The following is a 142064-nucleotide window of genomic DNA, read 5'->3' as shown; positions in this document are numbered from 1 at the left end:
ACAAGATGATACAGAGTCCAGATCTCCTGCCCACATTTATCACATCCACACATGGAGAACATCTCATCCTCTGCATAGTATTATGCAGGGGGAGATGTTCCTAATTCACGGGGGGTAATGTGTTGTGGGTAGAGGTGGGCAGGAGATTCGGAGTCGACAATACATCCACTGGTGCCCCACTGCCATTGGCCAAATGGCCAAGTCCAAACTAGCTACAGCATTCAAGTTAAGCAAGCTAATTGGCCTCCGGATTTGCTATCCACAATATGTCCCCACATCTATACCCACGGAACACCACCACCATGTATTAGAAACATCTCCCTATGAATAACACTAAATGCAAAGTATTATTGACTAAACAAGTCCTGGCCATTGGTTTCCGGGTAATTTGGACTTGAAATGATAATTGGATAGTCTAATGCAACATTTTAAAAAACTACCCAGAAATAGAACCGTTCTAGCCACTGGTTTCTGGGTTGACGGTCCGACTGTCCGGTTCGAACGGATGGCCCATTCTGACAAACAAATAAAAAATGGTCAAAACTATTAAACGGGTTGACAAGTCAACAATTCAATCACCTGAATCACTTTTTCAACGATTTTTTTTACCAAATTCGAGTTTTGGATAAAATAGAACTGACTGCTTGGACGGCTCCTGAGCCAAATGGTCTGACTGTTCAAAGATATATGTTATATATCTTTCAAACGGAACCCATGAAAAATAATTCATGTGACACATTTTATGCATTCCGGATTTCCTACTAACTTCCTTCTACTCCCCTCTCTACTAACCCATTAAAATTATTCCAGCTGTCACTAAGTCCTATCTAGTGTAACGATTGACTAATGCCTTAATTAATTCATCCCTTAGATACTATTTTAAAGAAATACCTATTTTATGCATTAATTAAATATTTCTAAAAATAAAAAATATAATAATTTTGGGTGGTATGTAACTAGGAGTGCCCACGGTTCAGTTGCTTTTTTGTGAACCGAATCAGTAGTACCAGTTTCTAGAAAATTGGTAACCGGAACTGAACCAAAACCAGTTGATTAACCGATTGATTTGTTCGGTTTATCGGTTTTTTGGTTTTTTGGCTTTATAATATTTATTATAAAAATATATATAAATATATAATAAAAAATTATAAATATATATAAAATATTACATTTTAAATAATAAATAAATATATAATATATTATAAATATATATTTATATATATAATGCATATTTATTAATTTATAAAATATAAAATATAAATATATATATGATATACATAAATATACAAAAAATATATAGAACAACATGTATACCGGTTGGTTCGATTAACTACCGGCTTTTTAAATTGGTTAACTGAAACCAAACTGTTACCTTTGGTTTTTTAAAAACACTGAACCGACCGGTTCAGTTAACCGATTTTTGGTTCAGTTTCGGTCGATTTTTTTGGCCAATTTGTTTTTTCAGTTTTTTTTGCTCACCCCTATCTATAACTCTTTTTCCATGCTTCTATTTGCTTTATTAGGCTTAGAAAAGAAATAAAAATAAAAATATCTATTTTAATTATATGCAAATTTCCCATTCTCTCTTTAATTATATACAAATTAATTCTCTAAGCCTAGTAAAGCAAATTCATGCATCGGAAAAAGAACTACAGACCACCCAAAATTATTAGATTTTTATATTTAGAAATATTTAATTAATGCATAAAAATAGGTGTTTCTTTAAAATAGTATCTAACGAAGGGATTAATTAAGACATTATTCAATCGTTACATTAGATAGGACTTAGTGATAGCTAGGGCTGTTCACGGGTCGGGTTGGGTCGATTTATTGAGATTTTTTCAACCGACCCGACCTGGTTATATTACCTGAAATTGAAACCGAAACCGACCCTCTGTTAAGCAAAACTGAACTGGTCGGTTTGAGTCGGGTTGGGTCGGTTTCAGCTCTAAGTTCAACCATGGTAATAAATTGGTAGATTGGAGAAAGAAGACTGAAATTTGATGTAAAAAAGGACACATAATTCTATAAGAGAAAGAAGGCTGAAATTGGTAGGGGGCGGACCAAGTTAGAATAGAAGTTATCAAGAAAATAGAAAGTCAAATTGTATTAGAGAAGGAAGACTGAAATTTGTATATTTCAAGAACCTTCTAATCTAAGTAAAAAAGGACACCTAATTCTAATTGTAATTGGTTGCCTATTTGGTGTAAAAAACCATAAAAAGTAGGATCCTTTGATTCTTTTCTTTAAACTTTTCCAAAAAAATTCCTTGTCTAGTTGTTTTACTATACTTGCCATTAATGTCATTCCTAAGTAAAAGACTAGAAATTAAGTTAGGTTGTAACTAGGATAGAGACAACTTAGTTAAGTAGGAACTAAGTTGGTTGTAAATACTAAGTAGGAATTAACTACTAACTACTAAGTTGGTTCGGTTCGGATGAAAACCGAAACTAACCCAAACCATCGATTTATGATTTTTTACAACCCGAAACCAATCGATGCTGAAGAAAACTAACTGATTCGAGTTGAATCGGTTTGATCGGATTGGATCTTGTTATCAAAAGCCCTAATGACAGCTAGAATAATTTTAATGAGTTAGTAGAGAGGGGAGTAGAGGGAAGTTAATAGGAAATCCGGACTACCTTTCATGATACAAACTCTTAATTTTCAAAGTCTTCACACTAGTGGCTACACCAAGCCCAGCACGGAAACATTGGATCAGTAAAAAGGTGTTGGGAACTTGGGTCCCACGAAACTACCTTGTTGACCATCACCCATCCATGTAAAACGTGGCAAAAATGAGGTTGCTCAAAGATAGGCAGAGATGACAGGGGTCATGTTATCTCACTGAGATCAAATCAGCCCTCACAAAATTACCCTCAAGAACGTTTTACAGCATTTTTCTACCATGTATTGGAACATCTCTAATATTGAAAATGATGATGTCATTCTTAAAAATATACTGTGGGAGGTTATTGGGGCAATCTTGTGAGAGCTGATTTGAACTACAATCCACTTTCAGTTTTTCGTTTTCCTTTTATAATTTTTTGGTTATACATAATTAATCTGACTTGATCTGAAATTAGTTCTGACTGCTAACTGGATTGAAATAGTCCGAAACCAGCTTGAAGAATTAGGGTTGGGTTGAATTTGGAATTAAAAAGTATGAAATCGATTTAATTTTGGCTTGGGTTAAGATTGAGGCTTTGAACAATTTAACCCAATCCGAATCTGATTTAATTTTATATTTGCATGTATAAATATATTTATGTATAATGAGTATATTTTAAAAGCAAATTTTATAATTTAAACTTGAGGCAATTTTTTTAAACATTTCTTTTTACACATAATAATGTTACTGGATTAATATGAATCCTTATAAATTAAGAAATAAGTATTTTTGACAAAAGGAAGTAGAGGGCCAAACAGAACCCAACCCAGAATTTTAGGGTTGAGAGAATAACTCAAGTTAGATTAGCGTGATCCAAAGTTGGGGAAACACTGTTTTCCGAACCCCACTTGAGTTGTATGTATTTCAAAATATTGCAACGTATAGTTAATATGTATCAGATTTTGAACCCTGGGAATAATGATGTACCATTTAAAGGGAAGGCTGGGCAGGGGTGTTCATAAAAATACGAAAATAAATTGAACCAAATGGAGAAAACTAAAAAAAAATCCACTTCATCAAATCGATCGGTTCAGCATTTTGAAAAGGGTAAAATACAAAAAGTTTCTCAATAATTTCATTTTAATAAATAGGGATAATAGTATATAAGGGCAATTTTGGGCCATAATATCAATAAAAGTAATATTTTTAAAAATTTTTCAAAAATAGGTTAGCTTTTGAAAAATAATATCAATAAAGGGCAGAATCACTGTTCATCTTCTTCCTCTTGCAATCTATTCACCCGTGCCGCTGTTCGCTGTCGCTCACTGCCTCCGGCAATGCCTTTGCTTGTCTCCGCCTTCGACAATGTTGCCGGAGGTGGGCGGAGGCAAAGGTGGCAGCAACGGCGCTTGTGTTTATTTCTTTGCCCAATGCCGCCACCTTCGCCCACCAGTGCTGCCACTGCCTTTGTCTCCACCCAACATTGCCGGAGGAGGAGGAGGAGGAGGAAGAGGTGGCGGCGTTGTGCAGAGAAATAACCACCAGCGCCGCTACCACCACCTTTGCCTTTGCCCACCTCTGGCAATGTTGTTGGAGGCAAAGGCGAAGGTGGGTGGAGATAGGCAGAGGCGAGCGGCAGCACTGGTGAATAGACTGTAAGAGGAAGAAGATGAATAGTGATTCTTCCCTTTATTGATATTATTTTTCAAAAGTTAACCTATTTTTGAATTGTTTTTTTAAATATTACTTTTACTGATATTAGAGCCCAAAAGTTGCCCTTATATGCTATTATCCCTAATAAATATCTCCCCTAAACTTTTGAAAAACTCAACAAAACCTCCCTTTCGTGAGTGAACAAGAAGAAAAACATTATACTGATGTACCAATTTTTTTCAAATACCCATTATACCCTTTTATAAATTATTTTGCATACAAAATTAATGAAGTAAACATGTTTTATAGAGAGAGGAGCCTGTTTGATTCAAAGAGAGAGGGTCCTAGTTGGAAAACTCCTATTCCTAAACTCCACCGAGGAACCCTGAAAACCCCATTGAACTAAAGGAACCGTGTATGAATTACCTATAGAAGAAATCACAGAATATTTATTTGGAGATTCTTCTCTAAGTAACTGTATGGCTTGATCAAGCATTTGTCTATGCTCTCCATTCTTCTTGAGCTTTGAACTCTTGAGTATTTACAACTTCCTTTTTTCAATGTAAGAACAAGTTCATCAATATCGGTTCAAGAGCAATGTCATTTATTTTTTTTCTCTGGATGTCAAGGTTTGGGCATGAGAGTGCCCTAAGTATATCATTTTTCGATGAATCTCTGAGTTGAACCTTAGCCAGCAGTCCTTGCTTGTGCTTCCCACCACCTTTGGTAGTCTCTGTAACCTTGGTCACCTCTACGTTCATCTCCATCTCAATCCCCACCTCTTCCATTGGCGTAGCTTCTTCTCCAGCCACAATAGCTCCTTTTCCAACCATAGCAGCCTCTTCTTTAGCCACATCAGCTCCTTCCCCAACCACATCATCCCTTTAGTAACAACGGACGATCCCCCAACGAGTTGCAAATCGTTCATTTGATTTGGAACAACTTCACATTGTTGAACATTTGGGAACGAACTCCTCAAGCTCCTGCATCTCGTCATGGTTTGAATGCTCGACTTCTAGAGAAGGTCTATAAACGTTCGCACATTCCTCCTCTTCTTCTGTGGCAAAGTAGAAACCCTAAATTAAAGCAACCACAGAAATCCTTACTTCACAGTCTTACTACTCATTCAATTTTTCGCTACTTGGCATTGTGAGAAGAAGAAAACTGATGGAATCAAAGGCTCGATAATCTCAGTCTCATTCAACCATTGTGATTCACTCCAAAAATTAAGTGTTGAACTGTTTCAGTGAAGAAACCGAGAGCTTCAAAACGAACAGAGTGAATGAGTTTTCAGACAAAGAAGGAAAATAGAAGAACACTCGCCAGAGCTTCAAAACAAAGGGGGTGAATGAATTTTCAAACAAAGAAGGGGAACATAAGAACACTCGTCGATCAAGAATAGTCGCCAGTGAAGAATGGTAGTCAAAAAATGGAGGTTAATCGAACTGAATAATAATCCTTTGGAAGTTAAATCAAATCCAAAACTCTCCTCCTAAATTGCATCTTTTTCTCGAGGAGCATGATGACTGTATTATTTTTACAGATGCAGGAAAAAATTCTTCTTCTTATTTCTCCTTTGGAATTATTTCTCTAACAATACACTTGGAGTATTAGTGATCAATGCGCTTGAATGACGAGCTGATACTTATCGCATCCTCCTTTAACTTATTTTCTTCTTTTAATAGTATAAAGTTTCTATATATTAAGCGTGAGTACAATATTCCTGCGCACGAGCTAGCAAGATGGTGTAGTGGCAGGAACTAATCTTGCTTCCTCATTCTTTTAACAATACAAAACTTTGTAGCTTGTTCTCCAGTTTAATATATTTTACTTTTACTTGTCAAAAACAAAAGAAAAAAGAAAAAAGAAAAAGGTGTGAGGACCAAATCCGACCTCATGATAACTACGATTGAATCCACTTGATTCAGTCAGAAAAATTCTGTGGAATTAACTGGTTGTACATAGTAATTAATCTGATAACTGGTTATACATAGTAATCTGACTTGATGGAAATTGTTGTGACCAACAGATGTCTAGGGTTGCAACTTGGGCTGGGTTAATCCCGATCCAACCTGAATTCAGCCTGATTAACTAGGGTTGGGTTGGGTTGCAAAGTAAGGATTCAATTTAATTTTGGATTGAGGTCTTGACCAACCCAACCCAACTCAATTCAAACCTGATTTAACTTTATATTTGTAGTTTAAACTTTATTAATAAAACATGTTAATTATGTTCTTTTACATATAATAATGTTAATACTAGATTAACATGAACTTAGAATCTAAAACAAAAGTACATTTTGCAAAAGGAAGTGGAGAAATTGGGCCAATCCAAACCCGACTTAAACCCAGCCTAAAATTTTAGGGTGGGTTCAGATTAGGGTTCAACAACTCAAATTAGGTTAGATTAATGGCCAACCCTAAATATGAACCCTGGCATGGACTCAAGCTAATGTCAAAATCAAAATTTATGCATCCAAATTAACCAAATTTTCATTTAACTCCATGCATTGCATAGATTTACTTGCTAGTATAAAAATAAAAGGAACTTCCAAATACTCAATGGCTATTTCCATTCATATATTAATTATTTAGATTATTAATGCATTACTTCTTTAATTTTTATTTCTTGTCTTTCAGAAATGCTTTCAATGATGTTTAAAAATAAAGTTGTTTGCATGCTTATTTATATTTATACATTTATAATTATTTACTTATTGATTTTGGACATTTTCTGAACCACACTAAAATCTTTCAAAATTTTGAGCTGGAACTTTCTAATTTTGATTTCTTTTTCCTAAGGCTGTGTTTGGTTGCACTGCAATTTTATTTATACTAATAAATGCATGGGAGTGTAAATGAAAATAATGCAGATTTTGGTTTAATTTTATTTTGGGTTTTACTCTATTTTACTTCATTTGTACTGTAATCAAACAAAATAAAGTAAATTTTGAAATAAAAATAAATCATAATTTGCATTAAAATCATTTGCACTACCATGGCTTTGCATCAGTGCAAATAAATTTGTATTGCAACCTAACACAGCCTAAAGTTTAATCTAGATTTCACAGAACTTTTGTCAACTTTCAACGGATAATCTCTTCTTCCTTATAGTGGATGAACTGAATAAAGTCCAATTTAAAGATTTTTCGAAGTGGATGAACTTTTGTCAACCAAGTTCCATTTTCCATGCCTCTCACTCCCACCACAGGCTTGGGCTAAAGATTTTTCGAAGAAATAGCCCATAGGCCCATTCATTCAACATTCAAATCAGTACATTCATCTCCTGTTTGAATAAGATTTGAGATTTCCATCGGATGAGTACAATGGGTTACTGTCAACTTGGCCAATCAATGAGCTTTTTTTCTATTACAGCTTCTAGTAACAAAAGCTAGGATTAAAGTATCGATATATGGGGCATATCGTATTAATTTCAAGTGCCATTGATACATGAAATATAAGGAGTCTGAAGTTTTGAATGATTCAGAGGATAGAAGTCATCATCATCAGCTTGTCTTTCAATTATCAAGCTGAATATTTTTTAAAGACATTTTTTTTGGTATTGTGGGTATTAATATTAGAGGACAGAGAGTCAAATAGACAGTTAATAATCAACTACAGACCTTCAACATTGACCTTCAAAATGCCTACAGGACCCGTCTTGGGAGCAATCATTGACATTCATTTGAATATGCACTATCCACACCCTATCCACAAGACACTACAGCTGGAACATTGAGGGCCTGTTCGTTTTTTGGATTTTGAGAGGGGGAATGTTAAAGTTTTTATTGACTAAGAAATCTATGTTCTTTTTTTTTTTCAGATTTATGTGGGAATAGAGAAAAATTATTTTCCTGGGCATCACTTTCATCTCACCTAGGAGAAAGTTACCAACACTTGGATGGGACAAAAATGTCCCTTTTAATAATGGATTTTAGTAAACTGTTTTATTTACCTGAAAAATAAAAGAACATAGATAAATGCATTTACCCGAATAAGTGCATTTATCTGGATAAATAATTGATCAAAATACGAACAATGCCTTAATCTACTACCCACACCATACCCACAAGACATTACACTACGTCACCGATGCCTTGAGCCAGGATCCCAAATCTCCTGCCCACGAGAACCCTGCCCACATTTATTGCGGCCACACTTGGAGAGCATCTCATCCTTTGCATAGTATTATGCAGGGGGAGATGTACCCAATTCACGGGGGGTGGTGTATTGTGAGTAGGCGTGGGCAGGAGATCTGGAGTTGGATCTCCTACACACTAAAACTATGCCCATCTGGCATCTAACTGGGGCCGGAAGTTGGAAATATCTTCATGGGGAGATATTCCTAATATTCAGCTGGATGCTTGTGATAGCAGCATGACAGAGTTTCTGTGGCAGGAGATTCCGAGTGTTGTGGTTAAAAGATCCAGAGTATGTAAACCATGGTTTTTAAAACTGGACCGGACCAGACAGTTGGACCGAAAAACTGGGAACCGGTCTGGTGACTGGTTCTGTTTTACCCCAGAACCGTTATGTCGCAAAAAACCGTTGATTTGTTCAACAAACCACTGACCCAGGGGATTGAACTATCTAATGGTTTTGGCCCTTTTTTATTTTTTTTGTCAGAATGAGCCATCCGTTTGGTTTGAACAATCGAACTGTTTGACCTGAGAACCGGACCCTGATTTGATGTATCATCCAGCTTTAAAAACCTTGCTGTAAACAATTAAACATGGTATAATAAGCTTATTCATCAAATGGGCTGTTTGGGCTCTTGGCCCTATTCAAAATTTCAAAAGGGGCAATTTAATTTAGGGCTGGGCTTGATTCCCATAAATCAATAATAGTTTGTGCTTTATGATACATTGGCTGTCTTCTTCTTCTTCTTTTTAAGTTGTAATAAAATGTGACAAACGTAGAGGTGATCATGTGCTGGGTCGAGCTCGGGTTTTCTACAAGGTAGTAACAACATTATGGCCTGCCTGAGCCCAGCCCGACCTGCACCTCAGGCCCATAATGTATGTCTAGGGCATCTATACTTGCCTGCTTATATCAATCAATATATATTTTTAAAAAACCTAAAACTTAAGTATAAATTTATATTTAAAATGGGTCTCTGCAAAAAAAAAAAAAATCCACCCAGTATTGAAATTTCTTGGATAGGCCAGGCTAGGCAATGCAAACCCAGGCAGAAAACTTCACCCCTAAGATTATGTTTGGTTTGAAGGAAAAAACAGAAAAAGGTAGGGAATCCTAGGTTTGTATGGATTTTCCTACCTTTTTCTTAAAATCAAACACAGCCTAAACAAAAGGCAAACTCATCCTACTTATAGTTATACATAGAATTAATTTTGAAACCATCAATAACTTTGTTAAATCCCATCTTACACATCTCTATGTAAAACGTGCTAGTTTCAAAATTTGATTTTATCGAAATTGATATTCTTGGTGTGTTACTAATTTCTTTTGTGCTCAGTTTATTTATTTTTAAATAATGTATTAGGATCTATTTTGATAGGATTGTAAATTGTAATTATTTTATTTTATTTTTTTAAATGGAATGAAATAAAAATAAAAATAAAGAATTAACATCAAAAAATAAATTGGCAGGGAGTGGGGTCCATGGGGGATGGGGATCATGGGCTAAGCTAAGCTTTTATCTTTTTTTCAAAAAATTAGAATTAAATAAAAATAAAAAATAAAGAGTAAATTTTTTAAACTATCGCTACTGTTTAGCATAATGACACATGATACCCTATTGTTTAGCTATTATCTTGCGGTACCCTTAAGTTTTCTAACTGTCATTTGCCAACTGGTCTGTTTCATTTCCACCGAGACCAGTGCAGTGGCAGCGGCAACGGCAACGGAAACGGTGTTCACAGAAATTACAAAGAGAGAGAGAGAGATGGGGTTTGAATTGTTGCTTCTAACAATGGTGCTTCTGTGCTCTTGCAGTGTAGTCTCAGCCGCCAGCCACACCTCTACATGCCCCATGGACATGGGCTATGTGAAAGCCCCATGGGACTCCTCATCGTGCTCGAGCTTCCCAAGGAACAACACCAACTACTGCCAGACTCTGCTCAGCCTCTTCGGCATCGCTCTGTCTGTACGCATCAAGGAGACCTCCCTCTTCCTCTGCCTGCATATCCGACTTCCAATCCAAGCTGGATTCTCTCTCTCCCTTCTGATCTCGCCTCAATCTGCTTCAGCCCGAGCCAGTTCGTTGCAAGCCACCAACTCTGTGCCGGTATTAATACTAAACAAGACTGGCTCGACAAGCTTGGGCCCTCCACTGCACTCGACACGGCGTGCCAATCCGATCTCAGCATCGGCACCGCCTGCGATGCCTGCGTCGCTGTTGGGTTCAAGGTTCAGGCCAGACTAGTTTCCATCGATGGCAATAAAACCCATTCCGTTGATTGCTTCTATTTCACAGTTATCTGTGCTGCTGCCTTTGTGAATGAGTATGGACCCGAGAGCACGCAAGCTGCCTGTATATTTCGGCTGCCACTGGCCATATCTACAGATAGCAAGAAGCACCCGGCTCTTGTTTTTGCTTTGACTGGTGCTGGAACTGCTGCTTTCCTTATGTCTTGCTTTCTGGGTTTGTATCTCTGGTTCAAGCGGTGGAGGAACGCGGCTAATTTGGAGGAGACCAGCTCCAAGCGCCGGCTACGACCCAACACTGTGTCAGTCTGGTTCAAGATCGGGGAGCTAGAGAAGGCTACAGATAATTTCTCACAAAAGAATTTGATTGGACGTGGTGGGTTCGGTGTTGTTTACAAGGGGACCTTATTAGATGGAACTCTTGTTGCTGCGAAGAAGATCATAGAACCAGATTTTCAAGGGGATGCAGAGTTCTGCAATGAAGTTGAGATCATTAGCAATTTGAAGCACTGGAATCTGGTCCCCCTCAGAGGCTGCTGTGTGGCTGATGAGACTGATGAAGAGAGAGGAAAACAGAGGTATCTTGTGTATGAATTCATGCCCAACGGGAACCTTGATGATCATCTCTTCTACCCATTCAATGATCATAGCAATAGTAGCCAGCAATCTCTCAGTTGGCCTCGGAGAAAGAGCATGATCTTGGATGTGGCAAGGGGCTTCTGCTTTGCTCTCTGCAGGTCTGCGTTGGATTAGGAATCGAAGAGACAATCGGTGTAAACCAACAGCAACAACCCTGTCATGGGAGACAGGGTTCTTACTGCAACTCCACCATCCACTAGCTTTGATTTGATATTTTTATAATTTTTTTTTGTCACTAGAAAATCCAAAAGATCTCTACGGCAGGTGCTGGCGGTGCTGCTAGCAGCCGCTCAAAACCATTGAATTTAGTGGAGTTCAAACCCTTTTGGACTCTAGGGAAGTTCAGCTCAGATGAGCTTTTAGCTGAGCTCAACAATGGCGGAAAAGAACATTTCTACCTCCATTTCCATGTCTCCTCTGTTCTTGCTCTTCTTTTGCTTCTCTGCATTGTCTTCACCACAGAGTGGAGCTTTTGGGTTTGAAAGGTTAGGGTTTTAATGAACCAGCATCTCTTCCCCTTTTCTCTATTTTATTTTGAAAATTTGAAGAAGAAGTCACTAGCAAAAGTGGTCCGATACAGACGACAACAGTGGTGGTGATGGCGGTGGAGAAACAGGGAGTGAAATGGTTGCAGAGTGGTTCACTGTAGCTACTGCTAGGGAGAGGGACGGTGAAGAAGAAGGGAGAGGGATGAAAGGCAAAATTGGGTTTTGAAAAAAAATTGTACATCACGTGGTGTCACGTGTATGAATTTTGATGGAACATTAACAAATATTAATGGCAGGGGTAGAGCTAGTCAATTGTCAGAAAACTTAAGGGTACCACAAGATAATAGCTAAACAATAGGGGTACCCGGTGTCATTACACTAAATAGTAGGGGTAGTTTAAGATATTTTACCCAAAATAAAATGAACTTGAAATCATAAAATAAATTGGTGGAGAGTGGGGTCCATGGGGGATGGGAATCACGGGCTAGGCTAGGCTTTTTATATGTTTTCAAAAAATTGGAATTAAATAAAAATAAAATGAATTTGACATCATAAAATAAATTATTTACTTAAACTACCCCTATTGTTTAGCAAATTAACAAATTGTATCATTACTATTTAACTATTGTCTTAATCCACCCCTACTATTTTTGACAATTGTTATTGTTATTAAATTCTAAAATAAATGATAAAATGTCAATTTTACCATTCTGTTAAATCCCATCCATCTTTTCTCAAATGTTGGAACCACCTTCTTGGTTCCATGCCTATCATCATCATTGTAAGCAAGATTCCCATCACCATCACCTGTTGATCGATCATCTCTTTGTGGTTTCACTATCTTCTTCCTCTCACTCTCACTCAAGTCTAAACAAAATTTGTGGAAAGGCAAAGAACACCGACAACATAGAGGACTCAAGCTCGTCTAGACAAAAGAACAACAACAACACAGAGTACTAGGGGTGTCAATGAACCAGTTTTGGGTTGGACTCCATCCAAATCAAAATTCTTTTGGACGGATTGGACACACCAATAAGACATGTTGAATTTGGATGGACTGGACGGACCATTGTGATATATTGGATTGGACCTGGTTCATCCATAATGAATTTATATTGGATTGAGCCAATATCTGATCCATTGATAGAAGATAAGAACATAAGTGTCAATGGACTAAGTTTGATTTGAAACCAATCTAAATTAATAGGAATTTGAACAGATTGGATAGTCTTTGGACTGGTCCAAAATGGTCCAAAATATTCATTGGACTGGATTAGACCAAGTCCATTTGTAATTGACTCACATTGGACTGGACCAGATTGGACCAAATCCAGTCCAATTGACACCCCTACAGAGCACTCAAGCTTGTCTAGGCAAAAGAACACCGACAACATAGAGCACGCAAGTTCCTCCTCCTCCTCTCTCTCTCTCTCTCTCTCTCTCTCTCTCTCTCTCTTACTCACTCACTCTCTCACACACCTCAAAGGCTCAAATGTAGAGACACCAATCACTAATGTGCTCTCTACTACCTGGGATCCAACCTCACTACTTCCTCACATTCCCTTACGGCCTTGCCCTGTTAAGGAAAGCTCTCCAGAAGGTAACTCCACAAGACTGGTAGTTACCAATGGAGGCTCTCAGTCCAGAATAGCAGCTGCTAATAACGGATCTTTAGCAGTTGCCAATGAAAGATCTCCTCCAAGAAAAGCAGTTACTAATGAAGGATCTAACACAGATTTAGCAACCACTAAATTAGAAAGAAGAATTAATTAGCAATCTTTGTACATAGGCAATTGCCTATTCTATTCTTAGTTTCTTTCATTATTCTTTGATCTTTGTGTATATATACTATACCCATCTCAGCCTGGTTGACAGGTCAAGTAATATAACAATTCTTTTATTTTATACTTTCTCTCTTCTACAATTTTATCTTGGTATCAGAGCTTATGGCATCTCACAGTGCTAATTCATTTGAAGCTATGAGCTCTAACTCTTATGATCTTCAGAACATGACTATTATAGTAGCCATGAACTCCATTCCCAACATTTCTCAATATTTCACCATCAAGCTGAATGGAGAAAAATTTCTTCTATGGAGGGCTCAACTTCTGCTAGTTCTCTGGGCCTACAAACTGATGGGCTTGATTGATGGTTCAGCCAAGGCACCACCAGGAGAAATTCTAGATCCCAATGATGGTAGTAAGAAAATTCTTAACCCAAACAATTCTTCATGGGTGCAATTGGACCAGCTCGTTTTAAGTTGGCTTGTTGCATCTCTGACAGAGGGTGTATTAGCCCAAGTTGTTGGACTGTCTATTGCAACCGAAGTCTGGAGTGTTCTAGAGAGATCGTTTTCTTCTCACTCACGATCTAGGGTGCTATGACGAAGGTGGTAGTTATAAAATCTTAAGAAAGGCAATCTGTCCATAAGTGAGTATGTTCAGAAAGCAAAAACTATTGCAGACAATTTGTTTGCTGTTTCTAAATCGGTAGCTAAGGAAGACCTTGTTCTTTATGTTTTATTTGGACTAGGAAGTGAATATGAATCTCTCATCACTACTATTACTAATAGAACTGATCCTGATCAGTTAGGCATGAATGATGTTCTTGGTCTACTACTTAGCCTTGAATCTTGGCTTGTTCAGCATAATTTTTCTAGAGAAGCTCCCAATGCCAATATAACTGGAAATAACAATAATAATGGCAAGAATAGTAATACAAATTCTTAGTTTCAGAATAACAAAGGGAACTATGGCCACAACAGAGGCAGGGGGTGTTGCAATCAGTCTGGACGAGGACAAGGTCGAGATAGAAGTAATACAATTGTCTGCCAAGTATGTAACAAACTTGGCCACAATGCACTCAAGTGCTACAAACGGTACAACCTCTCGTATCAAGGAGAATATAACAATACTTCTCCAGATCCTGCGGCTGCGTTTCATAGTGGTATGTCTTCCTACAATGGCCCAATAGCTAATTTCGACCCTACTTGGTACCCTGATAGTGGAGCAACTCATCACATGACTTCAGATGCTGATAACTTATAGAACAAGTCTAAATTTTTGGGTATGGACCAAGTGAAAGTTGGTAATGGTGAAAGTTTGACAATTAAGAGTATTGCTTATTCTTCATTAAATTATGATCATTATCAGTTTAATCTGAAAAGTATTTATCATATTTCTGCCCTAACAAAGAATTTGATTTTTGTTATATAATAATTTAGTATTTGAATTTCACCCAAATTTCTTTTTATTGAAAGATCATATGGGGAGAATTTTACTTAGAGGACCCAGTAGAGATGGACTTTATCAGTTCCCGGGAGCCAATGATGACAAAGAAAAATCCGCTGATGCACTTCTTGGAGAAAGAGCCTCTTTCCAGGATTAGCATCATCGCTTAGGACATGCATCGTTGAAAATAGTTAAATTAGTAATTTTTAAATTTGGTTTACCTTATTCAGGACATATGAATGATCATTTTGTTTGTGAGTCTTGCTAATTAGGCAAAGCACGTCACTTAAATTTGCCAATTTCTTCTAGTAATGTCTTTCGACCTCTAGAGCTAATTTATTCAGATGTGTGGGGACCCGCCCTAGTTTTGTCTACAAAAGGCTATAAATATTATGTTTTGTTTATGGATGCATATTCAAAGTTTTCTTCAATTTATCCACTTGAAAGGAAATAAGATGTGTTTGATGCTTTTATTAAATTTAAGAGACATGCTGAAAATCTATTTTCTACTAAAATTAAGATGTTTCAAAGTGATTGGGGAGGAGAGTTTAAAAAATCATCCCCCTTCTTGGATAGTGAAGGAATTTCACACAAGGTGAGCTGTCCTCATACTCATGAGCAGAATGGAAATGCTGAAAGGAAACGTCAGCATATTATTAAGTCCACTCTCTCTACTAGCGTCCTCCTCTCTCCCCAAATCCTTCTGGGTCAAAGCAGTAGAAACTGTAGTGTTTCTCATTAACCGGTTGCCTACTCTAACACTTGATAGTCTCTCTCCTTATGAAAAGTTGTTTGGTCAAAAATCTGATTATTCTATATTACAAAGTTTTGGTTATGTTTGCTATCCCTTTATTTGACCATATAACAAGCACAAGATGGACTAAGATTTGTTAGATGCATTTTTGTTGGATATAGTTCCTCTCATAATGGGTACAAGTGCTATAATCCAGTCACTTCACAATAAATTTTTGCAAGACACGTGGTTTTTGATGAGAAACAATTTCTAGGACTCTCTCAAGAGAAGAATTTTTTTGAACCTTTGAATTTGACACCAGTCACCTTGCTACTCATTCCTTCAGTAACTAATGCGCAAGAGAATGATATCCCCTCTCATGACTCTCCATCTCTTGAACAAGGTATAACTGCTGATTCAAGATATTCACGACACTAGACCTGTTGTTCCTACTTTGGCTATACGGACACATTCTATGATTACTCGTTCCATGAGTTCCCACCATGCGCAAAATATCACAAGGTATCCCTTACTTGAAGGACTACTCTTAGGCATCCATGTCTGCACACTGGCGCACTGCTATGGCATCTGAATTTCATTCTCTCATACAGAATGGTACGTGGCAGCTTGTTCCTTATGATTCTTCTGTGAATGTTATTGGTTCTAAGTGGGTGTAAAAAATTAAAAGAAAACTTGATGGTTCTGTGGAACGATACAAAGCCAGACTAGTAACTAAGGGTTTCTCTCAAGTTCCTGGTGTCGACTTCACTGATACTTTCAGCCCTGTTGTTAAGCCAGCCATTATCTGAACGGTTTTATCTTTGGCCACCTCACAAGGCTGGGACATTAAGCAGTTGGATGTTCACAATGCCTTTTTGAATGGATTTATTCAAGAAAATATTTATATGAAACAACCCTGGGGTTTTGAGGATCAGACACATTCAGATTATGTCTACAAGATTAAAAAGGCTCTTTATAGTCTTCGTCAAGACCCTCGGGCCTGGTTCTCATTACTTAGTAGCAAACTTATTATTACTAGTTCTTCTGTTGCTCATGTTTCTCAACTCATTTTGGATTTTTCTCGGAGTTTTCTCTTAAGGATCTCAGATCTCTGCACTATTTTCTTGGAGTAAAAGCTCATTAAGACAAGACTGGGCAGTTTCTTTTTCAAAGGTGTTACATTCTGGATCTCCTACAGAAAACTAATCTGGTAGGCTTTAAACCCTTGACCACACCTATGGCTCCCACATCTAGATTATCTAAATTTCAGGGAGACCCACTTCCTGATCCTACTCAGCATCGCAACATTGTTGGGGTCCTATAGTATGTGACACTTACACGTCCAGATGTGGCATTTGCGGTGAACAAAGCTTGTCAGTTTCTTTAGAAGCCGACCAATGATCATTGGACGGCAGTGAAACGCATTCTGTGTTATCTCAAAGGTACAATTGAGCATGGGCTATTTTTTTGCATCTAATTCTCTTGGGTATTTAGTTGCTTTTTCATATGCTGATTGGGCCGATTGCCCTGATGACTGTCGGTCTACTAGCAGCTATGGTAATTTTCTTGGGTCTCATTTAATCTCATAGAGTGCAAAGAAATAGCCTACCATTGTTTGTTATAGAACTAAAGCTGAATTTCACTTATTAGCTAACTCCACAACAGAATTACTGTGGCTTCAATCTCTACTATGAGATTTTAGCATTCGTCAATCTGTTCCGCCTATTCTTTTCTGTGATAATATTGGTGCCACATACCTGACAACACATCCAATGTTTCATGCTCGTACCAAGCACATCGAAGTGGAATTTCATTTTTTGCGTGATCATATTCTCCATAAAAATCTGGATGTTCGATATATCTCTACTGATGATCAATTGGCCGATATCTTTACCAAACCTCTTGCTTCGGTTTGGTTTGGTTTTCTTCGGTCTAAGCTTCATGTGCTTCCAACCCAGTTTCGCTTGAAGGGGCATATTAAGGAAAGCTCTCCAGAAGGTAACTCCACAGGACTGGCAATTACCAATGGAGGCTCTCAATCTAGAATAACAGCTAATAATAAAGGATCTTTAGCGGTTGCCAATGAAAGATCTCTTCCAAGAAAAGTAGTTACTAATGAAGGCTCTCACACAAATGTAGCAACCACTAAATTGGAAAGAAGAATTAATTAGCAACCTTTGTACATAAGCAACTGCCTATTCTATTCTTAGTTTCTTTTATTATTGTTTGATCTTTGTGTATATATATACTATACCCATCTCAACTTGGTCAAGGTCAAGTAATACAACAATTTTTTTTTTTTTTTTTACTTTCTATCTTCTACAATTTTATCTCGCCCAACCTCACAAACTATTAATGCCGCTGTCGGGTTGCTCTAACATGCCGCATTGTTTAGAGACATGGAAATGGCTTGATCATACAAATAAAGTGCTTCTGCAAAGTTTTCTTCTTTTGTATTGGTCATTGCCGATCCTCTTAATCTCCTTTGGATTTGAGGTCACCATCGCCCATTTCACCATCATTAAACGTCACCAAGAGTAGAGCTCCAATAATCCATGTCCGTTTTCAGAATCTTCATAACCGATGAATTAACCGAACTACCACCACTACTACTAGTGAAGCTTCCACCCGAGTCTATTAGTGGAGCACTGACAGAATTGGATCTCTTGTGACCCAGCTTAGAATTACGAGCTGTGGCAATAGATCGGACGCTCTCGAAGGTAGTTGGGCTGCTCTCGCTCGAGCTAAAGAGCTAATCGAAATTATTGTTCCCACCTCCATTGGACCTCTTCACAACTAGGCTGTTCCAGTCTTTCTAGAAATAGAGCTAGAGGAACTAGATGATGGTTTAATCTGCCCACCTCCATCGAAGTTGCAATATGCCCATTAGGCCTTGAGGGAGGAGACTATCGAAGTTGTTATTGTGAGAAGCGATCTTCTGTTTGTTGTTTTTTTGGTTCAGAAGGTAATGTATAAAATGGGAAGTTGGGAAGTGGTGATAGGCGATTCAAAGAGGAGCGTTTTAACGAGGGTTTAGAGCTATGAGTCGCTAAGCCGATCTATGAGATATGTGTGGAGGGGTGTACTGTAGCAGATAGATGATCAAGTAATCGTTGGGCAGTAGCGGAAGCCCGTTCTTGCTAATTGTTTGTGTTTGTCGCTATCACTGTTGTTTCTTCCACTGCCAATCATCTGCCGTTACCACACAAACAACTGGCAACCGCTAAATGGCTCAGAGCAAGAGGGGGGAGATTAGACTTCAGAGCAAGGTTTTCCACCGATTTTGTTCGGTGCATGGTTTTTAAAAACGAATCGGTGACCAAACCGGTCAGGGGTCCGATTACCGGTTTGAACGGTCTGACCGTTCAACCCGAATGGCCAGCCCGTTCTGAGAAATAAATAAAAAAATTGGAAAATGGTCAAAACGGTTTGAACGGTTAACCGACCGGTTCAGTGGTTTGCTGACCAAAACCGGTCAGGTGTCCGGTTCCCAGTTTTTCTAGTCTGGTCCGATTTTGAAAACCATGGTTTGGTGTCATGAGCTTGAAGAAGGTAAACGGCCGATCAAAGGTGGAAGAATAAAGAGATGAAATTCACCACTAAGAAGAGCTTAGTTTGGCATTGCTATATAAGAAAGAAGATGGTGGAGAAGGAGGGAGAGGGAGAGGGGCGAAGGGTAATATTGGATTTAAAAAAAAGGGTAAATTACAAAGACCCCCCTGTACTATGGGGTCTATGACAAAGACCCCTTGTACTTTGTTTTGTGACAAAGACCCCCCGTACTATGAACATGAGACAAAGACCCGTTTGACCGTTAAGTCAAATGATAGAATTCATTAAATTACCAAGATACCCCACTAAACATTTTCTATTTTCTATTTTTTTTTTTGCCATTTTTTCTTAAAACCTATTTAACCTATTATTTTCCCTTTCTTCTCTTCTTTTCCCCTCGCTCACCGTCCTCTCTTATTCTTTCTCTCTCCCGACTCTCCAAAACGAAAGGACGGAGGAAACCCATCTCTCTCCCAACTCTTCTCTTTAAAATGATGATATCATCTTTTTCCATTGGCATCTCAAAGTCAAAGTAAAAGAAGTGGTCAAATTTTAGAAGAAGTTAAAAGAGGGAAAATCTGTGGAGCTATCAATCGAGGAGGTAACTGGCTATTCTGGGTTTCCTCTTATGGCTGTAATTTAGCGGACAGTAAGGAAACCTCATATTCATTCTCTTTCATTCGTCCACACTTCGCGGGAATTTTTTTCTTCTCTCCAACCAATGGTTCCATTATCTTTTTCGATTTTCTTTCTCATTAGCCTATCTATCCTTTTGATTTCCTTTTTAATTTTCTTTTGATAACCTCATTTGTTTAATGGATCTCAGTCGTCGTTAAAACTCCTACCTTTTTGTCTTTTAATCCTTTTCGAAGTGTGGATATTAGTCGCAGTAGATAGGCTGATGATCATCGCCCACCATCCAACGGTATCACAACTTGATTCTTTAAACTATCATGGACAATATTATTGCCATTATTAGAAATCGATGTCTCACCAAGCAAGTACTCTGTTTCTTCAAGATTTTGTTCTACCCATGGGTGTTTGTTCGACCTCCTTAACCCCACTAACTCTATAGCTACTTCTTTCATTGTTGGTCTTTCCTCTCCCTTCACACTTAGGCATCTCTTAGCAAGCTGAGCGACTTCTTGGAGTTGATCCTTGCTGCATTCCATTTAGAACTCTGCCCTTCAAAATTACTGAAACATTGTCTTCTTTCATCGAAATTACAAAATGGGTAGCCAAGTTTCTCTCCTTTTCAGGTCGTTCAAATTCAAGTGCTTTGTTGGGAAACGTTGACCATTCGATTGGTTACTGGGTCGATCTTCATAAGAAAAAGAAAGTTTTTTCCTATAGTTTTCATTTTGGAATTGGACCTTACGCCATTGAGCTTTGAACAACAGCTCTACTCTCTCCGAACTAGTGGGATGATGTGTTGTATATAAATTCATGTGGATGTGAGGTTTGCAATTTTAAATAACACTGAACAAATGCATCTCTAGGACTCATCAGGATCAAAATCGTGAGCACATCGTGGTTGTAGATGCAATGCAGAACTAACTAGCTCAGAGTTTCCCTGAGTGCGCTGACTCAAAACCTCTCAGAATTGGCTACAGCTTAAAAGTGAGTTGAGTTGGCGAGCTGGGGTCTATATGCTTTTCTAAAAGGTTGTGCATGTTGTTCTTGTTGGGGCCATTGACCTCAGAAATTGCTTTTACCTCTAGTCGACCGACTTCTACACGATACAGTGCATTGACCCTTGAGAAATAGAGAGACACTCATCCTGCTGCTGCCGGCAGGTTGCCGTTGGTTGCTATTTTCGGCTTAAAGAAAGAAAACGGCTAATGCTAGCCTACACTAACAACTAACAGCAGTAGTGATGAATCGCGATCCAGTCGGTCTTAGCTGTCAACGACCTTGCTTCTGAACTGGGTGGCAGGGAACTTGAAGCGGAGGAGATGAGGAAGCTCTGGGGGGAACCCGGTGTAGCGGCTCCGAAGCTCAAGTTAGAATCCTTCAAAAGCAAGATAACACCAGATAGCGCAAAGTTTGCATACCTTATTTGTTGGGGGGCAGGGGGCTCTTATAATCACTTCACACACTCGCTCCGAGGCCCTTGTCAGGTCGGGTATGATTACCCTTGCGCTTGTCAATTCGCCTATCGTCCTTTTTGTTGGGACAGAACCATCACTGCCTAACCGTCTCTCTAACTAATGATGGCGGTGTTAGTGGCAGTGGCAAGTGGTCGTTTAGAGTGCGGCCGCCAAGCGTCAGATCCCAAGTCAGTCAGGTGCGGCGCCCTCGGGCACGGGCTTCCACAGTGTCAGACATGGTACGACTTGTTTGGTTTTGGTGCCCAGAAGGTGATGCGGGTGGTGAGCGGGGCGAAGTCTTGAGTTCGGAGGTATCTATAGGGCAGGTCAATTCGGCGAGGTGTATCCCGAACTGTTACAAGGCAGGCCAGTTCGGCGAGGTATACCCCGAGCTATTACAAGGTTGGCCAGTTCGGCGAGGTATATCCCGAGCTGTTACGAAGTTAGCCAGTTCGGCAAGGTATATCCCGAGCTGTTACAAGGTTGGCCAGTTCGGCGAGGTATATCCCGAGCTGTTACGAAGTTGGCCAGTTCGGCGAGGTATATCCCGAGTTGTTACAAGGTTGGCCAGTTTGGTGAGGTATATCCCGAGCTGTTACAAGGTTGGCCAGTTCGGATTACTCTGGTTTTGGGCCAAGGGTGAGTTTGGGCCCCCCGTAGGGACTTCGGTCCGCTGGTGTCCCCTTGTTCACGCCTTAGGCTTGGCTCTTTTGCTGAGCTGTTGTTTCTGCCACGTGTCGCATAACTGTGAGGTCGGGCCAAATCTTCCTTCATCAATTGCCCCCCATCCTCGTGCCAAGGGTCTTGCCTTGGTGTGGGGAGTTTCGCGAGGTAGTAGGTGGATTTGTCCCGTCCTTCGAATCTTGACTGCGCGAGTTGCTTTTGCCAGGGTTCTTCAGTTTCTGAGAAGGCTAGAAACGTGCCTACTCATAAATGCTGATGGTTGTGACAGCGCATGTTTTAAATTTCAAAAATTCGCGCCGCTGGGACGTGATAGCAGGTCATTCAAAAAGGCGTGCCACTGCTGTACGTGCGCGGACGGCTTTCAGGGAGACGTGCGACGCAGTTAGTTTTGGAAAGACGCGTGTTGGCGCGACGTCGGTTTCAAGAAGGCGTGCGCTGACGTTTCGCTCTTTTCGGAAAGTCATGCGCCAATCACGTCTCGACCTTATGGGACTTGCGGTCATCGAAAACGTGGGCCATCGGATCGTCTTTGATCTGCACGGTCGATTCTTGGTTACTGTAGCTATAAATAGTGGGGGACCCCAGTCGATTTGTCACTTCTACGGTTTGTCTACTGAGCTCGCGTCCAACTTTTCAGCTCGCGTCCAAGTTTTTTTCAGCTCGCGTCAAGGCTGGTTACATAGCCTTCAAGTTTCTTTGGCTTGTTCCCGTCTCCGGAGCCTTCAAAACTTTCTTCCGGTGAGTACCTTCCTGAATCCACCTTTTCCTCAATGTCTAGCTTTGATAGCTTAGACGACTCTTCTAGTAGGGCCGACGTAGGTTCTACCAACCGAGCCGTGTCTCCCGACTGCCTCAGTGATCTTGAGGTGGAACTCGAGGACTATGAACTAGTAGGCCGAGCCGCTTCGGGCAGTTTGGCGTCTACCTCTCTCCGAGGTTGGATGCTAGACAGGTTTGGTCCCTCGGCCATGACGCCTGAGGGGCTTCAATCTGTACTTATGTCTTACAACCTTCCTGGGGGGTATACATATTTTATTCCTTCGGGTAGCTTTCCTTGGGAACACAGTCCTGATGAGATCGTGATTTTTCGAGAGCAGCTTGCTGCGGGGTTGCGACTTCCTTTCCACCCCCTTCTCGTCGAAGTTATAAACCACTTCGGTGTCACCATTGGCCAACTTCATCCGAACTCTATTCGGAACCTGGTGGGGACAGTTTCCCTTTTATGCGAGTAGAATTTCCCCTTGCACTTAGAGATATTCTCCTCCATCTTGATGCTCAAGAGACAGGCGGGTTCTCTTCCTGGGGGAAGACGCGCGTACTACCTTTCTCCTCGCCAGGGTTTTAAGCTTCTGCACGATCTTCCTAATAAGGTCCCGGCGTGGAAGCGGGACTACTTCGGTGTGCGAAGTGCACAAGGATGGCCCATTCAAACCGGGTGGGGTGAGGCCGCTCCTGATTCAGGTGTTACTCTCGATAAAGAGACGGTGAAGGGCCTCCGGCAATGGGCACGGCAAGGTTTAAAGTGCCATCACTACTTAACGGAGGTCAAGCTTATTGCGGCCAGCTTGAGTTCGAGTAGGTTTCTAGCTATGCGGTTTCTTGCTTGCTTTGTTATTTCATTTTTTCTGATATCAAACTCGTTTTTGCAGGTGTGATGGACGCGGAGAGAACTCGTGGGGGGCGTCTGTTCCAAGGTATGAAGAGGAGGAAGCGGGTCGCCAAGCGAACTCGTACCGAGCTGCCCCTGGATGAGGAGCCCCAAGTTCCAGACCACACGCTGGAGGATCTGCCCAGGGAGCCCGAAGTGACTCCACTGATGCATGAAACTGCCGGGGCGCCTTACGTTGAGACCATTCATACGGGCGCTCCTGCATACTCAAGTGCTACTGCTCACTCTGGGTCCGCTCATACGCGGGTTAGACCCTCGGGTTCGGGAGCTCAAGGGGAGTTCAGGAGCGTGTTGACGCCGAACTACGCTCTTCAGAAGAGTAGGGAGGCTACTTTCCCTGAGGAGATCGCGGCGTGGACCGATCTTCCTTTGAATTAGGTCGCCTGCCGCGCCGTAACACATGCTATGGTGGTAAGTTAGATTCCGTCTACCTTTTTCATTTTCTGTCGCTCTTGCTGTTATTGCTCACTTGTTTCTTTTGGTAGGTGAATTCTTCAATTCATGCCTTAGAGGCCCAAGTGGAGAGGAGCTCGCGACAGGCGCGAGTTGCTGAGGCTGCCGCTCATGCTGCTGAAGAAGCTTTCCGTGCTGCAGAGGCGAATACCCGAGCTGCTGAGGGGGCCGCTTATGCTGCCGAAGAGGCTGCTCGCGTCGCGATGGCTAGGCAGGCAATGTCTCAGCATGATGCCGAGGCCTTGGGGGTAGTCGTCAAGCATATGGCGGACTTGAAGTTGGATTTGCAGCATCAAGTCGAATTTCTTCAGGAGGACATCAGGGAGAGAACACAGATTTTTTCCCAAGGCATTGAAGACGCCAAGAAGAAGGCCATTGAAGACTACATTGCCTCTCCGCATTTTGACGATCTGATGGTGGATTTTTACAAGAGGGGGTTCAAACTGAGCAGGTGGATGATCCGGAACACGTACCCCGACCTCAATGTTAGTGCCATATCCACTTTGCGTACAATTCAGGAGATGGCCAATGCTGCCGATGGCGAGCCGGACTCTGAAGGAGAGGCAGAGCCTTTGGGTGTTGTTGAAGTGCCTTCTGATGGCGAAGAAGTAGCTCCGGGCATGTAACAACCTTTTTTTTTTTTCTAAGTCTCTTCTGATGGCCAATGTACTCCTGTTTCTTGCAACGGAATAGATAATCTTTTTGCCCAAGTGTTCCTTTTCCCCAAACTGATTCTTTGTCGAATTGAATATGCCACTTTCTTGTCCGGGTTATTATACTTCCGCGACCTGTTTTGCCGTGAAGGATTTTTGCAGCGAACTGATTTTTTGTCGAGCTGATAATATGCTCGACTTCTTTGCTTGTTTACGCCGAGGTTCCTCTTGGCTCTGCATCGTGGCACATAGGACCTGATTTCGTCCACTTCGCTTGGCGGTTTATAGGTAGTATCGCCTTAAGTTCACGATGTTCCACGCTCAAGGTACTTGTTTGCCTTCCAAGGTTTCGAGTTCGTATGCCCCCCCAAGCGCTCTTTTTACTTTATAGGGCCCTTCCTAGTTTGGTCCAAGCTTGCCCACGCCGGGTTCGGGCACCATAGTCTTACGAAGGACCAAGTCGCCGACTCGGAAGCTTCGATGCTTTACTCTGGTATTGTAGTAGCGAGCTACCTGCTGCTGGTATGCCGCTGTTCGGATGTGCGTGAGGTCCCTTACCTCATCCAATAGGTCAAGGTTGGTACGTAACTCATCTCCGTTCGTTCGATTGTCGTATGTTTCTAGTCGCAATGTTGGTACTTCGATTTCCGTCGGGATCACTGCTTCAGTGCTGTAGGTGAGGTTGAAGGGGGTTTCTCCTGTGGCAGTTTTTCTGTAGTTCGGTGAGCCCATAAGACACTTGGTAGCTCTTCGGCTCATAATCCCTTAGCTCGATCCAGACGTGCTTTCAGTCCGCGCAGGATGGCTTTGTTCATTACTTCCGTCTGACCGTTTGTTTGCGGGTGCGCGACTGATGTGAAGTTTTGCTGAATCCCCATGTTCTGACACCACTCTTGGAACTTGATATCCTCGAACTGCTTGCCGTTGTCGGAGATTAGTAATCAAGGTAACCCGAAGCGACATACTATGTTCTTCCAAAAGAAGTTTTGTATGTTTCGAGCCGTAACAGTTGCCAGAGGTTCGGCTTCTATCCGCTTCGTAAAGTAATCTACTGCAACAACTAGGAATTTTCTTCCACCTATTGCTGGTGGGAATGGCCCCAGGAGGTCGATGCCCCATTGTACAAAGGGCCACGGGCTGGCGAGGTATTTGAGGTCAGAGGCAGGTTGATGGTGGATATTGGCGTGCTTCTAACACTTGTCGCATTTTCTGACGAGCTCGACAGCTTCTGCCTTCATCGTTGGCCAGTAGTATCCTTGTCGAAGTGCTTTTTGGGCAAGTGCTCTGTCCCCCAAGTGTCCGCCACACAGGCCTTCATGAGTGTCGCAGAGTACGAACTCGGATTCAGAAGGTCACAGGCAACGCAAGTAGGGGAGTGTGTACGACCATCGGTATAACCGTTCGTCTATTATGACGTATTTGGCTGCCTGGCGCTGCACCCTCTTGGCCGCATTGCGTTCTGCAGGAAGGGTTCCGTCTATCAAGAAGCTCGCGAGTGGGTCGATCCAGCTCGGCTCTGCTTCCAAGACGGGAGCGACCTCCTCTGTCCCCCCGAGAATACTAGGCCGAGGTAAGTCCTCTATGTACACAGTTCTCATGTTGTTGTGACTTGTGCTGGCTAACTGGGACAGAGCGTCGGCCTCAGTGTTCTCTAACCTCGGGATTTGCCTGATGAAGTGTGACTAGAAGTTGAGTAGGGCTTCTTTTACTTTCGCCAAATATGCGATCATGGAGAGCTCGCGTGCTTCATACTCGCCCGTAACTTGATTGACCACGAGCTGGGAATCGCCGCAGATGACCAAGTGTTTTGCCTTTACCTTTCGCGCTAGGTCCAACCCAGCTATCAGTGCTTCGTACTCTGCCTCGTTGTGGGATGCTGCAAACTCAAAGAATAGTGCGTATTCTAATTTTGTGCCACCCGGGCCGCATAAGACTATTTCAGCTCCGCTGCCTTGCCGGTTCGAGGAACCATCCATGTGAAGGATCCAGGGCTCCTCATCCCAGTTCGCGTTTCGCCTGACCAGGAGAGATGCCACACTGGCTGCTACTTCACGGGGTTCAGACTCTATTGGCTCGGGAGCTCCGGGTTCACCCGAACTGGAGACCTTGGGCTCGACCTGTGGGGCTTCGTGGCTGAAAGTGCACTCGACGATAAAATCTGCCAAAGCTTGGGCCTTAATAGCAGTTCTTGGCTTGTACTAGAGGTCGTACTCGCTGAGTTCGATGGCCAATTTTGTCAGTCAACCGGAAACCTCGGGTTTGAGTAAAACTTGTCTTAGAGGTTTGTCAGTCAGGACGATGACGGTGTGAGCCTGGAAGTATGGGCAGAGTTTTCGAGCTGCTGTCACTAGTGCATATGCTAGCTTTTCTATCTGCGGGTACCTTGTCTCTGCTCCCTGCAAAATTTTACTAACATAATAGATGGGTCGCTGGACCCGGTCTGTTTCTTTTATTAGTACCGAACTGACCACCTCGTCGCTTGCCGAGAGGTACAGTTCTAGGACCTCGCCCTCCTCGGGCCGGGCTAAGGTTGGCACACTAGCGAGGTAACCTTTTAGCTCGTCAAACGCGAACTAGCAGTCTTGGGTCCACTCGAACCCTTTGCCTTTGATTGCTTTGAAGAAAGGTAGGCAGCGGTCTGCCGATTTGGACATGAAGCGGCTCAGAATGGCTATGCGGCCGTTTAGCCTCTGAACTTCTTTTACTTCCCGAGGTGGTCTCATATCTAGAATGGCTTTTATCTTGTCCGGGTTGGCCTCAATACCGCGCCGATTGACAATGTACCCTAGGAATTTGCCCGAGGTGACGCCGAAGACACATTTGTTGGGGTTCAACTTCATGCTAAACTGATGCAGGATTTGGAAGATAGAATCTAAGTCTTGTATTAATTCTTGTGAAAACTGACGACCATGTCGTCTACATAGCACTCTATCTTCGTGCCAATCAGGGGCCGAAACAACCTATTTACAAGTCTTTGGAAAGTCGCCCCAGCATTTTTTAGTCCGAAGGGCATGACCTTGTAGCAATATAGGCCAAACTCGGTTATGAAGCTTGTTTTTTCCTCATCGGATGGGTCCATCCGGATTTGGTTGTAGCCCGAGTAGGCGTCCAGGAAGCTTAGCAACTCATTTCCCGAGGTCGCGTCCACTAGGCGGTCAATTCTGGGGAGGGGGAAGCAATCTTTCAGGCAAGCTCGGTTCAGGTCGGTGTAGTCGACGCACATGCGCCACTTGCCGTTTGCCTTTTTTACCAACACCGGGTTGGCCACCCAGTTCGGGTAATGGACTTCCCTTATGAAGTTTGCTGCGAGGAGCTTCTCGACCTCCTCGTCGACTGCCCTCCAGCGTTCTGGGGCTAAGTTGCGTTTCTTTTGTCTAACGGGTCTGACTATAGGGTCAGTATTAAGTTTGTGAGTTATCAGGCCGGGGCTAATGCCGGGCATGTCGGCCGCGGACCAGGCAAAAATATCTAAATTTTGAAGTAAAAAACTCACCAATTCGGTTCGTAGGGGTTCCTCGACGGAAGCTCCGATTTGAAGTGTGCGAGCTGGGTCCGTAGCCGAAGTCGGGATTGCGACCGTTTCCTCTGTGGGCGAAGCTCGTTCCTCACCTTACTCCACAGGCCGCTCCAGTTCGAGGTCATCGGCCGCCTTGGTTTTTCCCTTCAGGGCGGCAACATAACACTTGCGGGACTCGAGCTGGTCGCCTCGCGCTACCCCCACACCGAAGTTCGTAGGGAACTTCATGGCCAAATAGTAAGTGGAGACCAACACCCGTAGGATATGCGTGATCGGCCGCCCTATTATGGCATTGTATGGGGAGGGGGTCGCGACCACCAGGAAATCATGGTTGAGTCTGACCGCACAAGGCCATGTGCCGACTTCCACAGGTACTGTTATTTTTCTGAGGGGCCTGACTTCCTCTCCGTTGAAACCCACCAGGGGAGTGTTCGCGGGCTCCAGCTCGCTCCTCTGTAGCTGTAGCTGGTCAAATGCTGATTTAAAGAAAATGTCCGTTGAGCTGCCCGAATCTACGAGTACGCGTCTGACCTCGGAGTCGCTGATTCTTAGCTTAATGACAAACGCGTCATCATGGGGGTAGCGGACCCCTCGCGTGTCGTCATCCATGAAGAAGATTGGTTCTTCGGTTTTTGGTCTCTTTGGGGGGTTCCGTTCCTCGAGGGCCGCTTCGCGAACTGAAGTCCGGGCCGCTGCCGAGGTACACCCTGCTACCACTGAACCTCCCGCAATTACATGGATGGTTCCCCGAACTGGCCTCTCTTCCGGAGGCTGTCGCTGCAACGGTTCGGCAGGTCTACTGCTAGACTCGGGGACATCCTTTTCGTGCTCCCCTTGCCGACCTGCCTTATTGTTATTATTGTTGTGCTGTACAAAGTTTCTCAAGTATCCGCGACGGATGAGCCCCTCTATCTCGTCCCGAAGGTTATTACACTGCTCGGTACTATGACCACTTCACATACGGGGCGTCTTTGATCGTCATTAAGATCTCGGTCCGCCTTGTGTTTAATGGCGTGTAATTCGTCCGAACTGCTAGGGGAGGTCAGAACGACTGGTTCGGCTTTGCTCCCGGGCTGGGTTTTTTCTGTCGACCGGGTTAGAGAGCTCAACTTCCCTCTTTCTTTTCTCGTTCCCGCCTTCGGTTCGTTGGTTGATTTCTTCCTCTGTCCTCATGAACTTGTCCGCAAGCTTGAGGAATTCGGCCACGGTTGCGGGCTGGTTAGCCACCATGTGCCATTTGAATTCTTTGTGCGTTACCCCTCTTTTGGCCGCCACGAGCTGCACTGTGGGGCCCAATCGCGGTATCTGCAAGCATGCTTCGTTGAATCGCTTGATGTAGCTTCGGATGGATTCTCCTTCCCTTTGGACTACTCCGAAGATGCTTTCCTCTGTTCTGGAGCACCGTTGGCTGGTGACAAAGTGTGTGGTGAAGACATGCACGAACTAGGCCCAGCACTTTATCGACCCGGGGGCCAAGTTCCTGTACCAAGTGTGGGCTACTCCCCTGCGGGTGGTGGTGAAGGCCACGCATATGCACGATTCGCTGGCCCTGGCGAGGTGCATTTGGGACTGGAAAGCGTCAACGTGGTCGTTGGGGTCGAAGGACCCGTCGTACTTGTCCAGAGGTGGGAGCTTGAAATTTTTGGGTAAGGCAACCGCCAGGAGTTCTGATGCGAGGGGGGAAGGAACCGAGAGAATCGGGGCAGCTCCTACCTCATCCGAGCTCGTCTCTTTGCCTCTGAGCTCTGACAAGACACGGGTGGCGGTTCGACGACTTTGCCGGCGCCTTCGTTGCTGAGTGGGCCTTGTACTAGCGTTGCTGGCCTCCGTGTTACCAAGCTCGATGGGCCCGGAATGCTGGTAGTCTGCTGCCAGGGGGCCAAATTGGTTTTCCGTGAGCGGGAACTCGAGCTTGGAGCGCCGGGGTGCCGATCTCACGGGCGAGGTTCCCGACCTGCCTGCAAGTTGCGAGGCGGGGATGATATTTTTTTCTCTTCGGCCTGGGGACGAGGCTTGGTTGTGAGGGGGGTTATGGGGTGGGAAGGCCTTTCCCTGGTGGGGGCGTCCATCCTGCGGGGAGGCCTTGACCGGCCTCGGAGCGGGGTGGCGAGGTGGAAGTAGTGGTTGGTTCAGCGGTAGTTGGGGGAACTGCTGTCGATAGTGATACTGGGAGATGTTGTGCAGTACTTGGTGCTGGTGAAGCTGGTGCTGCTGGAACTGTTGCATTTGGGCTTGCATTGCCCGCATGCACTGCATCAGGTCGTCCAACCGGTTTTGGCTGGCTACCAGGGGACGACAGTCGGTTCAGTAAAGGTTGTCTCAATAGGGGGAGGAAAGGGGATGCTTGTGGTAGGAAGGTTTACGGGCGCCACTGCTTGTGGCGCGTTCAAGCTAGGGATCCCATCCACCGAGAGGGGGATGGTGAACTGTCCAACGCACACCACGGGGACTTGAAGTTGTTCCCCGGTGGTGTTTGTCTTCGTGCCACGTCCGACGTTGCTGGAGGAGGCCATGAGTGTTGGGTTTTTGAAGAAAAGGGGTTATGGAAGTTTGGAGGGAGGCTTTTTGAAGCGTTCCCACAGACGGCGCCAATTGATGAAGCGCGATCTGGCCAGTCTTAGCTGTCAACGACCTTGCTTCTGAACTGGGTAGCAACGAACCTGAAACGGAGGAGATGAGGAAGCTCTGGGGGGGAACCCAGTGTAGCAGCTCCGAAGCTCAAGTTAGAATCCTTCAAAAGCAAGATAACACCAGATAGCGCAAAGTTTGCATACCTTCTTTGTTGGGGGCAGGGGGCTCTTATAATCACTTCGCGCACTTGCTTCGAGGCCCTTGTCAGGTCGGGTATGATTACCCTTGCGCTTGTCAATTCGGCCGTCGTCCTTTCTGCTGGGACAGAACCGCCACTGCCTAATCGTCTCTCTAACTAGAGATGGCAGTGTCAGTGGCGGTGGCAGGTGGCCGTTTAGAGTGCGGCCGCCAAGAGTCAGATCCCAAGTCAGTCAGATGCGGCACCCTCGGGCACGGACTTCCTCAGTGTCAGGCATGGTACGACTTGTTTGGTTTTGGTGCCCAGAAGGTGATGCGGAGTGGTGAGTGAGGCGAAGTCTTGAGTTCGTAGGTATCTATAGGGCAGGTCAGTTCGGCGAGGTGTATCCCGAACTGTTACAAGGCCGGCCAGTTCGGCGAGGTATACCCTGAGCTGTTACAAGGTTGGCTAGTTCGGCGAGGTATATCCTGAGCTGTTCCGAAGTTGGCCAGTTCGGCGAGGTATATCCCGAGCTGTTACAAGGTTGGCCAGTTCGGCAAGGTATATCCTGAGCTGTTCCGAAGTTGGCCAGTTTGGCGAGGTATATCCCGAGCTGTTACAAGGTTGGCCAGTTCGGCGAGTTATATCCTAAGCTGTTACGAAGTTGGCCAGTTCGGCTAGGTATATCCCGAGCTGTTACAAGGTTGGCCAGTTCGGCGAGGTATATCTCGAGCTGTTACAAGGTTGGCCAGTTTGGCGAGGTATATCCCGAGTTGTTACAAGGTTGGCCAGTTCGGATTACTCTGGTTTTGGGCCAAGGGTGAGTTCGGGCCCCCCGTAGGGACTTTGGTCCGCTGGTGTCCCCTTCTTCACGCCTTAGGCTTGGCTCTTTTGCCGAGCTGTTGTTTCTGCCACGTGTCGCATAACTGTGAGGTCGGGGCAAATCTTCCTTCATCAAGTAGTGTCCATTGTATGCCGTCCAGGGTGTTCTTTGTATGAACAGAGAGCACCTGGAGGAGATGAGAGTGATGCCCTTGTCTGCTTCAACAGCTTAAGATGGACGCTAGTGCCTGCACTGAACATGAGACTCTGGTATGCTCCACACTTGGAGCTGCCCAACAGGATGGTGCTGAAGGGGGTGACGTTGGTAGCCATTCGACCAAGTGAGCAGGCTGCCACTAAGAAAGAGATCTCCGATAGTTCTTGGGTTTCAACAGCATTTGAGGAAGAGGAGCCGTATGGAACGGCAGCGAAGCTTCTGGTGAAAAGACGGACCTATTGTCTTGAGATGAATTCCTTCTGAGTGCAGCTAAAATTGAGGTAATTTTACCAAATCCTCTTCTTCCCCTGGTCATCGGGTGTAGGATAAAGTGGTAGAGGTGAACTGTGTAATGAAACTTAGACCCTTGACAACTGCTCCTCTTGTGGCCGAGCTGCAATGAGTTTATCCTCGACAAGATCCAACAATATCAAGGAGGATACACTTCCACGGGAAGAAGAAAGGGGAAGGGGAAGAAGAGAGAGAGAGGGAGAGAGAGGGAGAGGGAGAGAGGAGGGAGGATTTCGGAAGTCTGCCCCGTGGATTTCAACGGAAGGGGGTCTTTGTCTCACGGTCATAGTACAGGGGAGTCTTTGTCGCAAAACAAAGTCCAGGGGGTCTTTGTCAGAGACCCCATAATACAGAGGTCTTTATAATTTACCTAAAAAAATTATACGTCATGTCATTTGGTGTTACATGTGTATGGATTTTGACGGAATACTTAGAATTACTTAATTATCAAAAACAATAGGGACGGTAAGGATAGAGTTTGTTAATTAACTAAACAGTAGTGTAGTTTAAGAAATTTGCCCTAAAATAAATTAGTGGAGGGTGGGGTCCATGCAATGATGGAGATCATGGGCTGGACTAGGCTATGCACTTATAATAAGAACTACAACTTAGGCCGGGGCCAAGCTTGGCCTCGGGTCAAGCCTACAATTTTTGGGTCGGGCTGAAATAATCACCTCTAGCCCAGTTTCCTCCTATTTCCTTTTGACCAAAATCATAAACCCATTTCCGTCTCTTACACCTAGATCCAAAGCAATCCCTTGTAAGGATGCAAACAGAACGGATCGGATTCGAATCAAGGTATATTTAAATTTGATCCAACACTGTTCGTATCCAATTGGATCTAATAGGACTCAATTTGAATTTGAATCCTATCAATAAGTTGAATCTTCGAATCTGATCCGATATGTCTTGTTTTCTTTAAAAAATAATAAATTATTAAAAGAAAAATATAATATACTAATTTAAATAAAGTAAACAAAAAATAAAAGTATTTTTTAATTATTTTCATCATATATATATATATATCTTTTTTATAAAAATAAATAATATAATAAATCTATAAAAATATATTTATAAATAAATAAATAACATATATATGTATAATATATATCAGATAAGATCTTATCGGATTGAATAAGGGAGATCTGAATATGATCAAAATTTTGATTGAATCCTGTTATCCAATCCAAAGATCCGAATTTGACCAAATGGGACCGGATCGAATGATCCATTTTCACCCTTAATCCCCTGGGCCCTTTTTGTATGTATATGTATTCGATTGGTGTACTCTCTACTTGCAACAAATAGAATCTACTCTTGCGACTAGATTGAGAGTCGCAATCTAGTCGTTTGCCGTTTTTCCCTTTGACGCAACGAGCCCGCCATTGCAAAGAACGAAGGAGGCCTTTCCATTTTGCCCTCTTCGTCATGAAAGCAAATCCCGATTCTTTTTACCGTTTTTAGTATTTTTTGGAGTTTCAGCCTGAAACCAAAAAAACTTACTGGCAAATTCAACACCTCAGACGTCTCCGGAAGTGATGATTTGGGTGTTCTCCATTGTTCTCTTTCTTCTTCATCAACCGATCAAAAGAACTACCTAGATTTGTTATTGGCAAATTCAACACCTCAGACGTCTCCGGAAGTGATGATTTGGGTGTTCTCCATTGTTCTCTTTCTTCTCCATCGACCAATCAAAATGAGAGATCTTTCACTTCTTTTTGTGGTTGCTTGGTTGCTACTGTTCCTTCTGTTAGTTGATTTCTCTCCCCCCTGTCCCTCTGTGTTTGTGTTCTCTCTCTTGCGCAGTAACATAGGAAAAGAGAGAAAGAAAAGAGCTACCTAATTTGTGTGAACATGAAGAGAGAGGTTCGAGGGAGAAGAGAACAGGCTGGCTATGTTCTTTAAAAATAGTTGACCGGCGATCAATGGTCAACAATACATACGGAAGATCCAATGGCTGGTGACAATGAATGCAGGAGCCAGGTGGCAACGACTTGCTCTAACAATTTGGTCGACGCATTCATACATGATGAAGGAAGATTTGGCCCGACCTCATAGTTACGCAACAGGTGGCAAAGGCAACAGCTCGGCACAAAAGCACGCTTAAGGCGTGAGTACCAAGGGGAGGAACCAACGGACCGAACTCCCCTACCAGCAGTTCGAACTCCCTATTAGGAGCCCAAACTCTCCCTTAGGCCCCAAGCCACTCAAAGGACAGTAACCCGAATTGGCCTGCCTTATAGCAGTTTGGGACACACCTCCCTGAACTGGCCTGCCTTATAGCAGTTCGGGACTCACCTCACCGAATTGGCCGGTATATGGCTATGCAGGACATACCTCCGAACTCAAGACTTCACCTCGCTCACTACTCCAACACTTCGCCTCCAGGATGCCAAACTGAACAAACCGTACCATGCCTGACAATGAGGAAGTTTGTACCCAAGGGCGGTGCACCTGACTGACTTGGGACCTGACGCTTGACGGCCACCTGCCACCGCCATCTCCAGTTACAGAGACGGCCCCGACAAGGAGTAGTGGCGGTTCTGTCCCAGTAGAAAGGATGACACCCGAACTGGCAGAAATAGAGATAATCATACCCGACCTGACAGAGGCCTCGGAGTGAGTGTGCGAAGTGGTTATAAAAGGTCCCCTACCCCCAACAACAAGGTATGTGAACTTTGCGCCATCTGGTCTTTACTTTTCCTTTTGAGAGAATACTAACTTGAGCTTCGGAGTTATCTCATCGGGTTCCTTCTGGAGCTCCCTCATCTTCTCCGTTTCAGGCCCCCCATTGCTCCAATCAGAGGTGAAATCATTGACAGCTAAGATCAGCCGGATTGCGCTCCATCAATTGGCGCCATCTGTGGGAACGCTTCTAAAAGCCTCCCTCTAAATCTCTATTACATACTCTTCCAAAAAACTCCAACACCCATGGCTTCCTCCAACAATGTTGGATGTAGCACAGAAACGACCACCACCGGAGAGCAACTCCAAGTTCCTGTGGTGAGCATTGGGCAGTTCACCATCCCTCTTTCAGTGGACGGGATCCCCAGTTTGAATGTGCCACAAGCAGTGGCGCCCCCGAACCTTCCTTCGTTGAACACCCCTCTTCCACTCCCTATTGAAACAAACTTCGCTGAACCAACTACTGTCCCACTAGCAACCCGCCAGAACCAGCTGGACGACCTAATGCAATGCATGTGGGCAATGCAAGCCCAAATGCAACAATTCCAGCAGCACCAACTCCAGCAACACCAGGTACTACACCACCTCTCCCAACACCATTATCAGCAGCAGTTCCCTCAACTTCCCCCCCGACACCCTATTTCGAAGCCGGCTAAGGCCTCCCCCCAAAGTGAACGCCCTCACCGAGGAGAAGCTTCCCAACTCCAGAACCCCCCTAATACCCAGGCCTCATCCCCAGGCCGAAAGCAAAGAAAAATTACTCTCGCCTCGCAACTCGCAGGTGGGTTGGGAACCTCGCCCACAAAGTCACCTCGATGCTCCAAGCCCGAGTTCCCACTCACAGAGAACCAATTCAGTGCCCTAGCAGCAGACCAACATTTCGGGCCCATCGATCTCGGCAACACGGAGGCCAGCAGCGCCAGCACCAGGCCCGCTCAAAGAAGGCACCAACGAAGTCACCGAACTGCTACCCATGTCCTACCCGAGCTTAGAGGCAAGGAAGAGACGAGCTCGGATGAGGTAAAAACTATCCCAATTCTCTCAGTTCCTTCCCCCCTTTCATCAGAACTCCTGGTAGTCCCCTTGCCCAGAGACTTCAAACTTCCATCTCTGGACAAGTATGATGGGTTCTTTGACCCCAACGACCACGTCGACGCATTCCAGTCACAAATGCACCTCGCTAGGGCCAGTGAGTCATGCATGTGTGTGGCCTTCACCACCACCTTTAGGGGGTGACCCGCACCTGGTACCAGAAGAAGATGGACCCAGTTCGTGTAGATCTTCATCACACACTTTGTTACTAGCAAGCGGTGCCCCATAACCGAGGAAAGTATCTTCGGGGTAATCTAGAGGGAAGGAGAATCCATCCGAAGCTACATCAAGCGATTTAATGAAGCATGCTTGCAGATACCGTGATTAGGCACCCCGACATAGCTCGCGACGACCAAAAGAAGGGTAACGCACAAAGAGTTCAAATGGCACATGGTGGCCAGCCAGCCAGCAACCGTGGCCGACTTCCTCAAGCTCGCGGACAAGTTCATGAGAACATAGGAAGAAATCAACTAAAGAACCAAAGGCGGGGTCGAGAAAAGAAAAAGAGAAGGCAAGCCCTCCAACCCAGGCGACAGAAGAAGCTAGGCCCGAGAGGTGAAGCCAAGCCAGCCGTCCCGAGCTCCCTTAGCAGTTCGGACGGATTACACGCCATTGAACACAAGGCGGACCGAGATCTTGATGATGATCAAGGACGCCCCCTACATAAAGTGGCCACCTCGCCTAAAGAGTAATCCAAATGAGAGAAATAAAAATCTATATTGTAGTTTTCATAAAGATCACGGTCATAGTACCGAACAATGTAATAATCTCCGGGACGAGATAGAGGGACTCATCCGTCACGGATACTTGAGAAATTTTGTACATAATGACAATAATAATAAAGCAGGTCGGAAAGAGGAGCACAGAAAGGATACCCTCGAGTCCAGCAGTAGACCGGCCAAAACCTTGCAGCGACCTCCTCCAGAAGAGAGGCCAGTTCTGGGAACTATCCACGTGATAGTGGGTGGTTCGGTGGTAGTAGGTTGCACTTCGGCTGCAGCACGGACGTTAGTCCGTGAGGCGGCCCGAGAAGAGCATAACCCTCCAAAAGAGGCCGAAGACGGAAGAACCGATCTTTTTCACAGAAGACAACGCACGAGGTGTTCACTATCCCCATGATGACGCGCTCGTCATAAAACAAAGGATCATCGACTTCGAAGTCTAGCACGTACTTGTGGACTCATGCAGTTCGGCGGACATCCTCTTCAAGTCGGCGTTCGACTAACTACATTGCAGAGAAGTGAGTTGAAGCCTGCGCACTCTCCTCTGGTGGGCTTCAGCAGAGAGGAAGTCAGGCCCTTGCGGAAGATAACAGTACCTGTGGAAGTCGGCACATGGCCTTGCGCGGTAAGACTCAACCACAATTTCCAGGTGGTCGTGACCCCCTCCCCATATAACGCCATAATAGGGCGGCCAATTATGCATATTCTGCAGGTAGTGGTCTCCACCTACTATCTGGCAATGAAGTTCCCCACGTAATTCGGTGTGGGGATAGCGTGGGGCGACCAGCTTGAGTCCCACAAGTGTTATGTTGTTGTCCTAAAGGGAAAAACCAAGGCAGCCAATGACCTCGAACTGGAGCGGCCGACGGAGCAAGGCGAGGAACGAGCTTCGCCCACTGAGGAAATAGTCGCGGTCCCGACCTCGGCTACAGATCCGGCACGAATGCTACAGATCGGTGCTTCCGTCAAAGAGCCTCTACGAATTGAACTGGTGAGTTTCTTACTTCAAAATTTAGATATTTTTGCATGGTCTGCGGCGGATATGCCCGGTATTGACCCTGGCCTTATAACTCACAAACTTAACACTGACCCTATAGTCAGACCCATTAGACAGAAGAAACGCAACTTAGCCCCGGATCCCTGGAGGGCGGTCGACGAAGAAGTCGAAAAGCTCCTCGCAGCGGACTTCATAAGGGAAGTTCATTACCCGAGTTGGGTAGCCAACCCAGTGCCGGTGAAAAAAGCAAACGACAAGTGGCGCATGTGCATCGACTACACCGACCTGAACCGAGCTTGCCCAAAAGACTGCTTCCCCTGCCCCGAATTGACCGCCTAGTGGACGCGACCTCGGGACATGAGCTGCTAAGCTTCCTGGACGCCTACTCAGGCTATAACCAAATCAAGATGGACCAGTCAGATGAGGAAAAAACTAGCTTCGTAACCGAGTTCGGCCTGTACTGTTACAAGGTCATGCCCTTCGAACTAAAGAATACTGGGGCGACCTTCCAAAGACTTGTAAATAAGCTTTTTTTGGCCCTTAATTGGCATGAAAATAGAATGTTATGTAGACGACATGGTCGTCAAAACACAGTTCTCGCAGGAATTAATTAAAGACTTAGATTCTGTCTTCCAAATTCTTCGTCAATATAGAATGAGACTAAACCCAAACAAGTGTGTCTTCGGTGTCACCTCGGGTAAGTTTCTAGGGTACATTGTCAACTGGCGCTGTATTGAGGCCAACCTGGACAAGATAAAGGCCATCCTAGATATGAAACCACCCTGAAAAGTAAAAGAGATTCAGAGGCTAAACGGCCGCATAGCCGCTCTGAGCCACTTCATGTCCGAATCGGCAGACCGTTGTCTACCTTTCTTTAAGGCAACCAAAGGCAAAGGGTTCGAGTGGACCCGAGATTGCCAGCTCGCGTTCGGCGAGCTAAAGACCTACCTCGCCACTGTGCCAACGTTAGCCAGACCCGAGGATGGCGAGGTTTTAGAACTATACCTCTTGGTGAGCGACAGGTGGTCAGTTTGGTATTAATAAAGGAAGTAGATCGGGTCCAGCGACCCGTCTATTATGTTAGTAAAATTCTGCAGGGAGCAAAGACGAGATACTCGCAAATAGAAAAACTAGTGTACGCACTGGTGATTGCAGCTCAGAAACTCTGCCCATATTTCCAGGCTCACCCCATCGTCGTCTTGGCTGACAAACCTCTGAGGCAAGTCTTACTCAAGCCCAAGGTTTCAGGTTTGCTGATGAAGTGGGCCATCGAGCTCAGCGAGTACGACCTCCAGTACAAGCCACATACTTCCATTAAGGCCCAAGCCTTAGCAGATTTTATCGTCGAGTGTATATTCAGCCTCGAAGCCCCTGAGCAGGTTGAGCCCGAGATCCCCAGTTCGGGTGAACCCGGAGCTCCCAAGCCAATAGAGTCTGAACTGCGTGAAGTAGCATCCAGTGTGGCATCTCTCCTGGTTAGGCCGAGCGCGAACTGGGATGAGGAGCCCTGGATCCTTCACGTAAATGGCTCCTCGAACCAGTAGGGCAGCGGTGTTTGAATAGTCTTATGTGGCCCAGGTGGCACAAAATTAGAATATGCACTACGCTTTGAATTCGTGGCATCCAACAACGAGGCAGAGTATGAGGCACTGATAACCGGGCTGAACCTAGTGCAAAAGGTAAGAGCAAAGCACATAGTCATCTGTAGCGATTCCCAGCTCGTGGTCAACCAGGTTACGGGCGAGTACGAAGCACGCGAACTCTCCATGATCGCATACTTAGCGAAAGTAAAAGAGGCCCTGCTCAACTTCCAGTCACACTTCATCAGGCAAATCCCGAGGTCAAAGAACACTGAGGCCAACACTCTGTCCCGGTTAGCCAGCACGAGTCACAACACCATGAGAACTGTGTACTTAGAGGACTTACCTCGGCCTAGCATTCTCGGTGGGGTAGAGGAGGTCGCTCCTGTCCTTGAAGCAGAGTCGAGCTGGATTGACCCACTCGCGAGCTTTTTGCTAGATGGAACCCTCCCCGCAGACCACAATGCAACCAAGAGGGTGCAGCGCCAGGCAGCCAAATACGTTATAATAGACGAATGGTTGTACCGACGGTCCTACACGCTCCCCTACTTGCGTTGCCTGCGACCTGCCGAAGCCGAGCTTGTACTCCGCAACACTCATGAAGGCCTGTGCGGCGGACACCTGGGGGGTAGAGCACTCGCCCAAAAGGCACTTCGACAAGGATACTACTGTTCAACAATGAAGGTAGAAGCCGTCGAGCTCGTTAGAAAATGCGACAAGTGACAGAAGCACGCCAATATCCACCATCAGCCTGCTTCCGACCTCAAATATCTCACCAGCCCATGGCCCTTTGCGCAATGGGGCATCGACCTCCTGGGGCCATTCCCGCCAGCAACAAGTGGGAGAAAAATCCTAGTAGTGGCAGTAGATTACTTCACAAAGTGGATAGAAGCTGAACCTCTGGCAACAGTCACAGCCCGAAACCTACAGAACTTCTTTTGGAAGAACATAGTATGTCGCTTTGGGCTACCTTGGGTACTGATCTCCGACAACGGCAAGCAGTTTGAAGATATCAAGTTCCAAGAATGGTGCCAGAGTATGTGAATTCGTCAGAACTTCACATCAGTCACGCACTCGCAAGCAAACGGTCAGACCGAAGTAATGAACAGAGCCGTCCTGCGCGGACTGAAAGCACATCTAGACCGAGCTAAAGGGTTATGGGCGGACGAGCTACCAAGTGTTTTATGGGCTCACCGGACTATAGAAAAAACCTCCATGGGAGAGACCCCCTTCAACCTCACCTACGGCACTGAAGCGGTAATCCTAGCGAAAATCGAAGTACCTACACTACGACTAGAAACATATGACGATCAGACAAATGGAGACGAGTTATGAACCAACCTCGACCTACTGGACGAGGTAAGAAACCTCGCACACATCCGGACAGTGGCCTATCAGCAGTAGGTAGCTCGGTACTACAACGCCAAAGTAAAAAAGCGAAGCTTCCGAGTCGGCGACCTGGTTCTCCGTAAGATTATGGTGCCCAAACCTGGCGTGGGCAAATTTGGACCAAATTGGGAAGGGCCCTATAGAGTAAAGAGAGCGCTCGGGGGTGCATACGAGCTCAAAACCTTAGAAGGCAAACAAGTACCCTGAGCGTGGAACATCATTAACTTAAGGTGATACTACCTATAGACCGCCAAGCGAAGTGGACGAAACCACCACAAGAGCCTAAGGGCCAGGATGCCGAGCTAACAAGAGGAACCTCGGCATAGGCAAGCAAAGAAAATGCATTATTATCAGTTCGGCAAAATATTAGTCAAAAGACTAAAAAGATCGGGCATATTATCAGTTTGGGCATATTATTAGTTCGGCGAGTGCAATTACCCAGGCAAGAAACAGATCGGGCATATTATCAGTTCAGCAAAATATTAGTTCGGGAAAAAGAACAACACTTAACCAAAAAGAGTGTTTATTCCATTGCAAGAAAAGGAAGAGTACATTTAAAAAAAAATTACAAGCCTGGAGCTACTTCTTCCTCATCAGAAGCCACTTCAACGACACGCGAAGGTCCTACCTCACCCTCGGAATCTGGCACGCCATTAGCAGCGTTGGCCATCTCCTGAGTTATACGTGAAGTAGATATGGCACTAATATCGAGATCGGTGTACGTGTTCCGGATAATCCACCGGCTTAGTTTGAATCCCCTTTTGTAAGAATCCACCATTAGGTCGTCAAAGCGCAGCGAGACGATGTAGTCATCAACGACCTTCTTCTTGGCATCTTCGATACCTTGGGAAAAGATTTGTGTTTTCTCCCTTATGTCCTCCTAAATATATTCGACCCGATGCTGCAGGTCCAGCCTTAGGTCCGCCATATGCTTCACGACCACCCCCATGGCCTTGGCATCCCTCTGAGACATCGCTTGCCTGGCCATAGCAACGCGAGTAGCCTCTTCGGTAGCATGAGCAGCCGCCTTAGCAGCTCAGGTATTCGCCTCGGCAGCACGAAAAGCCTCTTCGGCAGCTTGCGCTTGCCTCGAGCTCCTCTCCACATGGGCCGCTAAGGCGTGAATAGAAGAGTTCACCTACCAAAAGGAATAAGTGATTAATGACAGCAAGAAGTATGAAAACAAAGAGGACCGATAAGAAATTTGACTCACCACCATAGCATGAGTTATGACACGACAGGTGACCTAGTTCAAAGGAAGATTGGTCCAGGCCGCGATCTCCTCGGGGAAGGTGGCCTCCCTACTCTTCTGAAGAGCGTAGTTCGGCGACAGCACGCTCCTGAACTCCCCTTGGGCTCCTGAGCCCGAGGGCCCAACTCGCGTATGAGCAGACCCTGAGTAAGTAGGAGCACTAGAGTAGGCGGGAGCACCCGTGTGAGTGGTCTCGGCGTAAGGGGCCCCTGCCGCTTTCTGCATTGAAGGAGACACCTCGGGCTCCCTTGGTGGATCCTCTGACGTGTGGAGTGGAACTTAAGGCTCCTCATCCTGGGGCAGCTCGGTACGAGTTTGCTTGGCGACCCGCTTCCTCCTTTTCATGCCTTTGAATAGGCGCCCCCACGAGTCCTCTCTAAGTCCATCACACCTGCAGAAAAGAGTTCAGCATAAAAAAAAATGAAGGAACAAAGCGAACAAGAAACCTTTGAGCAAGGAACCTACCCGAACTCAGGCCAGCCGCAATAAGCTTGGCCTCCGTTAGGTACTGATGGCATTTTAACCCTTGCCGTGCCCATTGCTGGAGACCCTTCACCGTCTCTTTATTGAGAGTGACACCAGAATCAGGGGCGGCCTCCCCCCACCCGGTCTGAAAAGGCCACCCTTGTGCACTTCGCACCCCGAAGTAGTCTCGCTTCCACACCGGGACCTTGTTGGGAAGTTCGTGCAGAAGCTTAAAACCCGGGCAAGGAGACAGGTAATACGTCTGCATACCCCCAGGAAGAGAACCCGCTTGTTTCTTAAGCATTAAAATGGAGGAGAATATCTCCAAGTCTAAAGGGAAGCCCTGTTCGCAAAAAAGGGAGGTTATCCCTACCAAGTTCCGAATAGAGTTCGGATGAAGCTGACCAACGGTAACGCCGAAGTGGTTTATGACCTCGACGAGAAGGGGGTGGAAAGGCAATCGCAGCCCCGCACGAGCTGCTCCCAAAATATCACGATCTCATCAGGACCGTGTTCCCAAGGAAAACTACCCGAATGAATGAAATAGGCGTACCCCCCAGGCAAATTGTAAGAGATAATAAGAGATTTGAGCCCTTCGTGCGTCATGGTCGAAGGACCAAACCTATCCGGCATCCGACCTCGACTAGAGGTAAACGCCAAACTGCCCAAAGTGGCTCGGCCTACGGATTCGAAGTCGTCCTCAAGTTCCACCTCAGGATCACTAAGGCCATCGGAACCTACATCAGACCTACTTGAAGAATCGTCTGAGCTATCCAAGCTAGACATCGAGGAGAAAATGTTTTGAAGGCTCCGGAAACTGGAACAAGCAAAAACCTTGAAGGCGAAATAACAAGCCTAGACGCGAATTGAAAGGCTTGGACGCGAGCTGAAAATTGGACGCGAGCTCAAGAAGCAAATCGCAGAAGTGACAAATCGACTAGGGTCCCCTACTATTTATAGCCACAGTAATCGAGAACCAACAGTGCAGATCAGAGCCAATCTGATGGCCCGCATTTGCGCTAACCGCACGTCCCCTGTGACCAAGACGTGATTGGTGCACGTCTTTCTAAAATTGATGAAACATCGGTGCACGCCTTTCTGAAACTAACGATGCACCGGTGCACGTCTTTCTGAAACTGACGATGCACTGGCGCACGTCTTTCTGAAATTGACGATGTGCTACACATGTCTTTTTGTAACTGACAACTGCCAGCACACGTCTCCTCACCGTTCAAACTACAACGGCGTGCTTTTTTCAAAATCAAAAGACACGTGCTTTTTTGAAATTTGAAATAAGCGCGTGCCTCTAGGTCTGTCAACAAACGGACGCCTCCCGCCTTTTGGGCAGTCGAGAAACCCAAAGAACCCCGCGAACGCCTCTCGCGCTATCAAGATTCAAAGAACGGGACAAATCCACCTACCACCTCGTAGACTCCCCGCGCCAGGGCAAGACCCTTAGCGCGAGGAGTGGGGGGCAATTGATGAAGGAAGATTTGGCCCGACCTCATAGTTACGCAACATGTGGCAAAGGCAACAGCTCGGCACAAAAGCACGCCTAAGGCACGAGCACCAAGGGGAGGAACTAGCAGACCAAACTCCCCCACCAGCAGTCTGAACTCCCTACTAGGAGCCCGAACTCTCCCTTAGGCCCCAAGCCACTCAAAGGACAGTAACCTGAACTGGCCTGCCTTATAGCAGTTCGGGACACACCTCCTCGAATTGGCCTACCTTATAGCAGTTCGGGACACATCTCATCGAACTGGCCTGCCTTATAGCAGTTCGAGACTCACCTTACCAAACTGGCCGGCATATGTCTATGCAGGACATACCTCTGAACTCAAGACTTCACCTCGCTCACCACTCCAGCACTTCGCCTCTAGGACGCCAAACTGAACAAACTGTACCATGCCTGACATTGAGGAAGTCCGTACCCAAGGGCGGCACACCTGACTGACTTGGGACTTGATGCTTGATGGCCGCACTTCAAACGACCATCTGCCACCGCCACCTGACACCGCCATCTCCAGTTACAGAGATGGCCCCGACAAGGAGCAGTGGCGGTTTTGTCCCAGTAGAAAGGATGGCACTCGAACTGGCAGAAACAGATATAATCATACCTGACCTGACAGAAGCCTCGGAGTGAGTGCGCGAAGTGGTTATAAAAGGCCCCCTACCCCCAACAACAAGGTATGCGAACTTTGCGCCATCTGGTATTTACTTTGCCTTTGAGAGAATACTAACTTGAGCTTCGGAGTTATGTCACCGGTTCCCCCCCGGAGTTCCCTCATCTTCTTCGTTTCAGGCTCCCCGTTGCTCCAGTCAAAAATGAAATCATTAACAGCTAAGACCGGCCGGATTGCACTCCATCAATACATACGCAAGGTTGAACCATTTTTTAACCACTGAACTAGATCGGTTCAAAGCATGAAGTATAAATTCTCCCCAACTTGTTCCAATAATCCGTTTACACGTGGGTTTGATCATGGCGTAAAACTGGAAAAATGAGTCTCGCTCGTGTGCATGTGATTCCTTATTTCCTTTCCTCCATGATCCAACCTATTTGAAGATTTTCATTTTTCATTTTCTTTTACCTTCCACTTGCCCTTGAAACGCAGGGGCCTTTCCACGTGTTACGTTGTGGATGTTGACTATTTTGATGTTTAATCGACTAAGTTTTAAGAAATCAACAAATTGATAAAAAATGATTATTAAAATTAGCCTTAAATATAACTTTTTAGGTAAATTATAATTATTTATTGAATGAAATAGCATCTTATTATCTTAAAACTGTTTTGGCCACTGGTTTCCGAGTCGATAATTCGATCATCCAATTCGAACGGACGGCCCGTTGTGACAACAAAAGTTAAAATATAAAAAGAAAGGTCAAAAACCGTTGAGCGAGTCGACGGATCGATGGTTCGATCGCCCAGGTCATTGGGTCGTTGACCGATTCAACTGTTTTTGTCTAGGGACCGGGATTGGGGTAAAATGGAACCAGTTGCCTGGACAGTTCCCAGGCCGAATGATCCAATTGTCCGACTGTCTAGGTCAACGGTGGTTCAAAAACCGTGGTTTTTTTTTATACTTTTGGATTTTCACAATTCAAATGTTTCTTCTATTGTGGGCTTTATTCGAGCGTGTATAGTTTGACGAAGGTATGTTCCTTTTTTTTTTTTCATTTTCTGCTTTTGTTTTTTTTTTTTTTGTATTATTCTTCAAGATCCTCCAAAACGGTTTAGGGTTTACCACCATTTTATTTCTTCTCTTTTGTTTTTTCTTTGGGTTTTCATGTGCAATGCTTTTTTTTTTTTTAATTTTCTTACAAGGTGTTCTGCTTTGTCTCTTTCTTTGATTTCGTATGTGTTTTGTTCAATCTCAAAATGGAACTTTGGACTCGATTTTCTAATTTTTTTCCTTGGGTTTTCTAGTTTGGTGGATTTGCTGCCATTTTTTTTTTCTGTGTTTAAGGTCACTTTGGATTTATTTTTCAAGGTTTTGGAATCCCTCACAATGTCCACCCTTCGCATGATTATGACTATGAAGTTATTTTATCTAATTATTGATATCTAGAAAAAATGACTCAGAAACGAAACCATTCTGGCCACTGGTTTCTAGGTCGACGGTTCGACCATCCGGTTTGAACAGACAACAATTCGTTCTGACAACAAAATTAAAAAAATAAAAAATAATAATTAAAAATAAAAAGGTCAAAATTGTTGAGCAGGTCGATGGTTCAACTGCCGGGATCAACAGGTCGTTGATTGATTCAACAATTTTTGGCCAGGGATCAGGTTTGGGGGGAAAACAAAACTGATTGCCTAGACAGTTCCTAGGCTAAACGGTTCTACCATTCGTGGCAAGTAGTTCTCTATATGAAACAAAGGACAGTTTTAAAGTAGAATTCAGAACTATCATTGTATGACCGTATTCTTTTATATGAGATGCTTTGCTGAAGCAATATTTAAAAAATGAGCATATGATGATTTTTTTTTAAATCTTTATATGAATTTCAAGGTTTGAGTAATTATAATTACAATTTCCTTATTAAAAAAATAGCAAATAACAATATCTTTAATGTAGCAAATAATAATATAACAATTCCGATACAACCCGTGGGAAGCAGGGCCGCTCGGCTAGTATACACATTTGTTTTGTGACACAGAAAACCCGTATTCTATATGGTATAGGATTCGGCTCAAAACCAAAACCCGTTTCTTACCGAAGAAGCATTCTTCTTTTGAGAGTACAGTATTAATTCGAGTCCGGATCTGGCGGCTGGCGGCTGACGCTGCCCTAAACGAGACCGGATCTACTCCTAACATATGGCGCCTCATACGCGTCTTATACGCACATAGTACGAGAATATCTTCCGTATTTATAAATTATTATTTAGGAGAGATGCTTGTAATATACGGTAGATATACATGTGAGTCACCAAGTGTGAGGAGTAGATCCGTTCGGCCTAAACTCCTATGGTCCCAACTCCCAATAATTAAAAAAAAAATCATCGTAGCCGTGTATTGGGACCGGACCGTGTATCCGGGATAACGGGAAGAGAATCTGGAAAAGTGCCGTTAGTATCGGGTCCGCGTACAACTGACGAAGTCTACTCGCCTGAACTTTACTTTCTGGAATTCTTCTGGTTTCCCATGTCATTAACTTCGTGCCGATTTAAGCTATCCGAAGACGGAAAAGGAACAAACACAGAGATGGGTTTCGTTGCTCTGCTTAAGTTGGTCGCCAAAATCATTGATCTTGCCTGGTATGCGAATTTCTTGTGATAAAATTAGAGAAAGAAGGAAATTTTGAATATATATAACGTATTTCTTCTTATTTCTATTTTCTCAATGTTTTCTTTTCGTTCATCTTCAAAGAGGAGTCTCGGGTGATTAGGCTAAGAACCTCTAATGGTTCTTCTCATTTTGCAATTTGGTTGGAAAGAAAACTCACTACTTTGCAGGAACATTGATGGGTTCATAATTTCTCCTTTTATCTCTCTATTTCTCTCTGTTAAAGGGCTAAAATGACATCTAGAAAAGCTGTTGCTTTTCTGTTTGCTCCATTTTTTATTGTTTTTTTGACTGTAGGGTTCTTGATATTCTCATTGTTCTTTGTTTCTACAGGCCTCTAGTTACTCTGGTTTATCCAATGTAAGTGGTTTTTCCTTATTTTAGTTCGATTGTAAGATGCTACAAGTAAGCTTCATCCATTATCGTCTGAATTTAAGTGTTTTGTTTAAGTTTCAGTGTTTTCAATGAGGCCTTATTTTTTGGTCTTTTGTATTTGCTTATAGATATTCTTCAATTCTCGCAATTGAGAGTAACTCCAACGCTGAGAACCAAAAATGGCTCACTTACTGGGTTCTCTATCCTCTTATTATTCTTTTTAACTCTGCATCTCTGAAACTCGTTGAGTGGTAAGTTTGGTACCTTTCATCATTCTGTCACGAGGTCTTGAACATTATTGGATCTTTATTGAAGTCATCAAAATGAAACTGAATTAGTGGAGTTAATCTCTGATTACAATTAATATATGCACCACAATTGTGACATTTCCCATTTGATCCTATTATCACCTTTCTGAAGTAAAAATTCATATTGATAACTGCTCATTTCCCCATTTTACCAGGATCTTCTTTTTTCGTTATTGTTGTCCCCTACTCTACTCCACTTTGTTTTACCATAACAAGGTATTTCAACACTTCACATTTACTCAAAATCCTCCTTTTTCCAGGTTTCCATTTTGGCCTTACCTGAAATTGATGGCTGCCTGCTGGTTGGTGCTACCCCATTTCAATGGTGCTGCTCGTGCATATAAACACATTGTTAGACCCTGGTTCTTGATGGAACCGCAAATATTTTGCAACTGGTTTGTTAAGCGAAAAGAGGATTTTGTTTCAAGTGGATCAGAAGATTTCCTAGTTGCAGCCGAGAGAGATATAAAAGAGAATGGATCTGAAGCATTGTCAAAACTCATAACCAGAAAGGTAAGACATTATAGTAGAGTATTGCATTTGGACGCCTTCTTGCTTAATTTCTCCAAGATCCTAGATAAATATCAATAAAGCAAATAGATGAAGCTCCGACTCTCTAATGTTCTCAGAGTCATAGCTTATCTGCTTATATTATCATCTCCACTAAATTCCTTTCTATTATTTCTTCTGGAAATAGGACCCACTAAGGGTAAGGAACATAAGAGTGTATTGTGTTTAAGCTTTATCACTTGTAGGAAAGGTAAAAAAAAAATGACAAAACACTGCTGAAAAGTTTGATCAAAGTCATGATGCAATTAAGAAAATCAAAATGCAGAATAGAGTAAGAGTTCTGTGGTTCGGCAGAACACCTATGTCAAAGGATGACATGAGAAAGTTTTACACCAGGAAAAATTTAGATTTATATGATTGATAAAAAAAATTACGATTTCTATGTAGCCTTTTGTCTCACCCCTATTCCTGTCTACTATGAACTCTAGAAGCATGCAGAGATGTACTCACACACACAGACATACTTGGTGCAACTACTGGTTTTCCCCCTCTATAAAAAATTCTCTTTTATTGGGCATTTCATGGTGAGCAGTCACTGAACATTTTTTAATATAGTAAATCTATCATAAAACAAAAGTAAGTTCTAGTCCAAGAGCAAGGGGCCATTGATTGATGTAGTCAGCAGCGACAAATTCTCAGGCTAGCAAGTGTGATAACAAAGGCTCAAGTCCAAGAACAGCTCAACAGCCACATTTGCAAAAGAAATGCCAAGAGGTAGGTCCATATCCGGTCTAACCGCCCCAAGACTATCATTGAGTGGTGACCCTTTAGTTAATGGGATAGGCACTTGATCTGTAACTGTTTCATGTATTTAATTCTTTCATTTTGGCCTAAATAATAATTTCAGAGACACCTCTGCAGGTGCATTATTGCATCTCCACTAAATAGATTTAACCTTCTAAAGTAGTGGGGTTTTGACTATCCGTTTTAACCATTCTATTTTCTGAATATGTATGTTCCTTGAGTTGCCCATGAATAAATTCCAAGTTAATCCATGTTATAGGCTTGCAACATGGAGCCTACTATTGTTGAGAAAGTGACTGAAGCAGTGACAACCATTGATAACAATGTGGCAGTGGCTTCAGAGGAGGTAAGGATTTGATTCTTTTTCAAGACACAACAATGATCACAATGAATTAACTGTGAGTCTTAGTATAAATATTTAAGTGCTTGGATCCTACTTTTCATTTGTTCTAGGTTAAAAGATAAAGCATTGATCTCTGTTTGCTGAATGACCTCTACTTTTCTTTTACTCTAGGTCAAGTGCATGGATCCCGGTTTTGCTTGGACAGAAATGGCAGAACACACTGGAAATCAAATTCCTATGTTAAATGGCCCAAGGATAGTGTTGACAGCAAAACATTTTGGAAGTGAAACTCCCCATTTCACTGGTCCCACCAGAGACAGCGGAATGCTTGGAAGTCAAATTCCTGTGTTAACTGGCTCAAAGAAAGCACAAAAGGAGTGGACTTGTGCACTCTGTCAGGTGAGCACTAATAGTGAGTCAGATCTACAAAGTCATCTTCATGGGAAAAAGCACAAGGCTAAGGAGGCAGAACTTGAAGCAAATAAGAGAATAACCAAAAACAAGGCTACCTCTATTCCAAAACTGAAGAATGATGGTCAGTCCATGGTAGCACCAGACAGAGATACTTTTAGTAATGAACCAGAGCCTAAGGATTTTGGTAGTCAAATTCCTGTGTTAACTGGCTCAAAGAAAGTACAAGAGGTGTGGACTTGTACACTCAATCAGGTGAGCGCTAGAAGCAATACAGATCTACAAAGTCATCTTCATGGAAAAAATCACCAGGCCAATGTGACAGAGCTTGAAGAAAATAAGAACATAACTAAAAACAAGACTACCTGTATTCCAAAACTGAAGAATGCTGGTGAGTCCATGGTAGCACCAAAGATAGATACATTCAGTAATGAGCCAGGGCCTCAGAATGTTGGGAGTGAAATTCCTCGGTTCACTGGTCCACCAGAAATAGCAGAATGTGTTGAAAGCTCAAAGAAAGCACAAGGCAAGTGGACTTGTACACTCTGTCGGGTGAAAGCTAGTAGTGAGATAGATCTACAAAGTCATCTCCATGGTCGAAATCACAAGGCCAAGGTGTCACAACTTGAAGAAAATAAGAGCATAACTAAAGACAAGACCGTCTATCTTCCAAAACTGAAGAATGCTGGTCAGTCCATGGTAGCACCAAGTAGTCATACTTTTAGTAATGAGCCAGGGCCTCAGAATGTTGATAAACAGGGTGAAAAGATGGTGGAAGCCAAGGCTCAGAAGAAAAATGAACCTTGGATGAGAGAATCTGCATTATGGTGCGATACATGCAAAATACAATGCCCTGGCGTGTCACAAATGATCTCCCATCTTCTTGGCAAGAAACATAAGGCCAAGCTGAACGAACAGGCACAGTAAAAATAGGTAGTGACCTCATTGAATCCACCACAGGAAGGTCAACAATAACAGATACGTATGTTGAAGTTATGGAGGTTAGTTTTGAAAAAATGAATATGATGTACAAGGGTAAATGAGGTGGAACAACTCGGGAGAGGAATTATCCTAGACAAAGTTGTGTATCTGAAAGTGAATATTCTATACTAGACAAAGTTAAGAGGTTAGACTTGGGTTTTTTTTTTTAGATTACTGAAAGTGAATGTTCTATACTCCTATGGTGATTTTTTCTGATCCTAATTATACTACGGGAAGGGTTATAGTAGAAGGTGTATTTTGTTGGCAATCCCTTTGTTTCCCTCTCTCTCTTTGCCCAGGGAAGTGATTTCTGGGCAAAAATTGCCCGATAACTCTGATGCCAGTGTTGTTACATGTTTTCACTTATCTGGGTAAAGAGAGAGGCAGGAGAGGATTAATGATTTCGGCGGGTGGATAAGCAACTTATCCCTCAAGGACCGGACAAGTTGCTTTCTATGAGACCCATATAGTGGCGCAAGAACATAGGGAAATTGATCAATTACCCGGTTTACCAATTTATCCCATGATACAACAAATGAACGGGGCCTTAGACACAACAATTTATATAATTAGCCTAGTTATTTGAAATCAAGTTGGCATGTGATGATGGAGAGATTGAGGTTTAATACCCAGGCTTTAACCCCCCAACTTCCCTCTCCATTGTTTGTTTGAAAGTGTAATAATTACATTAGGAATTATATTGGTATTGGTGAACTTTTTTTTCTCTCTCAACTCTGAATGCAAAGAATGTTCTTTTGAATTCTGAAAACTGTCAAATGTCCATTTTAATCCCATATATGAGATTTTATTTGTCTATGTAATTCAATAAAAAATAATATAAAAAACTATTATAATGATTAATAATTAATTAATAAAAATCAATAGTTATTAATAAATAATTTGTGTTAATTAATAATTAATTATAATCATTATTATTATTATTTAATGATTAATAATAATTAAATAATATAATAGTTAATAATTAATTAGCAACTATTAATTAATTTTTAATTAAAATATAATTTATAATTAATAATAATTATTATAATAGTTACTTAAATATTAATAATTAATAAATATGAATTATTAATTAATATTAGTTAATATAACAATAATAATATTTAATAATTAATTATAATTAAGAATTAAGAATTAACAACAATAATAACTATTAATTTTTTGTAATTCAAAAAATAAATAATATTAAAAATGTTATCATGATTAATAATTAATTAATATATTAATAATAATGATTATTATTGATTACATTACATAATACTAATTAATTATTATTAACAACTAATAAATAATATTTAATAACTTAATACTTATTATTATAATAATTAATTATGAATTATGAATTAATAGTAATTATTTAAATATTAAATATTAATTATAACTTTGGAGCCGATGCATTGATTTTTTTTCGTCGCAGTCGCAGGGACGACAGTTTATTATAAGAGGATTAAAATGGACACGGTCGTTAGCCTGATGCCTGGTATCTCCTGCCATGCTGCCATCTGAACACGTTCCAACACCATTCCAACGTATGCGGTGTGAGATAGCGTTGGAATGGTGTTGAACGTATTACAATTTTGATGGCAGAGGAGATTCGGACTCCGGACCTGGGCCTCGGGTGTGGGCATGCAGTCGTAGAGGTAAGAGGAGGAATACTTTTGGAATTTCGAAATAAACCTTGAAAAATGAAGAAACCGTAAATTCGAGGGCAAATTACAAAAAACCTGAGCATTCAACGAATCGGACTTCATTCGGTGTCACATTTATTTTCCTTCCAAGTTCCAACTTTTAACTTTTCGGGTCAGCGATAAGTTTAATGACTCCAACAAGGGATTAATCCCTTGTGGATAGATCAAATTTATACAAACATTTTCCCTACACTGCTAACTGCTAAGATGTTTTAATCTCGTAAAATTTCGGTTCGTAAGGCTAGTAATGCTTTAGCTCACACTTTGGCTTTTAATGCCTGTAAATATGATATGCAAGCCTCACATGAATGATCTGATGTTGTATTAGTGTTAAATAATTAATATACTTTTTGCCTAGCAAGAAAATGAAAAAGTAGGGACAGGTCTGTTGCAGATTTCTGAATTTATAAAAATTCAAAATGTCAAATGTCCTATTTTATACCTCAATACTCATCTGTTAATTAGTATCAATTCCAAGCTAGCACCTGTGCCAATTGTACTTTGGGTTTAAGAATTCTGATTTTGGGCTGAATCGTCGTTTAACTTTTCACACATTGAATACGTCATGGGTGAGTCACTGTGTCGTGGCCTTCTTTAAAGGTCATCATCACGCACATCATTTCCTACGTGAGTTGATTTAAGATGTAATTAAATTTATGATTATGTGGCAAATTAAAATCAGTCATGTTGAAACTCATGCACATCTTAGCATGTAATTGGAACATTTCATGTATTTGTCACTCGGAGACCTTTTTAATACAGGATTGGAATGTACTGTGGGAACTCAAATTTGCATCTTTACATGAACAGTCCAGCTAACATACCAACTTTTTTTTTTGGTAATAGCTAATGTACCAACTGAGACACCCCTCAATTGGTAAAAGGGTGGATTCTTATTTTCAAATCTTATCAATCTAATTGATCAGTTCGATTTCAGTTCAATGTTTAAAAAAAAAAAAAATCAAAGGTATTGGTTTGATCTCGGTTAACTAATATGAAAAAATGGTAGTTAATTGAACTTACCGCTATATATTTATATTATATATTTCTAATATTTATATATTTATTATATATTATTGATGAAAGGTGATTTGGCGCGACCTAATAAGTAGAGGTCACGTGGATGTGATATGCCCGAAGGATGACAACTCAACGAAAAGAGCCCAGTCAGCAATAGTTAGAGCTCGGGTGTTCAGTCACCTTGGCACAAAACCACCTCGGCATAATGGAAGGCCTTATCTTCTCCCCGCCTAGACCGGGCGGAGACGATAAACCTCCTTAATTGGTATGTTACTCCCTGACTAAAGCGTAAACAAACCTCATCTACTCAGGCCGAAGATCCTGGGACCGTTTCGTAAGACCCATGACAACTTAGCTATAAAAGGGCTACAACCCCTCCAAAGCCCAGGTGATTTAGTGCGATCTAGCTACTCTCAGTTGGAGGTCATCTGGCTTCCAGACAGACGGCGGACTGAACCTGCAAGTATATCAGAGAACCCCAGGATGCTAACTCGGTGAGGTCACTTCGATGCTTAAGTTAGTAGGCTAGTAGCGAGCTAAAATTGCTTGAAAGTAGAGAGCTTGAGAGCAGGAAATCACGCATACCTTGCACCCCCGAGGGGTGGTGCCTTTATATAATGGAGTCCTCACGGGTTTTGCGGAGTGGTTCCGAGATTCTTGTTATGATGAGATCTGTTTCCGCAATAATGGGGATAACTTGGGGCTTATCGAGTCCGCCCGAATCGGTCGGGGGAGATAACGCTAGCTGTTACGCGGCGTGATCCCGCGAGGCCCGGAATCTAATGGCGAGATCATTGGGGTTGCCACGTAGTGGTCTGTTAATATTACTCGAGCTACTGCTCTTTAGATCCGGCCTGGGGCGAACACCGAAGTGCCTTGGGATCGAAGTGGTCCTGATCCGACCTTACACCAAGGTGAACTCGTCCCAAGGTGGTTTGATTATCTGAGCTCGATTTGTTGCGGACTTGGCATGTCAGGCCGAGCTGTCATCTTACTAGTTAGGTCGCGTCCACGTGTCCCCCTATTACTAGGTCGGGCCAAATTGCCCTTCATCACCAGGTATGTGCGATTGTTTACATTCAAGCTCCTTAATATCCAAAGCTTTAGTTTGCAACCATAGCATATTACTAACTTAAGCATCGGAGTGACCTCGCTGGGTCTTCCACCCCGAATTGTCTGATTTATTTTCTTGTAGTTCAAACTAGCTCACTACATAACTAGCTCCCAAGTCATCTTCCAGCTAGGAGCAACCATATCGCGCATCATCAATTATAAATTCAAAAGAATATGAAAAACCAAAAAACCAAACTGATCAATTGATTAGCTAATTAGTTTTGATTCGGTCTAATTTGATGATGAACCCTTGATAGGTTAGTGTGATTTGTACCAAGTAGACTTGGCAATTGGGTCGGGTTCGGGTTGGGTCAATATATTTTTGCTTGATTTTAGGCCAAGTTGAATTTCAGGTTGGGTCATGAAATGCTAGACCCTAACCCTAAATGTTCGGGTTAGGGTTGACCCATGGGTCATCCCAAAAAATAGTGAAATTTAAAAAAATAATGAAAAATACATGAAAATACTAAATTTAAATGAATTAATCTTAAAATAAAAAACTTGAACATTTAATAATTAAAGAGTAAACAATAAAGAATAAAAAATAAATAGTAAAGAATAAAGAGTGGAAACTTCTAAAAAATACATAAATAGTCCCAATTAGACTTGGCAATCAGGTCAAACGGGTTGACCCATGACCCAACCCAATCCAACCCATTTTCTCCGAGTTGGGTTGGGTCGGTTTCATAGGTTGGGTCAACTTTTTGCCATGTCTAGTACCAAGATATCTCATTTTTTTCAATTCTCAGTATTATCATTTAGCTCTATTTGGAATAAGGGTGGCCACGAGCCGAGCTCTTTAGCTCAGCTCGGTTTCAACCGAGCTTCGAGCCCAATTTATAGGCTCTTTTATTAATCGAGCTGAGCTTAAGCCAAATAAAGCTCGGCTCGTGAGCCGAGCTTGAATAGCTACATAATAATAAAAATAAATAATAATAATAATAATAATAATAATAATAATAATAATAATAATAATAATAATAATAATAATGATAATAATAATAATAATGATGATGATGATGATGATGATGATGATGATAAATATAAAGTTATAGAAAATAATATATATAATAAAAATATTATATATAATATTTTTATTTTTATATATAATAATAACTAATTATTATAATTCTTAATTTTTAAATATCAAATAAAAATATTTTTTGTATATAACTTTTTTTTTTATAAAAAATTTTTCTTAAGTCGAGCTTGAGTTGAGCCAAAACCGAGTTTATGAGCTTTAGACTTGAGCCAAGTTTGAGCTTGAGCCTTGTATTGCCTTGGCGAGTCGAGCCCAAATAATTAGTTATTTGGCTTGGCTCGGCTCAAGTTCACCCCTAATTTGAAAGGAGTAAAATATGTATAGTACAAATACATACAAAATATAAGATTTTGCACTCTACATACTTGCATTTGTACTCTTTCCAAATTAAGCCTAATGCTGCGTTTGAAAGGAGTGTAAATACCGGTTCAATGCATTATTGCATCCCGGTTCATAATTTCATGCGTTTGGAGGCGTTGTAAAAACACCCTTAAGATCGATGTAAAATTGCAAATATGTCAGGATTTACATCGATCTTGCGGTGAAAAACAACTTCGGTTTTCTCGAAGTAAAACTTTACGCCCTTCCTTCATCGAGGGAAATAGGCGAGGAGTTTACCTCATCCACTATTGGCATGATGCAGTCGACTGTCATGCTCGGGGCTTTTGTTTCTCGGAGGAGGGTTTCGGTTTTCTGGATTTGGAGTCTAGACCGCTCCCTCCCTCCCTTTCTCCTTCTCCGCGATAATAAAACCCATCTCCACTACTTCTGTCAGCATCCTTTTAGCATAACAAAACCTAGCTCCCTTCCTCCCTTTCTGGATTTTTGAGAGACGTCACCAACACTAGGGATGTTCACGGGTCGAGTTGGGTCGGTTTATTGAGATTTTTTCAACCGACCTGACCTGGTCGGGTCATCTAAAATTGAAACCGAAACCGATTCTGTGTTAAGTAAAACCGACTTGGTCGGTTTGAATCGGGTTGGGGCAGTTTGGATCGGTTTCGGCTATAAGTTCAACCATGTTAATAAATTGAAATTTCAAAATTTTGATTCTTGTGAGTCAAATTGTATTAGAGATTGTACTTGAGTTGAGGGGCTAAGGGGGACAGACCAAGTTAGAATACAAGTTATCAAGAAAATAGAAACTATGATCCTTTGTATATTTCAAGAAACTTTCTAATCTAAGTAAAAAAGGGCACCTAATTTTAATTGTAATTGGTTGTCTATTTGGTGTAAAAGACCAAAGAAACTAGGATCCTTTGATTTTTTTCTTTAAACTTTTTTAGAAAAAATTTCTTGTCTAGTTGTCTTACAATACTTGCCATTAATGTTATTCTAACTAGAAGACTGTAAATTAAGTTAGCTTGTAACTAGGATAGAGACAACTTAGTTAAATAGGAACTAAGTAGGTTGTGATGAATCAATTTTTGGTCATGTATCAATTTTTTTGTGCTATGTACCTCATCATTTGGTCTGCTTCCAAGTGGCTGATGATTCAGAGGTTGAAGTGAACTCCTGTTGGATGAGGACCTGGATGCCGAGTTGACCAGGCCAAGCTAGGGGTAGATTAGGTGATGAGCTGTCTAGGCCGAGCAAGGCAGGTTAGGTGACGAGCTGACCAGAATGTCGAGCTGCCTATTAGGTGTCGAGATGACTAGAGAGCCAAGCTGCCTGGTGGCGAGCTGGATTGATTGTTGAGCTTCGTAGTTCTTTAGAGACCTACAAGGAATGAATGTCAAAGGACCCGGGGTGGCTAACCCAGCAAGGTCGCTCCGATGCTTAAGTCAATACTCTCATAGTAGACTTCGAGTTAAAAATCACAAAGTTTGAGAGCTAGAATATGTTTATTTGCCCGCCCTATGCCATTGGGGTTGGTGTCTTTATATAGTCATTGTTTGGCATGGGCTTCACGCACCGCATCCGAGATTTCCGAGAAGTCGTCTAAGTGGTCTGAGATTCCCTGAGGCAAGTGCCATGCACCATCAACTTGGCGTGGGCCAACTTCCAAGGATCGTGGGAGTGTTAGGATATGCATGCCGAAATTGTCGGTGAGCACGTCTCGCAGGTTGCTAGGTCGGCGCCTGTGCCAGGCCGCCAGGTCGGCGCCTGGGCCAGGCCGCCAGGTCCGCTTGGGCCAGGATGCCAGGTGGGACACCAACAACTTGGCTAAGGCAAGTTATTGCCTAAGTAGTTCTAGGTGTCACCTAGTTGTTCTGAAGTGCCATGTGCCACAACATAACTGGAGGGCCAAATATGCCCTCATCATTTGCCCCCCACTCCCAAGCTAAAAGTAACTTGGTGAAGGGAGTAGATTGCTCCTTTTGTCCTGAAATGACTAATTCGATGAGCTCGTAAGCATCGATTCAATTTCTTAGGCTTTAAGAGCGACTCGCAGTCCACTCTCCTTACCCTTGATTTTGCCCATGCCGAAAAGGCAACTAGGTCTTATGTGGTGCCGAAGTCTTTGCTAGTTCAGCACTTTAGCCCTTATGCTTTAGGAGCGACTCGTACTCCACTCTCATTGATCTTTGATTTTTCCCATGTCAAAGAGGCGACTGGGTCTTATGTGGTGCCGAGGTCTTTTATCAGCTCAGCGCTTTAGAGCTACGACTGCGTAGCATTAGCCTCGTTAGTGACGTTGGTTACCCACTCCTACAAGAAGCTACTAGGAGCTCGACCTACGGGGGCAGGATTACTGACCTTAGGTCACTAGGTCACCAGGTCGTGCTTGGGCCAAGCTGCCAGGTGGGACACCATCAACTTGGCTAAGGCAAGTTGTTGCCTAAGTGGTTCCGGGTGTCACCTAGTTGTTCCGAAGTGCCACGTGTCACAATATAATTGGAGGGCCAAATTCGCCCTCATCAGGTTGTAACTACTAAATAGGAACTAACTACTAAGTCGGTTCAGAAAACCGAAACCGACCCGAACTATCAGTTTATGATTTTTTACAACTCAAAACTGACATGTGCTGAAGAAAACCCAGCCGACTCGGGTTGGGTCGGTCGGTTTGGTCAGGTAGGGTCTTCTTATGAACATCCCTAACCAGAACTTTTGAGCAACATTTTTGAACCATCATTGACCAGACGGTCGGACCATTTGACTCGGGAATCGTCCAGGCAACCAGTTCCGTTTTTCCCCAAACCCGAAATCTAGTAAAAAATCGTTGAAAAAGTCAATAAACCGTTGATCCAGGTGATCGAACCGTCAACCCATTCAAAAGTTTTTAACTATTTTTTATTTTTTTAATTGTTTTGATTTTGCTATCAGAATAGGCCGTTCATTCGAACTGGACGGTTGGAGCATTGACCCTAAAACCGGTGCCCAAAACAGTTCCGTTTCCAAGTTGTTTTTTAAAACATTGCTTTTGAGTGTATGACAAGTGTTCCGACAAACCAACACTTTTGAAGGGAACAATAATTCTTTTGTAAAAAAATGAGATTAATTTGCATCCTTATAAAATATCCAAACAATCACAAATTGCTAACCTTATTTTGCGCCAATAATTGCCAAACAAAAAGAGTGTAAATTAAAGGTAAAATTCGGTCCACAATTGCATGCATCTGAACCGGAGGTGTGAGATTTTACAGAGTCTATACTCCTTCCAAACACAGCCTAAAGTTTAATCGAGATTACACAAAATTTTTGGTAACTTCGGGTAAAACTTCCATGATAACCTCTCTTTCTCCTAAAGTTTAATCTAGATTAGTGTTTGCAAACCGCTGTTGCCTTGGTTGGTCAGACCATTAAAACAATCATTCGGCCATAATTTCAGTTCGGGTTAACCTCAAACCTGTCAACAATTAAAATTGTTGACTTGATAAAAAATCATTCAACCCCAGTAGTTGAATTGTTGACCCTTGACCCGGTCATGGGCTATGAGTATAATTTAAATGCAAACTTTATAATTGTGCATTCAGTTGTCTGATTTAGTTTTATTTCTTTATTTTGGACACTTTTTTAGAATTTATGTGTATTCAAGGTGTCTTTTCCCACTATTTTGGCAAAGATGCCTTTTTTGGCCTTGAATCTCAAATATTAGCTTTTTTATTTATAAAAATTTAAAATCTAAAATAAAATATAAAAGAAAAAAAATATATAATTATATTATTTATTCAATTATATATATATATATATATATATATGACGGGTCACAACCTGGAGACGTGGAGAGAAAATCGGTTCAGCCTCACGCTAGATTTGGGATAAAAGCTTCTGCCCAGGCGTCCAAATTTCTTGAATAGGCTAGGTTGGCGGTCGGGATCGGATAGGCACAACGTTTTAAGCATGTTTAATGAGCACTTAGAAAAATTTTTAACTCCTATCCATTAAAATAACCCCCAAACTATTCTTGAAAAATATTAAAAATCACTTTTGACAGTCATCATGATATTTGTCAAGTGTTCATTAAACTTGCTTATAGACCCGGCAAAAAGTTGACCCAAGCCATGAATTTGACTCAACCCAACCCGAAAAAGCAGGGTTTGGGTCTCATATTTAGCTACCCGAATATGAAAAAGACCCGACCCAACCCGAAAAAATGGGTTGGGTCAAGGGTCAACCCGATGACCAGATTGTCAAGTCTAATTGGGATTATTTATGCATTGTTAGAAGTTTCCATTCTTTAATTTTTTCTATTTTGTCTTTACTTTTTATTCCTTACTCTTTAAATTGTTAAGTGTTCAAGTTTTTTATTTTATATTTGGAATTTTAAGGTTAACTCTTTTAATTTTGACATTTTTCATGTAATTTTTCTTTATTTTTTTAAATTTCAATTATACCCAAATTGACCCATGGGTCAATCCTAACTCGAACATTTAGGGTTAGGGTCTACCATTTGTCAACCCAACCCAAAATCAACCCAAAGTACCTTAACCCAACTCGAACCCGACCCACCCAATCCAATTGCCAAGTCTGCTTGCTTACTATATTGTGCTGATTAGATTTGGTCCCAACTGTCAGGCAATGTGACCCAAGGTTCAAAAAATCGTTACATATTCGTATCGGCTGATACGTATCGTTTCAGGACCTCCTTGATATGCACCACGATATATTGTATTTTCAAACACACCACCCCAGAACTAATAGTTCGGTTGCACCATGGTGTAGATCAAACCATACTATATTATGGATTGGTCTACATCACAAGGCAAAATATCATCAATGGTTATTTCTCGTGGACAGTCCATTGTTATCGTGGATATTTAGCTCCAATTTGTTTCTATATTTTTTGCACTACTTTATAGTGTGTCTTTCGATGCTTCGCACTATTCTCAATATATTACCGTTGCATTTAGGGCTCATCACTATGAATCATGTGTCTGCTACCTCTCTATCTCATGTTGAGCACTATTACTACTCCGAACACCCCTGCATCATTAGACCATCAGATGTAAGCTTGATTTTCAAAATCAGACCGAAAAATCGAGTACCGATCAAGTGATTGGTTTTGTTTTTCCCCAAAACTGGATTTTTGCCAAAAAACGTTGATTTGCTTAGCAAACCACTGGATTGGGTGGTTGAACCATTCGAACCGTTCAACGGTTTTGACCATTTTTTTCGTTAGAATGGTTGGACCGCTCAACCTAGGAGCCAGACCCCTGACCGGTTCATTTTCCAGGTCGGTTTTAAAAATCTTGGATGTAAGTGATTCACCTCTATTTTCCAATGTCATTTTGTTTTTATTTTATTTTTTTTTTGTGCAATATTTTCCTCTTGCCGTTTGGTTTCATTGGTCATTACAAGGCTTGCCACTGCTAATTTGTTGCTAGGTAGAAGCTCGCCATTGTTCACCATTTCCCATTGTTAGGGATGTAAATGAATCAAATCGAATTTGAACCATGGTATATCCAAATCCGACCTGACATTGTTCATTGTAGATTCAATATGATCGGATATGATAGGCAAGGATTTGAATTCAAATCCGATTGAGAAGTCGGATATTCAAATCTAATCCGATCCGATTTGTTTTCTTTAAAAAATAATAAATTATTAAAAGAAAAATAAAATATACCAATTTAAATAAAGAAAAACAAAAAAATATAAGTATTTTTAATCATTTTCATCATATACTTACATTTTTTATGAAAAATAAATAATATAACAAAATTACAAAAATACAATATTTATAAATAAATAAATAACACACACACACACACACACACACACACACACACACACACACACATATATATATATATATATATATATATATATATGTATGTATTATATATTTATATAAAAAATATATAACATATATATTGGATCGGATCTTCTCGGATCAGATAGGGGTGATCCAAATCCGACCTAATTTTTTATCAAATCCTATTATTCAACTCGAAGATCCAAATAGGGGTGATCTGAATTCGACCAAATATGATCAGATCCCAAATCAAATCGGATCATGATTCGATTCATTTGCACCCCTACCCTCGTTATCTGTCGTTGCAACAACTATCGTCACCACTGGTAAGAATTTATGCATTTGTTATTGTAAAATTAGCTAGATTTTGTGAGAAGCATTCCTAATTTCCCATTATTGTCATATTGTGTGCTAACCCATGTTGTAATTGAAATGCATGGAGTCATAACACAAGGTGTGGACTAAAATGCAATAAACCTTGTAGAACGCATATGGAGGTGTGTTGTGGTTCAATCCACATATTTGTCTACGGTGCAGAACAATTTCTCATCTATGCTATAAGACACCCCTAAACCGGCCCCCTGAACTGGTTTGAAAAAACATTGAAAGAAGTAAAAAAAAATATCGATTAACCTGATACGCCCTTATCGGCATATCGGACATATCGATATTTTGAACCTTTGATGTGACCTAAAGGCAATCTACGGAAACATTGGGCTGCAAATGGACTAAATCAAATTAGATATAGGGGGATTCAAATTTGATTTATTTATTTTTGAATTCAAATCGAATCTTATTCATTTAATTTATATTGGATCTAACCAAATCGAATTGCATTTGGATATTGAATAAATAATTTAAGCTAAACATCATCAAAATATTATATTATATATTATTTATAGAATGATGATGAATTTAAAAATAATTGTATGAAATTATAACACAATATTCAGACCAACTTAGAGACGCAATAAATCGAATTGGATTATATCAGGTCAGGGGTACATCCAATTATAAAACGGATCAAATCCAATTACAATTCAGACAATCGGATACCGTTTGCTGTATACAAGGAATTTTTTGAAACCATAATCACTACTGTGCACACTGCACAAAGTTCTTCGGGACTGTTATCACACACCTCTCAATGTAAAACGTTCTAATTTTAAAATTAATATTCATCGAAATTGATATTCTTGGTGTGTTATTAATTTCTTATGTACTTGGTTTATTTTCTTTCATTAATTTTGTAAAATTTGCAACTAAATACATCTTTTATCATGCAACGTATGTGGATAAACCCATATACAATCAGTTCTCAACTCCACCCCAATATACTGTATGAGTGTCTCAAAGATTTTCCAAAAAATAAATCATAATTTACATCAAAATCATTTGTACTAACATGATTTTGCACTAGTGCAAATAAATTTGCATTATAATCAAATACAGCAAAAAGGAAAATACCTCTTTAGGAAAAATTGCTTTCCCAGAGCTTGGAAAGCCATTCTTGAAACATGAACAATGCTTTAAAAAATGGCTCAAAATTAGATTCGTTCTATCTACTGGTTTCTGGGTCAATAGTTCGATCATTTAATCCAGAATTGTATTGAGTTCGAAGTGCCTCTTGGCCCTTACCGAAAAGAATATAAACTATTAATAATCAAGGAGCTTTTGAATGGCCGGTCAGAAGGATGGAATATGGAGGAGGTTCAATCTATCTTCCCTGATTATATGAACCTCATCTGCAACACCCCCGTCTAAAATGACCAACTGGATACTAACGTTTGGACATAAGTAGTCAATGGGATGTTTATAACAAAGAAATTTTATGAATTCCTTTGGGAGAACCATAACCTGAATTTCCCAACTGCCCATGCGAAATGGGCCAAATTCATCCAGAAGTTATATAAAAGTTTTACCAAAATTTAGGCTGTTCACCTGGAGGCTGCTCAGGAACTTCGTTTTATGCAAATCGGCGCCAGTGGTTAGAGGCATCATCATTCAAAGCATGGTTTTTGAATCGTCATTGTTCTGGGCAATTGGACCGTTTGATTTGGGAACCATCTAGGCAATTAGATCTGTTAAATTTCAAATCTGGTCGTTGATAAAAAATCGTTGAATTAATTAATGACCTGTTGATTTGGGCAGTTAAATTATCGCCATATTCAACGGTTTTAACTGTTTTTTATTTTTTATCAGAATGAACCATCCATTCGAACCAAATGATCAAATTATCAACCCAAAAACCAATGACCAGAACAGTGAATGCGCTATCTGCGAAATGATCTAGAAGATGCTCCTCACCTCTTTCTACACTGCCCTTATATTAGGGCTATTCTGTTTGCCAGTCTTTGGTCAATCGCAACCCCATAAGATGCTTTAAATTTTTTGACTAATAAATTTGTAGATAAATCTGTTCTGGAGCAGGTAATCATTTGGATTCTTTTAGCTTGGCACTTCGCTTAAAAGGCAAAGGAACAACTCTTTATTCAATGAAGAGAAAGCAATTGTGTCAAGAACTTTAAACCAGATCCAACAAACCCCTCAGGAATTGCAGAATCAAATCGAACTGGAATAGGACATAACAAACCCCTCAGGATCAGCCGTCACCTGTTTTGAATCAAACGCAAGAGGTTTCCAATCACAAAGAAATAAACTCTATTCATATAACTTCAATAATGAAAAACAAGAATCTTATGGCATAGATAATGAGTTTAAATTTTTGAGCAATTCTTCAAAGCCTAACTATCTTCTCCGTTCTCGGACGCCAAAGCTGTAGTTGATGCAATTGAAGGAACCTTGGACCACTTTGAATGGAAGCTGGAGCATTATTTGGAACAGTTTAAGAATCTTTTTGATTTCTTTGATTTTGTAAAAGTTGTATATAAAAAACCTATACCTCAGACTCAGACTCACTTTGCCCTTCTAATTGCCAAGTGGCAAAAATATGCTGATGTTTTCTATTACGGCTGGACCTTGAGCACTCTCAATACTTGTATTCGGATCTATAATCCGTTGGCTGGTCTATAAAAGTGCTTTCGTAAAAGTACTTCCATAAAAGATTTTTGTAAAAGTGCTTTCGTGTAAAAGTACTTTTTCAAAAATGCTTTTGTAAAAGTGCTTTCGTAAAAGTACTTTTGTAAAAGTGCTTTTATTAAAGTGATTTTGTAAAAGTGTTTTTATTAAAGTGATTTTGTAAAAGTGCTTTTATAAAACTACTATAAATGTGCTTTCATAAAAGTACTTTTTGTAAAAATACTTTTCATAAAATTACTTTTATAAAAGTGCTTTTATAAAAATATTTTTGTAAAAGTACTTTCATAAAAGTGATTTTATGTTGTTTTCAGTTTTGATTGATTTCAAATTGGACAAGGGTTTGACCTCATGATCGGATTATTGGAAATTTGGTTTAGGTCTAATTCAAACCAATAAGAATATAGACCAATTTATTTTGGTTTGGCTCAATCCAATAATTATAATGAACCATCCAAATCCGATTTGATAAGGTTTGGACTGGATTGGATCCAAACCAAAACTGGCCGATTGACACCCCTAAATATAAGCATTTCTTCAATCTACATCTATATATTAAAATGAAATGTGCCAAGTTGGCACTTTCCAAAGTCACTTCTCTTTTTTTTTTTTCCTGGTTTATTCTCAAAACTCAAAAGCACACATCTTTTTTTGGTTGTTTTGAATTTTCTAATTTTAAATCAAACAAAACTAGCGGTGACGTATGTGATGCACGGAGTGCTATGTTTCTACTTTTTTATGTGTAGAATGGTAAAAAAAAAATCTTTATTAGTTATTGAGCTTCAAAGTTTCCTTTTTATATGTCTTATATATTATGAGAAGCAGATAAACCAAGTGATGATGGCTTAGTTGATACCTTTATATAGTTAATTGTAGTAGAGACCTAGGTTGGGGCAATCGGTTACCTCCCATTGTGTAGCCCTATAAAGCAAAAAAAGTTAAACTAATGCATCAATTTTTAAACACCCATTCTACCCTTTTATACATTATTTTATATACTACTACTTGAAACTTGACAAAAACTTCCCTTCGGTCGCTTTCAATTTCCCATCCTAAACTCCACTAACTCAAAGACGGGTCAAGCCTAACCTTAGGGCCCGTTTGGTGTGTCTTTTTGGGAAGATCTTCTAGTAGCTCTAACATGCAAAAGACGCATTGAGCTTTTGCATGAAGACCTGAGCAGCCCGAAGCACGTTTGGTAGATGTGTGTCTTTCCACGTCTTTTAGCACGAGATTAAAATGTGAAATATGCAAGAAACTTCATTTGAAGCTTCCCAAAATCAGCCCAAAATGGGATTCTTGCGTCTTTTTTGGTATTCCATCTTTTGGCAACTAGATATTCCATGAACCAAACGGAAATAGACCAAAAATCGGTCTTCCCAACTTATAAACAGCTGAAAGACCACGCAAAAAAACACACCAAATGGGCCCTTAATCCCTAATCTCCCATCCCATTCTACCCTTTTATACATTATATTCATGCCTCATACTTCATCGAACTGGATAGTTAAACTGTAAAACTTAAACCCGACCTGTGACTGAAAATTCCCAGATCCCGACAAAATATCCTTTGGCAAACGGATATTGCCTTTGCACCCTTTGACACCAACAACTACTCCAAGCTACCGCCTTTATTGAAATCTGACAAAGCTACTTGTTTCCTATCTTCAATCTCTACTCTTGATTTGCTCATTTCCCCTTCTAATTTTGGTTCAGGAGCTGTAATCTCAAGTGTAGTAGCTGTAGAGTTTTGCCTCTACTTCTATGTTGCCTCTTCGTCCATCATTATATCCATTATGCTTGAATAACTCCTGTACCATCCGATACAACAAAAGTGTTGTTATTCTCGCCTAATCTTTAGCTAAATCAAGATTACAATTGTCTAAAAACTCACATCGTTCCACAAAATTCATTGCCCTATCCGGCTTGTGTCATAAGGTGAGCAGCAAATAATAGTAATCCACATTGCTCGCCTCCCTTAAAGCATCCTCCGCTTCAACTCTTAAGATCTTCATAGTGAGTGCACATCATGGTAGGGTTGGCAATCTTAACCCCAATCCATTTGACCCACTCAGCTTCACCCACCTTAAAACCCACCCATACCCACCCAATCTATAAATCTATTGGTGGGTCGATATGGGTCTAGTAACCCATTAGGGTCAGTGAAAAAGGGTTAGGGTGGGTTGGGTCGAGGATACCCATTAGGGTCAAGATGGGTTGGGTTGGGTCGCGCGGGTCAGGATGGGTTGGGTCATTCTATCTATACTCGCCAAATCTCAAAAAACAAAAGTTGTAAAGATTTGAACCTAAGCCTTAATACTAATATCTCATAATAATTCCAAACCACTATGCCATATCTCATTTTGTGAATAAAAGTGAAATAAAATAGATTTACATAATTTCGTGTTCACATGCAATTTTATACAAAAGCAATTTTATAAAGCAATTTTATGAAAATGACTTTTATGAAAGCACTTTTACACGAAAATACTTTTATAAATGTACTTTTACAAAAACACTTTATGAAAGTACTTTTACGAAAACACTTTTATAAAAGTACTTTTACATAAATTCTCATTTTGGGCTCGGGCCTAGCCCTTAGGTATCCCAAACTCGGCTCGAGCCCAACCCAATTATATACATTTATACATATATATGTGTATATATATGTATATATACATACATACATATTTACATATATATATTTGCATAAATACATTTAAATATGTATAATTTTAGAATGGGTTCATCAACCAGCCCGAGCCTGAACCTAACTCGAGTGCATCAAGTTACAGGACAGGCTGGGCTCGGGTTGGGAAAATTGGGTTTGACCTTGGGCTCGGGCCGAGCTCGGGCCTTGACTAAAAAAAAGAAAAGGAAAAGAAAAGAAAAATATGAACTTCAATTGGTAGTTAATACTCTCAAAAACGTTAGTGTATTGATCACCTTGGCTAAAAAAATTCATTTCAAATGAAGGATCCATAAAATTATTTATTGTTCATAAATATAATTTGATTTAATCTCTTAAATTAAATAATAAATCCATATATCAAAAGAGATATCAAATAAAAATGTAACCTAAATTTACAATATAATTAATGGGTACCAAACAAAATTGATAAATTCCCTACTTAGTAGTGAGTAGGGAAAAAATTATTTATTGTTCATTCTCTAATTATTTAAAAATGTAAAAGGGAAAAAATAAAAAATGAGGCTGGAAAGACATGCCACGAGAAGAACTTTGTCCAATCAAAACCGCGTAATGAATTTTGATGAATACCCAGCTAAATGCTTACCACTTTTATGATGCGGATTGACTGGTTATAAATTTTCCAGTATCATGTCTTCCCCACCAGCATCATAATTACGGCTGTTAGCCTGGGCCCCGGGGTGGGGACTGTGGTGGAGTCAAAGTCAAAGAAGAAGGGATATTTTCGAAAATCCAAGGTAAACCTTGAAAAAGAAAAACCTTAAACGCTATCACATAGGCGTTTATTCAATAAACGCTGTCACGTATCCATCACTTCATCGGTTTTTCTCTCTTGTTATTTGGTGTGCATTTAGAATAGCAAAAATAATGGACTTTGGTTTTTGTACACACTTACCATTTAGAAAGTTATTTTTTAAAGGTTTTATAAACCGTCAGGCGTTTTTCACTATTACGCTGATGTGGAGCCTAATGGCACCTAGTGGTGCCTATTTGTCATAAACGGTTGGCACCTAGTAGTGCCTATTGTTATAAATGGTTGTAATTATTACCTTTCTCAGTTTTGCAAGTAAATAAAGTACAAATGTTGAATGGAAAAATATAAACGAAACCAAACATGCACTAAAAAATGCAAATTCTTATTTGAATTTGTTTTGGGTTTTAATTTATTCTTCTTTATGTCTTAATTTACTTTATTTGTATTGCAATCAAAGAAAATGAGCTAAAGTTTGAAACAAAAATAAATAAGAATTTACACTCGAATCATTTGCACTGTCATCATCAGTACAAATTTGTTTGCGTTGCAACCAAATACAACCTAAATAATGAAACCTCCCATCACTTTTTAAAATACTAATAACTCCCCTATCTTAGTTATATCCAACGAAATCATTAAAAAACATCTTTTGTCCTTTAGGCTGCATTTGGAAATGATACAAGTGGAGTGTAAATCCCGGTTCACGGTAAATTTGCACTCTGGTCACTTTTGCTTGTGTTTAACAATATTACATTTATGCATTGATAAATGACAGACCAATGCATATTTACATTGATAATAAGATGTAAAAGTACATCGATAAAAAAGAAGTAAATTTGCATTCAAGTGGGCTTTTGATAAAAAAATAAGAATATGCATTATTAAAATTCGCATTCACATCCATTATAGCTAGAAGTCTGTTTGGTAAGAATGTAAATTTGTCAATGAAAAACTAACCCAACTTTGCAATTTATATGGACCGTTTTACACTTCATATTTGCATCCGCACTTATTTGCATCGTTTCCAAACGCAGCCTTATAAATCATTACAAAGAAGATGGTTAAACAAGCCAATTTGCTAGCTAAAGGGGTATCGCATCTGTAAATAAACCCATAACCCTTTTTTTTGCCAGGTATTGTGAGCTAGGAAATTGGTCATTAGAGATTTTATTCTGGGTATAGGTTAATTTGGCTTTAAATCGTAGAGCTCAAATTGTCAAATTGTCTATTTCGATATTTGATGATTTCCGTAATATATATTGACGGATGATGGGTTTGGCATTAACAATATAATATATGTTTTCTTATGTTATATGAAACCTTATAATCTTAGATTTTGCAAGTTGAACTTTACAATTTTAAAGATCCATTTGCAAAACACCCAAATTCTGGTTTTGTAAGGTTGTACAGATTGAATCTTCTTTGCATCATCACATCTTGCAAAGGTTTCAACATCCACTGGAAATATTAGAAAGTAGGGACACCAGATTTGTTTTGATATTTTTTCTTGCTTCATCATCATGAAAAGGGCAAAACTGGGTTTTCGAAAAATTTTAATATCACGGGCAAGCAAATCTTAACAAATTACTAACCAGGGGAGGTCTTTGTCCAATAACATTAACTAATAAGGTTTTTATTTTTATTTTTTACTGTGAATAAAAGAAAATAAAAAAAAGAACTTGTACAACTAAGATAAGGTGAAGCATAATCATCAACAAAAAGAAACAATTGAGCGCATCTCCAACCACCAAAAGGCAAAATCAGGTTTTAGTTCATTTGGAGGTTTCAGTATTTATGTAAAAATTCAGGGGAGATTTAAGTCTTTTTCCCTAAATTTGGGGACAAATTACAAAAGCTTCTCCATGCATTCAACGAATCAACTTTTATACGATGTTACATTAGGTGATGAACAAATTATTCGGTTATTCCGTCACCCATGGGTGACTCACCCGTGGGTGACTCACCCGTGGTCTGAGGTTATTAAGTTTATGATTACGTGGTAAAACTAAACTATTTTCATGAACAAAAATCTGTCTTTGCAAAATTCGGACAGAATTTGCTGCAGTAGAACACGACGGGTGACGCTCTCATTTTCCAACTTTTTTGCTCACGATCTCGAAGCTGAGACTACGGTCTGCCGTCTATTTTCCTCTTTTGCTTATTAAGGAGGCTGTTCTGTTCTTAGTTTTGTCTCCATTCTTATAAAACAGATTCCTTCCTTGCTTATTAAGGAGGTTGTTCTTTTTTTTTCCCTCGGTTATTCTTAAAGGATACCTTCCTTATTGAGAAGAGTTAGTTTTGTCTCCGCTGTTGTAAAAACGCAGAGCAGATGAGCCATTGTCTTCTGAAGATTCTAGTGAGCTGTATGAGAAGAAGGAAATAGACGAGGAATTGGAGAGATGGATTCAGTATCTTTTCTCAAGTTGGCTGCTAAGATCTTATTTGCTGGGTATGTTATGATTCTCATGACAAAATAGAGACACAAAATATTGAATTCCTCTCTCTGTCTCCTTTTTCCTTTAATTTATTTCAAGTTTTTGGATACTTTTCTATGCATCCACCAAAAGCAATTCAATTTTCTCTGGTGTTTTTTTTTTTCGTTGATTTGATGATGAACCCTTGATGGATTAGTTTTCTATTTCATGTTTTGCTCTGCTAATTTAGAAGAAACAGGGAATGAATTTGAATGGATTTTTTTTTTTTTGCAAAGTGATGGACTGTTGTTTTATTTTCAAATGTATTTCTGTTGTCTTCTTTTCAAAAGTTGAAATTTTATGTAGCATGCTGAACCTTGGATGAGTCTTTGTTCAGTTGTCCTTTCAATCAATTACTCTAGCTTTGATGGGTTCTTTTGTGTAAAGAGTAGTTCTCATTCTTACTAGGAGGCTACAAACCTTGGTTGGATCCTCTTGTTTTATTGATGTTTATATGTTCTTGTTCTGCAGGCCTGTATTTACTCTGATCTATCCCCTGTAAGTGGATTTTCCCTCTTATTTTGCTAATAAGATACTGAAATTCGTTTGCTCTACCTTCTGTTTTTGTTGAGGTTGTCTGAGCTTTCAAAATATTGGAGAGAAACTAAGAATTAGGATTACTTTTCTCTTGGATTCTTAACAGATATGCTTCAATCCAAGCCATGGAGAGTGGCTTGAAGTCAAACAATCGACAATGTCTCACATATTGGATTCTGTTTTCTCTTATTACACTCTTGGAGATTACGCTTGCAGGGACTCTCAAGAGGTAACTGTTTCTTTCTTAAGACTAGGATAAACTGATTGTTCTTTATACTGAATTTTATGTTTCACTTTTCCAGCTTAGAATCTGACAATTCAAATTGTAGTTTATTGTGTGAGATTTTTTTTGCTTCTGAAACAGAATGTCAGTTGGAACAGAATATATGTGTGAATATGTCATAAACAGATGAACATACATACAACATGTTTGGATGCCACATGAATGAAATGAAATGATTTATTTTTTATCCTACTTTAAATTTTAGAGGTGGAGCTATGCTTGTTTGATGATAAAGTATTAGGAAAATTCCCAATTAGTACCCTGTACTTTTGGGCCTAGTGCCACTTTGGTCCCCAAACTTTAAATAGCAAAAATTCAGTACCTGAAATTTCAAAACGTGCCAATCCAGTACCTATCGTTTAACCATCCATTAAGTAGCATTTGAAAAGACACAAACACCCTTCGAGTGTCATCTAATTTTCTTTATTAACCATCCAAGCATTGACAAAATAATGAACAGTCCTAAATCCTTGCCTCTTCTATTCAAGAAAGTTGGGGTCACCAGAATGCCCATTGAGACATGACCCCAACTTTCTTGAATAGAAGAGAAAAGGATTTGGGATTGTTCATTTTTTTGTCAATGTTTGGATGGTTAATAAAGAAATTTAGATGACACTCGAAGGAAATTTGTGTCTTTTCAAATGCCACTTAACAGCTGGTTAACGACAGGTACCGGATTGACACGTTTTGAAAGTTCAATTACTGAATTGTCACTTTTTAAAGTTTGGGGACCAAAGTGAATTTCAAATGCCACTTAATGGCTAGTTAAGGACAGGATTGGCACGTTTTGAAAGTTCAGGTACTTAATTGTCGGATTTTAAAGTTCTGGGACCAAAGTGACACTAGGCCCAAGGGAATTTTCCCTAAAGTATTTAAATGATTGGGTCTCTTTATTTTGAGGAAAAAATTACTTTTGGTTTGTTGACCGTTTGAAATGAATTCATTTCAGGTGATAATAGTGTAGTGATGCCAATGCCACTCACTTAAAAGTAAATTGAAATGATACCATAATACCAGGCATCCAACAAGCTAATAGTAGTTAGCTTCATTATTATATTGTCACAGTTACTACTACTAAGAAGTTTTTAGTTCTTAAATTATCACAGTTTTAACTTCTGCTAAGGTATTTTTGGTTACCTATGGACTGTTCCAGTTGCTTATTCATTTTCTTTTCTATTTCTGTTCTACCAGAAGCTAATTCATATACATTATTGTAGAAACTTGTTAAATCTCCTCATTGATCTGTTTGTCTTTACATGGTAGCTTCGAATTCTGGCCTTATGCAAGGGGAATAGCTGCCAGCTTGTTGGTGGTACCGTGCTTCGACGGTGCTTCTTATCTTTATCAACACTCTGTTGGAATCGTTTTTTATGTAAAGATGCAAATGCTTTACGTATGGTTCAAATTGTGGAAGGGCTTTGCCCCTAAGAAACAGGATGACTTCCTTGTTGCTGCGCAGAGATACATCAAAGAGAGTGGATCAAGAGCAGTGGAAAAGCACATCATCCACGAGGTAGAGCTATGAAATGGGTTTCTTTTCAAAAACTTTTCTGGCATGTTTTGGATGAATATCAAAGATATCTCTTGCATATAAAAGCTGTTATGTGAACAAGATTTCTCCATTTCAAAAACTTTTCTTACCAGTTCTGGCAGCATTGCTCTCGTCATCTTTGAGAGTTAAAGCATTGAGTGTTTGATGCTGAATTCTTGACAATTTTTTATTGCAGGGTTACTCCAAAGAGCCAGTCGTTGAACTTGTTTGGCCGAGCAGTTCAAGGAAGGCTCAAAAGGAATGGTGCTGTGCACTATGTCTAGTGAGCACTAACAGCAACCGATGTTTGGAGGAGCATCTTCGAGGGAAAAAGCACAAGATGAATGCAGAACTGAACTATCTCATGGGAAATGAATACAAGGACGAGTTTGCTCCAATGTTTAGGAGATTCAATGGGTTCGGTCCAGTTGAGGACTGGAATCAGTTCATAATCCTGAAAGTGGAATGGCTAGCTAAGAGCCCAGTTGCTAGACCAATTAGGTGGTGTAGATGGGAGAAACCCATGATGGGATGGACAAAATTGAATACAGACGGATCCATTGATAGACATAATTCTGGACTGGGTGGTCTGCTCCGTGATCACAAGGGTAACCCCATATGTGCCTATGTCACCAAGGCCCCTAGAGATGGGATTTTCTCACTGGAACTGTTGGCCATTTGGAGGGGTCTTGTTCTTGCTGTGGGTCAGGGAATAAAAGCTATCTGGGTTGAGTCTGATTCATTGAGTGCTGTGAGAGTCATCAATAAACAGTGGTCTTGTCCTCACAAAGCCACTAGGTGCTTGTACCACATCTGGGAGCTGCTGACAACGTTTGAGAAGTATCGAGTGTCCCATTCATGGCGTGAAGCCAACCGAGCAGCTGACCATCTTGCGAAGATGGATCTTCCCTTCACCGATGTAGTATTATGGCCTGTGGATTTCCCTGATCCCCTTGTTGATATTATCAGGGAGGATGCTGAAGGGATGGAATACTATAGGCTCTAAGCTTTGAGTTGGGATTTTCTCATCACAGAATGCGCCTCACGCCAACCACAGCACATCGTAGCCATGCATTAGGAACATCTTCCCATAGATGATAGCATCAAATACAGAAGATGTTCTCAATGCATGGCTGCAATGTACTGTGCGGTTGGTGTGAACCGCACTCTGTGAGGAACAAATCCAATCTCCTAAGCTTTTATCTTCTTAATTTGGTTCCAGGCCTCATCTTCAACTAGGCTAACCTGATAACATCGCAGATGTTCTAAGCCTGGACCAACCAAAACACACCTACTGGTTCTTAAGCAACGTTGATGGCCGCCTGCCGGAGGAGTTGTTTCCGGCCGGGTTGTAGTGTTTGTCCCGCTGATCCTTCTCTTCAGCGATCAGGATCAACTTTGTATAGTGTACATGGCAGCTGGTATGTGGATAATAGACCAAAAATCAACCAAAGAGAGGAGTCTTATCTCTCTTGGTTTTGGTTCTATAGTGCTTACTCTTAAGGGTCTAGCATGAGCTTGAAATATGCAATCAACATATGTATAATACCAAGTAATGCTTGTTTTATTTCTGACTACCTTATTTAGAAAAGTTGATTGATGTATCAGATAACTAGTTTATCATAGAAAAATGTACCATATTACATTGATCATTGCCTAAGATTGAGCCTGTTAATGCCAATATCAGAACCAGACAGTGAAGGGAAAAATAAGGAACTATTCCTTAAAAGAGGACTTGAGACCCAAATCTCTTCAACCGAGTTACACCGGGTCAAACCCACAGCACTACAAGGCTACTGCACCAGTATTCCTGCAACCAAAATTTAGCACCACAGTCGAAAGAAATTCAGAAGAAATGAAGCCTCGAATATTTTTAAACAATATAGATACTATATATTCTCAACAAACAAACAACAAAAAAAATGATTTCCTACAGTTTGTTCAGTTACTACAACCAAATCACATGAAAATTAAGCTCCCCTTTTGATTTCCTCAAAATGAATTTCCTGTTTTAGGCATGAAACTGCAGGAAAACCAAGCTGTATAATTTACAGATGAATGGGCAAAAGGGAACCCATATGGGTTTCCTGAGATGGCCCATTTTAATCTTGATTGAAGGCACTGAAAATGGCTATTGAGCCCAAGAACCGCTACCCGGTTCACACCAACTTGACAGGAAAAGGAGATAGAAATGAAAAACCAAACAGGGAAAGCAGAAAAAGGAGAAGCCCTGAAGAAGTGGGGGAAAGATGCATTTAATGACATTGTGAGATTGTAAGAAAGGAAAAAGGGTGTCGTCAGTGTCCAGAGACCAAAACCAGTGAGAAAGACAGAAACCCAGAGTTTGATTGAGTGTTGCAGTGGAAAACCAGATCACCTAGGCGGCCCAACCTCACAACATCTCAGCATTTCAGGAAGGAAATCCAAAATTATCGTTCCCCCTTACCAACCCAGTTTCTATATTGCGATCTCAGTAAATGTATATCGATGCTTGGGTTTGATTTGTTAAATACTAAGAACTTAGAGTTTGTTTTAAAAGACCAAACCACCACTCAGACAGTGCAGAAAACTGAAACCCCTCCCTTCCATTTCCATTCATTTATAGCCACTGGTACTGACCACTACACAGAGGCCGCAACTCACAAATACAATCACTCCCCGTCTCTTCAGAAACAAAATTACATTTCATGGTTAGGTATTATCACCTAATAAACAATTTCATTGGAGCTTGGGGCTAGGAGTTAGGTACATGCAATTAATATTGACACGTGGAAAAATGTAAACTGCCACGTGCCATTCTGATTTCTGCGACACCAACACTGGATTAATTAATTCACTCGCTGAAGGCTTCAGCAGTGAAGCAACTTTTGAAGTCATATGATAAACAGAAACCCAAAAGAACCTCTGAACCATATTGCTTCTGATCAATTACATACAAATAATATGGCTAAAACTAAAAGAATTCCTTACGCTCATTTCTAATTTTTTGTTCAATATTCTAGACTCCAATAAAACAATCCTGAGAAAAAGGTTATTCTCAGTCTAGCATTGTAGAACTTTCCACTATTTGAATAAAAAAAGAAACCCAACTTCCCCGTATGCAGTATCCAACATTTTCTTTTGCATTTTACAGATGAATGAAGAAGATTAGAGCTGGTTTTCTAATACCCATCATGAAGAAGAGAGAAAAATTCATGCACCCAAAATTTAAAAACAAAATGGGTGATTTTAGTCTTTGTGAAAGGTGATGAAACAAAACAGTAGTTTCAATTCTCAGAGATACCCTGAAGAGAATAGAAGGAAAGACAAATATTTCACTCTTAAGAAACTCAGCATGGAAAAATCAGAATAAAGACTTTGACTTCTATTTCTGGGATCAAAAGAGAAGAAACTCAAACTAACCTGTTTATAGTGGAGAACGTCCAAGCGCTGAAAATCTTTGCGTTCTTCTTCTTCTTCTTCTTCATTGCTCTTCTTGTTTCCAATGTCCCTGTTTTTCTCAGTATGCGTATGGGTCTGCTTGCGTTTCCTTTTGTCTGCCCTCTTCTCTTGTAAGTTGTACTTCCACTGCTCTCTATGTAAATAGAAAATGAGTCTCACGTTCCAGTCCTTGGCTCTTTCTTTGTAGGTTTGTACTACAAACCCACTGCAAACAAATCTCACTTTTTTGGCTCTTTTTATTAATTACACAACAATTTTTCGTTTGTTGAGTTTCGCTTATTAATTAGACAATTAAGCTGAGCATACATTTGACACAGTACAAAAGCACACACAAGTCTGCCTCTATGGTTGCAAATGACCAACATAGCCTTTTGGGTCAAAACAAACCCACATTTCAAACAAAGACTCCACTTAAGTTTGTTTAATCCAGCAACACTCAACTTTTTTTTTTTTTTTTTTATGAAATATCCAACAACACTTAAATGGGTTGGTTATTTTGACAGCTTTTTTAGGTCGGGGTTGGATCCAGATTGGCATCTGGTATAAGAGTGCAGGTATTCAAATCTAAATCGTAGATCCAATTAGACCTGCTATGAATCAATCCATTTTAATTTGGGGCCAACCAACTGTTTGGTTGAGTTTGGTAGGGAAAATTACTGCTATTGGCACTTCAAAATTTTCACTTGCTTTGTTTGGTTTCTAGGAAAATTAGTGAAAGGGAAAATTGTCGGAAAGTGCCTTACGTATTTTATGAAATTTCTTAGAAACAAACAAAACGTTCTGTTTTTCACTTATTTTTGATTAATCAAATACATCCCCACAGTAACCAAACTCTTTCTAAAAACTTTCTTTTTTATGGGAACTTGTGTCCATTAAGGGGGTGTTTGTTTTCATTTGTTTTTGAAATCATTACATCAGCACAAAAATAAAAACATTTTCTTGAAATCTATTTTTTAGCATGTTTTTGAAATCATCAAAATAATAGATTTTAAAACAAAAATAAGATTATAGTTTAAAAATTATATGAATTATGGAACATGATTTTAAATAACCAAATGAATACATGTGACATGTTTATTGTTTCAGTTTTGAAAACTAAAAACACATTCACAAACAAAATCACGATAATAGCGTTATTGGTTGAGATTGGATTTAATGTACAGTCAATATTAGTGAATGCACGTACTTGAACTCTTGCATTTATACGTATATATTCTTGTAAATAAGTCCTTCCTTTAGGCTATGTTTGGTTGCGGTGTAATTTTATTTGTACTAATACAAATATGCATGGGAGTGCAAATGTAAAAAATGCATATTCTTATTTAATTTTTTTTGGATTTTATTTTATTTTGCTTCATATCTTAATTTACTTTATTTGTAATGCAATCAAACAAAATAAGTTAATATTTGAAACAAGAAGTAGGTCAGAATTTATACTCAAATCATTTACACTGCCATGATTTTGCATCAGTGCAAATTTATTTGCATTGCAACGAAACACAGCCTTAGGCTCAGTTTGGAAGGAGTAGAAAATACATGTAGAGTGCATAACCTGGTATTTTGTATTATTTTGATCTATTTATACTGCACATATTTGTATTTGTAACTCTTTCCATTCTTCCATATATAGACAGACAGTAGATTGTTTAAAGACAAATAAATATAACCCAGCTTCAAAACTTAATATATACTTAATATAAGGTCATTAACTAATTATTATTGATGCATGGGAGTTCAATAAAAACGAGAAGCCCAAATTGGGCTTATTTTTGTCTTAACCTACCACGTTATTTTAACTATATATATATTACTGCCCCTGTTTGAAATAGGTGATCTTTCACCACCAAATGCTCAAAAGTGATTATTACAATAAGTACTTATTTTTCAAATAAACACTCTCAAACTCCACCTTAGAACTGTAATTTAAAAATAAGGCTCCATTTATTTGCACTGGTACAAATGCATGAAAGGCTCGGTTTTTAAGGAGTACAAATGCTAGAATGCAAAATCTTATATTTTGTATGTATTTATACTGTACATATTTGCATTTATACTCTTTCCAAATTGAGCAAAAATATGAATCAAGAGTGCAAATTTGCATTACAGGGTCCTTTTGGCAAGTACAGGAGCCTGTACACCAAAACGAGGGTTCTAAAACCCTCTGTTTTGAATTGAATTGTCCTGCATGGGATCATGAGATAAATAAGATATGAGTCATCTCAGCGATCTTTGTGTCTGATAGTTCGGTTGACAATGGTGTCACATACACACCCATGTGGGTACCATCTTTGTCTCACGGTCTGTTCCTCCTGGGCTACCACTGTGAACTGAACATTTCAAAGTACCCAAGTGAGAAAGGAAGAAACGAAGTACCTGAGAAGTGAGATATATGGATTTGTATCATAGAAGGGTGAAAATTTCCTTCTTATTTGTAATTCGATTCTTTTTTTGTTTTCTTCTTTATTTTCATTTGTTGTATACTATCACTGTGGCGTTCAAACCTTGGTTCTTTACTGCTTAGAATAATGCATCTGCATCTGGTACATGAGAAAGTACCAAAAAATTAGGTGGGCCGTACCTGCAGCAATCTCCATACATAGACTGAGCTGTGGATACACAACAGGCCTGAGAATTCGGCCCCCCCAAGTTGTTAGTTCTGCAGAAAACAAACTCGACAGTTCCCAGATGCATCACACTATCACAGAAAGGTCTAGTAAATGTTTTCATCTTTTGTGAGGCGTGCTTTCACTGATTTCACTTTTTGAGAACATAATCAAAACCAAATTGCTTCATGAAAAATGATCCCTGAGATTGAAATTTGATTTGGAGTAGAACCCATGCAGTAAGATAACTCGTATCCAGATCTAAAAAGGCATTTTCAATTTTCATGCATGACTGAATATTACTGATCTAAACTAATTATGTCGTCCCAAGTCCAAACAGTTTTTTTTTTTTTTTCATTTTATATTTTTTAAACTTTCAAGTACCACGTCTGACGACTCCTTACGAGGGCAGCCCGCAGCCTGATGTCGGATTGGAGCTTTTTCAGGTGGGAAGTTTGTGGGAAAACGCCAAGAGGCAAGTGTTTACTCATGTAATGAAAAAATGAATACGACAAAATGAACAGAGAATTGGGGCTCATGTTAATCCCTAGTTTGCCACTCACCAGCTCAGCCTTCCTGCTCCTCTGCTCAACCTCCTCCTTCAGACTTCAGAGCTGAGTTTGGTTCAATTTGACCACATTTTTTCTAGGATTATATGTCTGGGTTATAGTATTTCTCCTGTGAAAGACTTGCCATGTCCTCATGCCTATATATATATATATATATATATATATATGCAATTCTTTTTCTTTTATTCTTAGGTTGGGTAATTTTTTTTCCATTCTTTCCTTCTTTATTGCAAAATAAACATAATTTTTTGTAAGTACTGGTTAACGGTAATTAATGGATTGGCACGTTTTGAAAGTTTAGATATTGAATTATTGTGTTTTAAAGTTTGGGGGACCAAAGTGGCACTAAACCCAAAGTACATGGTACTAATCTGAAATTTTTCCTATTTTTAAGCACTTATTAGAAAAAAGGCATTTAGGCCATGTTTGAGAGTGCTTCAAAATAAATGCTTATTCAAAATAAGTGTTTATTTGGGCCATTACTTATTGGTATTTGGGAAATAAGCTCAAAATAAGTGCTAATTTTTTAAGCCCAATTTTCCAACTTTTTTAAGTGCTTATACAACAAGCACTTATTCAATTTTTTTCTTCCAAAATTATCCCTAGTTGAATTTTAAAATACCACTTATAAAATTATCCTTAGTTGAATTTTATAAAAGTACTTTTATGAAAGCACTTTTATAAAAGTACGTTTACGAAAGCTCTTTTAAGAAAGTACTTTTATAAAAGCACTTTAATGAAAGTATTTTTAAAAAGCACTTCTATGAAAAAACTTTTATGAAAGCACTTTTATAAAAATCCTTTTATGAAAGCACTTTATAAAAATACTTTCACAAAAGTGTTTTCGTAAGGGTACTTTCTTATTTAAGTGCTTATTAGAGAAAAAGACTCCCAAGGCCCTGTTTAATGATTAAGTGGTTGTTAAAAGAAGTATCTGTTGCACAAGTACTCTTTAGAAGTACTCATTTTAACAACCACTTAAGGTTGTTTGATGACCTACTTGCCAAATCACTTATTATGTTTTTGAACACTTATTGGGGTGGGCATGTTTGGTAAGTTACTTTCCCCATAAGTGTTTATGTTGATACAAATGACAATTTTAGCTTTTCACTTTACTCATGCATATATACAAGTCCAAAGGAAGGTGCCAGTCGGTTGCCAGTCGCTCCAATGAAGGTGTCACACTAATATGCTTGACCCTATTCGAGTGAGGAAGAAGGGGGTTTAAGGAGAGATGGGGGTATTCTAGGTATTTAAAAATATAAACAAGGACTTTTTAGTCCCAAAATTTTTGTAAGTCCACTTATTATCAAGTACTTAAAAAAAGCAACTCTCAAGTGGCTTTTTTAATAAGTACTTCTTTATCAAATAAGTACTTTTTTATCAAGTAAGTACTTATTTATCAAATAAGTACTTTTTTACTGAACACCCACAAGTGCTTATTTTCCACTTAATGTGTGGTCCCAACACTTTTATTAAGTACTTATAAAAAAGTATTTGTTTGTGAAATCAAACAAGCACCAAACACCTAATATAAAATAAGTGCTTATTTTAAAAAATAAAAATAAGCACTTGAAAAGTTGGGTGTCAAATGCAAATAAGTGCTTATTCGAATAAATGCTTATTTTTAAGCACTTATTTTTAATTTAAGCATTCCCAAACATGGCCTTATTTTAGGCCAAGACGATACCAATAAACACTCATATGTGTTTGGAAAATAAGCCTGAATAGGCACTTTTAAGGAAAAAAGAAGGCTGCATTTGATGGGGCTTCTTGCCTCTAAGGCCATATTTGGGAGTGCTTAAAAATAAATGCTTATTTAGGCCATTAAGTACTTATTGGTATTTGGAAAATAAGCCTGAAATAAGTGCTTATTTTTTAAGCCCAAATTTCCAACTCTTTTTTAAGTGCTTATACAATAAGCACTTATTAAATATTTTTCTTCCAAAATCATCCCTTATTGAATTTTAAAATATCACTTATAAAATTATCCCTTATTGAATTTTAAAATACCACTTATAGAATTATCCCTAGTTGAATTTTATAAAAGTACTTTTATAAAAGCAATTTTACAAAAGTACTTTTGTGAAAGTATTTTTATAAATGTATTTTTATGAAAACACTTTTATAAAAATACTTTTACGAAAGCACTTTTGTAAAAATATTTTTATGAAAACACTTTTATAAAAATACTTTTATAAAAGCCTAAATTTTTCTCTTTCTTCTTTTCCAGAACTTTTAAGTCTTAATTTAAAACTCCCAGAAACCTAAACATGTTCTAGTCCTGCTTTCTGCTTCGTTACGTCTGTAAGGTTTTACGCAAAAACATCTAGTTGAATTTAAACGATTGGGGTGAAACTAGCTCTACAAAGCGTTACTTGTGCTTCACAAATGGATTAGGAGGACTTCGAATAGATTTACCTGAGAAAGCAAGCATGATGTCATATTATCAGTACTTTTTTTTTTTGCTTTGATCAAAATGCACAATCAACAGTGACTCTTAAGTGTCTGTATATGTGAGAGAGAGAGCATGAAACCGTCATCATCATATTAAATGACCAACAGTAACAGTTTAAGACAAAGGAAGTGCTCTCAACAGTTACAGTTGAGAGCAAAATACCCCTCAGCTCGTCTTTCTATGTACTTGGGAGTGTGAGTTGAGTCTAGGGCTCTGGAGAGTGAAGACAGAACCATATTTTTATATTCATACCACTCGTTTTATATTGTTTTAATATCATTTCAAAAGTTTGGAGATCCTGAGGCTTCAGATGAATTTATGAATTTTCAATCAAAATATATTCAGTACTCGCTAGTATGTCAGTGGCTTTTTCTGAGATTAGAGTTGGCAAAATTTATCGCATTTAAAGCCATGATTCATCCAGTAGATACAATATAAGAAGCACATTCACATTCAGTAAGTTGAGTACTTTATAAATATTCTGAGAATTGTTAAAAGTTGTCTTTAATCCTTTTCAAGGGTAAACATGCAAACCCAATTTTGCAAACCTATCAGCTTGAAGTCTTGATTCTGTTTTTGAGTAAACATGCAAACCCAATTTTGCAAATGTGCATCTTCTAAAATGCCGATCGATTTGGCAAATTCAAGCAACACAAGCACTGAACATTGTGGCCATGCAAATGAATGCATCTGCATTTTTCTTTTTTTTTTTTCTGCAAATGTTTTAATAAAACTCTTATGGGTTTGACTATCATACAAGAAAGATATGATACTAGAAAAAGATAGGCCACTCAACCTGTATCATAAAAGTGAACTCGAATCTCATATCCACAAAATCATGCCACATCTCTTCCCTGCAGACGTGCTTTGGGAATATCTCTCCTTATCATTCATGGGGAGATGTTCCCAAATGCACAGCAGTAGTGTCTTGTGGGCAAGAGATCCGACATGAATAAAAGTAGTAACGAATCAGGTGGTATTAATCAAAATTCATGGGAATTTTGATTGGTCAAAAACTCTTCTCATATATATATATAATGCATAAAATCAGATGATTGGAGCTTGGAAGTCATCTTTGATCATGCTAATTTTTTGAAGTGGCCCTCTCTCCTAGGTATGACCATTCATCAAATGCTGGGAATCCAACATCCGGCTTGTGGTGCAGGTTCAAGAGTCCGGACCCAGCTACAAAACGTGCGTCTCCAGACCGAAAATAGTCCGGTCCCCTGTGTTTGTGCACAAGTTCTCATCAGGCCTTGTGAATCATGGTCCTCGCTTAGAAGCCTTATTTTTAGGAGATCAAATTCCTATGGAAAAAGCCGGATTCAAAGCTGAAGTGGTTTTATTTTATTTATTCTTCTCGGCGTTTCTCCTTTTATTTACGTTAGTACAAACTCTCAAATGGCAAGCATTATCAAGTTAGCATAATTTACCTAAATTTGAATTCAATCCTATTAATATGACAAAATCTATGATGGTAAATACACCATGTAAAACATAAAGCTATACCTTATAAAATATAAAACAAAAATAAATAGATCCTGTAATGCCTTTAATGTGATTAATTGAAATTTTGATTTAACATGTAACAAATATTCAAAATGCATTAAGACTCAATTACTATTCCCATGCAATTTTATTTTAAAATTAGATTTTGATTTGAGCTCAAATCGGATTCAGATATTACATACAAATTAAACTGAAATCAAAACATTATATTTAAAATAAAAAATTCGTGTAACTTAGATATTATACAAGTTTAATAAAACGAATTAAAAGTAACTTTCAAGAGAGAACATATGAATCTCTAAGGAAAATAAAACATTTATTTTTTAAATCAAAAAAGGGCTTGGGGCAAAGCAAAAGAAAATGTGATGATATTTAAACATACGTTAATTTTATACAGACATGCCTACCTAAATACTATTATTACCAGACTCAAATGTTAATAGGAAGGGATTGGGGCGGATTCAGGTTGGGTTAGATCATAAATGGACCTCATCTTTTGAGTACCAAATCTTGTTCAATCCTTTCAGATTTCCAATGCAGACTTGGATCATCAGGAAATGTTAGCACCGGATTATTGAATTCATCCAGAAAACATCCCCTAAAAATTATTATAAGCAAGGATAAAAAAATCGTTACGTATCGGGCCCTTCCCGATACACCCCTACAGGGGTTGTATCGGGTCAGGGCCTGGTTCAGAGGGTAACCGAGACTTAAACCGGCCCCTCTGAACCAAAAAAAAAAAAAAAAATTTAACTGGCAGGGCCGATACGCCAGTATCGATACTTTGAACCTTGGTTACAAGTGATAGGTAGGGCAGAAGGTAGTCCATTAAAATAGGGCAGCAGAAAATAATTTCCCATCTAACAAAACCCAGGGCGTGGATGCATAAAAAAGAACATACAACTCTGTAAATGGAACATGACCCAACAACCAGTTGGGTGTTGCTTGGAACCATGGCTGCTTCTACTTGAAACATTTTGGGATGATCAATGCAAATTGGTAAGAGAGATGGGTTATCACATCACATATGAGTCACTGTATAGCGAGAATGGTTATACTTCATCTCCCTGGAGCAAGAAAAATCAATTTAACATTTCTACAAAGAAGCTCCCATACATACATTTTTAATGTATTCGTCGTGTTCCAACTATAACAGCCTCTCAAATAACAGTTGAATGCCAATTTATATTACTCAACCCAAAAAGGGAAGAAAGAGCAATGGTAAAACAACCTTTTTGTTTAAACTATCAGATAGGTATGGTATATGGTCCATATTGTGACATTTTATGCTTTAAAAAATGTAAGCTTCAGTAGCTGCAGTTAGCACAGAAACAACCAATATATGTTGTGCTTCGTGCTGAGAATACAATTAGACAACAATGAAGCGCTGTACAAGTAATCAACACAATTGATTGATTGGAAGGAAGAAAATTTAGGCCAACAAATGGGCGGATAACGGGTGATAAGTGCATTCATATACAACAATTTAGGAGATGTCTGCACTCTCAGAGGCCCCCTCGATTGAAACCTTCTTTAGAAAAATAAAAAATAAAACATTTGGAAATGACCCCCCCTCCCTTGTGTTACCCAAAAAAAGAAAATGAAAGAAAAAAAGATGGGGATCTCTCTCTCACTTGCGCGCACATGTGGTATTGTCTATTTTCTGTTTTCACATTTTCTTATACTCCTAAGAGACGGTAGTGACTTCTTGATTTTAACATTCACTGACATGTCGGTAATCCTGGTCTCACTGGATCTTCCCATTGTTGTCTCACCATTTTGATCTGAGTGTAGAACTGCAAACCTGCCTTGCCTGGAATGCACATAGTGTTAAGTGTAAGAAACTGCTCTGTTCAAGTAGCTGCTACCAAGGCCAAGGGATGGAAAAAGAAAAGAAAAAGAATATGGAGATATGGAAGTATACTTCTTACCATGGAAATTTAAATCACTTGTGACAGACTCCTTGGATCCAGTGGAAGAGAAAAAGGGCAATGAAACAGGAATGAGTGTGTTTATGCCAACCTGAGTTTGACATGAAGGTTACAAAAATTATACACCTTTCAAGTCAGAGAGTTAGGTTTAAGCCCTAGTTAAATTCTATCAAGATTGGCCCTTTCTATGCACCATGTGGAACTGTCCTGCATTCAGAATTCAGAATATCATAGCATTTCAAGGAGGCCCTACAGTTGATTTGATTCTAGATTTGGGGCTGTCATTAGGGGTGCAACAATGGCTGGGTTGGCTCAGATTGAGGTCAACCCCAGTCCAATCCAAAGTGTTAAAACCTCAATCCTAACTGTAACCTAACCCAATCTTCAACCCAGCATTCTCAACCATAACCCAACTCGATCATGAATTGGGTTAATTTGGTTGGGTTCAGAACTTCGGATAGAAATTTTACCTACCAAAATTACAGACATGCATAAATACACACTATCAAGACTAATGCAATCACACATTGTATATGAAATCAATACGTAGACATCATATTATATTAATTAAACAATAAACTACCTTTTCAACATACATACATACACACACACACATAAATTAATGCATGCATCATACATAATGTACAAGAATATATAAAATTATAAACATAATGCATTTGATTCAGGTTAGGTTGGGTCGCTCAAAGAATCAACCCGAATGCAACCTGACTTTATATTGGGTTGGCATTTCCCAATCCAACCCTTTCTTTTTCTCAGGTTACGTTTATTTCAGGTTGGTCCAACACAAGTTGCATCCTTAGACAGTAGCAGTCATGTACAAGGGTTGTCACCTTATCATTCTACCAAATTTTTTATAACTAGCTTCAAGATATTGCCATGGTCCACTGAATTCAAACTATTCTTCAATCTTTTGTATTGAATCTATACAATTGGTGCACCTGGCCTGTTTCAATCTCATCCCGAAACTTCCTTGCGGCTGCACAAGATGTGGTAAATATAGAAGCTCCATTATGGTATCTGCATATACAAATAATGGAATTTTATAAAAAAAAATGTTATTTATAAGATTCTAACTTGATGAGAAATCAAGAGAAATGAGAACTGAGGAAGTACCTCTCTCCGTTAACAATGTCTATTGCCTCTTCTAGGTTGTCAGCCTGTATGCAAGTTGGAACGAGAGAAGCTTACTAAAGTATCTTCAGTTTTAGCAATTCTTAACAAAAGGAGAAGCAATAGCATACCTGCATACAAAGTAGGACTGGTCCAAGCATTTCCTCCTGTTCAAACACAACATGTATTTAAAAATTTAAATCAAGTTACTGTTCAACTCTACAACAACTAATGTTCCAGCCAAGGTTCAAAATTTTGACACAATATGCCCTGTATGGGGCATATCGTATCATATCTTTGGCTGACTGAAACACCTTTTCTAAGGTTTTTCCAGAAACTTAGTTTTTTTAAATGTTAATTACCCTTAAACCAATCCCCAATGAAAATATCAGAGTAAAAAAGTAAGAAATAAGTGTTTTTATAGTATCAAAACACCTGGTACGCATGTTCGTGTGTATTGATACTTTGGACCTTGGTTCCAGCCCATCAATTCCAAGTGCATGAAGAGAATCCAAGGGAAGAGAAAAGATACCTTGTAACATTCCATATCACTTGTAACATCACATAAGATGGTTGGACCAACAAAGTTTCCATTCTCATATCTCTGAACCTGTTTTACATCTAAAGAAATCAATAACTTCCATACGGAAAAAAAGAGGACTCCAATAGTTGGCTAGCTACATTTATACTTTTCCAAATACCATAGTGAACTCAATTTACATAGAACATATCCAGTTTCTTGAGGCAACATGCAGTGAAGAAGCAAATATGAAGTTTTGAATGCTCAATAAAGCATGAGAAATAAACTTGTTCTATGCCTCAAGTTAGATGTGGGGACCTAGTAAACATGTTACTTGCAACTCCAATCAGGACTAATGGCAAGTTATCCAATTGGCCTGATAAACACATAGGAGTGTGGACACATGCAAACAAAAACATTAACACAAAATAAAAAAAAACTAATAAGCCTGCACATAATATATATATATATATATATATATATAAGTAAACTTTTAATTTATAAAAACATAATTTCATTAATTAATATGGGCAAGCCGGGATGCCCAGCTTGGGCCAGCCCAGGCAGCCCTAAAGAACACTAATACACTGTAGAATCAGCCTGGCCAATAATCATCCTCATGTGCCAAATTTGGGCTGAAGTAGGCCCACATCCAACCAGCCCATGCAGTACGACAAATACTACTCAAAGCTGTCATAGGCCCCATTACCCTTTAGAAATCTCCAAAAGAAATCTCATTATGTTTGGAGTCACATGGTTCCCACAAGAAATCTCATATTTTTTCTGTTCTCTTGGCAACCAGTGTTAGGATTTTGCAAACCAAGCAAGTAAATGGATATGTTGGCAAAAGTTGATTTGATGAGAGTGATTCTTCCCCCCTAAAGATAAGTAATTTTTTTGTCCAAATAGCCAATTTCTTGGATCAACTACCCAAAACAGGATTCCGAAAGGTAGAGGATTTGGAATTGCCTCTTATAGGAAGACCCAAATACTTAATTGGATAATCTACTAATGTCATCTAAATATCTTAGTGTATCTGCTGATGATTCTTTCTTCTAAATTCAAACCAGCAATGCAGATCTTACCCAACTTGGTTTCTAAATTTAGATACATTTAGAATACTTTAATAGGAAATGTAGGTTTCTCACTCCTTCCCCACTATTCTGCAAATTACATTTGTGTCACCATCATTTAGTCCTTCCCCACCCTTCATCCACTAATTAAACTCAATCCATCTACCATCATAATCAACAAATTCAGGACATCAGCAATAAGTGTAAGAAGAAAAATGGAGATAGAGGGTCCTCTAGCCTTAAGCTTTCTAGCAAGGAAGAAGCCTTTGACTACTGTGAGGGATGGTATTAGTTGAATTTGATAGCTGTTTTAGTGGCTGTGGTACCAATCATTTTGCTCCACACTATCCATAAATGCAAATGAGAGATTAAGTGATTGTGGACCATATGCATTTTATGGCTGATGTGGAGCAAAATGACTGGTCCCACAGCCAGTAAAACAGCTATTAAATTCAGCTACTCCTTACCAACAATGAGCAATGACACAACTGTAAACATCCTCTGAGTTATGATATAGGACTTTATTTTAATTCAATATCCATGAGAGTAAAAAGTAACACATAAATGTGGGATTTCAAGCAGAATCTTTTAACGATAACTAGAGTGTAAGGACTATATCAGCAAATACCACAATATTTCTACCATCAAGAACAAGTCTGGCACCACTTTCAATGTCACTCTGGATTAACCTGCATACGTGTTCCTTTGCCTGTGCACACAGAAAGTATGTAAAGAAACAACATAAAAACAAACAGCACAAAATGCAATAAATTTCTAAAATACATTCTACACAAATTTTCAATCTTGTTTTTCCTCCCAACTATGAAAGTTCAGGTTAGTCCCAAAACGCTCTGAGCTATTTGTACACCTGTTTGCTAATCACTGGCCCAAGATCTGCACCAGGCTCAGTTCCTGCATTTACTTTAAGAGCATTTGCACGTTCCACCAGTCCTGCCTCCCTTGAAAAGGGATATAAACTTGGTGTCAGTTCTTGATATAGAGATACTAATCAGGGAAAAAGGCACTTCATATATAGTGTGGCAAATTTGGTCCTAGCAACAAACAAAAAATATCTCAAATCATAAGAAGGTGAAGACAAGTGTAAGGCTCACACAGACCTCTAACTTCAATGAGGTTGAACCTTAGTGAACAGAAACAAACCACCCAAAATAATACATAAAGTGGTTTAGGTTAAAAAACCATATACCATATTTTTGAGCCTCCAATAAAAACAGCTATGCTGAGTGTGATACACCTTTGTCCCGCAGCACCAAAACCAGCAGCAACTAGAGCATTCAAAGTGGCATCCACGCTGGCATCAGGCATGATAACTGCATAGTTTTTGGTTCCCATATTGGACTGAAGGGAAAAGCAATCTAATTAATTGATCTAGATTCCAACTAATGCAGATGCAAAGGAAAAAGTGCATAATCTTAGCCTTAGAAGAGAAATATTCCATGCCCATTACTACTATACAGAAAACACACACACGGGAAAAGAAAAGTATTTACCTGAACTCGCTTCCCTCTAGCTGCTGCTCTCGCAATTATGTGCATGCCAGCCTATTAGAAACAGGGTAGGACAGTTACAACATTTTTTTTTTTGAAAAAGGTAAGGTAAATTTATTAGGAACATAGAGAAAGTTACAAATAGGCCCCCGGAAAGAAGGGAGGCCCAAGAACCAGATTACATTACAGCTAAAAGAGATTTCTAGAATTCAGCTGGGCTCCAATCTCCCTAGTTTGGAAACCATTTACAGAAGCAGTCCAAGACACCACTTTTCCAAAGGAACTAGAAATGATGCTGTCTATTCTTTTGGCCTTGTTCTAGAACACTGTTGTTTCTCTCCTCCCAGATGGTACTAATCACTGTTGCAGGAATTGCTTTCCAAACACTTTTGGCTAATTTGGAAAGCCTTAAACAGTACCAGCACCACAATAGACCTGTTTTCAGGCCTGAGATATCAGAGGAGAGGAAGAGAGGAGGGAGGAAGAAGAGGAAGAGAGAAGAGAGAAGAACGTTTAGATTCAAAAGCATGCTGCTGGCGGCTCCAGCTCTCTTGTTTTTATATTAGGGCAGCCCAACTTAAAATAAAAGAGGGGAGAAATTACAAGAGTGCCCCTGAGGGGCTAAAGAACAAAAATATAAGATAAACTACTAGGAGAACTAACAGATTTCAATACTCCCCCTCAAGTTGGGACATAGATATCAATCATGCCCAACTTGTCACATAAATCATTGTGCTGCAAATGATATAACCCCTTGGTAAAGATGTCTACAAGTTGATCTGTGGAGCTGACATATGGAGTGCACACTTCCCCATTTACAATTTTTTCCCTTATAAAATGCTTGTCAACCTCAATATGTTTAGTTCTATCATGAAGTACTGTGTTGGCAGCAATGTTGATAGCAGATTTGTTATCACAATACAAGGATATGCAGCCATCAACAGGAAATCCCAACTCATCTAACAAGTTCTTTATCCGCATAACTTCAGCCACTCCATGGGACATTGCTCTATATTCAGCTTTAGAACTAGACCTTGCCACAACATTCTGTTTCTTGCTTCTCCACGTGACTAGGTTTCCTCCCACAAAGAGACAATACCAACTAGTAGACTTTTTGTCATCAACTAATCCGGCCCAGTCAACATCAGTATACACCTCAACCTCAAGTGACCATTCTTCTGGAAAAGTAAACCAACCCCTGGGAACTTCTTTAGGTACTTGAGGATTCTATCGGCTACCTCTAAATATGTAGTCTTAGGAGCGTACATGAATTGACTAAGAACACCCACAACATAAGCAATATCCAACCTTGTCATAGACAAATATAATAGTCTGCCCACAAGTCTCTGGAATTGTTTCACATCCTTGATGGTCTCACCCTGACAATCACCCAATCTGTGCTTTGGATCAATGGGGGAGTCAGAAGGCTTGACTCCAAGTTTTCTTGTATCCTGTAATAAATCTAGGATATATTTTCTTTGAGAAATGAAGATCCCCCTTTTTGAACGGGCCACTTCAATTCCAAGAAAATACTTCAAGGGACCTAGATCTTTCACCTCAAATTGAGTGGCTAGGAACTCCTTTAGTCTCTGAATTTCTGCCTTCTAGTCGCCTGTGATCACTATTTCGTCAACACACACTATCAAGGCTGCAATTTTTCCCTCTCCTTTTTTCACAAATAATGTATGATCAATCTGGCACTTTTTATAACCAATCTGCTGAACGACTAGATGAAACTTGCTGAACCAAGCTCTCGATGATTGTTTCAGTCTGTACAAGGACTTCTTTAACCTACACACCTTTTTTTCTTGGTCTTGAGCATAGAAGCCAGGAGGTTGCACCATGTACACCTCCACTTCAAGGTCACCATTCAGGAAGGCATTTTTAATATCTAATTGGTGGAGATCCCAATCAAGGTTAGCAACAAGAGAAAAAAGAATTCTGATGGAATTCATCTTAGCAACCGAAGCAAATGTCTCTGCATAGTCTACTCCATACACCTAAGTAAACCCTTTCACCACCAACCGAGCTTTGTACCTTTCTACTGTACCATCAGCCCTATGCTTTACTGCAAAAATCCACTTGCACTCTACCGGCTCCTTTCCCACAGGAAGGTCCACTAATTCCCATGTACCATTTTTATGTAATGCATCCATTTCTTCTTTCATTGCATCTGTCCATTCAGGTACTAAAAGATCTTCTGCCACATTTTTGGGGATAGGGACGCTGTCAATGGAAGAGAGAAAAGCATGAAAAGAGGATGGGATGTTCTCATATAAGATAAAGTGGGAGATAAGATGTTTGGTGGTACAGGACCTAACTCCCTTCCTTTGTGCAATAGGGATGTCAAGGTCATTGGCAGAAGAAGAATCAATAGCAAATAGGATTAGGAATGTCAACAGGAATAATGGTACCTGGTGGGACGGGACCTATCCTCGATGAATCTGATGATGTTGGCGGTACAGTTTCAAGTTGCCCCACAGCTTTTGAACCTAACTAGCCCTTGTGGCGACGGAGGAAGACACAGAACGAAGGAGGGTCAAGTAGAGGAGGTAGCACTTGAAATTGTTTCTCCTCCACCCTATTCTCCCCCTAAGGAGAAGCCGAATAAAAAGGATCACTCTCAAAGAAAGGCACATCCATAGAAACATAGTATTTTCGATAAACAGGACCGAAACAACGATAACCCTTTTGAGAAGAAAGATAGCCCAAGAAGACACAAGGGAGAGCACGAGGATCAAGCTTACCACGGGTAGGACACAAGTTTGAACAAAGCAACGACAACTAAACACCCGAATGGGAATAGAGAAAAGGGGAGCTTTAGGGAATAGCAGCTGATGAGGGGCTTTGTACCCTAACACCCGAGATGGCATACGGTTGATGAGATAGGTAGCACATAATACAACATCCAACCAAAAACGTTTTGGAACACTCATATGGATGAGTAACCCACGAGCCATTTCAAGTAGATGGCGGTTTTTTCTTTCTGCAACACCATTTTGTTGAGGAGTTTTGGCACAAGAGCTACGGTAGATAGACCTACACAAAGCAAAGAACTCTGTGAGATCACTATGGAAGTATTCTTTGGCATTGTCAGACTGGAAAATTTGGATCTCTGTCTGAAATTGAGTGAATATCATGTGTTGGAAATCTTTTACAATTTTTGGTACTTCATCCCTAAACCGCATGGGATACACCCATGTATGTCGAGAATAGTCATCAATAAAAGTAATGAAATATTTATAGCCAAGCTCATATGGTAAAATAACAAGGCCCCAACATCAGAATAAACAATATGGACAGGAAAATCATATTTATTATTTCTTGAAGGAAAATGATTTCCACAATGGTTGCTCAACTAGCAAGTTTGACATTTTAACTCAGACACTGACACTAATTTAAATAAATCCAAAAGTAAGACTTTTAGCGACTCAAAAGATAAATGACCCGAACAACTATGCCATAAATAAACCTAACTCATACTAGACTGACTCAAAGATTCAATGGCCATAAGACTAGCTTTGTTCTTCAGCATGTAGAGACCATCCACCATAAGACCTCTACCAATCATCTTCCCTGAGTCCAAATCCTGTACAACACAAGAAGGGAAAAAGGTCACTGAACAATTTAATGAATTTGTAATGCTACTGACAGAAAACAAGTTTATAAGTAATTTCGGGACATGTAATACATTATATAGGGTAAGTCCAAAAGGAAGGGTTATGGTTCCTTGACCAGCTATGGTGGGAAATGAACCATCAGCTAATCTGACTTTGTCCCTACCAAATAAAAGTTGATAGGACTAAAAACAATTTGACTTACCCGTCATATGGTTTGAGGTGCCAGAGTCAATTACCCAAGGGGAGTCAGGTGAATGGGAAGACACATGGAAGGCTGTGGCAGGATTACCATTACCTGAAGTAGATGCAAAAAAAGTTGAGACAAGAGGAGCAGAATCCATCTGACGGATTGCTCTCCCATACAGATCCAAGTGGTCACAGGAAGAATTAATGATATCTTCCCAGGGATTGGCAACGGATGGGAGGTCCTGGTGAATAGCAGTAGAAGACAGAGGCTCCTGAGAGGGCAAGTTTGTTGTATTAAACCTTTTATGACTCTGCTATCCCAACTTCTTATTCTGATCTGATTTCTTACTCAGCTCTTGGGCCCACTTTGGCTTTCCATGGAGGTCCCAATAAGTATCTTGGGTATGCCTGGCCTTCTAGCAATAAGTACACTACAACTTATCCTTGTCATCCACTCTCCTTTGGGAATCACCCTTCTTAAAGGAATTATTGCTTCCTGCACCTATCCTTTAGCCACTAAGGTAATCTACTCCCCCTCAGATCTATTCATCACACTGCGCCTACTCTCTTCGGACTGTACTAGAGCATACACATCTTGCACTAAAGGAAGATCTTTACTTCCTAGTATCTGAACTCTAAGGGACTCATATATAGGGTTCAGCCCCAAGAGGAAGGCAAAGACTCGTTGTTGGGAAACCAAAGCCTTGTAACCTTTAGCATCAACATCACGCTTCCAATCAATGTTCTGATAGTGATCTGGTTCCTTCCATATTGAGGTCAAATCTGAATAGTAGGCTGAGAGGGTCCTCTCCCCCTACTTATAAGTAGATGAGGCAGGTTGCAACTGGTATATTTTGGCATAGTGGCGTTGCTCTGAATAAGTAGATTTTGCCTGCTCCCAAATCTCAACAGCTGTTTCAGCCCACATGAAAGTTTTCTTGACTGGAAGCAACATAGACAGTAACAGCCATGACATCACCATGTTGTTTTCCTGATCCCACCTATCATGTTCCACCCTCTGAGACTTTGGTTCTTTAGTTTTACCATTAATATAGCCTACCTTCCCCCTGGCTGTTATGTATAGTTTGATTCCTATTGACCATTCTAGGTAGCTAAGACCATCAAATGGTATCACAGCCATGGGAAAACTCATGTCAAATCCCCCACTTACTCCACCTTGACTGGAGGATCCACTAGACAGAATAGAATCTTCAGAAGACATTAGCTTTCCAGATCAGGTCTGTTCAAAGAAGGTTACAGTTCAGCCACAATTCCTTAACAATTCCGTTCAGATTAGTTACAGTTCAGCCACTGTTCAATTTCAGTTCAGACAATTCAGTCAAAGTTCAAACTATAATTCAGTTCAGTCACAGTTCAATTCCCAGTTCAGTCAAAGTTCAAACCCTAATTCAGTTCAGCCATAGTTCAGTCAAGGTTCAGCTACAGTTACAGTTCAGTCCCCAATTCTGCAGTTAGGCTGACTTTGTATGTACTCTTTTCATCACTTTTCTTAGATACACAGCTACTGGAAATGTTTCCAAGGAAGGTAGCCGACCACTGTCTTATAGTTACAGGTCATTTTGACCTACACCGCCCAGTTGACTGGGTAAAAAAAATCAGGATCACACATCCAAAGTTGAAGGAAACTTAGCAGTTTCAGGTCATCTAGACCTCCAAAAAACCCATTTACCTGGGTAACAAGAGAGGATCACTCGATCCACAGAAGATAGATTTATCTTCACAGCATCAGATTTTTTCCTTCCTTTTAAGGGTTTCTTGGCACACGGCCAAGGAAGAAGAATAGAAGACAAGCAGAAACCCCTTCAGATCAGTCCGATCTGCTTCTTGATCAGATTCGATCCACAGCAAGAAGTGTCAAAAAAGGAAAACTTATCGCACCCTTTCTGATCTCAGAAGGCCTGCTCTGATACAATGTTTTCAGGCCTGAGATATCAGAGAAGGAGAAGGAGGAGGGAGAAAGAAGAGGAAGAGAGAAGAACGTTTAGATTCAAAAACATGCTGCTGTCAGCTCCAGCTCTCTTTTGTTTTTATATTAGGGCGACTCAACTTAAAATAAAAGAGGGGAGAAATTACAAAAGTGCCCGTGGCACTAAAGAACAAAAATATAAGATAAACTACTAGGAGAACTAACGGATTTCAACAAGACCCAACACAGATTTTGGCATGACCCAGGGCACTCCTACTGAGGAAAAGTAGTGATTCCATAAAGACATTAAAACAGAACAGTGGAGGAACAAGTGATTGTTATCCTTTTCCTGTTGACCACATAACATACAACTCAGGTCTTGAATCTGCACTCCTCTCCTCAGCAGGCTTTTCTTGGTGAGACACCTATCCAGGGCAGCAGCCCAAACAAGGGCATTTACTTTGGTAGGAGCAGTCGCATTCCAAATAATAGCAGCTGGAAAAACATGTCTGTTATCTCCTTCTGGTCCAACTGAAAGCAAGTCTATTGTTATCCTGTTCAGATGGACAAGATCCACCAAGATCACTCAATTTTTATTGGAGGGTTGCAAAAAAGTGTTGTGACCATGTGGACTAATTGGAACCAAATCACCTAGGAACACACTCCAAGGTGAAGTTTTAAATTTGATTATTAGCATGTTCATGACTTATTAGAAGGTCACAAGAAAGTTTTATAACCACATGACTTATTAGAGTTTTGGGGAGAACTCAAAATCTGTTCATCTTCCTGTTTCTGTGGTGCCTCCATCGGTTCAGCCAGCACTTGCACCATCAGTTCAGCCAACATTGGTGCAGCCAGCACCTGCACCTCTAGTTTCATTACCTAAGCCACTACGGGCAGCCTCACAGCAATATCAGCGCCGGAAGATGATGGTTGACTCCACACATCCTCGACCCACACCACTCTCTGTTAGTCCTTCTGAAACTCCAGATTCGGCAAATACAATTCCAGGTATTCCTCTTGAGCCTGTTATGTTTTCTGATGATAATGATTCTGTCCCTAACACCACTGTTGCAACTGATCCCACTGACCTTGATCTTGCCATTGCACTTCGTATGAGGAAGAGAAAGTGTACAGCCCACTGCATTTCACACCATCTTTCCTACAGTGCCTTATCACCCTCCTACCGTGCTTTTCTTTCTTCCCTGGATTCTGTGTCTATACCCAGGAATGTTACTGAGACTCTCTCCAAACCTAAGTGGAAAATATCCATGCAAGATGAGATGGATGCTTTGGTCAAAAACCAAACTTGGGAAATAGTTGATCTTCCCCCAGACAAGGAGACAATCTGATGTCGATGGGTATTCACAGTGAAGTATAAGGCCGATGGCAAGATAGAGAGGTACAAGGCAAGGTTGGTAGCAAAAGGGTATACTCAGACCTATGGTGTTGATTATCTGGAAACCTTTGCACCAGTAGCTAAGATGAGTTCAGTTCGTATTCTTTTATCTCTAGCAGCCACCTATTCATGGTCCTTGTTCCAGCTTGATGTCAAAAATGCTTTCCTCAATGGTGACTTACAGGAGGAGGTATATATGGGCATTCCAATAGGCTTTCATGAAAATGTTGATAAAGGAAAGGTGTGCAGACTCAGAAAATCTCTATATGGACTAAAACAATCACCTAGGGCTTGGTTTGACAGGTTTAGAGGGGCACTCATCCGTTTTGGATACACACAGACACAGTCTGATCACACCCTCTTTGTGAAGAGGAGAGATGCTTTGGTGTCAATTCTAATTGTGTATGTGGATGATATAGTGGTGACAGGAAATGATCTAAAGGAGATTGATGATCTCAAAAAATCATTGCAGCAAGAATTTGAGATCAAAGATCTTGGTGAGCTCAAATACTTCTTAGGGATTGAAGTTGCAAGATCCAAGCATGGGATCTTCATTTCATAGAGAAAGTATGTACTTGACCTACTACGAGAGACTGGGAAGCTGGGGACCAAACCAGTAGACACTCCTATTGATCCAAATCAAAGAATTAATGATGTGGATGGTGAATTGGTAAAGGATGTGGGGAGATATCAAAGAATAGTGGGCCAACTGTTGTATCTGTGTATGACACGACCAGATATTTTTTATGCTGTCAGCTCGGGTTCAACACTGGGAAGCCATTGAGAGAATACTTGCATATTTGAAAAAACACCCTGGCAGAGGTATTCTTTTCTCAAATCATGAGAATCTGAAGCTAGAATCCTATACAGATGCAGACTGGGCAGGATGCTTAGATGGCAGGAGGTCTACATCAGGAGTGTGCACCTTTGTAGGTGGAAACTTGATCTCCTAGAAGAGTAAGAAGCAAGCGGCTGTGGCAAGGTTAAGTGCAGAGGCTGAGTATAGATCCATGGCTCATGGTGTCTCAGAACTTCTTTGGGTTAGATTTCTTTTGAGTGAGATTGGGATGAAAGCAGAGGAACCTATGATGTTATACTGTGACAATCAGGCTGCAATCAATATTGCCCACAATCCAATTCAGCATGATAGGACAAAGCACATTGAAGTTGATAGACACTTTATAAGAGAAAGGGTAACAACCGGAGAAGTTTGTTTGCCTTATGTCTCTTCAGATTTGCAATTGGCTGATGGTCTCACTAAAGTGGTGGCAAGGAACAAGCTCGAACATGATCTACACAAGTGGGGAACGTGTGACATTTACTCCCAACTTGAGGGGGAGTGTTGAAGATTAATTAGTTTTATGATGTTTTTCTGAGTAGATGTTTATGTTAGTTGTTAGATAGGAGGTGGGGACCATAGTAGTTATGTGAGTCCAAATTTTATTTTGTTTTTTTGAGTGTTATATATGTTGTTTTATGTTTTGTCGCCCTATAAGGGCATAGTTGTCTTTGTATTGTTCTATTATTTTAGTATAAATAATAAGTGAAGGGGGCGGCCAGAATGATTGCTCTCTTTTCTTTCAACTTTTCTTCTTCTCTTCTTCTCCTTCTCTCTTTCTTCTCTCTTCAAGAAACTACTCCGTTTCATATTTTTTAATTCAGCAGATTTCTACTATTGTCATAGTAAGGTAGTAAACCTTAGAGGTAGTCTTTGTTTTTTCATAGAGTGGGTTATTTTTTGTATCATTTGGGGTAGGAAAAAGCCATGCATTCATTCGGTGATTTGATTTTTCATCTGGCTGTTGCTTTGTTAGTATGTCCATGGTTTACTGTAACATTGCAAGAAAGTGTTGTGACCATATGAACTCATCAAAACCAAATCACTCAAGCATGCATTCATTCATTGATTTGGTTTTTTGTTAGCATGTCCATGTTTTACTATAGCCTTTGTTAGCATGTTTGTGTTTCATTGCAGAGTTGCATGAAGTGTTATGGTTGTGTGAACTCATCGTTCAACATGTTAAGCTAGTATTTCTACATTGCGATAGCAAGGTAGTAAAACCTAGAGGCAATCTCTATATTGTCATATGTTAGTGGATTGTTAGTGTGTAATTTGGGATAGAAGCAAGACGAACTCACTAGATAAATTTGGTTTTCTATTTGATTAATATCATGTGTGTTTTATTAGAGGGTCAGTGTTATGACTGTGAACACATCAAAATCAAATCACCCAAGCAATCACTCATTGGGTGATTTGGTTTTTCATTTGGTTGATAGCATATTATGTTTTATTGGAGGGTCAAAAGGTGTTGTGACCATGTGAACTCATTGCTCCATGTATTAAGCTATTTTTCTATTTCTTGATTGACAAAGTAAGGGAGTGGGCCCTAGAAGCATACCTTTCAAGGCGTCAAGGTGAGGCCAGGGGACAGGCAGTGCCTTATTTCCTAGTTGCCTAGGCAACAACCTTTTTTTGAATAAAAAACATGAATCCTGAGACAATTCCCCAAGTTCCATAGCAAGCAGCAGCTATCTTTCACTATTAATTGTTTATAATCTTCATAAAAAAGTAGATCTCATTTAAACATAGAAAATCAACATATTCATGAAGAAAGTGGAAGAAAGAAATGAATTTTCAGAAATAGAAGGGTTGAGCCTCTATTTTTGTCTTAGGAAAGGAAGAAACGAAAAGAAAGGATGAAAGAGGAAGAAGAAGAAGAAAATAATCAATATGTGTTGATTGGACAAAATTTTGAGTTCTTCAAAGCTTATCAGTTCAGGTTTTGAAGTCTTTAAGGTCAAGACACTATACATTTGATTGAACCCTAACAAATAAGAAAAAAAAAAAAAAAGAAACAAGTATGTTAACTCAAATTGAATATTTTTTAGAAAAGGATAACTTCTATTACAAAAGAAAGGGAAAGGATGTACAAAAGCTTTAGCAAAGTTGTCTGCACACTATTAAGCTGTTAGAAAGGTCTTTGGAGATTTGACATTTTCTTAATGAAATCAAAGAGATCTTAGCAAGAGTTATTTGTGGCATCAGCATGAGGCGAACTGAATAATTTAGTTTAATAATGTTTTTTCTTTTTTTTATCAGCAGTTTACTAATTTTTTTTATATGAAACGGTAACTTTCATTGAAGATATTAAAGAGAGTACAGATATCACCACTCACAGAGTGGGTGGAAAATCAGAACAAAAGCCTTGCAAAGGAGCCCAAAACAACGCCTCCCTAATAATCTCTCTTAGAGGCTGTCTAAGTAACCATACTCCCAAGTTTCTAGATTGCATCCACCCTATTACCAGTTTGGAGTCTCCTTCCACTTCTAAGTGTTGCATTCCCCATTGTTTCGCCAATTTCAGTCCTTGGAGTAAGGCCAAGATTTCTGCCCTCAAAGAATCTCCCACCCCAATCGGGTCCGAGTAAAGGGCCAAAACTCTTCCTTCCTCATTTCTGAAGACACCCCCAATTCCTGCTGGGCCTGGATTACTTAAGGAGCTTCCATCAAAGTTTAGATTAGTAATGTTTGTTTTAATATTAAAATATCAAAAAGTTGAGAGCATTAAGGTATCCAAAGCACCTTATAAAAAATATCTTACTGATTAAGCAAAGCAACCGTGAGGACCTTATTGCATAGGCATTGCCTTGACAACTATGACTAGAGGTAGTCTCTTCTTTCATATAATAGTGGGTTTTTCTTGTACCATTTGAGGTAACAACAGTAGACATGCACTCAATGGGTGGTTTATCTGATTGGAAGAATGTTCATGCTTGATTAGTGTGTTACAAGGAAGTATTATGACCATGTGAAATCACCACTCTACATGTTAAGCTACCTTGGTATTACCTGATTGTCATAGTTAGGTAGTATATCTATGAGTTAGTCTCTATTTTTTTTAATATGGCAATGGGTCATTCTTGTATCATTTGGTGTAACAATAGAAAATGTCTTCATTGGATTATTTGGTTTTTTTCATTTGATTGATAGCAGCATGTCTGTGTTTTATTGGCTGGTTGCAAGAAATTGTTGCAACTATGGAACTCATCAAACCAAAATCACAAAGGCATGCATATACTGGGTGATTTGGTTTTCCTTTGATCCATAGCATGTCCACGTTCTTTTTTGGAGGTCATAAGAAAGTATTATGATTATGTGAACTCATCACTTCACATATTAGGCTACTTTCATATTTCTTGATATTCCTAGTAAGGTAGTGAACCCTAGAAATAGGCTACTTTTTCATATGATAGTGGTTAGTTCATGCATCACTGGAGGTAGCAACAATAGGCATGCACTCATTAGGTGATTTGGTATTTCCTTTTTTAATGAATAAGAGAAACTGAATTATTAGATTAATAAAGAAAGTGTACAAATGAGAAAAGGGGGAGATAAACTCTCTTAATTCTCCCACATATAGACAACATAATTACAATACAGCCCAAAATAAATGATCCCTTCCCACCCCCTGCTTTGCTAATTTATCAGCAAAGTAATTAGCATTCCTTTTCACAAATTGCACATTGATTTCCATTCCTCCTCGACACAGCTATTTACTTCTTTTCTCATTTTTATATCACCACCATCCAGCCTCCTCTTCCTTCTGCAACCACTCATTAACTAACTTTGAATCCCCCTCAGTTACTAGCTTCAGGATATTCAGCTCTCTAGTGGTCTAGCCCTTTGCAGACCTTCCGACACAGCCATTATTGCAGCCCTCAAAGAATCTCCAACACCAATCAAACCTAAGTAGATAGCAACGATTCTTCCTTCCTCATTTCTAAAGATGTACCCTATGCCTAAAGGACCTGGATTTCCTTCACTACTATCAAAGTTCAACTTAATAAAACCACACGGAGGGGACCAAGTTGGTCTTACCACACAACCTTGCTAGGAGTTGAGTCAGAAACTACCGTCCAATTCCTCACCAAATCATTTGCATGGACTCCTCAAAAAGATCAAGAGATTTCACTCAGTGGATCACTCTAATTGTAATGACTTCAATTAGGGTACTCCTATTTCTCTCTCTCTTCCTTTTTTTTTCATGTAATGATTACTACCATTCATTTTAGAATTGCCAAGGCTCAAATTATCCAGCATTTAACAAGATAGAAAGGAAAAATAAAGCATAGATACCTAGATGGCTAGATGTCCAACAAAAATTGCTTACCAAAATGTAAAGATGTCTAACAAAAATTGAGCCACAACAATACATGACAAACACCTCCGGAGAAAGCATGACGAATGACTCAGACCCTAAATCCCCTCTAGCCCTCTCAAGTTTCCTCCCCTTGGATCATACATAGGGTTTGGTATGGCTGTGTGGCACATCTAGAGCCTTGCCAAAGTGTTTCACTGCTTCACAAGCATTATTAGGACCTCTAAGAAGAATCGTGTTCTGCCCAAGTGGAGCCCTGAGAGCCAACTGGTCAAATGTCAAGCATTCTCCTCCTGCCTTCAAAATTCTAGTTCTTGTTGTCTCCGTAAACCTCAGAGCCATGACCTTCACATCATAAACCCCAAGTATCATTGATAACCATTACAACAAGAACCGCAATCTTATCCTCTTTTCCCTCCATGTAGTGAATCAATCGAGAAAGGGACATTGGAGCCTTGTTGACCCTGCTCATGAACACTCTCTTCAGAATCACCGCATTGAAGTTGCTTCCGGCCCTCCGTACCAAAACCCTATACAGCTTGACGAGCAACTTGAGATAAAGACCATTGGGTTTTGGGGCAGTTCTCTTGGTCTTCTTACTTTTGCCTCCTGCAACTAAGTTGATACTCATTGCTGCCTCTGCTTCTCCTACTCCAACTCTTGCTGCCTGCTGCTCTTCTTACCTGCCGCAAGTGCTGATGGTTGAGAGAGAGGCTACCCCTACTTCTCTCTTTATCAAGAAAAATCCTTTGATTTGAAGGAGGCACGAGATGCTACCTCCCCAAAGGGATGAGTAGTACAGACCCAAACACTGCAAAATTATAAATTAGCCCAATACAAAGAAACCCAAAAAACCCCGTGTTTAGCCAAAAAGTCTGCTAATGCATTAGCTGATCTACTGACCCATTGGAAATTGGCTGTCATGTTTCTTGTAAGCCATTTTACTATCCTCAGAAGATCTCTGTAGCCCCAAGTGACAGTGTCTAGATTCTACAACCAACCATCACCTTGGAATCTCCTTCAACTACCAAATTTTCAATTCCATGTTGGCTTGAAATCTGTAAGCCCCTGTCAAACTGCTAGTATTTCAGCCCTTGTTGAGTCTCCGACTCCTACCGGGCCTGAGAATAAGGAAATAATGTTGTTGTTCTTATCCCTCAAGATTCCACCAATACCTAAGGGCCCTAGGTTACCTTGACTGTTGCCATCGAAATTCAGCTTAATTACCTTCTGGAGGAGTCTACCTTGCCTGTAATCTGGTTTTCTTTGAAGCTATTGAAGCCATCGCTGCCCAACTCCTCCAAATATTGTTATAGGAGTAGTCCACAAACAGTTCTGAGGTTTTCAGCCATAGGATGGTCCTTGTTAATATGCATTCCTTGACTTCCTCAAAATTTCTTTCTTTTTCTTGGAAAATCCTAGTGTTCCATTCCTCCCAGATGCTCCATACCATAGCTGCTCTCATGCATTTCCACATAAGCTTCCCACTCTTCATTGGCCATCCAAGAATTGATGGATCAAAGAGCAGATTTACATCAAAAATAAGGTTCCACCTGCAGCCAAATAAAGAGAAAACCCAATTCCAAACATTTGTAGCAAAGGAACAAGATATTAGCAAGTGGTAACAGTCCTCGTTCTATACTTTACACATTGTGCACCAGTTTGGGTTCGAGCACGAACAGGTTTCTTCTTCTACAGATTATCCACAATATTAACCTTACCATGATAAACTTCCCAACAAAAGGCAGTTATTCTGGGGGGAGTGGGCCTAGACCAAATTTCCTTCACTAGGAAAACCTAAGGGGATGGAGAAGAACAAAGGAGCTTGAAGAAGGAAGCACAAGTAAAGGAGCCACTCAGTACCAAAGTCCAAACTCTTCTATCTAGCTTAAGGGGGTCCAGGCAAATAGACTCCAATAAAGATAAAAGCTCTGGCATGCAAGAAGAAAATGTCCAAGAAGGGTTGGATCTAAGGGAAGCTTGCAATAGATTAGGGAAACTCTAACCCCCACTCTCTTGTAACTCCTGTTTTGCTTTCTTTCTCCTCTGATCAAGTTGGCATGTCTAACCCTGTCCTCTTGCTCTCCCCTTCCTCTGTGTGCAGATCCAGATCCAGACCAGGCTATGTTCGCAGAGAACCCTTGTGTTGTGCCTTGAAGCCTAAAAAAGGGATTTTGAGAGAGGAAGTGAAGGAGACCGAGGGAGAGAGTAGAACAATAGATCCAACTGTTGAGAACCCAACAGTGTTGAGGGAAGAAGAGGTTAGAAATTCAGGAGCAAAAGTTGAGCTTAGTGGCCCAAGAGGGGAAGCATTAGAGCCAAGAATAGGAGATGAGTTGACTCAAGGGAGATTGTCATGATAAAAAAGGAAAGGGAGAAGGAAAGAAACCCACTAAGAAGCAAAAACCCCAAGGGATTGTAGGCCAATTAGCTTGGTGGGTAGCCTTTTCAAAATAATAGCAAAAGTTCTTTCATTTAGGTTTAAGAAGGTTTTACCCATAGTTATCTCTCAAAACCAAGTTGCCTTTGTAAAAGGGAGACAAATTGTGGACTAGATTCTAGTGGCTAATGAACGCGTAGCAGAGAAAAAGAAGAAAAAAGGGAAAAGGATTTATTTGAAAGTTGCACTTAGAGAAGGCTTACGACTTGGTGGATTGGTCCTTCCTTCTAGAGATTATGAAGAGAGTTGGTTTTGGGGAGAAATGAAGATCTTGGATCAAGGGTGGTTTAAGGTCAGTGCAGCATTCTATTTTGATCAATGGGTCTTCTAGAGACTTCTTTCCAGCCAAAAGATTTGAGATAGGGTGACCCCATATACCCTTTCCTCTTTACCTTGATTGCTCAAGTCCTAAGTAGAGTGATCATAAAGGCAGACTTGGATAACCTAATCAAAGGCTAGGGAGTGGGAAGGGCTAAGGTGGTTATCCGTTTGCAATTTGCAGATGATATCATCTTGTTTTGTGATGATTTCAGCCTTGAAATTCTCAGAAAGCTAAAGACCCTTGGCAGCTCTTTTGAGAATCTCTCTAAGGATCAACTTGAGGAAGGATTGTTTGGGGGACTAAATATGCAAGAGAAAACCCTTAGAATAGAAGAGTTCTTAGGGTGTGAAGCCAAAAATTGGCCTTCAGAGTACCTTGGTTTACCTTTGGGAGGAAATCCTAGATCTCAAAGCTTTTGGAAGCCTGTGCTAGAGAGGTTTACTAAAAAATTCGCTCTTTGGAAAAGAAGCTACATTTCTTTGGGTGGAAGGATAACCTTGATCAAAGCCACCTTAGCTAATCTCCCCATTTACTTTTTATCCACTTTCTGTATCCCTATAAAAATTGCTCGGCAACTAGAAAGTTGATGGGGGGGTTTCTTGTGGGAAGCAAGGGAGGGAAAGAAAGACCACCTGATGAAATGGAGAACAAGTTAGCAAACCCAAAGAAAAAGGTGGGTTAGGAATATGAAATTTAACCAAAAGAATATAGCCCTCTTAGTGAAATGGCTGTGGAGGTTCCCTTCGGAAAGTGATAGGATTTGGCACAAGGTGATGGCAAGCATACATGGTTGGATGGACAATAGTTGGGATGTAAAGGTAGCTTACAATGCAACATCTTTTCCTCCCTGGAAAGCAATTTTTGAGATTTATCCTTCCTTTGTGAATCTCATCCGATATGATGCAGGAAACGGGTTAAGAGTCTTGTTTTGAGAGGACCTTTGGATTGGTGCACAACTACTAAAGGTCCAATTTCCTGTGCTTTATGCACTATCAATTTGAACCCATCTCTAATTTTGTAAACTGCTCTACATCGGGCATAAATTGGGATTTTGGTTTTAGAAGGGGCATGAGGGAAATAGAATGTGAATCTCTTATTCCCCTTTTGGCCAATCTTGACTCTACCTTCTTGGATCAAAACGTAGAGGACAACAAGGTTTGGTCTATCACTTCAGATGGTACTTCCACTTGTGCTTCTTTTTTCAACTTCTTAGTTCAGCCTACAACCATGGGGGTAAATTTCCCAATGAAAGAAATTTGGAGTAAGCCAATCCCTCCTAAAATCCAGACACTTTGTTGGGAAGATTAACACTCATGATATGCTACAGAAAAGAAGGCCAAACAAATGCCTTTCTCCTCACATATGCTTTCTGTGTAATAGCAATGGTCAAACCATTTACCATATATTTTTATCCTGTCCTTTTGTACTTTTGTATTTGGGAGCAGCTTTGTTCTCTCTTTGGGTGCAGGTGGACTCCTACTCAGGATGTGGTGGGTCTTTTCGATCCAAACTTCTTGAGATAACCGAAAAAAAGGGGAAGAATTTTGTGGAAAGCAGTGAGAGCCACCATGTTATGGACTATATGGGAAGAAAGGAATAGGAGGATCTTTAATGAAAAAAATCGATCAGAAATGGAAGTCGTGGATGTGGTAAAAATTAAAATTGCACATTGGGTGAAAGCCATGGAGGATTTCCAAGGTTTCTCAACAAATGACATTTTGAGAACTTGGAAGGAAGTGGCTTCTTCGGCTCAAGCCAAGGAAAGAGTAAATATGGAATGGAGACCCCCAACAATCAACTTTGTCAAACTCGATTTTGATGGGAGTTACATTGGTAGTCAGATTGTAGCAGGGGGGAGGGGTTTTCAGGGACTCGGAAGGAAAGATGATTAAAATTGTATTCAGGGTCACTAACAGATGGTAATGCATTGAAAACAGAGTTGTGGATTACTCCATGGGCTAAAATTTGCTAAGAAATTTGGTTTCAACAACTTGGAGGTGGAAGGGGACTCACAGGTAGTCATTTCATGGACAAGAGGTAGCTCCCAAGTCCCTTGGGTCTATAGATATACTTTTTGGGAAATAGAAAGCATATCACAGGAGCTAAATGTTGTCTTCAATTGGGTGAGAAGGTCAGTAAATGGGATGGCAGATGTATTAGCCAAATAAGGGACGGCGAGACACCAAATGTTCTGGGCAAAATTATAAATTATAAAGAGTGTCTCTAGGGTGGAATTTCCACCTATTCTAATACTTAATATTGATACTAATAAAATCTCTCTTACTGATAAAAAAAAATGTAACAAGCATGCAATACACAGGACCAACCAATGGGAAAACAAAGTCATAGCCTATGTTACTGCTACAACGCAACCTAATAGGGGCTTCCCTGTCCTAAGGCCAACAAAGAGCTGCTCTGTTTGAGCAGAGCCCATGATACATTTGAGCAACTTTTTTTAATGAAATGCAATATATCAGGGAACAGTACCAAAACTGAATAACTTGATGAATGAACTTACTGTGTTTGAACCAACAAATGATATGGTCTTGATATCTTCATCATCACAAATTTCATTGAGAATGTCCTGCTCAAGTTATAATTTGAACACAAACTCTCTCAGAGCTAGAATAATTAGCTAAAAGCTAATAGGAAATTGTAATCACAAACACAAAGCATAAAAATAAAAGTTAATGGAATATTGCACACATGGCCTATATCTAAGACCAGAAAAAGAAAGAATAGAAGCAACAAATAAAATATTCCATATTGTTAGAGAATAAAAACATATTCAAGGACCTCATTATAATTAATTAAATTTCAGCACAACATATAGGTGGGTCTGTGCTTGCCAACGCTTCAAGCCCAATTGGATTGCGCGTGACGGGGTGTGTCAGAGAATAAAAACATATTCAGGGACCTTGCCTAACAGCTTAAGCGTTTTAGGTTGAACGGTTCCTTGAGACTCGTCATCCCTCATATTTGATTTCTTAGCATGAAGTAAAAGAATGGACTCCATGCAAGTTTATGAGAATCACAAAAACAGAGGCTCACATTATTGCCATGAACAATGTTTAAGACACCATTGGGCAGACCAGCCTCCACTGCTAGCTCAGCAAGTATCATTGAAGCCCCTGAAAAAGACAATAAAAATATTAGATATGATACAATCTATAACTTGGAGATGCAAGACCATGGCCAATTACCATCACAATGTTTTTTTCATCCATTTAAATAAGCTGTTCCTCAAGTTTCCATTTCTATACTGTTGAGTTTTGGGCTGATATATTTATTTACTTAGCATAGTTAGGGAGTTATTGGGCCTTAGGCCCATTAGTTTATGTTTTAAGTTAAGAGTGTTTTTTAAGTTCTCACAAGTAGCCGACTTACTAAGGGCATACTTGTCTTTGTACACTCTTTTATTTATGAGTATATAATCTAATGAAAGGGGCAGACAGACATAATTCTGAACTTCTCCCATTCTCTTCCATCTCTCATCTCTCTTTTTCTTAGCTGAAACCTTTTCTCCTCTTTCTTTTCTTCTTTCTTTTACAGTTTTTATATCAAAACAGGTTGTTCAAACCTTTCTACTTGGTATCAAAGCAAGTTTAAACATTTCTTGAGCTGCTCCATCATGCAGCCCTAGATCAACCGACTACATGATAAGGTAAAGGGCTGATTGAAGACATCAGGTAAGCCTAGTTTTAGATTTTTTGGTGGAATTGCAATCCCTTGTAGCTGGTCTAGGGTTTTACACCAAATCAGGAAGAACTGGAGAAAAGGGGAGAGTCTTGTTTTAGTAGGACTCTTCAATTTTGACCTAGGAAGTGGCGCTCTAGTTTTCTAAGGTTCCTTGAGGTTTTCTAAAGGGGGCGGTTCAAGTCCCAGCCTTTTTGGAGGTCTTTGGAGGGAGCGACAGCCTCTTCTCTCTCTTCTCCCACTCCCACAGAAAAAGGACTCTTTGGAGGGAAGGGCTTCTAGGGTTCCAAGAGGGTGTTTGAGGTTTCTAAAGGAGATAAATACCTTCCTTTTCATCTCAAATTGATTTCCTAACCTATTTTGAGAGTTATGGAGGGTTGTGTAGTTGAAAACAAATTTTTAGGAAAAATGGGATTCGGGGGAGGAGGTGCTAGAGACCTCTTCGGGGCCGGAACCATCACTAGAGTCAAGTTGGATGATACAAACTACTTAGAATGGTCACAATCTGCAAAGATGGCCATTGGTTCTCGTGGGAAATTGGGGTATGTCATCGATGAGGAAAAGAAACCTGAAACTAACCATTCCCGGTGGGTACAGGAGAACTACATGGTGATGACTTGGCTGTGTAATTCCATGTTGCCCTATATAAGTAAGAACTTTTTATGGGCTAACACAGCTAAGGAGATTTGGGATGAAGTAGCAAAAACCTATTCATAGAATGAATATGTTGCTAGAGCCTATCAGTGATTGCTAGTAGGCAGGGAGATAAGTCTGTTGCTATTTATTTTTCAGCCCTAAAATCCTTATGGCAGGAGATAAATCATTTGGGAAAGTAGCAAAGATGCAGCAACTTATTAGAAGTTGGTAGAAAAGAATAGGGTTTTTGAACCCTGAATATGATATTGCACGATAACATATTCTTTCCTGAGACAGTGTAACTCTCTCTTAGGCATATGCCTTTGTGTCTATAGAGGAGAGTAGGAGAAATGTGATGAAAAGGAACCCATGCCTTGAACAACCAACTATGGTTAGCACAGTGAAGCCTAGGCCGAGTGGGAATAAGGGTGGAAATGAACCGAGGAAGGAGGACAAAAGGGATCTGAGTTGTGACTACTGTAAGAAACCCAAATATACCAGAGATACCTACTGGAAGCTTTACCCACACCTTGTATTGAGCTGGCTCAGAAATAAGAAGGGAAATGTGAATATGGAAGTGACTAGTGATTTATCAGGGCCACCTACTACAGCCTCTCTAGAATCTATTGCAGCAGCTGCAGTGAGGGCCAAATCGGAGATATATGGACAGTTCCTAAATCAGAAAGATACAGCCAATTCGAACTCAGTAGCAGGTGGATAGCAAGGTGCAAGTGGATCAAGAGGTAGTCATTCTATCTCGTTTGCACACACAGGTAGTTCACATGCCACTACATATATATCCACTACAGGTAAGGGGGGACCTCCCTGGATTATAGACTCAGGAGCCTTAGAACATATGACCAACATTTCCACCACTTTCACCTCATACCACCTCTGCTCTAGTAGAGATAAGAGTTTCTACAATTGATGGATCACATGTTCCCATTGCTAGGAAAGGATCTATCAAGATAACTGATACCATTACCCTACCTTCTATCCTTCATGTTCCTAGACTGAGCACTGATCTTTTATTTGTTAGTAGCTTGACAAAGAATTTGAACTATTCTGTGATTTTTTTCTCCTAGTCATTGTGTTTTGTAGGATCTGAAATCAAAGAGGATGATTGGGAGTGGTCGTGAGGTGAATGGAATATATCTTCTTGATGTGCTTCCCAGTCATCAAAGTCATCATGTCAGTAAGAGTATTGAGTCAGAGTCAGTGGGTCAAATTATGCTTTGGCATAAACAGTTAGGACATTTGTCTTTTACTTCTTTGCATTTTTTTGTTTCCCAAATTGTTCGAGTCTGTTAGTTTGTCCAGTTTGGAGTGTGAAGGCTACCAACTTGGAAAGCATTGTAGGCATTCCTTTAAAGCAATTAATAAAAGATGTTCTTTTGTTTTTGATATTCATATTGATGTGTGGGGGCCATACCATGTTTCTTCTATGGGTGGTTATCGGAATTTTCTTTTGTTTGTGGATGATTATTCTCAGCACTCTTGGATATATTTGATGAGATCCCGTGATGAGGTACCATCTTTGGTTCAACAATTCCATCAAATGGTGTTGACACAGTTTGGGGTACAAGTGAAAGTGTTTAGATCAGACAATGTCAGGGAATACTTTGAAAATAACATGTCATCATACCTTTTGGAGCATGGAGTTATCCATCATAGCAGTTGTACATACACTCCACAACAGAATGGTGTAGCAGAAAGGAAGAACATACATATTGTGAAAGTAGCAAGAAGCATGATGTTGAGCTCTACAATTCCAATTCGTTTTTTGGGTGATGCAGTTCTTACACTAGAGTTCTTGATTTTTTTTTTTTTTGATCAATAACAATTTCATTAATTCACCAAAGAGGTTACATAAGGAAGACAAACACACTTATCTTCCAAGTACAATCAAGAAAACAAAAGAATAGGTAGAGACAAAAAATTACAACTTAGCCCAAAACATTGAATCCCTTTCTGCTCCTTGTTTAGCTAAACCATCAGCTAGAGAATTGGCTGATCTTTTGACCCAGCACATTTTAACTTCCATCACCCACACCAGCCACTTAAATTTCCTCCTCTGATTACTGTACCTCCATAAACCATTGTTGTCTGCATTCAACCACCCTATCACCACCTCCCACACCAGCAGAATTCTTGATTAATTAGGTGCCTTCTCGTGTTCCTAGATACAGCACTCCATTCAGCCTTCTTTTTCCTGAGGGAGAGACATTCCTTATTCCTCTAAAGGTGTTTGGATATGTGTGCTTTGTCCATGTTCTTAGTCCCCACCGCTCAAAGCTAGATTCTAAGGTGAAGAAGTGTGTCTTCTTTGGGTATGCAGGAAATCAAAAGGGGTATTGTTGTTATGATCCAATCTCCGAGAGTCGGTATGCTACTATGGATGTCACCTTTTTTGATCCACACCTTTTTTTCTCGGGGGGTTCTTCTCAGGGGGAGTGTTTTGAAGAAGGGATTGAACAATCTGTACCACTTCCTGTTTCAGCTCCTTTGTCTACTCTAGTGTTTGACCTACCTATCTCACCCGCTTTGCCACCTCCATTGCGTCTTGTCTCCCAGTGTTTTACACGACATCACCTACGACAGCACAAGGAGGTTGATCCCATAGTAGAGGAACCCACGTCACTTCCTATCGGCTCATCAAAGATTCCAGGTTCAACTGACATAGACCCAGGTAAGCCTCTTGTTCCCCCTGATGGTTTAGTTCCTACTAATACTACTACGCCTGCTCCTAATGCCATTGCAGATGACCTTGATCTCCCTATTGCCCTCAGAAAAGGGAAGAGGAAGTGTACTGCTCATTGCATCTCACACTATCTTTCCTATAGTGGATTATCCCCTTCCTACTAAGCCTTCCTTTCCTCCCTTGACTCTGTGTCTATACCCAGGAGTGTTAGTGAGGCTATCTCCAAACCTGAGTGGAAGATAGCTATGCAGGAGGAAATGAAAGCATTGATTAAAAATCAAACATGGGAGATTGTGGATTTGCCTGATGGCAAGGAGATTGTTGGATGAAGATGGGTTTATACAGCAAAGTACAAGGTTTGATGGGAGTATAGAAAGGTACAAGGCGAGGCTAGTTGCAAAAGGGTACTCAGACCTATGGCATAGACTACTTGGAAACTTTTGCACCAGTGGCAAAGATGAGTTTAGTTCGAATTCTTTTGTCACTAGAAACTACATACTCTTGGCCACTCCTCCAACTTGATGTGAAGAATGCCTTTCTCAATGGGGACTTGTATGAGGAGGTGTATATGGACATTCCAGCTGGCTTCTACAATAATGTAGAAAAATGAAAGGTATGCAGGTTGAAGAAGTCCCTATATGGTTTAAAACAATCACCTAGAGCTTGGTTTGACAGGTTTAGAAGTGCACTGGTTGTATTTGGCTATACTCAAACTCAATCTGATCATACTCGTTTTGTGAAGAGGAGGGGTTCATTGGTGGTAGTTTTGATAGTGTATGTGGATGACATTGTAGTTATAGGAAATGATTTGAGTGAGATTGATACCCTGAAGAAGAATATACACAAAGAGTTTGAGCTTAAGGATCTTGGGGAGCTGAAGTACTTTCTGGGCATTGAAGTGGCAAGGTCTCCAAGCATGGGATCTTCATCTCATAGAGGAAGTATGTTCTAGATCTACTACAGGAGACAGGAAAGCTTAGGGCAAAGGTAGTTGATACACCTATTGATCAAAACCACTGAATAAATGCTTCAGAGAATGAACTAGTAAAGGATGTTGAAAGATATTAGAGGTTAGTGGGGCGGTTGCTATACTTATGTATGACACGACCAGGCATCTCTTATGCAGTGAGTGTGGTTAGTCAATACATGCATGCCCCACGAGTTCAGCATTGGAAGGCTATTGACAGGATACTTTCCTATTTGAAGGACACCCAAGTAGAGGCACATTGTTTGCTGACCATGGACAGTTGAAGTTAGAGGCTTACACAGATGTTGATTGAGTAGGGTACCTAGATGACAAGAATCTACATTAGAAGTTTGTACTCTTGTTGGAGGTAATTTAGTTTCATGGAAGAGTAAGAAACAGACAGTTGTGGCAAGGTTAAGTGCAGAAGCTGAACACAGAGCCATGGCCAATGGTGTTTTAGAGCTCCTATGGCTTTGTTCCTTGTTAGGGGATATTGGCATTGAGGCCGAAGAACCTATGATGCTATACTGTGACAACCAGGCAGCAATTAGCATTGCCCACAAGTTAGTTCAACATAATAGAACAAAGCATATAGAAGTGGATAGACACTTTATAAGGGAAAAGGTGACATCCGAAGAAGTTTGCTTGCCATATGTTGCATCTGACTTGTAGCTTGCTGATGTTCTTACAAAAGGAGTTGCAAGAAACAAGGTGAAACATGATCTGCGCAAGTTGGGAATGTGTGACATTTATTCCCAACTTGAGGGGAAGTGTTGAGTTTTGGGATGATATAACATGTTTTTTATTTACATAGCATAGTTAGGAAGTTATTGGCCTTAGGCCCATTAGTTTATGTTTAAGAGTGTTTTTTTAAATTCTCACAAGTAGCCAACATACTAAGAGCATACTTGTCTTTGTACTCACTTTTATTTATGAGTATATAATCTAATGAAAGGGGCGGCCAGACCTAATTCTGAGCTTCTCCCATTCTCTTCTATTTCTCATCTCTCTCTTTCTTAGCTGAAGCCTTTTCTCCTCTTTCTTTTCTTCTTTCTTTTACAGTTTTTATATCAAAACAGGTGTCCAAACTTTTCTACTTATACAATCAAATCAATGTTTGGTTATGCATGTAATCAAAAGCAAGAAATTTTTCTGATTTGCTAAGCAGCAAGAAATAGTAACAATAGCTTTATTGGAAAATAGAATACAAGCAACCAAAGAGTAGGGGAGGAAAAGTGAAAGCCTTAGAGAGGCCACCAACTCAAATACATGGAATCACCCCTGATAACCAGAAGTACCACCCAGAACTCCTGAACAGTTCACTCCTCCCAACTTATGATGCTGAAGATGCCTGAACATGTTAAGTATCCATCTCATCACAATACAACACCAGGTACCTCATTTAACTTCAGAGTACCCCTTGTGATGTCAATTTCCATCCCCACCCACCCATCTTTCAAGGGTTGGGTTAGTAATTTCGCCCATGGATTGTTTGTGGGCATGAGATTTTTAACTTAAACTTGATGGATGCTCACAAGAATGGAGGTGTCTTCAGTGACAACCAAGGTATGAAAGTTCTAGCTTACTTTGGTCCAGCAGTGATACATGATTCAGCAAGAGCTGAGTTCCTTTGGTCTTCCAGCACCTCAGGTTGTTTTTCTCCTTGGTCATTGAGCTTATTGAGGGAAACACCCCAAATATTGGAGAGGTGAGAGAGATCCAATGGGTCCATAGAAACCTAGTCCATCTCTTAATGATGCATGATCTCTGCCTTCCAAATGAGCCCCACATTCTACAAAGTTCCAGCCTCCACTAATCTGATAGCTAATGGATTTGCTACAAAGGGTATGAGTTTTAGTGTCCTTTGTGGGTAATAACCTTTACTGGCATAAGGGATGCATTCTGCATTACTATTTTTGTAGCCCCTTCTTCCTAGGGACCTCAACAACCATGGATTTGTCTTGTTAGAGTCACTGTGTGGTGTATCTTCTGCACTTCTCTTTATACATACAATTCCATGATTAAATATCAAGGAAATTTTGAATCTTAGAGGCACTTTTGTGGAAAAGAATCCAACCCAATTTCATATGCCTTTGCTTTGTAAAATGTGTCCATATCCCCAATTCTTCATTTTAAATTTTTCACCTGATGAGGGAACCATCAATATTTATCAGCAAATCACTCATCAAGATCTCCAAAGCCATTACACAAACCACATCCGTCCACAAGGGTTTATTATCAAACAAAAGATACTGAAGGGCACTTTCACTGCACCGTCTTAGCCATTCAGTGAGGGATGAGGAAGCCTCAAGCATTTAGAATTGGAGCCTCCACCACTCCCTTATTTTCTAACAAAACCTCCAGTCACATGCAAAGTCTAAAGAAAAGTATAATATATACTGCTGGAGCAGAAGGATTCCTCAGACCAAGGATGAGATGCAAGACCTGCTCAACACCAATTTCTTGTATGGGCAAAGAGGTCCTATTTCCAGCCTTCAGAAATGCCCACTGTAACTTTCAATTGGTGGTTTAGTGTACAAAAGGACAAGTGATAATACAACCAAAGTTGGACAACTTCAGTAAGTCTAGCAAGCCCAACAGAGATTTCACACATGTTGCTGTTTACAACCAAAACCAATTTGGATTGATTTTGTTTTGTTTTTTCGATCAGAAATAAGAGATTTTATTTTTCATGATACAAACAATCATGCTACTCTTATCAGAACTTGCCTGTTCCTTATCAAGCATTGTCCATGGGTATCCCCTGATAACAAAGGACTCACCTCCCCAAATTTCACTTTCAGTTGGTTGCCAAAGCATACATAACAAATAGAACAAACATACATGCCCTCAATAGAGTGGAATAGTAAAATTGGATTCATTTGTGATAAATCAACTTCAATTATATAGATGAAAGAGCTGGAAACTGTAGCTTAGTCCTATAAGGGGGCTATAAGAAGATTCAGAAACTTAAATACTAATAATAACAGTCAGAGTTCAATGGGAAAGAAGTTCAGCAAATGGATGGCAGATTTTCTAGCCAAACAAGAGGTATATAGGAATCAGTTCCTTTGGGCTCAACCGTAAGCTGTGTGATATAGTTTAGAGGCGGCATCTCGCACCTCATTGTGGGGAGTCTGTTCTATGTAACCTTGTGACTTTTAATTAATAAAATTCTATTACTTATCAAAAAAAAATCAATTATATAGCTCAATTGGCTAATGCTATAGCAACCTAGCAGGGTCATGTCCACATTAACAAAATTTACATGTTCTATAAGTGCTCCAGCTACCTAGGTGGTCATGTCTATGTTAACAAAATTTTGTATCCAAGTAACATTCAGTCACACAACTCATGAACGTTCAATAGAAAATAAACAAGTTCCATTTTATCATTGGATTGCATGGAAATCACAGAACCATCTAAGTGAAGTATATAAACAAAAAATGCTATGGAGAAAAAGTCACCTGGATCTTTCTCTGATGGCTTTAGAATAAAGGTATTTCCACATGACACAGCCATTGGGAACATCTGTAGATATCATAAAACTGATAACTATAACAATTTTTTCCAGGTAACAAGAAAAAAAATTCTCAATTACTACCATATTTATGTCATTATCATCATCATCTAAGCCTTATCCCAACTATATGGGGTTGGCTACATGAATCCTATTTTGAATCATTTCTTACACTAGAAGTTCAGGACTGTTATCAGTCTTGAACCCTAATGAATCTCAGGATCGAAGATAAGAAGAAAGAAAGAGGAGAGAAGAGAAAGAGGGAGGAGAAGCAGTAGAACACAAGGATTGAAAGGAGGAGCAGAAGCTTAATGTTCTGCCGCCGCCACTTTAATTAATATTTATAGGTTATGCTCATTACATGGAAAGGACAGATCTGCCCTTAGTCTTTACATAACAAATAGAGTAAAACAAAGACTGAAATAAATAACAACTGAAACAACTAAATGACCAATAGCTAACCCTAGGCAGACTAGAACATCTTCTACCCTACGAACACAGTGGGACCGTAGCTGTGGGGCCCACATCAGTGTTCTCTACACTCCCCCTCAAGTTGGGAATAAATGTTTATCATTCCCAACTTGGATAGATCTACCTCTAGCTTCTTCTGTGATACAGCTTTAGTGAGGATATCTGCCAGTTGCATATTGGAGGTGATTTATGGGAGACATACTTCTGTGATGAGACCCTCTCTCGTACAAAGTGTCGATCAACTTCAATATGTTTAGTCCTGTCATGCTGCACCGGGTTGTGTGCTATATTAATAGTCGCTTGATTATCACAATACAGCATCAGGGGCTTCTCATACTCAACACCCAACTCCTCAAGTAGTGATCTCAGCCAAAGAATTTCAGTCACTCCATTAGCCATTGACCTGTACTCAGCTTCAGCACTGGATCGAGAGACAACACTTTGTTTCTTACTCCGCCAAGAAACCAGGTTACCTCCCACAAGAGCACAATATCCAGAGGTAGACCTTCTGTCATCAACACTCCCAGCCCAACCGGCATCCGTATAGACTTCCACCTTCATGTGGTCATTGTTCTTGAACAGTATACCTCTACCCGTGCATCTCTTCAAGTATGCTAGTATTCTTTCTACTGCTAGAAGGTGCGTGGTTTTAAGAGAATGCATGTACTGACTGATAACACTAATGGCATAACTGATGTCTGGTCGGGTAAGGCATAGATATAGGAGCTTTTCCACTAACCGCTGGAACATAACTTTGTCCTCAAGCAGCTCCCCACTCTCTACATTAATCCTGTAGTTCTGTTCAATGGGTGTATCTGCAAGTTTGACACCTAGCTTTCCAGTTTCAGCCAAGAGATCTAACACATATTTCCTCTGAGAGACAAAGATCCCCTGCTTAGATCTAGCAACCTCAATACCCAAAAAATATTGTAGTGTACCCAGATCTTTCACCTCAAACTCTTGATGAAGGAGCTGTTTGAGGGACTCAATCTCATGGTTGTCATTTCCTGTGACCACAATATCATCAACATAAACTGCAAGTAGTGTCAGTGACGACTCCACCCTCTTGATGAACAGTGTATGATCTGACTGGGCCTGTACATAACCGAACTTCCCAAGGGCTGGTCTGAATCTGTCGAACCAAGCTCTAGGTGACTGTTTCAAACCATACAATGCCTTATTGAGCCGACAAACTTTCTTACCTGCCTCTGTATCATAGAATCCAGGAGGCAACTGCATGTAGACCTCTTCCTGCAAGTCCCCATTCAGGAAAGCATTCTTAACATCCATTTGGTACAAAGGCCAAGTGTAGCTTGCTGCAAGAGATAATAGAACCCGAATGGTGGTCATCTTGTCTACCGGGGCAAATGTCTCCAAGTAATCTATACCATAAGTTTGAGTGAACCCCTTTGCAACTAGCCGAGCTTTGTACCTCTCAATGGAACCATCCGCATTATGCTTCACAGTAAATACCCACCTGCATCCAACTGGTTTCTTTCCTTTGGGCAAGTCAACTAGCTCCCAGGTATTATTTTTCAACAAGGCATCCATTTCAACTTGCATTGCACCTCTCCACTCCGGGACTGATAGGGCTTCTTGCATTGTTCTCGGAATAGGGACATCAGCAACAGAGGTGAGATGGGACCTGTAGGAGGGAGATAGGCGACCATAGGACAATAACTGGGAGATGCAGTGGGCTGTAGATGTGGTGCAATGCCGTTTTCCTTTACGGAGGGCAATGGGAAGGTCAAGGTCATCTACAGAGGGTGAGGTAGCAACAATGGAAGGAGTCTCTGTGGGCCTTGGGACTGTAATATCTGGACTTGGAGCCATAGAAGAGATTGTAGTTGGCTGGGACTGCTAATGACCAGGATCAATCTGCCTGCATCGCCTGTGATAAACTCTCAACTCCCGATCCCTTTGACCACCATCGCTACTACAGCCCTCATCATCAACTGGAATAGGTAAAGAAACAGCCCCAAAGGTATTAACCCTGTCCTCACTACACTCCTCCTCCTGAAGAAAAAGACCCAAATCTCCACGCTCACTACTCTCCCCCTGAGGAGAGACCCGAGAATAGTAGGGTGTCTCCTCAAAGAAAGTGACATCCATGGATACAAACTTCTTCCCTGAGACAGGATCATAACAACAATAACCCTTTTGAGTTTGTGCATAACCAAGAAAGATGCATTTGGAGGCCTTGGGTTGAAACTTGGAGTGATTGGGACCAAGAAGCTGAACAAAACAGGTACAACCAAATGTCTTGAGGGGACTAGTGAACAACTCCTCATTGGGGTATAGAAGGGAAAAAGGAGGTTTCATATCAAGAACCCGAGAAGGAATCCAATTAATAAGATATACCGCCATAAGGATAGCATCACCCCAGAAGCGAATAGGGACGTTGGAGGTAAACATAATACTTCTAGCCACCTCCAAGATGTGCCTATTCTTCCTCTCTGCAACCCCATTCTGCTGAGGTGTATGAGGACACGTGCTCTGGTGGATAACCCCATGATTAAGGAGGTACGATGCCAATGGCTTAGCAAAGTATTCCTTTGCATTATCAGATCTAAGCACTTTTATCCTGTCATCAAATTGTGTTAGGATCATTTGGTGGAAGTTTTGGGTCAGGATAGGCACCTCATCTCGTGATCGCATAAGATAAACCCATGAAAACCGGGTGTGGTCATCAACAAATAGCAAAAAATACCTGTAACCCCCCCCCCATAGAAGGAATGTGATATGGCCCCCAAACATCAGTATGCACAATATCAAAAGAACTATTACTCATTTTATTACTCACTGAATAAGAGTTTCTACAATGTTTAGCCAACTCACAACTTTCACACTTCAACTGAGATGACTCAACAGACTCAAACAAAGTAGGAAACAGACTCTTCAAGGACCGAAAAGATAAATGACCCAATCGGTTATGCCACAACATAACCGGACTCACAACTTGATAAACAAGTAACTTCTTATCCACTAACTCTTCCCGACGAGAACTCTCCCCGAGCAGATAGATCCCATTCGTCTCACAACCAGTCCCAATCACCTTCTTCGTCTCCTTGTCCTGAAAAACACATCAGTCAGGAAAGAAAGTTACCGAGCAGTTCAAATGTTTGGTAATGCTACTGACGGAAAGGAGGTTAGTATCCAGTTTAGGAACATGCAAGACAGAGGACAAGGATATAGTATCTGACAGTTTGATGTCACCCTTGCCAGAAATAGGGACAAGAGAACCATCAGCTATAGATACTTTATCCCTACCAGAAGATAAGTGATAAGTAATAAACAAAGAGGGCAAGTTGGTCATATGGTCAGATGCACCTGAATCTATTACCCAACACGGTTCAGTAGTACCTGGAGCGGAGGCATGGTAGGCTGAGGCTCGAGTACCTGAGTGTGCAAAGGCCGATGTAGCCGGAGCTGATGATGACTGAGGTAACTGGACTGAACTGCCAACTTCCTTCTCCAATTGTATTAGAGCTGCCCGAACTGCAGCTAAGGTCTCTAATGGTGTGCCTCTCGTGCCAGATGAGGATACTGAATCAGTAGTCGTAGCCACATGAGCATTACTCATTTTATTTCTCAACTTTGTCGGAACCAAATGTGGATGCAGCTTCCAACATGTTTCTTTTGTGTGTTTAGGTTTCTTGCAATGCTCACACACCACATCCCTTTTATCTTCCTTCTTTCTGTCCCTCTCTAAATCACCCTCTGTTTTGGGTTTGACAGCTACCAAGGCAGGTGTAAGCGGCTGAGGTTGCATCATGACTTTCCTCCTGGTCTCTTCACTGTGCACTAAGGAGTATGCCTGAGAGAGGGTCACACTATCTCTGGTCAAGATCTGCTGCCTCACAATATCATATTATGAATTCAGTCCTGCCAGAAACTCAAACACTCGGTTTGTCTCAATGTGCTTTCTATGTATCTGAGCATCTTTGGGACTCTTCCACTCAAGAGTCTCTAAGTGATCAATCTCATGCCACAGGGACTGCAAGTTAGAGAAATAGACCGACACCGGTTTCTCTCCTTGTTTAAGGGCATTCACCTCACATTTCAACTCATATGCTCTGGCAACATAAGGGGTTGGGAGTAAGTCTCTTTCATCACATTCCATATCTCTTTGGTTGTCTTTGCCCATAAGTAATTTCGGCTGATATGGGGCTGCATTGAATTATAGAGCCATGTCATAACCAAGTAGTTTTCTTGGACCCACTTGGTATACATAGGGTCTCCCTTGGAAGGTTCTGCTACATCTCCCAAGAGATACCCTACTTTGCCCCTTCCCCCAATAGCCATCATGGCTGATTGGGCCCATTCCAAGTAGTTTGATCCATCAAACTTTACGGTTGTAATCTGAAAACCTGTCTCAGAACCACCATCATAACTGTTGTTCCCAAAACTGTCTTCTGTCTGATTCTTAAACTCCATTTCAGTCAAGAACCAGAAGTATCAAAGATTATGGTTACTACAGTCAAAACCAACACTAGAACTCCCAACAACAGTCACAAAATCAGTAGAGAACCAATCTGTACTCACGATAGATGTGCATGAAATATATATAAGACTGATCTGAAATCAATAACCACACACAACAGCAACAGTCCGAACTGTTTTCACCCCTTCAAAAGTGTTTGAAACCCCAAAAGAAGACTGAAACACAGCTTGAAGAGCAATCTGATATGCTGAAGCCAATTCGAGGTTTTAATCAATCCTAAGAGCCGTACGGATAAGGTTTGTATTAGGGTTAATATGAAACCCTAAAACTGATCAATGTTGAGGAGAATTCTAGGGTTTGCCGCAGGAATAAGATCACAAGTTTCGGCCTAATATTAGGGTTTGCCGTAGGGATAAGACAAAACCCTAGAGAAACCCTAGAGAATAAAGAGATAAAACCCTAGAGTAGTTCAGCCACCCTTACTGGATAGGTCCAACCTATCTTTTCTGATGTTACTTCTCTCAGAAAGTAAAAACTTACAGTAGAATGCAGTTCGCTGCCTACCAAGGTTACCCGAACCCTAGCCTTCTCTGATTCTTCCTGATCACCAACTTGCTACAACTGTGACACTTCTTCAAACAGCTGCTAATCCTCTGAAGATCTCCAAGAACCAATCAACGAACTCTGCTTTCTCAGCTTCCAGCCTTAGATAGTTCTCATGTGGTCGGCTGGACTAGACTCACATGAGAGAACTTGGCTCTGATACCAACTAGAAGTTCAGGACTGTTATCAGTCTTGAACCCTAATGAATCTCAGGATCGAAGATAAGAAGAAAGAAAGAGGAGAGAAGAGAAAGAGGGAGGAGAAGCAATAGAACACAAGGATTGAAAGGAGGAGCAGAAGCTTAATGTTCTGTCGCCGCCACTTTAATTAATATTTATAGGTTATGCTCATTACATGGAAAGGACAGATCTGCCCTTAGTCTTTACATAACAAATAGAGTAAAACAAAGATTGAAATAAATAACAACTGAAACAACTAAATGACCAATAGCTAACCCTAGGCAGACTAGAACATCTTCTACCCTACGAACACAGTGGGACCGTAGCTGTGGGGCCCACATCAGTGTTCTCTACACTTACTATTCACCATATTGATGTCATCTGTGTGATAAACAAAAGTAGTTTACAAATGTCGCCATATACTATAGCAAAGAAACAGTTTCAATTCCAGCCTAAGCTAGTATTTAGTCCCCTTCCCCTCATATTAGAGGACAGCGTTAAACACCTAAATATGCAATAACATACTTACGTATCACAAAATACCAAATTACCAATTGAGCCATGCTCTTGATTGTAGTTATCTAAATATCATTAAAAAGAAAAACTAAGATAGAAGGTAAAAGGCAAAAAAAAAATCATAACCATACCCATAATGGAATCATTGCTGGAAAGTTAAAGGAGCATATCCCAGCACAAACACCAAGTGGTTCCTTAATGCTGTATGTGTCAATTCCATTTGACCCATTGGAGACAAACTCCCCCATCTGCAAAGTTGCCATTCCACAAGTTTGTTCTACCACCTCTGTCAAAGAAAATTAAAGAATCCATAGACAGCCATCCATCCAAAGTCAAAACCTGAACTTGAATTCTAATAAATCAATCTTCTCAAACCTAAAGCTACCAAACCAATAAACAAGAGCCAACAAAACACCAAATAATCTATACTTTACCTTCTCTCAAAAAATGTGCACTTACCTAACCCACAAAGCACATCATCATGGGCATCTTTCAGAGTCTTTCCATGTTCAACAGTAATAATCATGGCAATCTTATCCTGAAGACAAATTATATTGGTTCACATGTACTAATGGTATAAACTTTCTAGAAATGGGGAAAATATATAATATAAAAATTCATATGTTGTACTTACAATGTCTCTTCGGATGAGCTCTTGAAGCTTGAACATAATGCGCTGCCGGGTAGCAATGGGTGTTTTTTTCCATGAAGGAAAAGCCTGTTTTGCTGCAGTTACTGCAGCTTTGAACTCTTCCTTGGTGGTCAAGGGAACTAGAGAAACCATCTCTTGTGTTACCTAGTATTAATGGATCAAAAAAAAATTATTGGAAAGAAAAAGGAAAAAACACTATTACAACAAGAAAAAAAAAATGAGGTTAGAAATTTGATGGCATTCTAGTCTTACAGGATCTATAACAGCAACGGAAGCAGTTGCTTTTGATTCCACAAATTCTCCTCCAATAAAATTGCGGACCCTTGGCTACAATCAAGTTAAGGACAAACATAAAAGAAAAATCAAACATCTCAAGGTTGATTAGCATCCCAATAATGACACATTATACATGACAGAAATTGTGTAGATTAAATTCAAGCAAGGCAAAAGCGTAGTAGGTTATATTGTTTTCATGTCTGGGGACCAAATTCAAGCAAGACAAAAACCTAGTATTTTCATATTTGAATATACCGGAGGGTATATCCGGCTTGGAGATGCCTCCATGGATTCTGAGGAATGTGAAACTCCAAGAGCAGAAGTTGAATGCCTGCATTGTTTTAAGCTTTCCACTGCAAAAAGACATTTCTTATTGACTGCACAAGATTTAGAGGAAAAAAAATATTGCAACAATGAAAAAGGTTTTCCAGAGATTGTAGGGTTTCCAACCAGACATTTCTCCAATTGCTCATGCAAATCCAATGGATTGTCAAGATCCCACTACATTCAGTAGTCAGTACTTGCTCCACTTTCCATATTTATAATTTATGTGCCATTATGGAACATTTTTTTATGAGTCATTATGGACTAGTTGCACACAAAAACATAATTATAGAATATTTTCCATTGGGAAGCAATTGAACTGAAAGGCCAGGATTGTGTATTGCAGTCTATTTGAGCCATCATATGGTAACCAAGTTACCTAAGCACAATTGATACCAACTGCATTTCAATTTAACCATTTAGGCAGTTGGTGGCTAAAGGAAGACATTTGCAATAATCTTTTATGGTAAATTACAAACAACCGCCCTGTGCTTAAGGGGGTGGTAACACTTAAGCCCCCAAAATTCCAGATTCCAGCACCTTGCCCCGACCCACTAACAGGGTTGAAGGTGAAAGTATGTCTTTTCTTTTTTTGATAATTTGTATGGATTGTATTAATATCAAGAAAAGGAGGGCAAGAAACCCTCAAAACATATAAAAAATGTGTGCCTGTATGTATAGATAGATCATGTACATCCAGATCCTATACAAGAATGACACAAAAAATGATGGACAGCCAGTGGTCATTAAAGAAATTAAATTTCCCATTCAAGATTCTATGGGCTGACAGAAATATCAAGATTATGAGAATAATCATTCTAAACCACCAATCATTCTCAATGTGTTCTCAAAATGAACTTTGTTGAAAGAAAGTTCAGAGAAAGATGTGTTAGGATTTTAGAAAAAACTAAGTTAAAAGGGCAAAATGGTATCATAAAATGACATAAGGGTAGTTTGGTGTTTTAGAAACATCTAAAGGAATATTCTATGAAGTTAACTGGTGGAATGCCAGTGGTGGGGGAAAACCGGAAAAGTGCTAAACTATGGAAGTTCAGGGGGAGGGGTCTTTGTCAACAAACAAAGTTCGGGGGGCTAAGTGTCACTACCCCCTAAGTACAGAGTGGCTTTCTGTAATTTACCCAATTTTTTTATCAGTAACAATAATTATATTGAGATAGAAAATATATATATAATGCAGCATGCTCTCAAAGATATTTGGAGGACAGAAACAACTCAAAACAGCCATTTACTGAGAGTAATAAATTATCTGACAAAAATAGATTCTACATAATCTTAAGCATGTTTTTTGTACATAAAACTCATATAAAATTTAATTGTCCTACAAGACAGTTAATTAATGTATTATTTATGTTTAATGAAATCGATATAATTAAATAATTATCTTTTGATAAGATAATTAAATAATTATCTCATATAAGATGTTCAAGACCTCAGGGGTTTCAATTATCAAAAAAAATGTTCAAGACCTCAGGGGGAGAGAGAAAATGGATAGATAATATATCTTTTTTAAGTTAAAAACATAAACGTTTAGTACATGTTTCTAGCACTTATATATGCCATAGTCTAAAAGCTCAAATATCTTGATTTGTGAACATCTTCATAACTAAATCTTAATGCCAAGAGATTGCCTAGACATTCTGACCAAAGATAGGCCCATTTATTGTCAGATGCAACTTTTTTTCTAAAGATAAAAGCAATAATATTGTTTCAAATTTTCGACCACTTGCTGAGGGAACCTCTCCCTCCTTTTTGATTTATTTAATAGGATATAATTTCATCCTTCAAAAATATACACAATAATTTCATGAGTCCTATCCTTATTTCTCTAGTTTAGTAAATAAAAAAATGGTCATTGCACAAGCATAGACCCACTCATATATACAATAATCTGAGGATTTTGGGTTAATTTGTGGGAAGCTGTAGATCTTTGTAAATTTTTTTCTTAAGGCTATTTTCTTTTGGGTGGGGGGGCTTATTGTTAAGGGATGTATTATTTTTATTTTTGGTGAAAACACTTCACCAAAAGATGTACTCAATTTTCATTTTCGTTTAATGAAATTTTCCTTCACAAGAAAGACCCATCGTGACAGGCCAAAGTTTTTCTTTTATCAGCAAAAGAGAATTTTATTTGAAATTAGGGTTAAAATAAAGTTTTACAGCTTTGTGTATGGGATTAATGCTCCCACGCTATTACATATTTCTGTCCCCCTTTACATTGCAGCCCAAAACAATTGTTGCCTCAAAGCCCCTTGTTTAGCAAGATAATCAGCTAGCCCATTTGCACTCCTTCTAACCCATTTGAATTCAGCCTCTACCTCCCTTGCAACCTTTTCCACTTCCCTTATCACTTGTTTGAATGTCCACAGAATACTTCTATTGTTTTAAACCCAAGAGATGATCACCTTGACAGGCCAAAGTTCCCTAGCCTTGATTATCCTCATACACAGTTTACAATCATTGACACTACTTTTTCAGTTCATTTGACATGTAACCCTAGCTCTGGAGTTCACTTTATTCTATCAAGCTCAAGAGAAAAGACTACCCCAATTTTGGTTTTTGCATGGAGCCTACAACATTGATTATAAGCCCAACAACTATCCCATCATGAATGATGAAACTACATATTTAGCGACAGATAAGGACCATTATTTTAGATATGGTACATTAATGACTTGATATCATAACTCCACAAGGTTTGCTACTTCAGTACTTGTAGAAGTGGAAAGCCAAATGTAAAGTCATGTGGTCACTCAAATGAACACGTGAGGGGAGGTTTGTCATGTGATGGTAGACCAATTTGTTGATCTATCATCGTCTACCTTTCAGCAAACTCTGGTTCATCGTAAGATTTGGTGAGGCAAAGGTGGGAGGTCTGAAAAGGGTTTGCTTTTGAAAGCATTAAAGGGAAGAAAGAGCTACATTTAAGAGGCCATCTGCAAGGAAACAATAGAGATTGGGAAATACTTGAGACCTGATGCATTGAAAGGCAAGTCACCTTCAGAGGGGAATTGCTCAGGTATTGCATCAAAGGTTGCATCTCCTGGTCAGGTTTTGTCCTTGGGAAAAAAAGTTCAGACGTCAGAATATTTTAAGTCAGCATCTTCTGGAGTTTTGGAAGATGCCATAATAGTTGAAGAACAGATTAGATTATCAAAAGGAGCTTCAGCGTGCTCTGGAAGGTAGTGGTGTGAAATCGCAGTTGATTTTCGTTGAAATTTTAGAAGAAACAGCAAAGGAAGATGAGCTGGAAAGGGATTCTTCTTCACACTGTGTCATTGATGTGCTTCTGACTGTTGAGAGATTTGATTCAGAGACGATAAAGCAAGAAGTTGGTATTGATAATTCAAGGAAGAGGAAGGTTAGTGCTGACAGTACTCATATTCAGAAGGAGATTGGTTATGCTCATGCCTTAGACTAACTTGTCAGAGCTGGAAATTGTAGGCAATGAGATGATCGGGGGAAATGAAACCGAAAAATCCAAGGATTTTAAGAGCCCATTTTGGGAAGTGGAGATGGTGGAACATGGTTCTGTTTCCCATGTGTTTATTGGAAAACTGGGAGTGGATTTAGGGAGGAAAAGAGATACAAATAAGATAGCATGATCTAAAAAGGATGATAGTGCTGTGGTATGTGTGAAAAACCAAAGGGTCAAAATAGCGGTTATTTAGTCCATGGTACCGAAGTGTTCCACTAGCTGAAGGAAGGTCTTTATGGGGTTGGCTCTTGTAGTAAGTACAAAAGTACTTATAAGAGGAAGGGGGTATAGAACAGAAATAGAAATCGAAACCTCATAAGTAGCAGCAGTGATACAGATTTGGCGAAGGGAGAGGTTGAGAAGAAGACTAGACATTCCTCTGGTACACAAAAAGATGTATTGTTAGAAGACGAGGTATTGCCAGGAACTTTCTTGGAAATAGAAGAAGAGAAGATGGATGATGAGGAAGAGGAAAAGATAATGGAAATTAAAGTCCAAGTGAGCAAATTGTCGGGGGGGGGGGTTATGTTAGGAGGGGAAGAGTTTGCAAGAAAATGTTTTGGGATTTGGAAAAGAAGTATCCTGTGAGTGAGGAAAGCTCTGATGGGGAGTCTTGAGTAATGGAAGGCTGCTTACAGAGTCAAATTTTGAATCAAAGATTTTGGGGGTGAGCTTTTTCAGGGTTCAAAGTTTTTCTAGGTCTTGGTAGAATAGTTTATGAAAGATGTATTCTAAGGGGTCTTGGAAGTTTTTGATGTTACGGGCTTTGAGTTTTTTCTTTTTTCTCTTGTGGGTGATAGCATATCACCTTGCTTGTAACCTTTCTTCTTTAATATAGTTTTCTTTTTTATTTATTACTAAAAAATATAATCCATAACAAGGAGATTGAGCATGTTGCCCATAGAATTAGAATGGGTTGGGCATTGGCAAAATGGAAAGTGCATCTGGAATCCTATGTAGCAGAAGACCACTTAGGCCAAAAGGAAATTTTCATAAAATAGTTGTAAGGTAAGTGATGTTGTATCGAAAATGAATGTGGCAGAAACATGCTGTTGAGATGGATAAGTGGAAAAACTAAAAAATGATAGGATAAAAAATATAGCATATTCTTAGGAACTTAGAAGTATATCCAATAGGATGTAAAATGAGGGAAAGTAGGCTAAGATGGTTTGGGCACATGCAGAGAAGACCATCTACAGCACCAGTAAGAATTCATCTGTTACAAGTTGAAGGGTCTAAAAGACTAGCGGCAAAAACAAAAGGTCATGGATTGAAGCAGTGAGAAATGATAAGGAGGCCCAGGGTAAAACTGAATTGGGAGTTCATCCTCCTCATCTCCTACTATTCATGATAGTTGGGCCCCTTCTTTACAGAACAGGGTAAAACTGAATTTTGATGGCAGTTCTATAGGTAACCCTGGTCCCTCTGGAATTGGGGGTGTTTTTAGAGATGTGGAAGGAAGAATTTTGGCTCTTTTCTCTAGAACAATTGGGCTGGGCGATTCACTTAGGGTGGAGGTATTTTCACTATTGTGAGGGCTCAGGTTGGCAAAACAAATGGGTTTTCAGCAGCTGGAAGTGGAGAGAGATTCAAAACTGGTTATAGGCTGGATGCAAACAAACAGCTTAGGCACCTGGACTCTTAGATAAACTGTAAGGGAAATTTGGAACCTGACAAGGGAGCTTAGAGTACAGTCCAATTGGGCTAGAATTTAAAAAAGTAAGGGGTTAATAGGGAAACTTTATTTTGGGCATGTCTGTAAGCCTGTTGTGATGTGGGGTTCACCTTTTAAAGGTGAACTACCTTTTAAAATTTAATGAAAGTTACCGCTTCCAATCAAAAAAAGAAAACTATGGATATGGCATTGAATAGTAGCATGGTGGAAGAGGACTTATATAGCCAATCCCATATGGTTGGAACAAGGCCTTGTTAAGACTTGAAATGCTACCATACTTCAGTAGAATTATGTGTTTCTTATTTTGTGGATCTAACATCTGAACAGATACAATTGAAATTTAACTGAGATTTATCTAAGTTTCAGAATTTCAACTAGGAGAGTTTGACCATGGTTGCCATGAAAATGAAAATTCAGTCTCACTGGAAATTTAAAACCTACACTATTGGGTACCATAGGATTGTAAGAAACCTTCATACTCAATTCAGTTTGAACTTTACAACATATACTGTCTCAAAAGGATGTTCCTAATCAAGTTTTATTCAGCAAGATCGCAACCAGGCCTTAGTTTCAGGCCAGCTCTCTTAACAATCTGGAATTAGAAACTAGCCTGGTCAGAGCTTATTCCATCAGCCCCTTCTTTGACATTGCAAATTAAAATCATGGTCTTCTTCTTCCACTACACTACATTATTTGCACATTTGTCTTCCCTACCTCTCATGTGTAAACCCTTCATAACATTAGACTAGCCCTATTTGAGGTGGTCTTATCCTTGAGCTAAGGCCTTGAGCAATTGTCAGCCCAAGCATGTATGATATAAGTTTTACTGCACACAGACAGACATACTAATAGAACTACAAACCCTTCCTTGATTTTCAGATTTTCCAATCTTTAATAAATCCCTCATTATTGAATCACAAAAGAGGAAGAACCTCTGGGATTTGGGTTTGACCTGATAGATTCCCTTTACGGATCTTAGCTTTGATGTTGTAAACATGCCTTGATCTTGATAAAAGCCTTGGATTGTTTTGCCCAAGTACACTGAGGATTTGACGTGGTTTTATACCAGCTGCAGTCATTTCTACAATCTGTAACACCTCTTCCTCTGAAAAACGACAAAAAGAAGGATGGTCGGAAATATCTCTTAAAGGTTCATGATTGTGTTCCTCATTTTTTATCGTGAGTATCCACAAGTTATTTTGCCTTTTACCCACAACTTCGAAAGGACAATTTATTAGGCGAGAGGTTACTGTTCTTTTACGAATATTTTCAGTCTTCCGCCTTCTACGATAAACACCTCCTCTATCACAACCAAGGATTACAGTCTTCTCCTTCCTAGAATTCTTAATGGTTACCACATATCCTTGGGTCACACCAAAGTCGCGAACATGTTTGATAAGCTCTTCACGATTCTGAAAGGTTCCAGCTGGTGGTGGAAGCATCTTGGTTTGCTCATTGGGCTCCTCACAACTTTGAGTCTCCATCACAGTGAAGTAAGACCTAAATAAGAACATAATAAGATATAAATTTAATAGAGGGGAAAAAAGACCAAATAGCTAGACAAGAAAGAAGAGAATCCAAAGTAAGAAGCATACAATCAATGCCCTTAATAGCAGTGTTATTTGAGGTTTTAAACATTTCACTGGAATTTCTACCATCCAGATTTATTTTTAAGGTGTGGGGGTTTCAGGAGTTTCACTCTAACCTGGAAAATCTATGAGAATTGATGGAAGATTGAAAGAGGATTTGGAAAACATAGAATTTATCAAGTTAGAAACTTAAGGGAGTTTACAAGTTTTAGCCATATAGTTAAAAAAAATGCTGACCCAAGATATCTAGGGTCTTGGGAGGGGTATAATGGGTATGGTCCTAACCTTTGGCTTTTTTTTTTTTTTTTGCACAAAGTGGCCACCATCAAACTTGAACCCATTTTCTCAACGTGCCAGCCTGAGTTTGCCATTACACCAAGTAATGACCAATGTTAAAACAAGGAAGTGTGATGTGAGATGTTCCACTACGCACTACCTAGAAGCGTGAGGCATAGTTCAGAACACTAGAGGCATAAGCCTCCTGAGCAGATATCTTGTATTAAGAAGGATATCTTATATTAAGAAGAATGGAGGTGCATAACACTAGCTGAAAGGGGGGGTCCTGTCTAAGTGGGAGTGAGAATAACTTTTGTTTTAGGATTGTATTAACATGAAATCATAGTTTTTAAGGTGGCAAGGTGAGGCTAGGCGACAACGGGACACCTTGTCACCTAGGCGATGGATTTCTAGTAAAAGACATATATCCCATGGTAGTTCCATAACCATATTTCCTTCATAATTATCCATAGTTTTTATAAGTATAAACTTCATATTAAAGTATAGAAAATCAACATATTCATGAGAAGAAAAACAAGAAAGAAAAGAAAATTCAAAAAATATAAGGGCTGAACCCCTATTTCTGTTATGGGAAAAGAAGAAAATAAAAGGTGGAGGAAGAAAAAAATGTGTTGATTAGACAATTTTTAAGTTCTTCCTAACTTAATGGTTCAGGTTTTGAGGTCTTTGAGGGTTCAATACAGCATTTAGCAATGTCTATGTTGGTTAAACCCTAACAAGTAAGTAAATAATAAAAAGAAATTAGTATATAAACACACAAAACTAATATGTTAGTTTAATAATGTCTATATTATAATTATAATCTCAAAAAATTAAGAATATAAAAATATTTTATAACACAATGTACAAAACTGCTTGGCGATTACACAAAATTAAGATACAACACCAGAGTATGGCCAGATCCTAATAGTGCACGATCAAGGGTCAGCCAAAGAGACAAAGGTACTGGCAGTAATGATTGACATTTTGGAAATTGTGAGCACCATATTTCCCCTCCTTTTTATAATCATTATGAGGGCCTACTTAGACCAAGGACGAGGTTTGGAGGCAGCGGAGGGGACTCTTCCATGACACAAAGGCTCCACATCACCACAAAGCCACGAGCTCTGGCATGAAATAAGCTTCACATTAATGAAACCTCATTAATGAGGTACAGGAAGAGGCATGACAAGGGGAATAAGGGTCTCCATCATGTGACACCTGGACTATTGATGTGATGCCGCAAATAGGAGATTAGATTTGAGGCACCTAATTGATGGATTCATGATGATAGCTGAATCATCTGATGTTCCATAAGTGGACCTCGCTCCGTTGAAGAGGATTATAAATACCTCTCTCAAGTAGTCTCAACTACTAGCATTAAGGACAAGGAGGAACAAACAAAGAAGCTCCATTAGCTCTCTTAATGAAACTCGCCCTCAAGTCTCTCCCCAGTTCACAACCCAACCCTTATATTCTAGTAGGCCACTCAGTACTTGAAAAGGCATCAGAGCCATCTTCTTGCAGAAGCTTCCCCATATAATCACAAGCACCGTTGGAAGTTTGCACTAGCCTGCAGATCGCGACACATACCGTGTGTAGATCAAAGGACCCAACTCTGTTTCTTCTAATTCAAAAATATTACTTTACCTGTATCCAAAAAAAAAAAAAAAGGAACTTGAAAAACAATGGCATGAAGACGCCACTATAAAATTCCTCTCTACCAACCCATCTTTTGCCAATGAAGCAGCTATAGCATTACATTCTCAAACAACCCATCTCAATGAAATTGGATATAACAAGACTAAAAATCTTCTCTGTAATACAAAGAATCTCAGTAGCTCAGTAGCTCCAGGCCTCTTGTTTAACCCATCTAACGTTATTGCTTGTGTGGCTTTAATTAATAGAGACTTGAACCCCTTGTTGGAAGGACATTTCTTCAACTTTTTTTTGGGTGATACGTAAGCCATTTCTTCAGCTTCATCAGATAAGATTCTTCCTCCAACCCACAAAAAACTCCAAGTACTGGAACCATCTTGACATCTAAAACCACTTCCAGCTTCCCGAGTCAGGGGTTTTCAAGTGATCTAGCAGAATAAACTCACTGAAATGAGTTGTGCACTGTTTCAGTTGGTAGACTAATTAAGAAGTTATCAAAAAAAGTCGTACTTAATTCAAATCTGAGAAAAAAAGAAGCCGTACTTAATCAAGTTTTAAAAAAAAAAGCGTACAGGTACTTTCCTCGTTACTATTTTGTTCAATCTGTTGTTTTCTTTGCTTTTTGTTCTTTACATGAAAAATATATTTTTGTTCTTCTATGTTATAAAAGCAGCACTATTAGTAGAATTTAAGTAACCCCCTCCTGTAATTAAATTACACATACAACTTCTTAACTGTACAACTCTATTAACGAGCTTTTGTTCTCTTCGCTTGTCGTAGACCAAAAACAAATAAAGTGAACACCACACGCTAAGAACTGAGCATTAGATGGATCAATACTTGGACAGGTGGAATTAACAAAGGAAATGGGATAACAATAACTGAAAAAATTATTGTAAGCAGTGACTACAAAAAACGAACCTCCTGGCTCCTGTTAATAGAAGAAAAAAGCCCTAATTGATTCACTTACTCTTCTTTTCCTTCTCGGTCACAAATGTCAATGCATCTCTAGGATTGGGGCCATACCTTTTGTTGAAGGATCAGTACACACTCCCCCGCAGGAAACCCTTATTACTTAGTTTCGCCAACTCTGCGGAGACGATTTACGTTCCCTTGCTTCACTTGTGAGATCATAGAGACTAAGAGAAAGAGGAAGAAAAAGCAAGTTACGGTGAGAAGTTGAAAGCTTCGAGATCGAGCTTGATGCTTCAGAGTTCAAAGTAGGCGTTTGAATTGAACGTCAGCTTTGAGCTGGAGACCGTAACACTGGATCCTACGAAGTTGTCTGTCTTGTCCCATGGAAAAATGAAAAGCCGGGTTGTAAAACCATGGTTTAACGTTTCCGAAATTTCGGTCGTTTCAGACCCTGTGTCGGAATGTATGGCTAGCAGCTAGCTTGCTGATTGTAACTTGTAGCACAGTTGAGAACATGAGATCGAATCCTGACTTTATCTGGTTTTGGGGAGCGGAGTGGGTTGTATTGTGACAGCGGTGATCATTTTCAAGATTGGGCCTGATGAGCAAGAATTTAAGCCTAACATATTTAGCTCACGACTCTAAATATGTTAGGCTTAAATTCTTGCTCATCAGGCCCAATCTTGAAAATGATCACCGCTGTCACAATACAACCCACTCCTGGGCCTAGGCTGGGGGGCCGTGCCCGAATCCAAGTGGTGCCCATTTTCATGGGTGCTAACTGCTAAGCCCATTTCAGACCTGGGCCGGCCCATGTTCAACCCTAGTTCTTGGGGTTTGGGTGAAGGACTACCCTAGTTGTGTATAGGGATGCAATTTTGGCCAGATTGAACCAGACTGAAAACTAGGATTGGGGAAAAGTTCAGGTTAGGGTTAGAGTTGAAAATTCGAACCTGACTTAACTTCATATTTGGATGTATAAAGATTATATAAACGTGTATTTATGCATATAAATACTATATGTTTTCACTATTCATGCATATATGTGTATGCAACTATGCATCTATAGATGCTTATTTATGTATTTTTTTGCTTCAAGTATTTATGTATATACTATATATGTATTTATTTAGCTATGCGTGTATGCATAAATATTGTATGTCATAAAATCAATATATATATATATATATATATATTGATTTTGAAGAAAAAGCAATGGTTAACCAGCCGATTCAACTGACCAAAATCAATGGTTTTGAAGAAAAAGCAATTTTGGAGGAAAACAGAACCCGTCAGATGACCAATTCCTGATTTTTCCGGTCAGACCATCCGGTCCGATCCGGTTTTGAAAATAGTATATATATATATATATATATATATATATATATAATATATAAAATAACGAAATGGGTGTTTTCTCCGTACACAAAATGGAATCTGTTCCTGCAAATAGATTAATGGTCGCACGTGAAAGAAATCCGACACATGCGAATTCTTTCTTTCCTCTCCATTTCCAATCTTCTCCTCCTTTTCCAATGTCTTCGTGGGCCTTTTCTATTTGACACATTTCTCTCTCTTCCCCTTCTCCCTCTCTTCCTCTCTCTCCTACCCTTCTTTCTCTCTTAGTCATCCTACTGCTCCCCACCCCGTTCTCTCTCTGGCAGAAAAACCCTCCATCTCCCTCTCTTCCTCTCCCTCACCAGAAGAATCATAGGTTGGAGATCAATTTATACCACTTCTTTTGCTATCCTCACCTCAAAAAGAGTAAAGGAAAGTTCATCACCAATGCTTCATCTTCGGGCTGGTTGATCTCACCAACATTGCGTTTATATGGTGTAAGAAAATCTTACCAAGACGATTTCTATTCCTTAATTATATTTGCACCACCAATTCATGTATTGTGGAGTGTACATGTATGAGAATCATTTACTTGGTTGAGCTCATGAAGGTGTACAAAAATTCTATATTCTACAATTATAGTAGTTTTATTGTGCTGAAAAATCATTTGAGTTGTTTTGATGAATATCTTAGTAGGTGATAAAAGAGGAAGCATTTATCCAACATTAGTTCAAATATTGATGTTAATAAAAACAAAATTGTAGTTTCTAGCTGCAAAGCTTATATACCATATTTGCTATTTTTCTTTTTTCTTTTTAATTTTTTGCTAATGAAGGGTTTGCTTTTGCAGTAATCTCCCCGCCATGCAAGTGAAGACGTATGATTTGTTGATTGTTGAAAGGTGCACTTCCTAGCATGTCAGCCCACTGCCCATCAACAAATCTGATTCCAAGCCAGTGGAGAAGCCATTGCCATCTGTCGTATTAGATTCAATAATTTGTGGTAGTAGATGGTGAGTTAAAAATCTGTCCTTGCGTAGTCAGTAGTTTGCATGTGATTCAGTGGATTAAGGCAGTAGATGGTGAGTAAAATATCTGTATCGTTGTGTGGTGGGTAGTTTGCGTGTGCATTGACATGTATGAATGTGATAGAAGAGAGTGAGAGACTGTCACTTTGCTTTTTTAACATGCACCACTGGACATGCAATTCTTTGATTGAGAACTTATTTTTAAGAATTTGCACTCTTTAGTGCTTTAGATGTAGTTAGCTGCATTCATAAAGTCATGGTTTTGATAGATAGTGTTGTTTTTATTATGAATCAGACAATATTTGTTGTTACGTGACGAATTACACAAACTGAGTTTTGAAGAGTTCATGGCAGTTTAGACATATTTCAAGAGGGCCTGATATAGATAGGCTCATAGATATGCCAAAAGCTTGGCAAGTGCCTTTTAGGGGAAACAATCTCCCGGGGTGTAGAACTTGAAAAGGAATATTGGGTGAGGCAGCAAGTCATCCTAACGGATTGCTTGGGATTCATGGCACTTTTCCATTGTAAATATACCATATTTTTTATCATCAATTTATAAAATATGACAAGTTACCAATAAAAAAAAGGATCCATTCTTCTCTTTGCTCTTATCCACACAAAGAGTGTTATAATTTCTCTCCATCCTTTATAACATTTTGGGCTTAAAAATATTTCTCATTTGTGTAATGCAGGAAGCTTTGGGATACGTGAACATCAATCTTACTGATGTTGTGAACAATGGACGCACCAATGAGAAATACCATATGATCAATTCAAAGAATGGAGTTGATGATGGCAGATTTGAACCTCCAATGAAATTGTGACACATGGCACCTCGTGACAAATAGGCGACAGCTCTCCAAGGAGCTCGGCAACTCACCAAGGAGCTCAGCAACTCACCAAGGAGCTCGGCAACTCTCCAAGGAGCTCGGCAACTCTCCAAAGAGCTCACCAAGGAGCTTGCCAAGGAGCTCGCCAAGGAGCTTGCCAGCTCACCAAGGAGCTCGGCAGCTCTCCAAGGAGCTCGCCAAGGAGCTCAGCAACTCTCTAGGGAGCTCGCTAGGGAGTTCGTCACCAAGTAGCTCTCCACCAAGGAGCTCGTCACTAGTAGTTCTCCACCAGGGAGTTCGTCACCAAGTAGCTCTCCACCAGGGAGCTCGTCACCAAGTAGCTCTCCACTAGGGAGCTTGTCACCAGTAGTTCTCCACCAGGGAGCTCGTCACCAAGTAGCTCTCCACCAGGGAGCTCGTCACCAGGCAGTTCTCCACCAGGGAGCTTGTCACCAAGTAGCTCTCCATCAGGGAGCTCGTCACTAGGTAGTTCTCCACCAAGGAGCTCTCCACCAGGTAGCTTACCACCAAGGAGTTCGTCACCAAGTAGCTCACCATCAGGTAGTTCATCACCAGGCACTTCACCACTAGACCAAATGATGAGGTACTTGGCCAAAAAAATTGATACATCACAAAAATTTGGTACGTGACCAAAAACGGTTACATCAGGAGTGATACACATAGAGATGCAAATTCCTCATTTTGGAGTGGTTTGTATATAGACATTTCCAATATTATAAATGAGAAAATATTCAAGTTCATAATTAGGTAAAGGTGGATGAAAAAAAAAGAAAATGGAAACAAAGTTGAATTGACAAGGTGAGGCTGTTGTAAATCTTCAGTCCCATTGAGTTGCTTAATAAGCAGTGTCCTTGCAAATTATTAGGTGGTGGTGTCTCTATGAATTGCAATTAGTTTGAGAAAAGTGCTAACTTGATGGATTCTCATACTTCATTAAATCAAAGCTCATTATTAATGCATATGACATCAAGAGCAGATGGAACTGCCTGCCAGCTCAGGGTGCATTCTCCAAAGGAACAAATAAATGTATACTGTGTTTTATTTATCTTACTTGAGTTCTCACAACTTAACATTGATCATCTTCTATGCCATCATTCGCTTCTCTATCCTTTTTTCCTAATCAATATTTAACATTTTTTTGTGACATAAGTGCTAATTTTGTTCTCTTTCATCCATCCAATATTATTGTTGTTTCTATAATTGGTTTCATTTTAATTTTTTTTATCATACAGATTTCTGAGTTTCATCCATGACCAGATATGTGTTGTAAAGCTTGTTCCATGTGATCAGAAATCTAAAGCTATTGAATCATTTTCTTGTTTAACACTCGAGGCTTCTACCCTTTTGAATGCATCTTGAGCTGACTTGTGAATATATATTTTTGGATTAATAGATGATTTTTGAATATTTTCTGTTAGAAAAATTACCCGTTGGGTAGGACCCGGATTGTGGCCCATCATGGTGGCCACCTTCCAGATTGAATTGGTCCAAATCCAATCACCCTAATGGCTTCTCCATTAAAGTGGCTATAGACACGGAAAAGGAAATAAAAACAAAACGCAAACAGGCTAGAAATTAGGCTTAGGCTATCTAAATCATATAATTGCTCATAATACAATTGCAAACACATGCATCTCAGACCTTTCTAAGATCTGACATAACCGACCTTAACCAAGAGTTAAAACTTATAATCAAAATGCCCCATGTGCCATCAAGGAAATGAGGTTGTTGATTGCATGCATTATGCATGTAGTCTTTTGTTTAGACCAATTGCAACCTCTTTCAAAACTCACCCAAATTTGTATTTGTTGATTCTTATATATAAGCTTTTCATTATGCTGCCTTTGATTGTAGTGTAAATCTTGATCAAGTGTAAAATTTCAACCAATTCAGTTTTGGTTTTTTGTTTGTAATCATGATTGTGTTCTTATCTGATATAAAATTTGTACTTTTTGTTTCTTTTGCATTTATTAGTAGTGCAAATTTTGCATCTCAAAAGTTGAAGCAAAATTTGCACCACCTTCCTCCCTTCAATTATTTCTTGTATAACCCTCCTCCTCCTTCCACTCTTTAGGTAATTTCATTTTATTTCTCACAAACAAACAAATATGACAACGTAAAATATGAAACAAAATAAACCAAAATACTAGGCCCCTTTGAAACATTCATTTACACCATTTGCAACAGTGCAAATGAAATTTGTACTACAATGATATGCATAAACTTGTACTAAAAGGTTAGTGAGGTGGTCGCTTGTTCATTCAGCAAATGGAATCTACACGACTACACATATGATTACTTGCCCATGCTTCGCATAAAATGGGCCATCCTTTGACTAGCTACACCAGACCACCATTGGAAAAATCTCTCTCTCTCACACACCAGCTGACTTATATTTTTGGTTGGATGATTGGGTGAATTGACACCACGGTGCTTACGCGCAACACCGCATCATATGCGATTCAATTTCCAATATCAACGAATCAAATTTGGGTCTACCTATGTTTTGCAGCCTATCCCAAATAATAAAGTCTTCATGATTCCACCAATATTCCATGCATATAATGGGATGCAAAATGTGTAGTCATATCAAATTAAATCACCCATGGTATGTTCATATCAAATTAAATCAGTCATGGTGTGCTAAATTTGGGTTTCATTATAAATGGATTCATTGGGCTATGAAATGTATCAAGTATGCTTCCTTCCAAATTCTCAAGAACAGATCTCTTACTAGGATTATTAAAGGTAGGCAAGGTTCAAAACATCGATACAAGCCAATATGCCAACATGGGTGCATTGGCTTGTATAAGGCTTGTTTCTCTATTTTTTAGTTTTTTGTGGTTCAAATGGGTTGGTTTAAGGCCTGTCTACCTTTTGAACCATGGTCTGACCTTAAACACCCACTGTAGGGACGTATCGGGAAGATCTCGATACATATCAAAATTTTGAACCTTGCCGATAAAGTTGTCTCCTTATATTTTTATTCTTTGTGTTGAGGCCTTAACCAGAAAAATAAATATGGAAGCATCAAGTGGAAAAAAGTTGATTGGTTGTAAAGCCTCTAGAGGGGGGCCCTCCATTCTCATCCTACATTTTGTTAATGATTGTATAATTTTTGCTAAATCATTAGTTAATGCTTGCCTTAAAATTAAAGATATTCTAGATAAATATTCTAAGGCATCAGGGCAACTTCCTAACTATCTAAAATTGGCCATAACTTTCTCCAAAATATCCCAAATAGACACCAAAAGAATGGTCACAATTCTTAAGATAACCATTAGGAGTAAAAACAAATCTTATCTTGGGGCTCCAATCATTGATGGTAGGGTATTGAAGGAGGTATTTAAATATCTCAATGAGAAAATGAAAAAAAAAAGAACTTGCGGGATGGAAAAAGAAATACTCTATTCCTTGCAGGAAGATTCACTTTGATTAATTCTGTTGTCTTAATGGTTACTCAATTTGTTATATAATCTTTCAAAATCCCAAGCAATGTCATTGATTAGTTGAAGAAATCTCAAAGAGACTTTATTTGGTCGAATTCAAAGAGTAGTTATGGAGTTTGCATATCTAAAGCTTGGGGTGGTTTAGGAGTGAAAATCTTTGGGTGAAAGTGGTAAGAAGTAAATATCTTAATAATCAAAACTTTTGGGAGGCCAGTCCAAGGCAAGGTATCTCGTGGGCATGGAGAGGTGTCCTAGGTGCAAAACAACTTTATTATGAGGTGTACTTGTTTAGAAATTGGTGATGGAAGGTCAGTCAAATCTTGGAAAGATGCATAGGTTGGAAATGCCCTGATTATAGATGATGTTATCCCTGAATCTATAGTTAATATAGATATGATAGTCAATACTATGATTGACCAAGAAAAGAGAGTCTGGAAAGAAGACCTCATTAAATCTATTACTCCATTCCATATTTGGCAATGCTTTAAATCAATACTGATCTCTTTAGTGGATATGGAAGACAAGATAGTCTAGAAGTTTACATCTAATGTCAAATTTTATGAGGAACGCCGATTTAATGGGGGTGATATTTTAACAAATAATTCCCTGAAAATTTTATGGAATCTTAATATTACACAAAAAAATTAGAGTTTTTTCTATTCCTCCTATTAAATGACAAGCTGCCCATAAAAAAGCAAGCTTATTGCTAGGGTTTTAACATGAGCATGTCTTATGGCCTTTGTGGGGAAGACGAAAATGTTGATCACCTATTTATTAAATGTAATTTAACAAGGCAAGTTTGGAGGATTATGAATGAGTGTTTCTCGGTGCCTTCGACTGTGATACTTCTTTAATCATTGGTACACCAGAATTTGTAATGATATTTACCTCCTAAAATGATCAATTTTACTTGCATGTATATGTTATGATCCATTTGTTCCACGTTGGTAGTATGGGATTTTTTTGTGAGGTATATATGTGCTTGAGTTCCCTCCCTCTAACAACTAACTCTTAGGGGTGAATTCTCCTAAGTTACATATCAATATATTATGGTTCATTTGGAAGAATAGAAACGATAAATGTTTTAATGATACTTCTGCTACTCCTCAATTTATTATGAACAAATATTTAGCATATTGGAATGAGATTAAGAATAATTTGTTAAGTGAAGATCACATCAACAATAAGGTTTAGGGTTATATTGGATGATATACTCGTAAACCTAATTGCGTCAAGATTAACTTCGATGCTACTTGTAGAGATGATGGAAAATGTGCTATTGGAATCCAAGCACATCTTAGGCTGTGTTTGGAAACGTTCCTGCAATAATCATATTTATTTCTAAAATGATCAATTTTACATAGAGAAACTTGCATGTATATGTTATGATTCACTTATCCCATGTTGGTAGTTTGGGATGCTAATGTGAGGTATCCCACATCGGTAGTATGGGATGTTGTTGTGGGGTATATATGTGTTCGGGTTCTAATAGCACATTTTCGTTCCCACAAATAAGTGT

At 40.0% G+C, this 142064-nt stretch overlaps 3 protein-coding genes, 1 long non-coding RNA gene and 2 pseudogenes across 6 annotated transcripts; 3 read left to right on the top strand and 3 right to left on the bottom strand.

Annotated features, from left to right (window-relative positions):
• The first annotated feature begins 10042 nt into the window (after positions 1 to 10042).
• On the top strand, positions 10043 to 11791 carry LOC148876557 (putative receptor-like protein kinase At1g11050 pseudogene; annotated as a pseudogene).
• Positions 11792 to 47144: 35353 nt separating this feature from the next.
• Positions 47145 to 51335, top strand: LOC148876556 (uncharacterized). 2 transcript variants are annotated; one of them, XM_088974065.1, is made up of 7 exons: positions 47145 to 47381; positions 47743 to 47769; positions 47913 to 48035; positions 48353 to 48605; positions 49302 to 49376; positions 49666 to 49752; positions 49921 to 51335. In XM_088974065.1, the coding sequence occupies exons 1-7, from the start codon at positions 47269 to 47271 to the stop codon at positions 51085 to 51087; spliced, it is 1845 nt and encodes a 614-aa protein (XP_088830191.1). In that variant the 5' UTR covers positions 47145 to 47268; the 3' UTR covers positions 51088 to 51335. The 2 variants fall into 2 exon arrangements, with proteins under 2 accessions (XP_088830191.1, XP_088830123.1); XM_088973997.1 differs by lacking the exon at positions 49302 to 49376 and having other exon boundaries at positions 47169 to 47381.
• A 19211-nt stretch (positions 51336 to 70546) lies between these two features.
• LOC148876555 (uncharacterized) lies at positions 70547 to 75146 on the top strand. Its single transcript, XM_088963656.1, has 5 exons — positions 70547 to 71110; positions 71607 to 71633; positions 71779 to 71901; positions 73219 to 73468; positions 73683 to 75146. Exons 1-5 carry the CDS (start codon positions 71061 to 71063, stop codon positions 74490 to 74492), a joined length of 1260 nt encoding a protein of 419 aa, XP_088819782.1. The 5' UTR covers positions 70547 to 71060; the 3' UTR covers positions 74493 to 75146.
• On the bottom strand, positions 75026 to 77091 carry LOC148876554 (uncharacterized). The gene is made up of 2 exons (XR_016104826.1): positions 76889 to 77091; positions 75026 to 75296 (listed from the first exon to the last, which is right to left on the bottom strand). It is a non-coding gene; the product is annotated as an uncharacterized LOC148876554 (long non-coding RNA).
• An 8371-nt stretch (positions 77092 to 85462) lies between these two features.
• On the bottom strand, positions 85463 to 134381 carry LOC148876552 (methylmalonate-semialdehyde dehydrogenase [acylating], mitochondrial-like). Of its 2 annotated transcripts, XM_088963427.1 has the most exons (21): positions 133989 to 134381; positions 130700 to 130938; positions 130391 to 130543; positions 124199 to 124296; positions 123920 to 123994; positions 123650 to 123811; positions 123475 to 123553; positions 123147 to 123301; positions 116750 to 116813; positions 108334 to 108413; positions 107801 to 107866; positions 90233 to 90283; positions 89929 to 90080; positions 89590 to 89680; positions 89350 to 89430; positions 87661 to 87738; positions 87260 to 87295; positions 87132 to 87175; positions 86957 to 87035; positions 85998 to 86088; positions 85463 to 85879 (listed from the first exon to the last, which is right to left on the bottom strand). In XM_088963427.1, exons 2-21 carry the CDS (start codon positions 130920 to 130922, stop codon positions 85788 to 85790), a joined length of 1950 nt encoding a protein of 649 aa, XP_088819553.1. In that variant the 5' UTR covers positions 130923 to 130938; positions 133989 to 134381; the 3' UTR covers positions 85463 to 85787. The 2 variants fall into 2 exon arrangements, with proteins under 2 accessions (XP_088819553.1, XP_088819478.1); XM_088963352.1 differs by having other exon boundaries at positions 130391 to 130938.
• Positions 93702 to 105875, bottom strand: LOC148876553 (large ribosomal subunit protein eL18x pseudogene; annotated as a pseudogene).
• Positions 134382 to 142064: the final 7683 nt, after the last annotated feature.

The sequence above is a fragment of the Nelumbo lutea genome, chromosome 1 (assembly GCF_056320005.1).
Source record: "Nelumbo lutea isolate HS-2025 chromosome 1, American lotus-T2T, whole genome shotgun sequence".
In the NCBI taxonomy this organism is placed as follows: domain Eukaryota; kingdom Viridiplantae; phylum Streptophyta; class Magnoliopsida; order Proteales; family Nelumbonaceae; genus Nelumbo; species Nelumbo lutea.
The sequence above is the reverse complement of the archived record's forward strand: the minus strand, read 5'-3'. Positions and strand labels throughout refer to the sequence as shown.

What these genes read in the sequence shown, in the direction of transcription:
- LOC148876555 (XM_088963656.1), top strand. Translation starts at nt 71,061, where the DNA reads ATGGATTCAGTATCTTTTCTCAAGTTGGCTGCTAAGATCTTATTTGCT. An exon ending in GCTAAGATCTTATTTGCTGG is followed by an intron (nt 71,111 to 71,606) that starts GTATGTTATGAT and finishes CTTGTTCTGCAG; the next exon opens with GCCTGTATTTACTCTGATCT. An exon ending in CTTGCAGGGACTCTCAAGAG is followed by an intron (nt 71,902 to 73,218) that starts GTAACTGTTTCT and finishes TTTACATGGTAG; the next exon opens with CTTCGAATTCTGGCCTTATG.
- LOC148876552 (XM_088963352.1), bottom strand. Translation starts at nt 130,922, where the DNA reads ATGGAGACTCAAAGTTGTGAGGAGCCCAATGAGCAAACCAAGATGCTT. An exon ending in GTGATATGGAATGTTACAAG is followed by an intron (nt 87,296 to 87,660) that starts GTATCTTTTCTC and finishes GTGTTTGAACAG; the next exon opens with GAGGAAATGCTTGGACCAGT. An exon ending in ATGAGATTGAAACAGGCCAG is followed by an intron (nt 86,089 to 86,956) that starts GTGCACCAATTG and finishes TGTCAAACTCAG; the next exon opens with GTTGGCATAAACACACTCAT.
- LOC148876556 (XM_088974065.1), top strand. Translation starts at nt 47,269, where the DNA reads ATGTCATTAACTTCGTGCCGATTTAAGCTATCCGAAGACGGAAAAGGA. An exon ending in CAAAACTCATAACCAGAAAG is followed by an intron (nt 48,606 to 49,301) that starts GTAAGACATTAT and finishes ACAAATTCTCAG; the next exon opens with GCTAGCAAGTGTGATAACAA. An exon ending in TGCAAAAGAAATGCCAAGAG is followed by an intron (nt 49,377 to 49,665) that starts GTAGGTCCATAT and finishes TCCATGTTATAG; the next exon opens with GCTTGCAACATGGAGCCTAC.